This window comes from Citrus sinensis, chromosome 4 (assembly GCF_022201045.2).
Source record: "Citrus sinensis cultivar Valencia sweet orange chromosome 4, DVS_A1.0, whole genome shotgun sequence".
NCBI lineage: Eukaryota > Viridiplantae > Streptophyta > Magnoliopsida > Sapindales > Rutaceae > Citrus > Citrus sinensis.
Window position 1 is genome coordinate 7,762,943 of NC_068559.1, and position 144,179 is coordinate 7,907,121.

At 33.6% G+C, this 144,179-nt stretch overlaps 10 protein-coding genes, 1 long non-coding RNA gene and 1 pseudogene across 19 annotated transcripts in view; 7 read left to right on the forward strand and 5 right to left on the reverse strand.

Annotated features, from left to right (window-relative positions):
- Nucleotides 1–1,647, forward strand: part of LOC107174315 (UDP-glucosyltransferase 29-like) — a 1,738-nt gene extending 91 nt beyond the window's left edge. The window contains 2 exon segments of the mRNA XM_052439196.1: nucleotides 1–1,042; nucleotides 1,045–1,647. The exon segment at nucleotides 1–1,042 is cut by the window's left edge and continues 91 nt beyond it. Coding sequence (XP_052295156.1) covers nucleotides 136–1,042; nucleotides 1,045–1,490 — 1,353 coding nt within the window. The 5' untranslated portion in view covers nucleotides 1–135 and the 3' untranslated portion in view covers nucleotides 1,491–1,647.
- A 6,826-nt stretch (nucleotides 1,648–8,473) lies between these two features.
- LOC107174316 (protein FAR1-RELATED SEQUENCE 5-like) lies at nucleotides 8,474–11,302 on the reverse strand. The gene is made up of 6 exons (XM_052439849.1): nucleotides 11,215–11,302; nucleotides 10,665–11,154; nucleotides 9,125–10,574; nucleotides 8,978–9,052; nucleotides 8,687–8,755; nucleotides 8,474–8,599 (listed from the first exon to the last, which is right to left on the reverse strand). The coding sequence occupies exons 1-6, from the start codon at nucleotides 11,300–11,302 to the stop codon at nucleotides 8,474–8,476; spliced, it is 2,298 nt and encodes a 765-aa protein (XP_052295809.1).
- A 12,183-nt stretch (nucleotides 11,303–23,485) lies between these two features.
- Nucleotides 23,486–27,177, forward strand: LOC127901734 (PTI1-like tyrosine-protein kinase 3; annotated as a pseudogene).
- Nucleotides 27,178–30,818: 3,641 nt separating this feature from the next.
- LOC102611159 (protein GLUTELIN PRECURSOR ACCUMULATION 3) lies at nucleotides 30,819–41,265 on the forward strand. 2 transcript variants are annotated; one of them, XM_006492129.4, is made up of 16 exons: nucleotides 30,819–31,015; nucleotides 31,121–31,218; nucleotides 32,765–32,903; nucleotides 32,982–33,010; nucleotides 33,135–33,231; nucleotides 33,321–33,376; nucleotides 33,499–33,606; nucleotides 33,920–33,976; nucleotides 34,571–34,662; nucleotides 35,908–35,992; nucleotides 36,340–36,492; nucleotides 37,778–37,878; nucleotides 38,555–38,734; nucleotides 38,805–38,914; nucleotides 39,713–39,791; nucleotides 40,722–41,265. In XM_006492129.4, exons 1-16 carry the CDS (start codon nucleotides 30,954–30,956, stop codon nucleotides 40,779–40,781), a joined length of 1,506 nt encoding a protein of 501 aa, XP_006492192.1. In that variant the 5' UTR covers nucleotides 30,819–30,953; the 3' UTR covers nucleotides 40,782–41,265. The 2 variants fall into 2 exon arrangements, with proteins under 2 accessions (XP_006492192.1, XP_052295139.1); XM_052439179.1 differs by lacking the exons at nucleotides 30,819–31,015; nucleotides 31,121–31,218 and adding an exon at nucleotides 31,604–31,696.
- A 66-nt stretch (nucleotides 41,266–41,331) lies between these two features.
- Nucleotides 41,332–42,718, reverse strand: LOC102611446 (uncharacterized). Its single transcript, XM_006492130.4, has 4 exons — nucleotides 42,144–42,718; nucleotides 41,852–41,962; nucleotides 41,684–41,764; nucleotides 41,332–41,556 (listed from the first exon to the last, which is right to left on the reverse strand). The coding sequence occupies exons 1-4, from the start codon at nucleotides 42,342–42,344 to the stop codon at nucleotides 41,482–41,484; spliced, it is 468 nt and encodes a 155-aa protein (XP_006492193.1). The 5' UTR covers nucleotides 42,345–42,718; the 3' UTR covers nucleotides 41,332–41,481.
- Nucleotides 42,719–43,858: 1,140 nt separating this feature from the next.
- Nucleotides 43,859–50,523, forward strand: LOC102611744 (uncharacterized). Of its 2 annotated transcripts, XM_052439268.1 has the most exons (4): nucleotides 43,859–45,336; nucleotides 45,415–47,284; nucleotides 49,385–49,695; nucleotides 49,958–50,523. In XM_052439268.1, exons 1-4 carry the CDS (start codon nucleotides 44,478–44,480, stop codon nucleotides 50,320–50,322), a joined length of 3,405 nt encoding a protein of 1,134 aa, XP_052295228.1. In that variant the 5' UTR covers nucleotides 43,859–44,477; the 3' UTR covers nucleotides 50,323–50,523. The 2 variants fall into 2 exon arrangements, with proteins under 2 accessions (XP_052295228.1, XP_006492194.2); XM_006492131.4 differs by having other exon boundaries at nucleotides 43,859–47,284.
- A 709-nt stretch (nucleotides 50,524–51,232) lies between these two features.
- Nucleotides 51,233–57,807, reverse strand: LOC107174318 (pleiotropic drug resistance protein 2-like). 2 transcript variants are annotated; one of them, XM_052439269.1, is made up of 20 exons: nucleotides 57,234–57,807; nucleotides 57,013–57,133; nucleotides 56,842–56,930; nucleotides 56,672–56,756; nucleotides 56,289–56,579; nucleotides 56,101–56,191; nucleotides 55,108–56,008; nucleotides 54,853–55,013; nucleotides 54,661–54,764; nucleotides 54,405–54,573; nucleotides 54,270–54,271; nucleotides 53,970–54,140; nucleotides 53,538–53,870; nucleotides 53,116–53,406; nucleotides 52,919–53,002; nucleotides 52,708–52,841; nucleotides 52,377–52,604; nucleotides 52,079–52,250; nucleotides 51,716–51,970; nucleotides 51,233–51,502 (listed from the first exon to the last, which is right to left on the reverse strand). In XM_052439269.1, exons 1-20 carry the CDS (start codon nucleotides 57,623–57,625, stop codon nucleotides 51,233–51,235), a joined length of 4,344 nt encoding a protein of 1,447 aa, XP_052295229.1. In that variant the 5' UTR covers nucleotides 57,626–57,807. The 2 variants fall into 2 exon arrangements, with proteins under 2 accessions (XP_052295229.1, XP_015380587.2); XM_015525101.3 differs by having other exon boundaries at nucleotides 53,970–54,106; nucleotides 54,196–54,330.
- Nucleotides 52,090–53,122, forward strand: LOC127901747 (uncharacterized). The gene is made up of 3 exons (XR_008054015.1): nucleotides 52,090–52,234; nucleotides 52,398–52,715; nucleotides 52,802–53,122. It is a non-coding gene; the product is annotated as an uncharacterized LOC127901747 (long non-coding RNA).
- Nucleotides 57,808–90,355: 32,548 nt separating the features above from the next.
- Nucleotides 90,356–90,874, reverse strand: LOC107174320 (uncharacterized). The gene has a single exon (XM_015525103.2). It carries the CDS (start codon nucleotides 90,872–90,874, stop codon nucleotides 90,356–90,358), a length of 519 nt encoding a protein of 172 aa, XP_015380589.2.
- A 5,877-nt stretch (nucleotides 90,875–96,751) lies between these two features.
- Nucleotides 96,752–101,455, reverse strand: LOC102612244 (uncharacterized). Its single transcript, XM_006492132.4, has 4 exons — nucleotides 100,285–101,455; nucleotides 98,779–100,074; nucleotides 97,821–97,938; nucleotides 96,752–97,381 (listed from the first exon to the last, which is right to left on the reverse strand). The coding sequence occupies exons 1-4, from the start codon at nucleotides 100,909–100,911 to the stop codon at nucleotides 97,146–97,148; spliced, it is 2,277 nt and encodes a 758-aa protein (XP_006492195.1). The 5' UTR covers nucleotides 100,912–101,455; the 3' UTR covers nucleotides 96,752–97,145.
- Nucleotides 101,456–107,785: 6,330 nt separating this feature from the next.
- On the forward strand, nucleotides 107,786–113,903 carry LOC102612541 (neutral/alkaline invertase 3, chloroplastic). Of its 6 annotated transcripts, none has more exons than XR_008054167.1 (8): nucleotides 107,786–108,103; nucleotides 108,568–109,381; nucleotides 110,327–110,492; nucleotides 110,584–110,795; nucleotides 111,654–112,147; nucleotides 112,245–112,293; nucleotides 112,932–113,336; nucleotides 113,655–113,903. XR_008054167.1 is itself a non-coding variant. In XM_006492133.4 (7 exons), exons 2-7 carry the CDS (start codon nucleotides 108,677–108,679, stop codon nucleotides 113,256–113,258), a joined length of 1,953 nt encoding a protein of 650 aa, XP_006492196.1. In that variant the 5' UTR covers nucleotides 107,786–108,103; nucleotides 108,589–108,676; the 3' UTR covers nucleotides 113,259–113,564. The 6 variants fall into 6 exon arrangements, 1 of the variants encoding a protein (XP_006492196.1); XR_372227.4 differs by having other exon boundaries at nucleotides 108,589–109,381; nucleotides 112,932–113,527; XR_372229.4 differs by having other exon boundaries at nucleotides 108,589–109,381; nucleotides 113,586–113,903.
- Nucleotides 113,904–114,811: 908 nt separating this feature from the next.
- LOC102615976 (serine/threonine-protein kinase D6PKL2-like) lies at nucleotides 114,812–116,770 on the forward strand. Its single transcript, XM_006492142.4, has 2 exons — nucleotides 114,812–115,401; nucleotides 115,961–116,770. The coding sequence occupies exons 1-2, from the start codon at nucleotides 114,830–114,832 to the stop codon at nucleotides 116,760–116,762; spliced, it is 1,374 nt and encodes a 457-aa protein (XP_006492205.1). The 5' UTR covers nucleotides 114,812–114,829; the 3' UTR covers nucleotides 116,763–116,770.
- Nucleotides 116,771–144,179: the final 27,409 nt, after the last annotated feature.

A 144,179-nucleotide genomic window follows, 5' to 3' on the forward strand; every position in this document is an offset into this window, starting at 1 on the left:
GCACACTCTTCCGCCACCTGTCTTTCCCACCTCATCAGCCTCATGACATAAATCCTCAGCTGCCTAAATGTTCAAGCATGTTAGAAGCAAACGGGGCAATACTAGCAAAAATTAACGCATACCCTAATCATCATCATGAGTAACACACAGAGAAACTATAGTGTGTTGATGTTCCCATGGTTAGCTCATGGTCACGCATTTCCATTTCTAGAGCTAGCCAAGAAGCTTGCCAAGAGATCAAATTTCCACATATGTTTTTGTTCAACGCCATCCATTCTCAATTCCATTAAACAATCGGATAAATTTTCACTCTCAATACAACTTATTGAGCTTCATCTCCCCTCATCGCCGGAGCTTCCTCCTCAGTATCACACGACTAAAGGTTTGCCGCCTCATCTCATGCCCACTCTCAAAAAGGCCTTTGACATGGCTAGCTCTAGTTTCTTCAACATACTGAAAAATCTAAGCCCCGATATTTTGATTTATGATTTGATTCAGCCCTGGGCGCCGGCGCTAGCTTCGTCACTTAATATTCCGGCTGTTTATTTTCTTGTTAGCTCTGCAGCGACGAGCGCTTTCATGGTTCACGCCATTAAGAAAAACTCATCAGGTGATGCTTACAATGATGATGAAGAGTTTTCTTTTTCATCAATTTTTATGCATTATTATTATATGAAATCCTATTTTTCCAACATGGTTGAGTCACCATCTACAAAAAGGCTTCTTCAATGCTTCGAACGCTCCTGCAACATCGTCTTGATCAAGAGTTTCCGTGAACTCGAAGGGAAATACATTGATTATCTATCTGATTTGATAAAGAAGAAGGTGGTTCCTGTTGGCCCTCTAGTTCAAGACCCTATTGAGCAAAGTGATCATGAAAAGGGAGTAACGGAAATCATTCAGTGGCTTGACAAGAAGGAGAGATCATCAACGGTGTTTGTTTCTTTTGGTAGTGAGTACTTTCTATCCAAAGAAGAAATGGAAGATATAGCCCTAGGGTTAGAGTTAAGTGGAGTAAATTTCATTTGGGTTGTTAGGTTTCCCTGGGAGTGAAAGTTAAGGTTGATGAAGAGTTGCCAGAGAGTTTTCTAGAGAGGACTAAAGAGAGAGCAATGGTTATCGAAGGTTGGGCCCCGCAAATGAAGATTCTAGGGCACCCTAGCATCGGAGGTTTTGTGAGTCACTCTGGATGGAGTTCAGTGATGGAGAGCATGAAGCTTGGTGTTCCAATTATCGCGATGCCCATGCATGTTGATCAGCCACTGAATGCAAGATTGGTTGAAGATGTTGGCATTGGACTAGAGGTAAGAAGAAACAAGTGTGGGAGGATTCAGAGGGAAGAGATGGCAAGGGTTATCAAAGAGGTGGTAATGGAGAGAGAGGGAGAGAAATGGGAGAGAAAAACAAGAGAAATGGGAGAGAAAATAAAAGAGAAAGGGGAGGAAGAGATAGAATGGGTAGCGGATGAATTGATCCATATTTGTGGATGATTGTCTACATAATCTAATATGTATACATTAGTGTGTGCAAATTTAATTCATGTTTATTACAGTTAAGCTTATTAATCTTATTCTGTTCGAAGTAATTATGTTTAAGCATTGTGGTTTGGTAGTTATCTCTTATCAATGGACTTGTGTAGTTATCTTATTATTTTATTGTACAAATTTAAATAAATTGGGTAAGGTTGCTTTGGTAAATTCCCTATTAATAAATTTAATATGCACAACAGGAGAGAACGATATACGTATACACTTTGGTTTTGAAGAAGTGATTCGGTGATGGGTGATATATATTGGAGTCAAAGGAGTTCAATAGACCTTTTATTTGTTAAGCAATGCTAAAGAGGGAGAAAAACGAGAGAAAGACGAGAAAAAAATGAGAGAATTTTACTATCTCTCTACCCAGCCCACTTTCTCTCTCTTTCTTCTCTCTCTTTAGCATTTTTTGCTGTGGGTGCAATTTGCCGGTTGTTGTTTAGTTGCGTTTGTTTGCTATCAAGCAGAGATCAAAGCTCACTAAATAATAAGTTGTCTATTACGTTTATACCACACGATATGGGTGATCCAAGAGTCAAAGGAGATCAAATTCAATAGACCTTTTGTTTGTTTGCCACGTGCAGATCGCCAGCTGTCACTACAACAAAAACATGAATTACCAAGGGAAAACTTCCCTCGGTAATTTCACAAATCCCTCGGCAATACTTATTAACGATGGAAAATTACCATTGAAGTCTGTACGCTTATCGTTAATTCTATAATTCCAATGGTCTCTCGAAAAAATGAATTATTACCTAGGAGCACTTCTCTCGGTAAAAATAAAACAACTCCATCAAAAAATGCAATCAAACGATGAATAAAAACATTTCGTAAGGACATATTTTCTTATTAACAGTATATTTCCAACAGAATATATCCGTCGGTAAAAATGTGTAACCTTTGGAAAAATTAGATTTGAACCATATTTTAAAGCTTCGAAAATACTGAATAGTCCCTTGAAAGCATGCAACTTTTTTTTAATTGTGTTGACCAATTTTTACTCGAATTATATAACTGAAGTGTAATAAAATTAAAACAATTACTAAAAAAATATAATTAAGTGCATTATATTAGAATAATAATCCAATACTTTGAACAATACATGTAATAAAGATAAATGTTAGTTCATTCATTGTTCAGTTCATTCGTTGTTCAACTTCATATATACAAAATGATTCTTCATCTGCCTTTGTTTTTACACTTAAAAGAAGATGGATTGTACATTCTTACTTCTTAATACTCCATAAAGTATTCTGCTCATCGCTTTGAATTTGTTCCTCATCTTCATCTTAATGAACAAGCTCCTACATTATTTGAAAACCATAGTAATAGTATATTATAACACTCTTTTAGCATACACCAACTACCAAACAAGCATAGGACATATATTTTGCAACTTTCACCATGGAACAATTTGTATACTATGTTTGGGGAATAAATAGAATATTGAAAATGAAATGCCACGCATCGACGAGAAGGTTTTGGTGATTGAAAGTTATCCTTATAGGGTACCCGACCTATACCAAGTATATTCTCCAAATAAACTGATACGCGGGATACGCCACGGCAGAGTCAAGGAATTGAAGAAAATATCCAAAAATGACCATCACACGTGATGTCCCAATAGAATATTTGATTTGATTTCATCAAATCAAGAATATTCTGTCAGAAAAAGGGAGACAACTGACTACAATGTCTGTAAAAAACCAAAAGCAGCACATAAAGGAAAATTGTCCTTTATTGTCACGCTTGCTACACACCAGACAATAGGGATGGCAATGGGGAGGCAAGGGGAGGGGACCAATCTCCCCGTACCCATCTCTGATATTTTGCGTATGTCTTTGTCTCCGTCAGAATTGCTTGAGAGAATCTCTATCCCCTTCCCGAATAATAATAAGGGATCCCCAATCACCGAATAACTAATACATTTTTTTTTATTTTAAGTTAATCATATTAAAATAAAAAATTCAAATAAAAGTAAAGTTCGAAATATATCTTACATTAACATTGATCCATTACAAAAGTCACATGCGAAATACAAATTATCAAATAATTATCTTTGTCAATTTTCATAATCCTACAATAAAAAGAAAAAAAAGAAATTACTTTTATATCAACAATAAAATAAATGAAATAAATGTGGATAATTAATATTTTTAATAAAATTGTTTACCTCACGCTCCTCCTATTCTTCCTCGAGGAATGTAGCAAATTGAGAGATAACCTCATATTTCAAACCTAAAACAATAAAAATGATATAAGCAACATAACTTGTAAGTGAAATATTAATAATTGTATAATATAATTACAATGTAAAATAAACTCATACTGCCATTGTAAACTCGTAGCCAACTTTGACATTACATTAAGGTCTCCGATGTGCTTGGATGAAGTTTGTTACAGTGTGGGCTTACAACTCTACCACTGGTTTAAAAGCTTATTTGAAAGCACTAGTTGTAATTGGAATTGCCGAAATATCTCTAGCAATTCGAGCCAATATAGGACACCTATGAGCATTTGTCTTCCACCAACTCAAAATATTAAAATCTTCCATCCATGGTATAACTTTTTCATCCAAATAAGAATCTAATTCATCTACAACAACAGCACAATCTCCATTGTTTACATAATCATCAAAACCTATCATCCATTTGGTTGCTTTCTTATAAGAATCCTCTGTAGATCTAGTAGAAGAACTACTACCAGTATAATCAAAGCAATAAACAGTTGGTGGAAACTTCAATTGATACTCTTCCACTAATTCCGGCAAAAGGTGACCACTTTCCCAACATACAATTCTTTTTCATCACCATAAACCATAGAAAAGTAATAATCAATGAACTTCTTTTTATACCTTGGATCAAAGATACAGGCCACACCCAAAATTCCACTCATATCTTGCCAATATTTATCAAATTTCAATAACATCAAATGAGCCATCTGTTGAATCCTATTACAAGGTGATAAAAGCCAATATTGTAAAGATAATTTAATCTCACACACATGTTGCAAGAATACATTCGATGTCGGATACTGAGTTCCTGAAAATAACTTAGTGACATTATAAAAACTTTTCAAATTCTCTTCCAATATGATGGCAAACTGTCAATCTTCCTTAGTAGGACAACACTTATATTGTCCATCAATATGCTTTAATCGAACAAAAACATTTTTATATTGCAAAGTATATGAAATCATAAGATATGAGGAATTCCACCTAGTAGGACAATCAAGTACTCATTTTTTTTTATCATATTTAACATTTGAACAACTAGCAAATTCTTCAAACTTCTCATTCTTTTACATGATCCAGTCCAAAAAACAAACACTCTCACGAATTTTTGCAATTCCATCTCTAATCACAGTCATCCCTTCTTTGATAATCAAATTTAATATATGGGCACAACAATGAATGTGAATTAATTGTCCACGCAAGATGGGATCATCTCTATTAAGCTTAATCAAAAGATATCCCATCATGCGGTCATTGGTAGAGCAATTGTCCACAGTCATAGTGATTGTAAATGTGAAAAACACTTGGAAAAAGAGATGTGAGATCATGTCAAATTTTTAAGGTTTATTGACACTTTGGAAGTCAATTGTAAATATCTTCAAGTCTTGGATTGTAGGCTTGGTTACTAAAATGCTCAAGCTTGGTTTGCTTGGACGCGTGGTTGTAGGTGGGTTGCCAAACCACATAAAATTATCATGTTTATTTTCTCTACCTTTAACGCTTTAAATTTACTTGTTAAAATTATTATTATTGATTCTGGTAACTGTTGGTATTGAATTATGGTATTGTTTTTTGAAGAAGTTTTTTAAACCCAATTCACCCTCTCTTGGGTTGCTTAGCTAAACTTTCACCAATAATTTGACAACTGTAGTATTTTTCCAAGGCTTAATTAATTAACATGGACTTTTTGTGAGAAGGAAATGGAGGGAAGATTATCAACACTATCAATGACGACGTCTTTCGGGTAAAAAATCGGGTCATCCTCACCCCCAACCAATTCATTTTCAATAGGTTTTTGCAACTCCATTAATTTATCTCTGAAGGAAAGTTGCTTAGGATTATCACCATCCTCACCCTAAGTCCTAAGCTTGGCGTTCTTTGTCGAGTGGTCGTTCTTTATTGGCGAGGTTGGGTTTTTTTCAAGGTTCATACTTTTTTTTTTAGTTAAAAGCTTATTCTTAATATTGTTACTTTTAATAATGATAAATAACTAAATAGTATTACTCTTATTATTATTAGGAAAATGATAAATAAACTCAATGAAGACAAAGGGACGACATAAACGCTAGTTTGAATTGCCGTTTCACTCGTTTCAAGCGTTGATTTTTGCTTCTTTTAATATTGCATGGACCCCATAAGAAATAAAAAAAAATGAGTTTGCTTCGTTTTACTCCCCCTCCCTTTTACACAGACTCCATAATCCCTAACCACTCATTTTACTCCCCCTCCATTGAGTTTGCTTCATTACCAGACATGAGTTTGCTTCGTTTTACTCCCCCTTTTACACACACTCCCCTCCATTGAGCAGGCTTCGTTCGTTACCAGCCCTTTTTTTTCTCGCGCAGCCCTAGATCTAGAACGGACACGATCGCCCAGCCCAAATCTACTACGACGTCGCTGTTTTGGAGACGTGTAGTTGTTGCTAGCTGCATCCGTAAGCATTTCTTTTTAATTTTTTTTATTTTTTTATGTCATGGATGATGAAATTTTGAGATTGACAGTGTTAGCATTTCTTCCGTAAGTTTTTTTTTTTATTTTATAATTATAACTTTTTTTCTTGCACGATCGAACAAAGATGATAAGAAAAAGATAAATAATTGAAAATATTGTATTAAAAAAATTGGAAACATGGGTGAGTTGTTGTTGGTGGTGTTGGATTTGATTTTGTTTGCGTGTGTGAATGTGTACCGTAGCTCACATGGTACGGCCTCGTGTTCATTTAATTCGTTGCTTCAATGATTTTTCTTCTTCTTCAGAGACACTGAACGTCATAGCCTCAGCCTCTGGTTTTCATTCTCACTCGTCTTCATAGATACTAACAGGGCATTTATTACTGCTCACTGCTCTGTTTTTGAGTCTCGACTATGTGAAAATTCATTTATTTGGTTATTATTGATCGTTGAGTTCCGACTTTGGATCTATGCACTTGGGTTTTCAAAAGGGTAACCAGATTTGCTTTTAAGTTATTTCATTTTTTTGTTTTTAACTCAGATCGGAATTTGTTTGCTGGATATTGATGGTTTAGTTTGACAACCAAGATGTTGTAGTTGCCAGTGGATTAAGAGGATTTGTTTGCTGGATATGTTTGCTGGATATTCATTTTCTCATTTTTTTTTGTCTGAATTTGTTTGCTGGATATTCATTTTCTCATTTTTTTTGTCTGAATTTGTTTGCTGGATATGTTTGCTGGATATTCATTTTCTCGTTTTTTTTTGTCTGAATTTGTTTGTTGGATATTCATTTTCTCGTTTTCTTTTGGTCTGAATTTGTTTGCTGGATATGTTTGCTGGATATTCATTTTCTTGTTTTCTTTTGGTGCAAGTTGCTGTGATCTGTCTCACTTACAGTTGCAGAAATTAGTTTCTTGGTTGATGCTGGCCTTCGTGCTTTGCTGTGAGGCTCCCATTCTTTTTCAGAAGGTTAAAATGTTACTCTTTTTTTCCCTCCTGGTTTTGAAATTTTCTCTTATTGTTAGCAGTTGAAATTCTTAGCATAAAAGTCTAGAATATTGATCTAAATTTTTCCAATGTAGAATTCAAATGCCTACTCAAAGCTGTTATGTTGTTTTCAAAGGACGAAAGCCGGGAATATACAATTCTTGGCCTGAATGTCAAATGCAAGTAAATGGATTCAGAGGGAATTCTTATAAATCTTATACATTTTTGTTGGATGCCGAAATAGCCTACAATAATTACATAAAAAGGCATGAAAAATTGCCAGAGACATCCAATATGTTAGAAACTACAAAATTTCTTATGGAAACACTCGAAAAGGGGGTGCAAACTGAAGTGCCTACATGTGACAAAACTGTGCAAACTGATAACACAAGAAATGATTGTATTATTCTACCTATATTATCCATTGTATGTTGTATTTTAGGGATAATCGTTGCTATATGTATTTTGCATAAATGAAATTGTATCCCGTGTAATGTATAAATTTAAATATTTTTAATTAAATGATTGTTGTGTATGAATTGTTCCCACAGTTTCAAATTTCCTAAGTTTTTCCTCATTTGCTTGAATTGATGCTTCATGCAAAATATATAGTGTGACTTTTTGACTTTTTGACTTAATCAAATTAATTACCCCGGCTTAAAGGAAAGCGCGCGGATGAAACCTATCTAGGCTAGCAAATCTTTTAATCTCTTTAAATTATCTAATAAAACAACGAGGCCACAACTATAACAAAATTAAATAGAACAAAAGATGAAGAAAGATAAGAAACTGTATGAATTGAAAAGATTATTACCTAATTAACCTAACCTTTAAAGAGCTTATATATTGCCATGCAAACATATATACGGTTGAACTTTGCCAATTGGCATATATGCATGCACCATGTACTAACAATCAATTCAAAATTATTAAGTAAGGTATATATTAAAATAGACAGTGGTAAGAGCATATACATACCTCCACACTCCCTCTTTTAATCTGGTAAATGCATGCAAGTGACGATCAATTATCAGTAGGTAAAATTTCACCATCACAATCACATGCAACTATAGTATTATTAAGAGGAAAAATTATTACCTTAAATAATTCTAACATAATTTCAAAAATTAAAAGTTCAATTTAACACAACATTATTTCATCACTACAATTTCAAAGATTTAATGTCAAATCTAACATAATTTTAAAAATTTAAAGTTCAATTTAACACAACATTATTTCATCACTACAATTTAGAGCCAAAATACAAATCAAGTATCATCATTATTATCTTCATTACGCTGCTGTAACTGTTGGAAATTCTCACTTTGAGATCCTTGATAAGTCATCGAAGGAGAAGAATAATGCAACTGCGAAGTATACGGTGGGACTGGTTGCTATAATACATAAAAATAAACATCATATTACATTACAAAAATATTAAAATATATGTATTCATTAACGATTTATAAACAACAACTTACTGTATGCCAATTATAAGGAAATGGTTGATAAATGTTGCTTACACCGAATTGGGATTGGTACATAGGTACCTAATCAAATAATAAAATATATGTAAAATTCATATAAAAATCTTAAAACAAAAATTTAAATAATTTAATTCTTACATTATAATAGCCCATAGTGCCGCATTGGTTGAGATTTCCGTACATAGTACTTCCTTCTTGTAGCGTCTACATATGCGCAATCTTATACTTAATTACATATCCTCGAAATAAAAGAAAATTTTAAACGCATCAATTCACAAAATTTACCGTGGCTATGTTGCTCCCTTGTGTGGAGATTTCATTAGGCACATGATAAGATGATGGGGCAGTTTGTTGTAAATCCTACAAGATTATTAAAGACAATTAAACTAAGACCAAATTAATTAGAAAATAGATATTTGTTTTTAATCATACCTTATTTTTTTGTGCGAACTTGTTCTTTTGAACGGATTTCTTTCGAATCGAAGATTCTTTCCTCAGGCAAGGTGGACGGCCTTTACGACGTGTCACTACTGGATCATTTAGTGCAAGCTGAACATTGTTGCTGCCACAACTTACTTCGCCAATAACAGTTCTTTCCACACTCTCACTGTTAATTTGTTTATTGCTGCTACAACTTGCTCCACCAGTACTAGTTTTTCCCACACTTTCACAACGAATTTGCTTGGGCAGATCCTTCATTGCTTTCTCAATCCAATCCAACACCGTTTTATAGCTATTTTCATCATCAGAGGCTACGTCTGCAACCTCACTGAAAGCGTTACACATTTTTTCATATCTTTCTTGTTGGATGGTCAAATTCTGCACACCATAACAAACTTTCAGCTTACTATAACATCTCCTCACATCTTTTCTCCACCTTGATAAAATGTATCTTTCTGGAAGTAATTCAACTGAGTTACATATCAGCACTGCAAGGGCATGTTTGCAAAGAATCCCCCTAAACTGGAATTTTGAACATATACAAGTAACTTCACACTCAGCTTCTTCAAAAACAACCTCAAAGAAGCCTCTCCGACCTTGCCCAAATGATTCAATTATTTGATATATTGATCCCACAGAATCCGAGATATCACAATACATCAGAGCAGTCAATTCTTCTTGAAATTCTTTAAACTTGGAAATGGTGTACACTTCTTCAACTTGCCTCTCCATCTCATATCTTGATACACATGGTGTCCTTTTACTAAAACACTTGGCATCTGCTTGCCATTCTAATTCAGCTTTCCTCCTCAATGCATTTTCATATTGCTTTACAAACTGTTTCAGATTTGTTTTTGAGTTAACAAATCCATCGAAAAATGCATTCATACTTTCACTTCGCTGAGTTGTTGACATTCCTGCCCAAAAATAGCCTTTTAAATAGCATGGGACCCAACAATGCCTCTCCTCGTATAAACCATTTAACCAATCATTATCCCACAAATCATATTCTGTAATCATGCAATGCCAAGCTTCCTCAAACGCATCAGAACTCAGTGAATCATATACAGCAAAGAGTAGGGAAGATATAATACCTTCACGTTCTTTGAAAGCCCCTAACTTCTCAGGCACCTTCTTCATTATGTGCCATAAACACCATCGGTGCCTAGTAGTAGGAAAAACATTTTCAATTGCCTTTTGCATTGCCCTGTCTTGATCTATAATAATACCAAGGGGAGGAGAATCAAACATGCATGATAGCCACGCCTCAAATAACCACGTAAATATCTTCGTATCCTCGCGTGAAATCAATCCGCATCCCAACAAAATAGACTGTCCATGGTGATTAACTCCAACAAAGGGTGCAAATGGCATGTCATACTTGTTGGTCAGATATGTAGTGTCAAATGTGATGACATCTCCAAAATATTTGTAAGCTGCCCTACTCCGCGAATCTGCTCAAAACACATTCTTTAATCGATCCTCTTCATCCAAATCAATGGTAAAAAAAAATCCATTATATTCTGCTTACTTTTTCTGGAAGTACTTTAAAAGTGTCATAGCATCTTCTTCCTCAAGTTGTACTCGCCTTGTTTTGTCAACAAAATTTCTACAATCTTTTTCTAAGAATGGCACATTTTCATATCCACTAGCTCCAACAACAATAGAATTGAAATTTTGGGCTATTCTAATTCCTACACAATCATTCATTTCAATTCGCTTTTTAGCGCTTGTACTAATTCTGCAATTGCATGGGAAATACCTAGCTTTGTCTGGACTCAATCCATGGTTGTGCTGAAGATTTAAAGTTCGAAGAACCCATTTTCCATCTTCATTTAAACAACCTCCAATTTTTGCATCACAACCATTTTTCACGTTCGGTTTCGGCTTTAATGCATTAGCAGATTTACTTTCTGACTTGCCGCTACACCCACATGCAAATGTCGCATATTTTACAATTCCATCGGTCCCCTTCTTAGTACTTCGAACCTTCATAGGAAACCCCTCTTGTTTACCATAAGCTTTGTAAAATGCAAACATTTATTCATGATTATCAAAAAACATTCCAAGAGCTGGCTCACATTTGTTCGGTTCCACAATTTCATTTACATCGTTAACTCTTGTTTCTTGCAACTCTTCAAATGCATGCTCATTTTCCAAATACTCCATTTCTACAAAATAATTAACATTTGTATTAAGAAACTTATATAACATTTTTTCCAGTAACGAAAATTCCTAACAATTTAAATAAATAAAACACATCCACAAATTTTTATAATTTATTCCATTATCTCCAACAATTTAAATTATAAAATCCTAACAACTTAAATATATAAAACACATCCGGAAATTGTTATAATTTATTCCATTATCTCCAACAATTTAAATTATAAAATCCTAACAACTTAAATATATAAAACACATTCGGAAATTGTTATAATTTATTTCATTATTTTCAGCAATTTAAATTTAAAAAAATCCTAACATATATAAAACACATTCAAATATTGTTATAATTTATTTCATTATTTCCAACCATTTAAATTTAAAAAATCCTAACATATATAAAACACATTAAAAAATTATTATAATCTATTCCATTATTTCTAGCCATTTAAATTAAAAAAATCATAACAATTCATAACAATTTAAATATATAAAAAATAAAAATCTACGAATTTTTGCAATTTAAATTAAATATTCTAACCATTTAAACATCTCTCACCTCTATTTGTAGATCTAGATCTAATTTATTCCTTGTGATAACTGAGATGCACAGACAAAATTTGTGAGATGCTGAGACAAAATTTGTGAGATGCTGAGACAGAATTTGTGAGATGCTGAGACTGGAACTCGTTTGAATTTTGCCTTCCTGAACACAAAGAACTCTCGTACTCAAATGAGAGAAATTCACGTTCTCAAATGAGAGAAATGGAGAGAGACTACAGAACTAAAAAGTAATCTCCCTTTCATTTATTTTCGTTACTTTTCTTTATTTCTTTTGATTATTTTATTCTTTAAATTCAAAAAGTAACAGACAAAGGGACAAAAGCTGCTTCATTCACGTGCCCATTTTTGGTTTCCATTAATCCCACATGACAATTTTTTTCTGTCGTCCCTTTGTCTTCATTTCGTTCAAATAGCAGAACTCTTATTATTATTATTATTATTATTATTATTATTATTATTATTATTATTATTATTATTATTATTATTATTATTATTATTATTATTATTATTATTATAATCATTATTACTAAAATTTATTTAAAGGAAAATTATCAATCATATACCTTTATATTGTCCTATTATTAAAAATATTACAAAACTTGTTATATCATCTATCCATCCCAAATTTACAATATGTATAAATCATCTACCAAATTGTTAGTTTCTATTAAAAAATTAAGAAAATTGTAGTAAATCGACCATTAAGCCCTCGAAACTTAATTTAATGTTAAAAGACATAGGGACATTATTAGCCATATATCCTTAGTTTATCCTGATAAAACAATAGTACAAAATTTTGAATTTATTTGATTTTTCATCATAAGTTTGTAATTCATATCAATTGTCTACCAAAATATTAAAATTGTTAGAATACTTAACAAATTTTAAGTAAAATGACCATTTTACCCTTGAATTCAAGGCATTTTTTTACTTTACACCACAAATAAATGAAATAAAATTTAGCTATTTTTAATTATGAAATCGAACTTAATGATTGGATTGATAGGAAGTTTATGAATGAGGTTAGGGTAATTTGTGGATTTAATATGATTATGTAAATCTGTGAAGATAAATTAGAATTTTTTTAATAAAGGAAAAAATAGAGTTTTAAGCGTATTTAATTGAAAATTGGATATAAGGATAGTTTTTATTTTATACTTTAAACTATTATTTTATTTTGTATTTAATATGTTAAATGTCTAAATTACCCTTACGTCATTAATTATAAATGACAATTAATGTTTTAGTGGATGGTTGATACAAATTAAAAATGTTAATCCAAGGAAGGAGAATTCCATCCTTACTTTAAGATTCTCATTCCTTATTCTTAAATTTGGTGAGCCCTACTAATTTCATTCTTATTCTAAGAATATAAAAAGAAAATAAACAAGGGAATAATTCTTTTTTCTCTATTTTCATTCATATCCTCAATTAGTAACATTATAAGATGAAAATAAAGACAAATTCAGTTATGATGTATTGTTGTATTAAGATTAGAAAAACAACTGATTGACAACCATTTCCAGAATTATGCTAATTGTATATTTTCTTTTTAATTTTTTTATATATACACAATTTCCTTCTTAAAATTTTATCACAAGTAAATTGAGTCTTGGTTATTATGAATTAATAATGGATTAATCTATTTTAACTTAAATTTTTGTACAAATTTTGAATCATTTTCTTTTACGCAATTCAATGATAAATATTGAGAGTCAAAATAGCATTTAATGATACCGCTATATATATTATAAAAGTTATAATTTTTTTTTTTTTTTGGAATAAGTAGGTGAGATGCACTAGATGACTAAGTTATAGAATTAATGTGCAGAAAATTAATGCGCAACCTTTTTTTTTTTCTCAATTTTAGTTGAAATCTGCGGGGTGATGAAATGGCCATCAATGGGCAGCTGTCCTGTCATTTAAGCAACAGGTTTATGCAAATTATACCAATTACTAATTAATTGGTTTAAAAATATTATTTTATGATAATTATATAGCTTTTCATAAAAAAGCAGGAAAAATCTAATGTAAACCAAAAAATTAATTTATTTATTTATAATCTTCCAACTACAAACCATGGATAATCTATAATTAACATTATTTTATTAATTATTATTATTAATCACAAATAGCTAAATTAATTAATATTAGTTAGAAGATGATGGAGAATTAATTAATTATTTATTTGGGTTTGGGTTTGGGTTTGGGTTTGGACATGAAGCTTGACGATGTGGAAACAAAGTTTCTGACTAATTGAATATTATTGATAAGTCCAAATAAACGATTGTGCCCTTTTTTACTAACAGTAAATATCATTAATTTACTAAAAAGCAAACCAAAAACATTATTTGATAATAAGATTCCTATAGTCTAAATAAGGAAAATAAAACAAACGGCATCTAAATTTGATATTGAAAAAAACAAAAATCCTAAAAGCAATAAGAAAGATAGCAAAATAACTTAAAACTACAAAAAACCACGAAGAAATGAAATTTCAGTCTTGCCTAGGGGTACAACAGAGTTAGAGTTCTAAGTTTGGTACATCTCATCGCAAGATTCGAAACATCTATATCTATATATATATATAAAGTTGGGACTTGAGGAGGTGATGTGGCATCACCATTTCTCGTCATCTCATATTCTCTATTATCTAATAAATTGGTTGAAATTAAAAAATAATTATATTACAAAATATTAAAATAGAAAATAATTATTAGATTATAAATGATTACATGTCTTTTTCTCTTTCTATTTAAATTCAACAATATGTAACCATTAATAATAATTAATTATAAGTCTTGAAACATTCATTTATTTTATTATGCCAACAATTAAATTTTAGTGGCTTAAAATACATCAATTAATTAATATTAATAGATGAAGGAAGGTTCCTTCATCTTCCCTCAACAATGCCATTAGAGCCTAATTTTAATGTCATAATTTCATATTTAATTATTCAATCTTTTGTTTGGTGCATTTTGGCTTCTTCAAACTCTATAAATATTAAGTAGTTAAGATTTGTGGCATCATTATTTCTCATCTTTTTATATTCTCTATTATCTAATATATTGGTTGAGATTAAAAAATAATTACATTACAAAATATTAAAAATCTATATCTATCTATCTATATCTATATATAAAGTTGGGACTAGAGGAGGTGATGTGGCATCACTATTTCTCATCTTCTTGTATTCTCTATTATCTAATAAATTGGTTGATATTAAAAAAATAATTACATTACAAAATATTAAAAATAAAAAATAATTATTAGATTATAAAAGATTATATGTCTCTTCCTCTTTCTATTCAAATTCAATAATATGTAACCATTAATAATAATTAATTATAAGTCTTCAACCATTAATTTATTTTATTATGCCAACAATTAAACTTTAATGGCTTAAATATATCAATTAATTAATATAGGAAGGAATGTTCCTTCATCTTCCCTCAATAATGTCATTAGGGTCTAATTTTAATGCTATAATCTCATATTTAATTATGCAACCTTTTGTTTAGTGCATTTTGGCTTCTTCAAACTCTATAAATATTAAGTAGTTAAGATTTGTGGCATTATTATTTCTTATCTTTTTATATTCTCTATAATCTAATATATTGGTTGAGATTAAAAAATAATTACATTACAAAATATTAAAAATAGAAAATAATTAGTAGATTATAAAAGATTACATGTCTCTTCTTCTTTCTATTTAAATTCAACAATATATAACCATTAATAATAAATTAATTATAGTTTTGAAACATTCATTTATTTTATTAAGCCAACAACTAAACTTTAGTGGTTTAAAATACATCAACTAATTAATATAGGAAGGAAGGTTCTTTCATCTTCCCTCACCAATACCACTAGGACCTAATTTTAATGTCATAATTTCATATTTAATTATGCAACCTTTTATTTAGTGTATTTTGACTTCTTTAAATTATATAAATTTAAGTATTTAAGATTTGTTATGTTTGGGTTCTTTTTTATTATTTAACCAACATTCTCTTTAGAAATGTTCTTGTGTTTTTATTTTTTGACTTATTTAAATTTTTTGTATTGTGTGCTTCATAGAGTATTCTTTTCTTCATGAGTTAAATAATGATAAAGATAGTTGGATAATAAGGGTTAGGCTTTGTAAAATGTGGGAGTCTGTTAATATCAAAAAGAATGGAGAGTTAATTACTGTGAACATAATTTTTATTGATGAAAATGTTGTGTACACTTAACTATACACATTAATATATATTTTTAAAGTTAACAAAAAAATAATTAACTTTCATAAATAACATTAGTTTTATAAGGCTGCGTCATCTTTAAAAAAATCAATTTATATTTTTTATCAGTTTTATCAAGTGTAAAGTAATAAAAAAATAATACTAAATTCTTTTTTTAAAGCCGCACGAAGTACGGTTCTATTTCCTATATATATATATAAAACTGGGACTTGAGGAGGTGATGTGACATCACCATTTCTCATCATCTCATATTCTCTATTATCTAATAAATTGGTTGAAATTAAAAAATAATTACATTACAAAATATTAAAATAGAAAATAATTATTAGATTATAAATGATTATATGTCTTTTCCTCTTTCTATTTAAATTCAACAATATGTAACCATTAATAATAATTAATTATAAGTCTTGAAACATTCATTTATTTTATTATGCCAACAATTAAATTTTAGTGGCTTAAAATACATCAATTAATTAATATTAACATATGAAGAAAGGTTCATTCATCTTCCCTCAACAATGCCATTAGAGCCTAATTTTAATGTCACAATCCCATATTTAATTATTCAGTCTTTTGTTTAGTGCATTTTGGCTTCTTCCAACTCCATAAACATTAAATATTTAAGATTTGTGGCATCATTATTTCTCATCTTTTTATATTCTCTATTATCTAATATATTGGTTGAGATTAAAAAATAATTACATTATAAAATATTAAAAATCTCTATCTATCTATATATATATATATAAAGTTGGGACTAGAGGAGGTGATATGGCATCACTATTTATAATCTTATTGTATTCTCTATTATCTAATAAATTGGTTGATATTAAAAAAATAGTTACATTAAAAAATATTAAAAATAAAAAATAATTATTAGATTATAAAAGATTATATGTCTCTTCCTCTTTCTATTTAAATTCAATAATATGTAACTATTAATAATAATTAATTATAAGTCTTCAAACATTAATTTATTTTATTATGCCAACAATTAAACTTTAGTAGCTTAAATATATCAATTAGTTAATATAGGAAGGAATGTTCCTTCATCTTCCCTTAATAATGCCATTAGGGTCTAATTTTAATGCTATAATCTCATATTTAATTATGCAACCTTTGGTTTAGTACCTTTTGGCTTCTTCAAACTCTATAAATATTAAGTAGTTAAGATTTGTGGCATTATTATTTCTTATCTTTTTATATTCTCTATAATCTAATATATTGGTTGAGATTAAAAAATAATTACATTACAAAATATTAAAAATAGAAAATAATTAGTAGATTATAAAAGATTACATGTCTCTTCTTCTTTCTATTTAAATTCAACAATATATAACCATTAATAATAAATTAATTATAGTTTTGAAACATTCATTTATTTTATCAAGCCAACAACTAAACTTTAGTGGTTTAAAATACATCAACTAATTAATATAGGAAGGAATGTTCTTTCATCTTCCCTCACCAATACCACTAGGACCTAATTTTAATGTCATAATTTCATATTTAATTATGCAACCTTTTATTTAGTGTCTTTTGGCTTCTTCAAACTATATAAATATTAAGTATTTAAGATTTGTTACGTTTGGGTTTTTTTTTATTATTTAACTAACATCCTCTTTAGAAATGTTCTTGTGTTTTTATTTTTTGACTTATTTCAATTTTTTGTATTGTGTGCTTCATGGAGTATTCTTTTCTTCATAAGTTAAACAATGATAAAGATAGTTGGATGATAAGGGTTAGGCTTTGTAAAATGTAGGAGTCTGTTAATACCAAGAAGAATGGAGAGTTGATTACTGTGAACAAAATTTATTGATGAAAAGGTTGTGTACACTTAACTATACACATTAATATATATTTTTAAAGTTAACAAAAAAATAATTAACTTTCATAAATAACATTAGTTTTATAAGGCTGCATCATCTTTAAAAAAAATCAATTTATATTTTTTATCAGTTTTATTAAGTGTAAAATAATAAAAAAATAATATTAAATTCTTTTTTTAATGCCGCACAAAGTGCGATTCTATTTCCTAGTATTTATATAAAGTTGGGACTACAAGAGGTGATATGGCATCACCATTTCCCATCTTTGTATATTCTTTATTATGTAATAAATAGAGAAATTTTTTTTCAGATTTGGCTTTTCATCTTCTCATAATTAATTTCACTGTTATTACACAATCAATATGTAACTGTTCATTAAAAGACCCACTATCTTCTCTAATTGAAACCTTCTTAATCATAAATTAAGCATTAAACAATAATTTATAAACATTTTTAATCACTCTTTTCCTCTGCCTCGCCTTAATTTATAAATAACAACAAAAAATATGATATCCCACGTAAACATAAACACAACATAAAAGAACAGAAAATAACAATGGCTCTAAAACATGTGTTTTTCATTTTGGCCCTCACTTGCTTGATCATGGCAAATATTGCAAATGCAACCAGCAAGAATGATTGTCTCAACAACAATATGAAACCAAGCTAGGATCTTGCAATAAGACTTGAAGATAGCAGAGGCCTAACATAGTGCCGAAACGCATTAATGGAGCTGAAATCATGCTCAAATGAGCTTATTATATTCTTCCTTAATAGCCAAGCTGATATTGGCTCTGATTGTTGCCGCACTGTTGATATCATCACCGGTAATTGTTGGCATGCAATGCTCACCTCTCTCGGATTCACTGTCGAAGAAGGGAACATAGTGAGAGGCTACTGTGATGCATCTTCTGCTCCTTCTCTAGGTAGCCTCGCGGTGATATATTAGCCTCAGGTTTCCAAGGTTTTGGCTTAGACAAGGTGCATTTATGGCATTTCTATTTCCGTGGTGTTAATTAGCTAATGTAATTTTAAATAATTAAAAAAGTCTTTTTGGTTTTAGCTTTGCTTTATTTTTTTCATGTTTTCTTTTGGAAGTCTTGCTTCTTAATCGAATAGAATAAATCGTTAAAAGTAGAATAAGAAAAAAATGATAATACTAAATTCTTTTTTCAAAACCGCGCGAAATGTGATTCTATTTCCTAGTATATATATAAAGTTGAGATTTAAAAAACTGATGTGGCATCACTATTCCTCATCTTTTTATATTCTATATTATCTAATATATTCAACAATATGTAACCATTAAAATAATTAATTATAAGCCTTAGAAACACTCATTTATTTTATTATTCCGGCAATTAAATCTTCTTGATTTAAAATACATCAATCAACTAATTAAAATAGGAAGGAAGACTCCTTCATTTTCCCTCAACAATATATAAAGCTGAGACTAAAAGAGCTGATGTGGCATCACTATTCATCATCTTTTTATATTCTCTATTATATAATATATTCAACAATATGTAACCATTAAAATAATTAATTATAAGCCTTAGAAACATTCATTTCTTTTATTATGCCAGCAACTAAATCTTCGTGGCTTAAAATACATCAATCAACTAATTAATATAGGAACGAATGTTCCTTCATTTTCCCTCAACAATGCCACTACCAGGGCCTAATTAATATAGGAAGGAAGGCTCTTTCATCTTCCCTCAATAATGTCACTACCAGGGCCTAATTTTAATTTCATAATCTCATATTTAATTATGCAACCTTTTGTTTAGTGCCTTTTGGCTTCTTCAAACTCTCTAAACACTAAATATTTAAGATTTGTTATGTTTGGATTTTTTTATTATTATTTAACCAACATCCTCTTTAGAAAGATTCTTGTGTTTTTATTGCTTGATTTATTTAAATTTTTAGTAATGTGTGCTTCATGGAGTACTCTTTTCTTCATGAATTGAACAATGATAGAGATAGTTGGATGATAATGGTTAGGCCTTGTAGGATGTAGGAGTCTATTAATACTAAGAAGAATGGAGAATTGATTAGTGTGGACATAATTTTTATTGATGAAAATGTTGTATAAAAAATCCATTCTCCTATTATTTTCTCTAATTATCTTTTTTTCCCTAATTGTAGTTTTTTTTTTCATAGGAAAATCCAATGCATGCAACAATCAGGAAAAAATTAGTGATAAGGTTTAGGCACATGTTGAGTGAGGGTTCTTTGTACAATGTTACGAATTTGAAAGTTGTTTCAACTACAGGTGAATCCACTTTCAAATCAATAAAATTATTTTCTTGGTTATAACATCGCTTAAGAGGTTAGAAGAAGGAACTGTTAAGATTCCGATCAATGGATTCCAATTTGTATCTCCGAATTTGATTGATTTACGTATGAATGATAACACAATCATCTCAGGTATTTATTTTAATTATTAATATTTGTTAATCTTTAAGTGTATATTAGAAATTATTGATTCTTATGTTTTAACATGTTTATGTTATTTTTCCATGATATTACAGATGTTGTTAGAAGTTTATATAGTGTTGATGGTATTGATATCGTTGGAACTAGTTAGAAAAAAAAAGATATAAAAGTTCTAACAAATTAATAAGATGAATATGATTAAGAAAACTATGATTATATGTTTTTTTAGTTATTATTTATCATAAGAATTGATCGACAGTTTGATTAAACTAATCTTATTAGTTATTACCTAATTTTTAATTTTCTTTTTCAATGAATACATTCAATATTTGTTGAAGAAAAACCGTTAAAAGTACAATGGAAAAGGATATAAGCCTTAGAGATTATTCAACGTATTCACAAGAAAAAATGATAATACTAAACTCTTTTTTCAAAGCCGCGTGAAGCGCAATTATATTTCCTACTAAACTCATCCCACTCAACCAGCTTACATCAGAGTTCCACCACTTCGCTTATCTGTTTTAACTGTTGTTTCTACTGATATGCCTTCAAACTGTCAACTATTCCTTTTATCTCAAGTTTTCATTACAATATATTTCAACCGTAATCAATTAACATATATGTTTCATCTATAATCAAGTAATAGGTAAGCATTAAATTCAAATCTGTAACTAATATAATCATTATACCATAAGTATCTATAACATAAATCTAGCCATGGCTTCTCGAGTATCAGCATCTATGCATAGACTACCTATTCTAATAGTTGTGGTAAGACCCCAGTATAACTGCCAGAGTTCAGATGTAACTACCACAGCTTCTGGGATCCTTTTGGCAAAAAAAATCTAGCGTTGATTAGCTAGTCTAAAAGGAGAAGTAGTAGCTACAATTTGGAAAAATTTTCAGACATCTTCAACCTTGCCATCCATCTCCTCCAAATCTATCAGGTCTTTTTTATTTTAGCATTATACTTGTCAATGACCCTTCTCTTTCTACTTGGAGAATTAAACGAATTTTAATTCAAATTGTTTTATTAGAAGGCTATTAACTAATTTTGAAATTAGATATACACATATATAATATATTTTTAATTAAATAAAAATAAAAAGCCTAATTTTAGAGAGAAAATCACTTACTTCAATGAGAAGAATGAGAAGAATGAGAAGGAACAAAATTTAAGAGAGAGGCTGGCTCTATTAGCAGTAGTGGAAGTGGAAAGTTTTTCTAAGAAAATGTCAAGATTGATGTTTGTTAAGTTTATTTATTCGTTGAGGGTAGTGGAATTGTGAATTTTTTGAACACATACACTACATGGGAGGGAAGTTTCAGAACAAACTTATAAATACTAACAAAATGAATGCAGTTAACACATATTAACTAATTTTGAAAATAGTTTATACACATGCATTAATATACTGTTGATTTATTTATTTTAATTATTTATACTTTTTTCAAACATAATTATAACTTATAATTACTTACTTTCAACAAGTGCAACTAATCCAATTTTTGAACTTTTTTTCTATTAATTAATAACCAATCAAATAACAATGAAAATTAATATTAACTAATCAAATGTTAAAAAATAAATGAACATATACAAACACAAAATTATTAACTATGGTACACATCTTACATGTTTAGTAAAAGTGTTCAATATAGATTATCACCGTCTTAATCAGCTGTCAACCTCAACTAGCTCGTCATACATGAACTAATTCCTTCAAACATTGTATTATATTTCTTGCTTCAGAAAGACAAGTAAATTTATCCTTTGTACCTTGTTATATTCATATGATTAGCAATGAAGCCTTACATATCGTTTGTTACATGCTATTTATCATATACTAGTATTTGAGAATGATAAGAATGATTTGTCATCGAAAAGTATGTGCAAAGTATATTTCACCAGCTTTAGTATAAACACATTAATGTGGCAACGAAGTCTTTATAATAGGATACATCTAAATCTTTCTAAATGAGATACTCAAAGAATTTATTAGACTTTTGTGAAGAACTTGAAAAGTGAACTAAGGCATTAGAGTTTAATAGTAACAAATTTTTATTGGGCTTTTTGACGTTTATTTATGTTTAAAATATTTTTATTGCTTGTTTAGGAAGCTGTTATGAAAGGTAGGATAAAATAATTATTTAAAAGTTATCACATAAGCTGTATTACATCAACGTGGATTGTAAATCAAATAAAAAAATCTTTTTTTCAAGTTAAATTAGTCCTAATTGATTTTTGGTCCTTAGTATATTAGGCTTAATGTACATCTTGGAAGTTATACAGCTGTCATAACTTGCCGTATCAAGTGATGAACATTTCTTCCATTTGATTTTAATATTATTTCTTCACTCTAAGGTTTTTGCCAAGATTCTTCACTTTATACCGTACAAACAAAATTTTGAATATGTTCCAATAATCTATATTTTAATGGTTATCATCTCCATAACTCTCATCTTTTGAGACAAATTAGGAAGCAAAGAGAGGAAGGAATGGATTTCTCTCTTACTTTCTGAGGCCTCTTATTTGACTTCAATACTAGGTCAATGTAACAGAGAAAGTCGTGATGATATTTTATGGCTGGAACAATTGATTCAAATGGAATATTTAACATCTTATCAATGAAATCGCTCATAAATACCTCATGATCCTTGAATACTTTTACTCTATACTTTATCTTTGGATCATTATATTTCATGTTGATGATAAATTTGTCACACTACAAGAAAACTGGTAATAGATGACAGACACTTTGTGACGGAAATGACATATGTCATAAAAATATAATAGAGTCGTGATAGATTTTGTCTATCAAGTATTCATGATGGACTCATGATAGAAACAAATTATGTCAATAATATATGACGACTTTGTGATAGAATATATTACATCAAGAATTCATGATAGAATTTTAATGTTGACTTCATTTTGGCGCTTCTTTGACCGAAATTTTTGGCATTATTTGAAATAAAATATTTTATGAATCAAGAAACGTTGTCGTTTCACTTAAGTTGGAACGATGATGTTTTGCTTATAAAATATTAAATATTTAAAACTTTTTATTATAAAATAAAAACAAGCTATTAAAATAAAAATAAAAAGTTAAAATTAAAAAGAAACCCTCGATTTTTTTTTCTAAGTGTTGAGGTTCCCACCCATTCTCACACCAAACTCTTCTCTCATAAAACCACCTGAAACCCTAGCCTCCTTACAGCCACTCTCAATCGACCTAGGTAGATACTCACATCCATAGCCACCATGGCGGAATCGTTCAAATTGGGCTGCATTTCTTGATGCAGCGGAAGCGTGGCGGTGCTCATGGCTCTACTAGTTACATGTGAGGCTCCAGCGTAGGCTGATGGCATGTGATGACCACAAAAAGAAGCAGTACAGTGGCAACAAAGCGTGTTTCATGCTGGTTGCAATTGTCACGGACTAGAGGCATGAGCTTCCAATGGCCAATTTTAAATATTTGTTCTTTAATTCTTATTTTTTTATCTTAATTTTTTTAATTTTTATCTTATTTTGGCGAGTGTTTGAGATTTATGGTTTGGATTTGTGCTATTATATGTCACTTTTAGTAACTACTCTACTAAGGACCTTAGTTTTTCTGGGAGAATTCTTGCTTTGAAAGCTTCTGGTGCATTTCTAATGTCGTTGGAGCTATTCTTCTTGCTTTGAAAGCTTTTTCGTAGTTTATATTCTCTTTGTTAGGTTGTGAGTGATAGCAAAATGTTCCGAGTTCATGTGGTATTTTTGGGGCATCCTCTACTGGAGGGGTTTCAAATGACATTTCCATTCTTTCTTTTTATTTTTGGCTTCCATCTTCGTCTATTTAAATACTATAAAGTTGCGGTTATGTTCTGGTTTTTCATTTCATTTTTGCAAATTTTTGTTGCAATGATGTTGGAATGTTTGTAGTTTATGTAGAGTATCTGGACTCTGCTATTTGGGGTCTCTGTAATGTGTTTCTTTTCCCCCTACCTCTCTTTATTGATGGGTTGTGAATGGTATATTTAGAACTTAGTTGCCTTTTTTTTTCCCCCAATTTTCTGAAATGAAATACCCTTTTGTAGCAATTTTGAATGTCAAATTAACATTGTATGGTTATACATCATTTTACTGTCAAATCTTTTTCTCATTTTGAATGTTGGCTTATGATTAATTTGTTTAATTGTCCGGCTGTGGTGCGGAATTTCGTGTGTAATGTGTGCAGGCACATGCACCTTCTCCAGGTTACTTTGTACGATTGGATAAAGGTCCTGAAGACGATCTCTATTTGAAGAAGAGAGTAAAGATGCATCGCTAGCTCTGTTGTACTTGTCAAGTAGAGGAGTCTTATCCATCTTATGAAAATGAGCGTCTGAAAAGCCCAAAGAATTATCCAGATGGTATGTTTCTTTGGCCCTTATTGTCTCGATTTATTCTTGAATAGTGAAGCAGCTTTTGAATAGATGTAATACTTTGAATTCCTTGTTTATAACATCACTTTTAATTGGTCTTGCAATTATATTTGGGTACATTTAATAATTTGTAATGATTCCGAACTTTTAATTGTTTTATGTTTAGATAGAACGATTTGGACATGGCTTTGATCTCGCATTTTACAACTTAATAAGATAAATTAAAATTCATATTTATATTAGGAAATTCTTGATAATTTTAGCACTTGGTTTTTAATATTATGTTGGACAATTGCTAGAGATGAGAAAAAGTTGGTTATGAGTTGTTTTGATGATCAGATGGGTACCAATGTCAAGGATTCAGCAATTAATATCTTTTACTTTTCCTCATATATGGCTACGCTCAAACTGAAATTCAAAATTGTTTTATGAGAGCTTATTGCAGTAGATATTCTATTCTTCTTGCAGAAAATTGATATATCATTTAATTAGCAACAACTAGTTTCATTGTGACTCCAAATACATATTTGATGTTGTAATTAAGTTTATTTTCACATAAGGCCTTCAAAAGTAGCTATTGGCATAATTTCATATGGTTAAAAGGATATGAATAGATTTTTTATTTATGAATAAAGGCATACATTTGTAACTAGGTTCAGTTTTTTTTTCCACGCTTGTCCTATCTCAATCATTTTTCCACATTTTAGGGCACCACAAAAAGGTCCCAACTCCTGTGAAACCTGAAGTGCAGAAGGCAGCACCACCTATTGAAGTGCCTGCATTGCCTTTGGATGAACTGAAAGAAAAGACGGACAATTTTGGATCAAAGGCATTGATTGGTGAGGGATCGTATGGAAGGGTGTATTATGCAAACTTAGAAAATGGCAAAGCAGTGGCTGTTAAAAAGCTTGATGTTTCCTTTGAGCCCGAGTCAAATGTTGAATTTTTGACTCAGGTATATCTGAAACTTCATAGAAGCATATTGTTTTTATTATTACTTTGTTGTTATTGATAGCTGAATTTACATTTTTAATGCATATGTTTTTGTCCCGCTATTTTGTATCAGGTTTCAGTTGTTTCAAGATTAAAGCATGAAAATCTTGTCGAGTTGCTTGGTTAATGTGTTGAAGGAAATCTCCGTGCTCTTGCTTATGAATTTGCTACAATGGGATCTCTTGATTAGAAGATATGATGAGCTGATTTGGATTATACATGTAATTACATGCAGAAAAGGAGTTCAGGGAGCACAACCAAGTCCAGTGTTGACTGGATGACACGGGTTAGAATCGCAGTTGATGCAGCAAGGGGTTTGGAGTACTTGCATGAGAAGGTTCAACTTTCAATAATACACAGAGATATTAGATCTAGCAATGTCCTTCTCTTCTAAGATTTCAAAGCAAAGATTGCACATTTTAACCTTTCAAATCAGGCTCCTAATATGGCAGCTCGCCTTCATTCTACTCAAGTTTTGGGAACCTTTGGTTATCATGCTCTAGAGTAATGCTTCTAAAAATCTTCTGTCCTATTTATTCGTTTTCTCTGTTCTTGATTCATTATTTCCTTGTTTGATGATTGGTTTGGTTCAGTGCTTCTAACTGTAAAAGATAATGCAATTACTACTGACAAATTTCTATATACCATATGACCTTGATTGATCCTAAACTTGTGACTTTGACTTTTATCATATCCAAAATGACACTAAGTAAATGTAAAACAGTAAATTTTAAAAATGGATAATGTTCTGTTGAACTAGAATGGTTTTTAAGAATGGGTAATGTCTATTGAACCAGAATGATTTTTAGGAATGAGTTATGTTCTATTGAACTGGACTGCTCTGTCAGAGATGGTTTATAACGAAATAAAATATATTGATGTTTATGAGATTTATAATCTCTTTATAATGGTTGTTGTTAAGGATTGTAGTGTTGATGTTATGCATTTGATAACATTTGGGTATTTTGATTGATTTTGTATAGATTTATTTGCTGGTTTGGTTTGGAATGTTGCTAGGTATGTGGCTGGAATTAGAGTGCTATTGGAAGATGGTGGGTTGCTGGGTATGGGTTGGAGTGTTGCTGAGTGTCTGCATTGGAGTGTTGGAGCGTGGCTGTTGGAGTATTCCCACTGGAAGAGGGCATTACTGTTGGAAGTCAAGCTTAAAGTCTTGCTATTGGAATATTTCCATTAATCTTTAGAAGTTTTGTTGGGTAACTTGGCTTGGTTTATGGGATTATAACTTAACTGTGTTGTTTTATATTTGGGATTTTTTTTTTAATTTAAGATGTTTTATTATGTATTCATGGTGATTACATTGGATACTATATGTATCTCATTTGAATTTGTTGGATTGAATGGATTTTAATTAATATTATTTGTTTTTAGTTTTTGTTCCCATATTCATTTTATCAATTAACTAAATCTATAAATAGAAATTGATTAATAAATTATATAACTCTATGACAGAAAATAGCCATCATAAAGTCTGTCACAAAAAATTTTCCGCCAAAATTTTAAAATGATAATTGAACTTCCCACCAAAAATTAAAAAAAAATGGCGCGGAATTTAAATAAATTTTAATTTTAATTAAATTATTTTTACATTAAAATATTATGTGATGGATATATGACCGTGAAATACTATCATAAATTCATGATGGAAAAATATTCTGTCATAAATTAATGATAGTGACATAGATGACGGATGAACTGTCTGTCATGCACCCCTTTTTAATTATGACAGTTTTTTTCCGTCATCTATTACATATTTTCTTGTAGTGTCATGATATTTTGTTTAACATTAAGTCCACAATGTGCTAGAGTTCGTAGAAATTTGCCATTCTCAATCTCATTATCCTAGATATACAATCGGAAATAAAAATAAGTTCCAATCTCATCATTTTTTCTCTTTTACTAAAAAAACTATCGTACTACCGACCAACTAAATATCTCATCCCATATCATTTTCCCGAACAATCTAAAATATAAAATAATTTTGGGTATTTTTTCTTTTATAGCCATCATAATTCATTCTAATACAAAATCTCGAATAAATGCAAAGTAAATCAATTGCATAGCAGCTTTATTTTGACTATGTGCATGTTCTAGAATCCATTACATGCTAACATTTTTATTGCTTTCATTATTACAAATAATAGATAAGTAACTTCATTGCATTCTAATTATTATAAGATATCTTTATACCAATAACAAGTACAAATATTTAATCGAGGTACTCTTTCTATGACAAAATAATAACAATCTAGAAAAATAAAAATTTCAAATTGTGTATTGTAATTTTAGTTTATACAGCTATGGTATTAAATTAATTTATTTATTTTAGTCATAGGTTTCAAAATAACTAAAATTGACATTCTATTTCGATTAAAATCTATATTTTAAATTTAAAAAAAAAAAAGAGATACTTTTCGAAATTTTTTTTAAAAAGGCATAAAATGGGCCAACATATCATGATGGGACGGCATTTTAGAATTTGTCACATTCCCTAGGCCCAATGGACCCAATTAAACACAGACTCTGTCCCTGGGCTATAGCCATTCAGCGACATACGCATTGTTTGATTTGTTGGGAGTGACAAGCAAAGCGAAGCAAAGTCGGGGTTTTTAATTAAATACCCTTTAATAGTTTCAAAATTATTTAAATACCTCCTCACTTTTTGGTTTTCATGAATACCCTAACAAATGTGAGCAAAGTCAGAAATACCCTTAATGAATGCATCAAATTCACTCAATGAATTGTCTTCATATTTCTTTCCTCATTTCTTTCACCCAAATCTATTTTTGCTGCCGATTCTTTCAAAATCTCTTAGAATCTCTCAAAATCTCTCATAACTTCTTATACAAATACAATTATATATTCATTTCTTTAACACCAACTCTTTCTTTAAAGGTGCATTGCTTATTAAACAACCCAACAAGGTATGTTAATGTTGTTGGGTTTTAAATTTTTTAATTTTTAGGAAAATTTAGAAATTTTCCTCACATTACAATATTTTATTTTCACCATTTTTTCTTATACGTAGAAATATATGCAATGTAGGTTGTTTAATTATTTTTTTCAACAATATAACTTATTTATGGCGAAAATGTTTCGAGTCGTGCATTCTTTTGATACAGTGTACGTCATATAGTTAGTCATGTAGGTCGTGTAAGTAATATAGTCGTGTAAGTCGTGTAGGTCATGTAAGAAATATAGTCGTGTAGGTCATGTAAGAAATATAATCGTGTAGGTCATGTAAGAAATATAGTCGTGTAAGTCGTGTAAGTAATATAGTCGTGTAAGTCGTGTAAGTAATATAGTCGTGTAGGTCATGTAGGTCGTGTAGTTACTTAAATATGAAATTTAATATTATTGTTTTGATTGTATCATCAGATATGGTTTTGGTACGTGTGCCTATTCTCTTCAATGGTGAATGGATTGAGCAAAATGACTAGTATAAGTTCAAAGGTTCAAAGGCTAAAGGGATAATGATACCACGATCGACAACATATGCCGAATTGGTGGAGAAGATAGCTGAAGTTATTGATAGAGATACTTCGGAATTCGAAATCACAATGAAGTTCAAACTTAAGACATCTGATCCTATGCCACCAGTTACAATTCAAACCAATGATGATGTGGAATTTTTTTAGATTTCAATTTAATTTCACTTCTTTTTTTTAATAATTTTCGTTGACATTTTCTGCATAGCAGCAAATATAAATTCTTAGCACAAATTAAGTCTTTAAAGAACAAAATTAATCTAATGATTAATGGAAAATTTTGTGTAATTTTAAAGTCGCAATTAAACATATTACAGCCATTTAAAAAGTTTTTTTTTTTTTTATCTTCAAAGTGCTTTCTTCCTCTGGCCAAGCATACAAGCATACATGAGGAACGCCTGCATATAATTAATCCATGAAATCAATTAAGAAAAAAAAATATCAACTATAGGAAATTAATGTAATGTTATACACATAAGAACACCATTCACAGTGATAAAATATTTCCACTCATAACTAGACATATCATGACTTACCATGGCTTATAATTGGAAATTAAGAATCTCTCTAACTAATGACATTTCACAAGGTAAAGGTATATGCACCATTCCAATTTATTGTGAGCCTAATTAAACTAAATGTAATGTGTAGATTCTATTGACAAGAAACAAAATGTGGAATTGAAGGTCGTGTAATTGTGTAATACAAGAAGATCGTGTAATTGTATAATACATGAAGGTCATATAAACCTGCAATACATGAAGGTCGTGTAAACGTGTAATACATGAAGGTCGTGTAATCGTGCAATACATGAAGGTCGTGTAATCGTGCAATACATGAAGGTCGTGTAATCGTGCAATACATGAAGGTTATGTAATACACAACCTTGAATCTTACATAACCTTACACGACCAAATCTTGTGTTACATAACAAAATTATAATCAGCACAATCCATTAATTTTTCACAATTTGCATGCAGCAAAACAACTAGAAATTTATTTTCAAACATGTTATGAGAGACCCACAACTAATTAATCTATTTTTTCAATATAAAACCCTAGCTTTTTATTTTTTTTTCCCTTGAATATTAACAAGAAAACTAATTACATGGAATTACTTGTCTCAACTAGTTACATTCTGACAATTTTGCAGTAAATGATCAACTCTCTCCGGCAATTATGTAGCGACGAACTATGCTTCACTTTCTTAGTTGTGGCAACTTCTCCTTCTCAGGCTTAGTTTGCTCGTGTTGAAGTTCGATTTACCATGTATGGAGAATGAATGTTTATTTCGGTAGAGGTGATGCCGGTGAGGGAATTACAGTGTTTGTTTGTTTGAGTTTGATAATGGAGGGAATTGCAGTAGATGAGTGTTTGTTTGCTTCAGTAGAGAAGGGAGAGGTGCTGTTCGTTGAGTTGAAATGTTTTAAAATAAGGATAGCTTAGTAATTTCCTATCAGTTTTTAAAGGGTATCGATGAAAATTTTGGCAAAAACAGATTTTAGGGTATTGAGATAATTTTTGAAGTATGGAGGTGTACCGAGCGCAATTGGCACAGCAAAGTCGGCTGAAGAAACAACAGGGACACAGAGAGCGATCTTATATTCTTATTCTCAATACAAATTGCATTCTTCCTCATCAGAGAACAAAAAATTGAACCAAAATGCATTATTGGGTTCGAGCTTCTTCCTCCGACTTCGGTGGCACTGTTCCTCAACCACGCAGGCAAACCCCCCCCCCCCCCTTTTCTCTGCATAAGAATTATGTAAAATTTTAAAAGTTTATTCATATGATCGACACTTTGTTGATAGTTCTTGTTTCGATTCTCAGTGGTCATTCCGCCGTTAATATCGGAAAATCCAAGGTGGTTGTCTTCGGTGGCCTTGTAGATAAAAGATTTCTCAGCGATGTCGTTGTTTATGATATTGGTATGTATTTCGTTGAACAAGTTTGATTTTTTTCTCCATGAGATTTCTGGGTATTTTTTTTTTTCAACTAATGTCACTGCTTAGCTAACTAATTTTCATTTTTTTTGATACTTTGGACATGCTGTCTTCTATGAGAAGTAGGGTAATATACGCGCGTTATATGATCAGCTTTTGTATGCATATAGTTTTCAGTTCTAGTGCTTTTATATAGCTTACTCTACATTGGGTGATACTGTTTTGTGAATTAGTTGCCAAGTAGAAGCGGGTGTTTACCAAACACTTAAACTAACGTGCTTTTAAAATTAAGCAGAAGTAAAACAGTTACAAGCATATCCTTTGGGTTCAGAACTTTCCCTTCTATTGATGACAGCTGAAATAAAATAGTGCCTCATCCTTTGTTTGGTTGGGAAAAAGTCAGCAAACTGAAAGTGAGTTAATAGATCAAGACATACAAAAGCTGGACTGGAAACTCACTGAGGTGACAAAACTAAAACCACCTCATTTTGTGTGTGTGATCAATGTGTATATAGCTAGATTTCATTCTTGAATGTTTCCATAACTAGATTTGAAACTACCTTCGAGTTGCCTTGTGTCAACTTGCTTCTGATATTTCATTATAGAAGATTATGAAGGTGAGTTATCTGTGTTTGTTCGGGGTTTTCATGATATTTATCCTGAGTTTGTTAGGAAGTTCAAAATTATGAGCAGATTGGTAGTTGTTTTATCTGATCTCTCTTTTGTGTTGAGGTGAGCAGTACATGAGAACTCTTTTTTGTGTTAGTTGAGGGGTTAGGACTTAGAAGTATCATCATGTAAGTTGAAGGGTCTTGTGCGGCAGGTTTGGCCAATGAAAGGCTGGCTGATGTTCATTTTTTGTTTTTTCAGCTGTGCTCTATTTTATTCTTATCAGGATATAGTGGATAAGGGAAGTATTTCAGAATCATATATAAAAAATGTGCTAGAAGTGGGTGATCACCTCTCATGAATTGCGTGTTTTCACATTACGGATCTTTGGTCTTGTTTGCTTAGTTTGGAATTCTTAGGTTACACTGGGTATACAGTTTTATTTGTTTGTTGATTGTAGGGGAAATTTCGTGACAAAATCAGAATGTAGCATTGAAAACTGGAATTCTTTCGTTGGTGAGTGCTTGTTTAAGGAGTTGAATGGTTTCCATTGAGGGTTGACAAGCCAATGGATGAACTGAAAATAGATTTCCTTGTGTGATCTTGTTTGCCATGTTTCAGATCTAGCATGTTCCATTTTCATGTTTCCTACTGTTGTATGGGCTTTTTAAATCTTATGCTTAGTGTATACACACTTTTAGTTCTCTTTTAATATATTGATTCACTTTCTCTTGTCCCATTGTTGTATGGGCTGTTAAATCTTAAGTGTAGTCTATATATAGATATAAACATTTTTTTATTCTCTTTAATATATTTTGCTCCTGCATACACATACTGACTTTGAGAGACATCTCCCCACTCAGGGGCACTAACATTGCTTTTAAAGTACTGTTTTTCAAGTTGTGCATTTTCATTGTTTCAGACAACAAATTATGGTTTCAGCCAGAGTGCACTGGAAATGGTTCCAATGGGCAAGTGGGTCCTGGCCCACGAGCTTTTCACATTGCTGTTGCAATCGACTGTCATATGTTCATCTTTGGTGGACGTTTTGGTAGTAGAAGGTGTGCCACTATCTAGAACTTTTGCTTGATTTCATCAGTGTGGAATCTAATTCTGCTATTAACACCTTGATATTTCAGGTTGGGTGACTTCTGGGTCCTAGACACAGGTAAGAATGTATTCGTGCAAATCTTTTTAAGAATTGTGATAACAACTATGTACAACCTTGGAATTTCTGATTGTCTGACATTTACTTCAGCTGTTCACAATTATTAATTCTGTGTTTATTCCAGACATATGGCAGTGGTCAGAGCTCACCAGTTTCGGCGATTTGCCTTCTCCTAGGGACTTCGCTGCTGCTTCAGCCATTGGAAACCGTAAAATTGTTATGTCAGTGGTGCTACCTTGCTTTCTTTATCAAATAGCCAGTATAGATTATTATTTTGTGTATGACTTTTGGTGAATCTAATTGAGTGCAGGTATGGTGGCTGGGATGGTAAAAAGTGGTTGTCAGATGTGTATGTCTTGGACACAAGTAACTTCTTTGCTCAAGCCTAGGGATGTTATTATCTTTATATATCATTTTTTTAGTTTTTTTATTTTGGTGACACAACCGATGTCAAATTTGTTTTATATGCCATCTGCTTCTTCAAACAGTATCGCTGGAGTGGATGCAGCTTCCAGTTACTGGATCAGTGCCACCACCTAGATGTGGCCATACAGCTACAATGGTCGAAAAGCGATTGCTTATCTATGGTGGCAGAGGTGAAGTTGCATCATTATCCTCACATTCCGTCAACTGTCTCTGCCTTCTGTATATTGTGTAATGTGTTTCTTTGAGGATTGCTACTGATTCCTGAGTAGTGTTTATGACTTTGTCCTTATTTAACAATAGATCTTTTATGCAAACAATTGCATACCACCCATATAATGGTCATAATGCCTTGAAGTTACTCGGACAAGTTTCAGTCCTAAAATGGCTTTCAGGCTTTGGATAGTTCATTTATGGACATGCAAAATTTGCCACCAAGCAATAAGTGCCTCTTCTCTGATATGAGTGCTTTTCTTAACTTGATAGGTGGTGGTGGGCCAATCATGGGTGATTTGTGGGCTTTAAAGGGACTCATTGAAGAAGGTTTGTAGTTCAATTTTCTACTCCATCTTAACTTTTGACATATTGGGTGGCAGATTTTCTCTTGTTTCTGGTAATTCTTTCTGATATTGTGGCATCTTCTGGAATCTCTTGATAACCTAAGCAGCAAGTTCCTCATTAGAGAAATTATAACATGTTTCCCATATGAGCATTACACCCATTCTTAACGTTTAGATACTGAAAATTAAGTTTCCCTATCTTAGATTGTTTCTTTTATTTTTTGGGTTAGGATTTTGATAGCAATTATAAAAGACCTCAGATTAATAACTGTTGGGTAAGTTTGAATAAGAAAAACCATAGTGGAAAAGGGAAATCTTCCTGCAGCATGAATAGAATTTGGATTGTACTTCCTATCAGGTCACTTTTTCCCCCCCTTTTTTCTCTCTCTTTCTTGACAGATCTATTTCACCGGATGCCTTTCAATAACTTGAGTTAGTCCTGGCTTCTTTCTAATAAGATTGATGACTATTAGCTTCATGTTTTCTTAATTTATTTATTTACTCAATTGTACTCAATTGTCTTAAAATTTTCTATGTTCTAATTGTGTTTAAATTTTTTCTTTGTTGTGGAAGGAAGAGAATGAAACACCTGGATGGACCCAATTGAAGCTTCCTGGTCAAGCACCTTCTTCTCGTTGTGGGCATACTATTACATCTGGAGGGCACTACGTAATGACACATCTAAAACCCATACTATTTGTTTCTGTGTTGATGCAATGCAAAATATCTGTAAGGGCAATTAACATGTGATAGAATAGACGTTGTTTGATTATGGAATTAGCTTTTAGAAACTTATATGATAAGTATTGATCATGAAGATGCCAGGTGGAAGGCTTTGAAGTTTTAGGGGTGGTAATGCTTCAAACACGTGTCTTCTTGCGGGGCTTCCAGACTGTTTATTCTTGTGGATTTGAACAATTTATCTTTGAAGTACCTATCATACTTAGCAAAGAGATGTGAAAATAGAAATGTCATATACTAAAATTTGCATTGATCTGCGACACATTTAGGCAAAAACTTTTTTGCTTTCTGCTCACTGATCTGGTCATATCATTGCTTGGACGTAAATGTCCACATTAATCCATGGTAATATCATTGTCAATTTTGACACTAATGGGTATGTTAATTCCCATTGCACGGACATTTTAAAGTAAGATGTTTCATGCTAAAGTCTATTAAATATTTGGTATTGACCTAGGTAACCTCTTTACAAGACTCTTGCGATTTTCTTTTGCAAGTGGTAGCAAACAATATTGGCATAACCATTTTGTATCCCAGTGTTTACTATGTTTAATTTTCCTATTGGAAGCTTGTCTTATCAGCATTTAAAGTAGTTCATTTACTTAAGTGTCATGCCCAAGGTTTCTACAGTGAGTAAATGAACTAGTTTAAGACAAGACCAAGGTTTCTACAGTTTGATTACAAAGGCATGGGGCATAATTTATCGACATTTAAAGTAGCTTGTCTTATTTGGGCAAAGGGATGGGGCATAATTTATCTTTTCATTCCTTTCAGTTTGATTCATATATCTTACATTTGTAGGATATATGAGATTTTGAGCACAATGTTTAGATTTAGGATCTAATCCACACTATCTACAGTGGATGTTTTCCTTCTTTTAAGATAGTTAGACAAATCTTGTTGTAGTACTTAAGTCTCTTATGTTTATCCTTTAGGGCAGTTATGGCACTTCCAACAAGCAATACCATGTCACCCGATAAGAGAGGAAGAAGGAAATTTTAGAATTGAGTCTCAGGTCCTGAAGTAGGGTGGATTGGCATAAGACACTGAGTTTCTTATGACTTTGCCAAGAATTTTTATCAAAGTGTGGGAAATATTGAGTTTTATACTTCCTAAAGCTCAAACTTTTTTTTTCCCTACCTTACCTTATTAGGAAGATGTTTTGTTTTGCAGCTCTTGCTATTTGGAGGGCACGGAACAGGCGGTTGGTTGAGCCGTTACGACATTTATTATAATGACACTATTATTTTAGACAGATGTGAGCTTTCAGTCTTCTCATGTTGCACTCTTAATAAGTATATTTATAAAGATATGCCATTATGATTTTAATGAATCATCAATGATATTTTTGCTGTAACCATTCTGCTATATTTGTTTAAGACTGTTTACCTGAAGTCATTGTTACTGTCAAAAAGGGGGGGAAAGGGAAAAAGAAATCATATAGTCAGTATAATCTGTAACCCTAGTGACCCATAAATGCTGATGCTTTGGTTATTTATATTTATTTTTTGCAGTCTAGTCTCACATTTATAGTTGCTGCTTACTTTACCTTTCACTATTTTATTCACATCCTCACCTTTGGCTTTATTGTTTTGGCCCATTTAGTGTCTGCACAATGGAAGCGCTTACCTATTGGCAATGAACCTCCTCCTGCTCGAGCATACCATTCTATGACATGTTTGGGCTCACTCTATCTCTTATTTGGTGGCTTTGATGGGAAGTCAACATTTGGGGATATATGGTGGTTGGTTCCAGAAGGTACTAAATTTGCTTCAAAATAGCAAACTTCTATCTTTTTGCTTATTGTTAGAGTGTTCCTTTCCTGTCAAGAAGCTTCAATGAGATGACTTCATGAAATGGTGTACATTAACATTTTTTTTAACATTAAAAAGGATTTTGCATTTGGACTCAAAAGATTTTACTTATTTACCGTGGGTTAGCATGTTTTGAGTTTAAATGTGATGTTAGCAGACTGGGGGATTTTTCTGATTTAGTGGCATAAGATATGATGATGACCATATATAATTTTGATTAGTCTTAAATTTTGACATTGGTTTGTTTCTTCTCAAGTTGATTATGGTGATTCAGAATGCACTTCTGCCTTGTCAAGATGGAGAATGAAACTTGAGAGCCATTTTTATCAATAGTAAGTAGTAAAACCATGTTTTGGTTACAATATAACCACAGGAGGAAATGAATATATGAGAAAGAAATAAACAAGTTGAAAAACTTGCAATTGCAAGATGGTACTGGAAAAATTTCTGATTTCCTGCTGTGTCAAACTCCTATTATCTTTTCCTTTATAGATTTTCTATTTTGTCTTTCCATATTATCTATAAAGGATAAAGCCCACGCGTTGTAGGTAGGTCAAGAAAGAACCCTTGGGTCTAATACAACAACGCGGGCATGACAAATCTAGATTATTAGAATTATTTTAGGCATTTTTCGCGTTCTGTTATTTTTATCGAATCCTATCTCCCGCCGTTACTTGTTTTTGGACAACTAACCAATTCCTTGGTGCGGGAGGGGGGGGGAAGAGGAGAATTACAACAAAAAAATTTACATATAAGAAAAAGAGATTTGTAGATCTCATATCGAATTGAAATGGGGAAATATGATAATCTTCATCATGAATTATTAGAAAACAATCCGTAGGATTCGCATTTTACTTTATTTTGAATTTCGAGTCCGAAGACAAGCATGGAAATGGAGACAAAAGAACCCGCAGACTACAGAAATTTTAGGAATTTCTATTGAAATTTTCTATTGAATGGTATGAAAAGAAAAGAAGAAAGAAATTTTCTAGCACTGCCTTTCGATACCAATTGAAATTGCGTTGCTGTGTCAGAAGAAGGATAGCTATACTGATTCGGTATATTCTAAAAATACCCTCGGTACTATATTGACGATCTCACAAAGATTCAAATTCAGTGAATTTCCATTTCATTTACTGATATCTTTTACGGAATCGATCGCCCTTTGACTGTAACTTGAGATTTGAAACTTAACGTTTAAATCTTGCCACTTTTAACTTGTTTTGCAGAGGACCCAATTGCAAAGCGGTATACTGAATCTCCACCAAAAGTTCTTCCTGAAAATAAGGATGTGGCAATGGAAAATTATAATTCCCAATTTGCAGTCAAGGTAGTAATCTATCTCCACCAAACATTCTTCCTGAAAATAAGGATGTGGCAATGGAAAATAATAATTCCCAATTTGCAGTCAAGGTAGTAATCTAGTTACACCCGGTTCATTTTGTTCCATTTTATTTTTGTCTTTAAAGCTGGTTGACCACGAGTTTCAACTTTGTCCTTGGCGTTAGTGCTCTCAGTTAAGAGTAAAATAACACTGTCTTACGCTTGATGAACTTTGTAAGTTTGAGCATAATCTATGACTGTTGGCTAATTTATGTATACTCAAATGGAAAATTGTCACATGAAACTATCCACAACATTTGAATGTTCTTTGGAATCCATTGCTAGGATATGACCTATCTTATGCATCCTTTAATGTGTCATTGCAATTTGCAAGGTGTAAAAGTATTTTAGTTTATTTGACTTTCAGAGCAAGTTGTTAAAACTTGCAACATCATATCAGTGGACTTGTGATGCTTGTTATGAACTTTTGTTCTCCGCCACCTACGCACCCCCCTGCGCCCACCTTCTTTTTCAAGTTGACAGAAGTTTTAAAATATTTGAATCTGGGACCGCTTTTTATGAGCATCTAATTTTCCTTTGACTGTCTCATGATTATATGTACTGCCTATGCTAGTTGCCTTTTGAATTTTTAGAATTGTTAATTATCCTCATATCTTCTGCAGGAAAGCCAAAGGGAAAGTTCCACTATTGTAGAGTTGCAGAAAAAGTTAGATATTTCAGTTTCACTTTCTCGTCCTGGGCTTCAAATTATGGATGAGTTGGAAGACGAAGAATTCCTTGAACTAGCTTCAAGGTTAATGGGAGCAGGAGTTTTCAGTAATGGACAGGTTTCTCGTATTCAGGTAAGCTTGATATTGTTTATGATGTATCTGTTGGTATTTGCAACTAATAACTTTTGTACGTGGGAAAAAGGCAACTCAGGTGCTTCGTGATCACTGGAAGAAGTCTACACCAAGGTCAATACCAATCAAGGAGCTTGGTCCCTTGCTTCGTGATTATCAACGATTGATTGCCCGTCATCTGTAAGCATCACCTACGGACAAATCATGACATGTTTTATAATAAATGCTGTAAAGGTTGAAATAATTGTGTCAATATCTAAGTGTGATTATCTTGTGGGTTATACAAGCTTGAAACTCTGTTCTCATAAAAAATTGCATTTTCTTTTTCTTCTTTTTAAATGATTTCTTGGTCTATTGGCTGAGGAAAAGTTGCAGATGCCTTTTAGTAATATTAGTGGACTGAAGAGTCATTTGGATATCGTAACACTTCTTCTATAAGAAATAATTAGTAAATTTGAATATTGGTCACCATTTAGCCGTATCTGTTATCTAGCTCATTGATTGATTGTTGAGGTGAACAATCTGTTACGCGACATAGACAAATTGAGTCAACTTCTGTCTGAACGGTTCGGTTTTGGTTTGGATGAGATTGCCAAGACATTTGTTAGTATCTGTTTACATATTCCAGAGTTTTTCTTTGGATGAAAACAATTCTTCATTGTAACATTGGATAAATTCCCTGCTTTGCTATCCAAAGGATTTAACAATTATGGCTCCATGCTAGTGAAAACCATTTTTGCACATGAACCGAAGTTGATGATCTGTTGTGCTTCATAACATAGGTGGTAAAGCTTGGAATAGGTCCTTTTATTTTAGTAAGATCTCTCTATAGAATTACTATGTTGCCCATATAAAACATGCTTCGCATAATATGTGTGTTTGTTTGGTTGTCTTGCACAAATGAGTTATTATCTCATTTCTTAACTTCTTCCAAATAATTAGTTTCTTGTTCGTGTTATGTATTTTTACATATTGCAGAGCAAATTTGCAGTCCACTGAGTTGGGTCTTCCTGGAAAGGAGGCATATACATTTTATCATCTGAAAAATTCTTCTCAGGTATGATTCATGAAGAGTAAGTTGAATAGGCTTTAGTTTTCTTTTTTGGCTGATATTCTTATGAAATGCCGAGTATATTAATGTTCCATTGAGTTCCATGTGTTTATTGCAACTTTTGGTTGATTATATACCAAAGAAAGTTTTGTTGAAATGAAGAAGAAGCACTTTTTTTCTACTAGATATTCTTGCAATATGCCTATAAAGTATTATTTACTTTAGCTTTAGCCATTTGATCGTTTTGGCGTCTGCTTTACCTTGCATTTGATTTACCGTGAATGCAAAATGATTATCATCTTCTTAAATCAGGCATGGTGTACTTGGCTATTGCTGGTAAAAACAGCTATTGAAAATCTGTATCTAACTTCATTTTCAGACCCCAAAAAAATTTAAAAAAATTTGGAGTTTCATTTTCTTTTTTCTTCTTCTTTTTGGGGTAAAAAAACCAATCATAGGATGTAGCCCAACCCACTCCATGGCTTTTCCATTGTTATTACTGTTATGGATGACATTGAATTTCAAATGAAAATTTTGGTTGTAGGCTGAAAGAATTGTATAATGCCTCTAATCTTCCATATACAAGTAAAACCTCTTTATCACTTTGTGAGGAAACTTGAATATTCTTTTGTTCTGGAATCCTGATAACTATGGGGGTTCCTGGTAGTGTGATTTTTTTCCCCTTCTTTTTCATAAAAAGTTCCTGTAGGTCATCAGAAAACCATTTTCTTTTTCTGACGAGAAGCTAGTGCTAGTTGTCTGTTTTGCTTGTAGAGGTAGAGCTATCTGTAGTTCGGAAATGATGGATTTGAAACTTATGCTAGCTTTGTATTGGGTGTGGATATATTTGATTACTCCTCAATCGCCGGATGTGATATTTTGAATTTCTCTGTTCTTTTGTTCTCTCTTTTTTATACCTGCACTGTTCATTTCCAGTTGCATATGGTGGATATCCCAAAGCTCCTGGAAGAATACAAAAAGCTTTTAGCTGACTGAAGTATAATCTGAGGAGCTGTCTTCGTATAAAAATGAAAGAGAAAATCACTACACAGCTTTGAATGTTTTCTCAATCTTTGTATGAGAAAGAGTATAGATAGAAATATGCAAGCATTTGTTCTCCATGTAACTCACATAAGTCATCATCAATTCTGCTGCTGGACTCATGGGTGCACAGATGCAGACCATTCACATTACAGCTGCGGAAGTCCTTGAGAAATCTTGCTTGTATCATTACTATATATTTTCAGACATATTGGGCTATTTGCTTTTCAGATTTCCTCATTATGTAAAACATCTCATAGCATGGCATCCTCTTATTAAGTCTAGATTTTTGCCAGGCTTTTCAGGCACCTTAGGAGTTTGGATATACTTTGTATACAGTATCTTTTGTTTCGTCATGCTTAATGAAGTTCTTTACCTTGAACACAAAATACGTGTAAGTTTACTTTGATGATTGATAATAACATTTGATTTTCCATTATTTTGGATGGTTTCACTCACTCTCAAAGACCCACAGTATGACTCTCTTAAAAAAAAAAAAGGTATCTTAAAATGCATGCTATGGTGTAGCTGTAAGCCAAGAGTTGTATTTATATTGTAGATTCAGAGCATGTAGGCTCACTTCTTGAACATTCATAATGAGAAAATTTATACTAAATACAAGCACAAAATATCAATAGCTGAAGATCAGGTGATCTTATTGTATGGGTTCTATGTTCTTGCTGAGCTCTTCCAGTTTCTTCATCCTCACTCTCTCACTTTCTGTCAGCAGCTAGTAACGTGACCGCAAAGAAAACAGTGCATTTTTGTTCAGAAAATAGGGTGGAAAGTGAAACACGAACAGAAAAGGAAAGCTTAGACTTTTCCATTTTGACATCAATTAAGGTTTTTCAATTTACCTCCATTAATGCTGTAACAAGCTGAGCTTTTTCTTTACTTTTTTCATTGAAAGCTTCCAGGGCTTCTTTGTATTCTCTCTCCTGTCACCAGCCAAAACTCTAAATCAAATTCTGTGAGAGCTAATGGCATAATTATATTTTCACTCTTGAGGAAGAAAAACACTAGACCTTTTTCTGAATGCTCTGTCCCAGCGGCTTAAGCTCTCTGTTAGCCATATCAATCTTTTTGCGCACAACTGCAACTTCCTTTCTCATTGGATCTGTCAGCACTTCCAATTCCTAATGACATTTACAGGAACACAAATCATCATAGTAATGGTATTGGTCCTCCTTTTACTGCTGTAGGACAAGGCTCCCCTTAGGAGACAAATACACTAGAGTTTGGCTTTTGATATACTATTTGGTAGCTTAAGCTGTTTGATAAGGACTCGATATTAATAAGGCTTTTGCTTCAACTTACCTCCCAAATTTGAGCCAAGCGCCTTGATTCTTCTTCAGCTCGACCAAGTTGGAGTTCAACTCTCTCCTTGACCTCCATTTTTTTCCTCTCAATCTCTTCTTCTCTAGCTTGAAATGTAGCAATTGCCATTCTTGCCATCTCCTCATCTTCAATCTCATCTGTTGACAGCCCGCTGCCATTGCTGCTCCCCAAGTTCCTCATTTTTCTTGGCCCCTTTTTTTTCTGTCAAAATGGAAACTCACTCTCCAAGTTTCTGCACATTCTCCACTTTTATGTGTACCCTTCTTTTGCTTCTGCTTTACAGTTCTCTGTACACGCGTAACTTTGCTTAATCAGGAAACAACATTTCTAAGAAAGCAAAGATCCCCCAAGCGTGCCCTCAAAGCACTTTCTTCCCATTTGCCAACATTTCAACAGCAGAAATAGTTCAAAGAATTTCAGTTTGCTCCATGGGGGAGATTGCTATTGAAAATTGGCTTATAAATTCTATGGTCCCCTCAAAAAAATTATTTTTCTTTTCTCCATTTCAGGTTGTTACATTGTCAAGTTCCCAAGTAGCAAGCAAGGCACTTTTCAGAACGAGTAGTTATTCTTTACGTACGTAATCTTCTTCAATGGGTGACTTCCAATCCTTTTCTTGAAACAGAAGAATTTTATCATATTGGTTTGTTGCTATTGGTAAATCATAAAACTTTCGCTTTTTTTTTTTTTTGGAACGTGGACACATAGTTCTTATACACTTCCACATTTTTCACATATAATGAAAGGGTTTTTTTTTTTAATATATTATTATTATTTTTTAACCTTCTGGTAACATAATCCCTTCCCCATGGATGCCGCCCATGTTAATGGTACTTATGTAGTTAGATTTTATTTTGAGGATTAGTGAAAAAGGTACAAAGAAGAAAAATAAAAACAAAAATTACTTGTTTACTGTGTGCTACTCTTTGTTGGCGACATAAAGAATCTTGAGTGTTTTATTTTGAAAAACTATATATTGCCACGTGAAAAATTAGAGAGTGATAGAAATAATGCCTCTTATTATTATTTGAATCGTCAATAATTTGTGAAAATAAAAATCAATGACTAGACAACAAAGATTAACTAATGGACACTAAAGCTCACCGTCCTATTAAATTTCACTAAAAGCATTTTAGTAGTGTAATAATCTTTCTTTTTCAAATTATTATATTTTTTTAAGAAAATAAGATTACAAAGCATACTATGGTATAAATACTAAATAGCATCACTAGAAGTAAAATTCATAAATTAACAGACTATGATTAGCTGGCCCAAAAAATGGGGCTGTGGGCCCTCTAGCTGGCCTAAGAACGTCTAACGTGACTCTGGCTGTGGGCCAAGATGGGCTACAGTGTATACTTCTGTTCATTGTCGGCCTAAAACAGACCGGGCTTTAGCCCACAGTCTGGCCCATTGACAATCACTCCCTATATTTTTCTTTTTTGGAACATATTTCACTTATTTAAATAAAAAAATTATCCAACCAAATTCGACTTTCAAGTTATAATATTTCCTCGTCTCATGCCGTCATGCCAAAACTATAAGAGCAATATATATATATATATATATAGAAAGGGGAAAATAAATAAACAATTTAATAAAATTGTCAGCAAAAACTTTTTTTTTTTAATTTTAGAAAATTATCACATAAATTCATCCTAGAACAATAATTTCCATTATTTTCCAACTTCGTTTGCACCACTTGATAGCATCGTGTATAGCCATGTGTCCAATACCGACCGCAATAATATTCTCGCCCAAATAAAAAAGCCGCTTTATTTGGACGAAGCAAGCACACAACTTCACAATCTCCCTTACTGATTTCACAGCTTCGAGAAAAAAAAAAAATTGATCTCTCAGTAAACTAACTTTGCCCACTTTCAAATCTGCGCAAATTCGATCGTCAAATTGAAAAAATCAATCATGGGTCGTCGTCTCAGATTATTGCAACACGAGGTTTGATTTGATTTGGTTTGATTCGATTTGTCTCTCTGTTGCTGCTGTTGAACCAATTCAATAATCAAAACCCCTTTCTGGATTTTTTTCCCCCTCTTGGATTTGTATTTGCAATCTTCAATCGCTGCTTTAGGGTTAAGAAAATTACAGGTTACTTGAGAACACTTGGCTGGGTAGTTGGTGATTATTCAGCTTACTCTTTAAGTTTGATTTTTATTCAAACTAGTCCAATTCTAGCGATCAACTGTGTGACTGTGGTCTAAAACCTAAAGGGGTTCTGCACATTTTAGATCATCGATCACTGATTGAGTAGTGAGAGGGTTACCTCTTTGAGGTTTTGATAACTAAATTAGAACGATGCAGTCTAGAAGACATCAAGATTACACGACGATGCCTACATCGTCATCTAAATCATGGAATAATCAAACTGGAAGAGGTGAATTAGGCAATCACCCGTATCAGATTTCACACCGTGATGCACCGGATAGGGCTCCTAGGAGCTTGAGCCCACGTAAAGTAGATGGGTCTCGGAGATTTTCGGATGGTCATAGAGCAAGTGATTCAACTGATAGGAGGGATTATGGATTTCATTTGGGTGGAGGAAGGTCTGAAGGAGTTCATGCAAAGTCGCCCCAATACAGGCTGTCGCATAAAAAGGATCAGTTTGAAGATGGTGTTGCCCATAGGAAATATGGGCATCCTGAAGATGAAGATTTCGATCATGGTGCAAACTCTAGATTGAAGGACGTATATGGTTATGATCACAGTACTTCAAGAGCTAGTAAAGAGAGGGATTATGGCGATAAAAGGGTTGTGGATATTGGCAGTCGTGGAATGTTGAGTCAGAAATCGATTCCACTGGAAGAAGAGGCAATAAGGGGCTTATATCAGTTGCCTCCAGATATTGGTCCCGCAAAAAATTATGGTGAACCTGGTGGAAGTTTACCGTTATCCTGTCGGAGCATGGATGTAGGCAGTGCTGAGGGAGAAAGACTTCAGTACCGTCAGCCAATTCCTTCTGATAAATTGGCAGCTTTGGAATCTTACAAAGAAGAGAAACATGCGTACCATTCAAGGGACCGTCAGCCAATTCCTTCTGATAAGTTGGCAGCTATGGAATCTTACCAAGAAGGGAAACATGCGTACCATTCAAGGGACCGTCAGCCAATTCCTTCTGATAAGTTGGCAGCTATGGAATCTTACCAAGAAGGGAAACCTGCGTACCATTCAAGGGACCGTCAGCCAATTCCTTCTGATAAGTTGGCAGCTATGGAATCTTACCAAGAAGGGAAACATGCGTACCATTCAAGGGACCGTCAGCCAATTCCTTCTGATAAGTTGGCAGCTATGGAATCTTACAAAGGAGAGAAACATGCGTTCCATTCAAGGGAGCGTCAGCCAATTCCTTCTGATAAGTTGGCAGCTATGGAATCTTACAAAGAAGAGAAACATGCGTACCATTCAAGGAACTATCAGCCAATTCCTTCTGATAAGTTGGCAGCTATGGAATCCTACAAAGAAGAGAAGCATGTGTTCCATTCGAGGGACAAGTTACCAATAATGGAATCCTACAGAGAAGGAGAGAAACCTGTATACCATTCAAGGGATAAGTTACCTGTAATGGAATCCTACAGGGAAGGAGAGAAACCTATCTTTCATTCGAGAGATATTCTGTACACAACAGTGCCAGACTCTCATTCTAAGGACATCTTGAGCACTTCTCAGTATAAAGACTTTGTTAGTACCTCTTCAGTAGCACCAATGAATGAGTATTCAGTTTCTTACGTGGATGATTTGACCTTTCCTGCTTCAGATGGATATTCAAAAAGTAGCATAAAGCTAAATGAACCTATTGGTTTTAGTTCATATGGGCAACGGTCACAAGTGGATTCCACCAGTGTTGCTGAACCAGAAGCAAGAAATTTTATATATAACCAGCGAGGGGCATACGACTCCTCCAGGACTGAGCGTGAGGATTTTGTTTACCCTAAAACATCGGTGATAGTGAGTGATGATCGAGGATATCTATCTGATGATGTACGCAGAATGACATCTCCACGCATTCAACATGACTACAATCATGCTCCTATGGATTATGATCATATGGATTTGGCTAGACCAAGTAATATGATCCCAGTTGTAGACAGTATTGATAATTCTGAGCATTCTAGAGGAGATTTGAGAAAGAGTAATGTGTTAGACCATCCTACTTTACAAAAGCATACAGTTTCAGACTACCTTGATACAAACAGAAAATCTTATGCGTATTCTGCATCTAATCATGCAGAGTTTGAGAGGCAAGTACCCCGAGATTATGGAGTATCGCATATGGATGTATCACAAGGTCATCAAATCTCATATTTGAGATCAGATTATGTCTATGGAAGGGATGCAGGCCAAGTTGTTCATGAAGAAAGATATTTGAGTTCTTCTGACCCATTATATGATTCAGAAGCGCACAAAATTGCTGTTAGAACACATGGAATTGAGGAAGAGCTTGGCATACGTGAACCGTATGGCAAATTGTTTAAAAGAAAAAACCTGGAGGATGACATGAATAGGCATGACTCTAGAACTATTATGTCAAGAAAATGGTATGCCCCTGAAGAGTTTGAAGATCTGTATGATGGTGATGAGTGTTTTGATGAAGGAATGAGTGGTGCCCACTTGTCAAAGACTAGGAGATTTAATAACAATGAACGCAGAAAGGGTGGACGAGCATATGATGGACAAGAACAATATGGAAACTTTGCATATGGTGACCGGTTCTCCACCCGAGATTCTTTGGTGCATTCACAAGGGTCTTCGATCAGATATTACAAAAATAGTGGTAAATATGTAAAGGCTAACCCAAGACTTGGTTCTTTAAGTAGGCATAGCTCACATCATGGTGATAGAAGAACTGGTCTTAATAAACAACACAAAGTTTGGAAACGAATTGAGGATTACGATGAGGATGTACATGAAAATGATGGTGACACATCAGAAGAGTGGTCAAATCTTGCAGAGTCTGAGCCATCTGAGGACACAGAGGAATTTAAAGAACTGGTACAAAAAGCCTTTTTACTGTATGCTAAAAAGTTGAATGTGAATCCATCTGTTCGAAGAAGATACAAGGAGCAAGGGAAAGCTGGTAGTTTGTTCTGCATTGCATGTGGCAGAAGGTCTGTTTTCTTTTCCTATTGTAAACATTTTAAATGGGGAGCACGTTTACTTCAGTCCGACTCCGAAGTTTCCTAGGATTACCCTTATAGTCCCTGTGAAGCATATTCATAGAAAGTTTTTTCTTTTGGCCTTATGGAATTTTTTTAATTATGGATCGCTGCAAACTTTTAAATGCTAGGTTTTATGACTAAGTGATATTGTAAATTCTAGAGGTGGATAATTTAGCTTCATGTAGTCTATGTGGTGAGGATTAGTGAACCTTGTTAATAACTATGACTTCTTGAAGCTAGGGTGATGGGCTCTTTTTGAATTGTGCTTGGATAACAATTTTTTTTGGACAGTTTGGTCTTTTTAAGCAAACGAGATTATGGCCTTTCCAGTGTAGTTTTGTTGATCAATTGTAGATTAAATATTTTGAGGTTAGGTGAATAAGTTAGCAGGGTTGACTCCATTTATGTGGTACAAAACTTTATCTCAATTAACAAAAACCAATCACGATTGTAACTCTTGTTTTGTGGACATGATAGCGAAAAAAAAAAGCCAAATGGGCAATTCAAATGTTAGATATCCATCTGAGACTTTGGAGACAATAAAAATTTGAATATACTGTAGCGTAGTAATTTTAGCATTGGGAGATGTTGCTAAAAAATCTACTGACATTGCCCGTTGCTTTCTAAACAGAACAGGGTGCATGTAATTTTGCGTATCTGACATGATTGCTACACTTGGTAATGATTGAATGAAACAATTTTATATTTGAATGGTTAATTTGTTCTAGACTTGCCTAGGCATGTAATAATAATATTGATGCAAAATCTGATTTAGGACGGTTTTGGGTCTCTATATATGTGGGGACTACTTTCAAATTTGTTTATGGGGAAACCTACTTTCTTGAAGTTTCCGGTTCAAGTAGACTATATAGATATCAACAATTATCAGACTGTTGATACTGATAGGAAATAGATGCTTTTCTACTAAGATAGGGATCAAAAGCCATGTATTATAACTGGACAGTTTCTTGTCAACCTGTAGGTTCATGGAGAACAATAATGAGCTTCAAGTAAGGGTGTTTAGAGATTTCAGGATATTGGCTTGAATTAGTGCAGCCTGTTGGAAGCCTCAAGTGCAACTAATACTACCTTTCAATCTGCTAATGAAATTGAAAGTGTGTAGAAATTAGATTGTTATTAGTGAGATAGAGAGGTGTCAGCTTGCATATTTGAAATTACGTCAGTGAAGTCAATTTCAAGCTTACTTTTCTTGGTGGTTAGCAAGTTTAATGGGGCTGGTCAATTGTTTGGACTTTAATCAACTTCCAGCTCTGAAACTTAATTTATTGATCTGGAGATTGAAGTCATTCTTCATTATAGGTTTGTGATGATTCTGAAGAATGACAAGATAGTCATACGTGCCGTTAGTACTGCTGTTATTAAGTTGTTTAATTGAGGGAATCTGTTACTGGCATCATTGATCTGCTAAGCTTTCAGACCTTATGTGCCATTCATTCGAATATCATTGATGGACATACAAAGCATTTGTTTTGTTACTTGAGCTTTTGCCGGCATCTACTGGTTTGTTGAAGAGCTTGTTAATGTTGAAAAAAGTTGTCATCCATGCTTCCTACTTTTTGGGAGAAAACATTCTATGGTGGAGTTTTCTTTCAGATACCTCACCTAATTGATGTCACAAAGTTTGTGGCTGACCCTTTTGAAGGGTGTGGTTGAGTTGAGAAAAGATCGGGGCCTTGAAACCATTCAAATGCTATTGTTTAACACTGATTTTGCACTGCACACAATTTTCCCTTTCAGCAGATGGTGTTTGTAGATATTTCCTTCTTCTGAATCTTCCTCTCAATCCTGCCGACAGACATATTGAGTTTCTTTATGAACATGATTGTATAGTTTTAGGTCATCTTTATATGGCTAATGATTTCATTGTTAGTTGGTCTCCAAACTATTATTTTCTTTTAAGATACTTTATTATTCATGTTTCTACCCTTCTCCTCTTTATTTATAGACAGGAATTGTAGAGCTTGCATTGTTGTATTGCATTTTTATTATATATTACTAGCAGTTGCTTATGTCTCTGTGCTCTTGCAGTATGTCGAAAGAGTTCATGAATACACAAAGCTTGGTGAGGCACGCTTTTATGTCTCACAAGGTTGGGTTGAGGGCAATGCATCTCGGTCTTCAGAAAGCAATATGTGTTTTGATGGGGTGGAATAGTGTTGTGCCTCATGACATGATAACATGGGTTCCTGATGTCTTGCATGATGAAGAAGCTATGGCTCAGAAGGAGGATTTGATTCTCTGGCCTCCCGTTGTTATCATCCGCAACATATCCATGTCAAACAACAATCCTAAAGAGCAGAAAGTTGTACCCATCGAAGGGGTTGAGGCTTTTCTTAGAGGTGAGTGGGATTGTGCAGTACATGTTTAAGTATTCTTGACATTGATGATGGAAAAAGGCAAAATTAAAACACTATTAGAAGAATGCTTATGCTCTATAGTAGGTAATTAGTGTTACCATTGTGGATTCATAATGCATTTTACAACAATTAATAACGAATTGGGGTTGATTAACTTGGAAGGGCATACTGACAACTGGTTTCTCGTACATTGCTTTTTTCTTTTTTTCTCTTTTTCTTTTTTATTTTGTTGGAGTATTTACAGGTGAAGGTTTCATTGGAGGGAAAATCACTGTGTGCCTAGGGAGACCTGCTGACCAAAGTGTCATGGTGGTGAAGTTCTTAGGAACATTCACTGGACTCGGAAATGCAGAGAAGCTTCATAAGTATTTTGTTGAGCATAAACATGGGAGAGCAGAGTTTGTGCAGTTGACATCGAGCAACAGCAGAAGCAGCATCAATGTGGAAGCGCAAATGCATGGAGATAAACTAGAGGAGCAACTTCTGTATGGGTACATGGGCGTTTCAGAGGACTTGGATAGTGTTGATTTTAACACCAAGAAATATTGTTTCATAAAGAGCAAGAAAGAGATTTTGGACTTGGCAAATGCTCCTGTTAAGCCTGACTAGAGGTAGCTTATCAAAGGGGCTTTCACTTAAAGCTGGTACTGGAATTCTGTGTTCCCCAGTAAGAATATAACACTAAGAAACCAAAAATATGTACTGCGTATGTTCCTACCTTCTATCATAAATGCTACTGTAATTAGTACAAAGATGTGAACCTAAATTTCTACTTTTTAATTAACGCCCCGTTTGCTGTTGACAGTCCCATGCCCGGGTCTTCTGAATTATCTGCTTATGCTTCTGTAGATTGTCTGAAAGAATTTATTTTCTCATATTTTTAGATAAAGTTCACGTAGGATTTGATTGAAGTAGCATTAGATGAGGAAATGTTTAGGGAGAATTCTTACTGATCTCTGATGGTTCTGCTTATTGGTTGTGAAAACAAGTGACCTACACAGCGAGGCAAACTTCATTGTGTCTGCCTCGCAGAGATCATCATCTGCACACGACTGCCTGGACATTTTCGGTGCATAATCTACTGATAAAACTTTTTTCCTGCAAAATTCTGATCACATACATGTTTTGGCATATATCAATCAATCAATCACGGCACTCGATGGATCTGATTCAAGTCGAAATTGTGAATGTGGCGTACTCAGAAATTATGAATGTGGCGTACTCGAATGTTATGTCATAATGCCCTAAATTTGCTTGATCTTCCACTTCAGGTGTTGTTGATTAGCTTTTTCATAAGAGAAGGGAGCAGAGAGCAACAGCGTCAACAATCAAAGATAAATTACGTTCGTGATAAAAGTGTAATCAAAGAACAATGAATTATGTACGGTATAGGACTGAGTACACAAGCACTGAAGATACACAAAATCTATTAATATATGTGACAAAGCCGCGCAAAGTTTTCTTTTTCCTTTCAGCCGTTCATCCACAATCTTGTAAGCAAAAACTTTCAAGATTTTTCTCATCTTCTTTGGAAGTTGAGGAACTTGATTCCATAGACGAAAACAAAGAAGAACAGTACAACAAAACCGATATGGGCAGCAGCAACAGCTCCAAGGAAGTCATAATCATATCCGTAGTGCTTGTAAAGGTACTCTTTTACTGTAATCCCGCTTTCTCCAGCTACTTCAACTTCAGAAACCTTGTCGCCTATCTGAGATGTCACAAGACCGTAGATTGTCCAAGCCACTGGTGATGCCCAGTAGTACCATCTCCACCATATTGGAATTTGCTGTAAAATGTAAAATAGTACAATTCAACCTTCTTTCGGAAACAAGAACATGTTAAGAGAATGCATAGTTTCATAAGTACCAAAAACAGTTTACAAGAAAATATTGATTTCAAATATAAGGTGATCTTAGTAGAATGACAATCATATGATAGTGGGAATTTCCCAGCTTATATGCATTCACAGTTTTTTATCTCTTTGCTTAAGGATACTTACCGTTCTGGGAACCATGAATCCGGAGAACAAGTTCCAGAAGCTAAGGAAGAAAGACATAAGAATGGTAGCGATTTGTTGGTTTGGAGTGAGAGCTACAAGCATCATTCCATAGAGGGTGAAGTACATAAAGCACATCAACATGAAAAAATAGAACCACAAGAACTTGGTAACTTCCCAGTGGAACCCGATCATCGAGTAAAGCAACAGAGAGTACACTATGGTCTGGATTGAAACATAAATTGCCTCTATGGAAACCTGCAAGGCATAAGATAGATCATGTTTATGCTCTCTATTTTTTCTTTTTCGAATTTTTTTCCTTTCAAATCATTTGTTAGTATTGAAGTTGCCTGTTGATTTTGATACCTGAGCGAATGCATAAGTCAAAGATGAGTACATCCCTGCTGCTCTTTCGCGGTAGAAGACTGTTCTTTCGATTGCCACAACAGATGTCACAGAGGAAGCGTTGGAGGCTCCAAGGAAGAGGACAGCAGAATACATAGCTCCAAGCAGATTTATCAGGTCTTGTTCTTTGCTTCTGTTTAAATCATTGGTTGTAATCACCTTAGAATTAATTTACTAAACAAACATACAAACAATGTTCCAGATGGATAATCTATTCAGACTACTCATTGATGGGGAAATAAGATATTTGCGGACTCACGTCTTTTCTCCTTTATCCCAGAAAATCATTCCAAATAGAGCTCCAATAACTGTTGTCAGGAAGAATCGAATGGCATTGTATTTCGGATTCCTCCAGTAGGACCAGTGCTGTTTCCAGAAGCAAGTCTTGCATTGAGTAATGAAGTCTTGAGAGTATTTGGTAGTGAAGTAAAGGTCCTTAGATCCTGGTGCTGGACTGCTTAGCTCTTTGATGAGTTGTTGATTCCTCCTGGAGAAAAAGAAAGAAGCAAATTAGAAGAAAAGGCCAGGATGATGAAAGAACAATTTCTGGGTTAGAAGGAAATGCACAAAGGATCAGTTTTTGAATTTACCTATACAGGTCAGAGTCGGCATAAATTGCAGCAAAATCTACATTAAGTTGAGTTTCAACAGCATTAGAACTGACTTCTAGCACCCATGTAGCAGGATTGTAACCATCTCTGATTTTCGGAACCCCGGGAACAGCCTGCCAGACATTTTATATGTCACTTGTGGCCACGACTTTGAGCAGTAATATGACGTTTTCATGCAAATAACACTTACTTCAAAGTACTCTACGAGTTTGTGAGATTGGCGACCAAGGGGTCCAGCATAAATAACTTGTCCTCCTCTTTTCATCAAAAACAGCTATAGGCAAAGTGAAATTGTATCAATAAGAAGCAAAGTCGGTGCATGTCAACAAGACAGAAAGGGAGAAAAAAACAACAACAGTTACCGAGGTTATTGAGAGTTTTGTGTACCTCATCAAACGCTTCAAAAATATCTATGCTGGGTTGGTGAATTGTACAGACAACTGTCCTTCCTGTATCTACTGTATTTCTTACAGTTCGCATTACAATGGCAGCAGCTCGAGCATCAAGGCCTGAGGTTGGTTCATCCATGAAAATGATGGATGGATTTGCAACCAATTCTACGGCTATAGTGAGTCTCTTTCGCTGCTCAGTAGACAGACCGTCAACCCCTGGAAGGCCAACCAGAGAATTCCTCAATGCCTTCATCTCGACCAACTCCATGACTTCCTCAACAAACATCTGTAGAAAAAAATTATCCAAGAACTGCTATTAATAAAATGTGACAAGATCATAGGTGTGAAACAGGGATGGCCATATCGTGGACTAGTAGATTGATATAAAAATGCAAAGATTAAAATTGTGTAACACGCCTTTCGCGTTTCAGTATTGACATCCTTTGGTAGACGCAGCCAGGCGGAGTACAGCAAGGACTCATATATTGTAACATTCGGAGAATGAATATCATTCTGTTCACAGTAACCGCTGATGCGAGCAAAAGTTTCTTGCTTCTTTGGGTAACCAGAAATGCTGATACTTCCTTCGATGTAACCCCCAGTTTTTCTGCCTGCTAGAACATCCATCAAAGTGGTCTTCCCAGCACCACTTACCCCAACCAATGCTGTTAGAACACCAGGCCTAAAAGCACCACTAACATCTTGCAACAGTTGGAGCCGATTTTCTTCAATTCCTTGGCTCTTCATTTCCTGAAGAAATTTCATCATTCAGTGGTCTTAAATCTCCCTTACTATAAAATGACACGTATAGTACTTAAAAGAGGATAGACATTGGAGAAAGGGAATTACAGCAGGCATGTCGACAAAGTAATTGACATGATCAAATGCAAGTGACAATGGTTGAAAGGGCAACACCATTCCTTTTCTAGTAGATGTGGCACCAATTATTGAGTTGTCTGGAGTGTTCATGACTGCCATATCAATGCCTGCATTCATTTGGATAGAATATGTGAAACCTGGCTCATATAGAATCTCTGACATGCTTTAGAAAGATCTAAGTTGTAAGATCATGAACCTTCAAACAAAGGAGCAGTGGATGGGGGACTCATGTCTGCTGCCCTCATGTTTTGTTGGGCATGAGAATTTGACTGCTTCTTACTCTTGCCTCCGTCATTGTGTTCCATCATAACAGATTTAGTCTCTTTGAAAGCTGCATTTTAGTTTCAAAATTACTATATACTAGCAATGGGGATTACTGTAAAGACTGTAAGAAATAACACTTACGATCAAGGTAAGTTAGTGCTGCTATAAAGCAGAGATTGAAGAACAGAGAAAATCCAAGCAGTGCTACAATGCATATCCAAAACATGTGGTCTTCTGTGTACATGCCTCTGGCTTTCAGAAGAGCCTTGCCAACAGTTGGTTCATCGACAAGAAAACGTGCGGGATTGGGCTGCAACAACGAACAAACAAGGCATTTATGAACATGTGTGCATTACAACAAATTAATTGCTTGCAGAATCCTAAGTGATGATCTTACTGCACTCCATCTTTCATCAAGAAATTCATTGAGGACAATGGCATTCTGACCATACGACATAGGAGAAACGTAGTAACCCCATATCATCCATGGTTTGATGTCATCTGCGAAAGGAGGGGAAACTGCTTATTTAGATACTTCAACAAAAGAAGCACTGTACTAGCTAGCATAAGGAAATGAACTACTACTAACCTTTGGCAACAATAAATCCACCAAGTACAAAAACCAACAGCAATGTAAAGGTTCCGAGTGTGTTTGCCACAACTTGTGTTCTACTTACTGCTGCAATGAATCGGAACAGAGATAGACCCATCTGATGCACACTGAAGAAGGCCAATAGCTGGCGGAAAAATCTGTAAGCAGTTTTAAGATGTACTTAAGTTACACGTGCTGCAAAACTTACACGAACATTACTATTAATCAGGAAGTATGGAAGCAAGTACAGACCTGGTGGCACTAGGAGCAAACCCAATTGTGTAGTATGTAAGGAGAATCCATATCGATGATTCCATCAAGGAGAGTGGAATCCTGAGAACCCAAATTGGCAAGGCAAATGCCCAAGCTGGGAAGAACAGGAAATCCCTTTGCTTGTAAAATGCGGGAAGCCTTACTATTGTCAATGCAAGCTCTGCCATTCCATTGAACATAACATTCACAAGACTGAAGAACAATGCACCATAAAATTTCCCTCCATCTATTAATTGACCGTACGTCATCTGTGTTCTTAAATAGACTGTAAAGGCAATGATTGACATGATGGTGATCTGAAATGTCTTGAATACATACACAAAAGAATTGCGCTTCATCAATAGCCACTCTCTAGCAAAGCATGTCTTGAAGAGTTCCCAATTTGAGATGCCATACCTTTTTTTCACCAAACCAGCAGGATGAGTTTTAGATTTATCGTAAGGCACTCTGAGTTCATCAGTCAGTTTTTGACCAACGTGGAATGTCTTGAAGTGTTCAACAAATTCAGGCACTGAGACATATCTGTAAGGCTCATTCTTTTTGCACCAATACTGCTGTTGATCCTTTCTGGAAGTTACCTCTTGCAAGAAATCAGCAGCCCCTTTCCTTTCCGGGCATCTAAAGCCTACGCTCTCAAAGAAATCAAGCACATACTCTCTTGGACCTTGATACACAATCTCTCCCTCTGAAAGTAAGATAATGTCATCGAAAAGATCATAAGTTTCGGGGGCAGGCTGCAGAAGAGAGATTATCATTGTCACATCCGTAATGTGAACCATCTGCCTCATAAACCTCACAATCTGAAAAGTGGTGGAGCTGTCTAGACCAGTTGATATTTCATCCATGAAAAGAGCTTTGGCAGGTCCAACCAACATTTCTCCTGCATTTAGCAAAATCCAAAGACTTGAGGTCACTAAAAACTGAAAATTTATGGTTAAATTTATCAACTAAAGCTTGATGTAACATACACACCTGTAGTAACGCGCTTCTTTTGTCCACCGGATATGCCTCTTCTCATCTCATTACCCACCATAATATCAGCACAGATATCCAATCCAAGAATCTGTCGCAATATGTTTAATTTCATCAAGCATTGAAACTTTGGGGCAATTCCTTAAAATGTTAGATTACAGTTGGAAATGGAAGTGATGGATACAAACCTTGAGCACGTAATCAGTACCAAGACTGGTCTTTAGGCCTGACATTGCTGTGGCTTTCATGAATGCATCAATCTCAGGATCTGGTTTGATGCCTGCATCCTTTTCTCTCCTTGACAACTCCGCCAAGAGCTCGAATCGAGTCCCAACTCCCAAGCAACGTCCAGAGAAATCCAGGGTTTCCCTCACTGTCATCTCACCATGATGAAGATCATGCTGACTGATATAAGCACATGTTCTTTGAGGAACAAACTCCGTCAATTCGTGGCCACAGTATGTGACTCTGCCTGATACCTACTCATCGAAGTCAAATACATGACAAGCTGATCAACATAAAAGCAATATTAATCAATAATAACTAAACAATCATAGCAAAAACAACACACCCTTAAACTCTTGTCACTCTTTCCAGAAAGAGCCTGAAGCAATGTAGTTTTTCCAGATCCTGGAGGTCCCAGAAGCAGTGTCATCCTGGAAAACAAGCGAGTACTTAACATGTTTATATTCTTGCGAATCCAACAATACTACTGATTCTATGAAAACCTCCTAGATTTACCTTGATGGTTTGACAATTCCACTCACGTCATGGAGTATCTCCAATTTCCGTTTCTTTGATGGGAAAAGTCTCAAAAATCCAAGCACTCCCTATTGATTAATCATTTATCAGTATTAGCTCAAGTTTAATGTGTCAGGTTTTAACTCGAATGCAGACAAAACTAACATATACCTCTATGGCATTCAAGGAAGTATTCAGCAGAGTTGGAAGTGCCCTGGTTCCAACATATGCGTCTCCTTCAATCGACAAATTCTCAAACCGCACTTCAATTTTAGGAATTTCAATCCCCACCCTTTGTAGTAAATTACCAAAACAAAATTTTCACATAACTTACTTAAAATTAACAAACAAAACAAAACATACACAAAGAGATTCTAGTCTCATGATCTTACCTATCGGTTCTTTCTCTAAGCCTCAAAAGAAACTTCTCATTATCCTCTTCAACAACTTTAAGTATGCTTTCCAACAGATTCTTCTTATCTTGCATACCAAGTTCACTAACATCAACTTCTTCATAACCAATTCTTCCATTTTCCAAAACGTGCTTCAACATAGTCTTTCTCACCCGATCATAAGTTGGCAGCCTCTCTATAGCTGCCCATTTCAGCTCTTCTTCATCCTCCTCTCTTCCACTTTTCGCAAACACGTCCCCCGGATTGTTCCATGCCTCCCGGAGACTAGCGGAGGCCCAACCTTTTTTACTTGCCGACGAAAAACTCCCCTTCCGGCTCATTGACCTCCCATTAATGCTCAGTGTCCTAGCCAGATCATCTGTAGCCATCATATATCTATATGTGCTATGTAGATATTTTTACAAACACTTACAAGCAAACAAGTATAACATTAATATATGAAAGAATAATACATTAATTTCAACGAATGTTTTGAGAGACTAAATTACTTGCATGCAAATGGGATTTGTGAACATTGTGTTTATGTAGGAGAAAGATCCATGGTGATGACAGAAAAGGGTATTAAAGAGTTTTCTTAATTTGCATGGAATGATCCAAAATTTTGTCTAGAATATATAATGTAGTGTTGTGACTTTTGAGTCATGCAATGCAAAATTTTATAATTTATAAATTCTTTTAATCGCAGTCTTCGAGGAATCCAGGACGGCCTATTAGGACAACGAGATTAATTTCTACCAAATTATAATATATCCGTCGTTTTGAACATTTCCTTGTGAATGTAACGCCAAAAGTTTATAATAAATTAAAATTATTTGCATTCCTGCATGCGCCAAAATTTTGCCCTAGATTCCATATCTTGCCAAGCATATGAGCTGGTTAATTTCTTACATAACTTCCTTTAGCTACATGTATACAAATTTTTGTAACAATTAGATGAGCAAAGACTTCAAGACAAGTTTAAGGTATTGTAAACTTATGAATTTAGTTGGTAAAAATGCTTTTAAGTTCTCTAACATAAGTTTCAATATTATTGTTAATAAAAATATTATTCAACTCATATTTTGCTCTCTTTTTTTCAATAATTTCTATTATTTTTCTAACTTGGGGTTTCAGGTACACATATAAAAATGGGGTCCAGCTATGAGACCACCCTAGTAATGATATTTAAGTGCTTTTTATATCATATTTAATTTTTTGATTAATTCTTATTTTTAATTTTCCCTGCTACATCAGTTAAGTTTAATTAGATAGACTAAAATTAGTTTAATTTTCGAACTCAGAAAATTTCAATCTTGTTTGTGAGTGTTATTGCTCAGAGATTCTTTTATCGTCGTCAAAACTTTTAAAAATTTTGTATTATGTATACATAATTTTTATTTCAAAACAATAGAGAATGTTGATCCTGTATATGAAACTTAAAAAAGTAGAAATGACAAATCCGATCCAACAATAATTTCCCTTTCGTTTTTAATTGATTTAAGATAATAACGATCAGCCGGCCTCACAAATGTACCCGATGAGAAGAAATTAAGATTCATCAACTAAAGAAAAATCCTTAAGTATGTTGGATCGGTGAAGCCAAGGTTATTTGAAAGGAATAGTCATTTGAAGACAAAAGAATAAATTCCAAACATTTTGTTCAACCAGTTGTTTCATTAATCCAATGACCTCGTACAACCCATTAATAAATTGAATAGTTCAAGATTTGGCCTTAATGCTTTTGATTTAACTTTCTCTCTGTTCCGACAAGAAGTAATTGACTTGGTCCGATAAGAAATCCTTAGAATATGTTCTTTGATATTTAATATAGAAAAAGTGTCGATATATCTCTCCGAATATTAATAAAATTTTATAGAACTTCACGGTAGGGATAAAGATCTTGCTTCTAGTAGACAAAAATTTCCCCACTATAGATGTTTGGGAGAAAAAAAAAAGTGTTTTGCAAGCATTTTTAAAAGAATAATAGGATGCACTTGCAAAATTTTAATCTCAATTAATGTGGTGGATGTTTCGGAGAAAATGTCACGTCAAATGAGTTCCGTTTTAGAACTACGAATATTAATTAGAGACAATCTTAAACTTTGGAGCTATTTTTTAGTATGAGTTTAGCATAAAATTTTTTATATGATATCAGAGCTAAATTTATGTGCATGACAAGTATTAGTTAAAAAGATCAACTTACATGTTATGAGGGTGTTCCAGACATTGAGGAAAAAAACTAATATTGACTTACAATAATTCCTATAAAAATAATATAAAGTTGAAATAATCATCAACTCTTGAGCTAGTTAGATCAATTAACTTCATGTCAAAAGCCACCCAAATCGTACAGACTTTGATACTATATAATACACAAGAAATATGGTGAATTTATTCAAATTTGGCATGATTTTATAACTGAGTCTCGAATTAATTACTTGAAGCGAGCTAAAATCTTGGATTGGAGTTACCATGACAGCTTCTACAGCAAATCTACTTAATAAAGATCTTACTCTTAAATTTAAAATCTCTAAATTTTAATGCTAATTATACTACAAAAGAAAGAGGATTTATGTGGCGCCTTATGTCACTGAAAATACGGGTGTTGACAAATGTCACTTCCTTTGTGAACGCAAATTGGATAAGTGGCCAACTTTGTGACGGCTAAAAGGCCGATACCAATGACCTTAACTATATCGCACATCAACAGTCAAAAATTCAGTTTATATTTTATAAATAGTAAAAGGTTTCGAAGTGAAAAATAAAGAAGATTGATATTTGATATCGTATAAGTCATTTTATGTTTTAGAAGTCATATTATATTTAAACTCTTCCTTTTAGATTTCCAAAACCCTACGACTGAGATCGCCATTGTAGTGGCTTGCCGATATGATCGGCGAAAAATTGCCAAAATTTAGCTTTTTTCTTGTCAATTTCAGATAAGCTTCTTCACCGTTTTAGTTTTTGATTTCATCTATTACTCAATCACACCATCTATCTCCATTCTAATTTTTGATTTCCTTATTATTTTAGTCTTGTATTGAGTCATACGAATCTATTGACTTTTAATAAGCATGTAAAGAGCTTAATCAATGTTTAACAGTTCAATTTACTATATACAATGATTTTAACTTTCATTTTAATGTTTAACAGTTAGTTGTTTAAATTTATTTTAATTTTACTGTCTGGGCTCCACCTGTAATCCAACGCTGCATCACATGCAGGGGTATTTAAATTTTATAAACCGTTGGATTTCTTTTGAGACCATCCGACGGTTAGACATTTTGTCATTAAATCTTGCAAGCGAGACTAGGGATGGTAAAATTCAGGTCCGGGTCCGGCCTTCCCGGTTCCGCACCCAAATGCTATTTTCTTCTTCCGGACTCGGGTTTTAACCCGATTTTTTTACCCGGGTCCGGGTCCGGATTCAACCCGGAAAAATCCGGATTTCCAGATTCCGGGTTTGGAACCCGGATGGGCACCATTTTTAGGCTTGTTTCAAAATGTAAAAACAGAGGTAAGGCACTGGTGTTGAACTTGCAATTTTTTTCCATCACTGATTGCTTCAATGTGAAATTATGAATAATATTTAAATCAAACAGAAGAAATTGATTAAAGAATATAACAAAACAATGAAGCAAAAGTGCAAAACAAGACCCAAATTTTGTGATTGTCAGCTTATCATCATCAAACAAAAGCTAAACTAATAGCAAAATAGAACACAAATGGCGACAAGGAATGAAAATCCAATAAATTTGTACAGTTGGTCATTGCTTCGTCTACGTCCATGAATCCCAATTCGTCACTTCGTGTGCGTGATATTCTGCCGCCAGCCGTGACCGTGAATGAGTTTAGGAGCTACTGAGAATTCAAGCCTTTGATGATGATTGATAACGATTTGATGATAAAGATGACGATTTGATGATGATGATTTAAATTGGTGAGTTTGGGAGATGAAAAGGAGAAGAAATGGTGGTGGCTGTGAATTAATGAATTTTTGGGAGATGAAAAAGAGATGAAATGGTGGCGGCCATGTTGAGTTAAAAGCCAAAAGTGCAAACTAGGGTTTTGTTCTTTTTCCATAGATTTTTTTAATATTTATATTAAATATAAACATATCCGGGTCCGGGTTCTGGATATACGGGTTCAACTGAACCCGAAACCAGACCAGGATACGTTTGGGTTTTAAAAAATTAATACCGGACCCGTATATTATTTAAATACAGTATGGGTTGAACCCGGCCCGGATCATCCGGGTCCGGGTTATTTTGCCATCCCTAAGCGAGACCGGCGGTGAACAATTGGTGGATGGCAAATATCAACGGTAATTATCAATTAGCTACTTGTACTTTATATAAAGTTAAAATATAGCTATTGATATTAGATATTTATCAACAACCCCCTCAATTTAACATGAATAATGTTCAATTGGAAACGTTATTTTTTCTTAAATTAAGAAACTTTAAGGTTACTCGTCAAATTATATTAATATTAATTTTGTATACAAATATAAAGTATCATCATATGGAATATTTATTTGATATTTTGAGTAATATGCATACAACTTATTATGCAAATTATCGCATACAAATTAAAGTAATGTTAAAAATTATATCAAGTAGCCTTGATTGTTTATTACATAATAAATATTACAGCTATGGAATTGTGATTAATGTTATAAGAACACTGAACATTATTGGAGCTAATTGTTTTAACTAGATTTTGGTATGAAGGAAAAAGAAACTAATTGTTATTGTTCAAAACTTCATGAAAGAGGATGCAGAAAGAATCCTATGCATTCTTCTTCCAAGGGTTCCTCAATCGAATCAGCTAATATGGCATTTTGACAAGAATGGCAACTATTCAGTCAAGAGTGGATATCAGATAGCTTTAAAGTTGAAGTTTCTAGAGGCCGCCAGCAGCTCAAACAAGTCAAAGACACATTGGGGAGTTATTTGGTCAAGGGAGATCTAAGAAAAAATTAAGGTGTTTATGTGGAAAGCGGCAAAAAACTTGTTGCCAACAGCTTATAATCTCTGGAAAAAAAAAAGGTTATAAATGAGCCTCTATGCCATAGGTGTCAGAAGGAGAAGGAAGATATCTTCCATACTTTATTGAGATGCAGATATGCAAGAAAAGTTTGGAAATTGACTTATTTCTACCAAGATATCAAGCTTCTGGCCAAGCAAGATATGCTCAGTGCACTCCAAGAGCTGGCAACAAGTAAGAGGGGAAAAGATGTAGAGCTGATAATTGTAGTATGCTGTTCTATTTGGTTTTCTTGGAATCTTCTCATCTTTGAAGGCAAGAATGAAGATTCTCATTTATCAGCTGCGAGAGCTATAGTAGTTGTGGAATCCTACCAAAGAGTTAAGTCTCCAGCCAATCAAACAATCTTAAAGCATCAAACCAACATCCAGCAAGTATGGCTCCCCCCCCCCCACCCCAAATGGGTGGTACAAAGTGAATGTTGATGCTGCAATTAGAACCAGACAGCAGGGCTGGGAATGGTGATCAGAGAGTTCAGGAGCAAAGTGGTAGCTGCAGCAGTTCAGAAAGTGCCATATAAAGGGACTGTAGCTTTCATGGAAGCAGAAGCAGTAAACTTAGGCATCCAAGTAGCCCAAAATGCCAAGTTCTTGCCAATGATCATTGACTCCGATTCAAAAGAAGTTGTTGATCTTTCACAAAACAAAAAGGGGACTAATTCGGAGATTTTCTGGACAATAACCAGCATTCGAGTTAGTCTAAGGAGCTTAGACAGTTCCATAATTCATTTTGTTCCAAGACATTGTAATTCTACTGCTCATGCGTTAGCGCAGAAAGCTTTTGATTTTGATTCCCTTTCTGTATGGCTGGGCACTTTTCCAGCCGAAGTGAGATTGTTACTTTCTGATTTTCTTTAATTGAAAGCTATACTTTCGCATAAAAAAAAAAAAAACAAGTATTATGTATGAATACTATCAAGAGTAATATTACACTTTACATATTTTGTATCATAAATGACAAGTCACTTATTGATAGAGGCTATAAAATTAGCACATAAATAATAAATAACAAAGTCAGCTAACACTTGCACATGATAATTAATAATGCGTGACACATAATTAATGATACAAATGGTGAATTTGAACTAGGTGAGTTTTATTATTATGTTCTTAATAATTATCTTTGCTCACAAATATAATCAGTTAAGCTAAACTTAATTATGGTATGTATTATCAATTATGGCCATCGCTCTTTTAGATATTTTTTTAGCTATTAGATATATTCTCTAATCTCCCATTTCAAATGAAGGAGAGTCCACTTTAATAAATTTAAGACTTTTGAAGCTTCCTAATTTTGTGCTATTTGAGAGAAGTATAGTCGTATAAATCTATTTTCATTTATATGCCTTTAGTTTATTATAATCTTCGCAACTGCTAAGTTACATTAACTGTATTAATTGTAACTAACAGTTGATCCAAAATTAGTTTTCTATTAACCTTTTAGTTGCTTAACAAGCAACAATTGAGTCATTAAACAATTAATTTTAAGTTGACGTAAGTTATAGATAATGTAACTTAACAAGACCCCTATAATCTTATGTGGCAAGAAATATGTTTAATATATTTTTATTTTTTCATTCAACTAAATTTTAATTTTAATAAATTTATAAAAGTCCTATTATTAAGTTAATTATACTAAAATAATTTTAAAGAATTAGGTTTCATTTAGGCAGGTTAAAAAAAGTGCATAAATAAAAACTCATTTAGCAAATTTTATTTTAAACTTATTCCAAACGATGCCGTTAAGGGATAATAGGAATAATAAAATTGGTGGTGAAAATCACACTCTTATCCACATCTCACCAAAATGGATGTGGTTTGAAAATTAGCGGTTTGGGATCTTGTGATTGCTTCTTCTGATTTTCTATTTTATTATTTGACTTTTAAGCCAAATTTGGTGCAATTCATGATCGTATGAGTAATGTCCTTATTTTTTTAGTTACAAGATTTTTCAAGATCCTTAATCTTTCTTACTAGATCTCAAAGGACTTGGGATTGAATAATTTGGTGTACCGCAACAAAGTTAATGTTTAGTGCAAATAGAGAACACTTATAAAATAAGTCACATAGAGCCCAAATATATTTTCTTTTTCTTTTTCAAATTTTCTTTAGCTATTAAGATAATTTTTACTTTATGTCATGAAAATATATATATATATATTTGGAAATTCAAAAATTATGTAAAAAGAAAATGTTACTCATTGTTAATTAAAAAAATAATATTTTCAACTAATTATATGCATGCGTGTATGTATGTCAAAGAAATGTTTTTTACTATAAGTAACTAAGGGCTAGTTTGAAATTACTTTTGAGAGATTCAAAAGTGATTTTGAAAAGTTAAAAGTTAATTTTAATAGTTGGTAAATTTTTTTAAAAATCACTTTTACCTCATTTAATATGGCACTAATACGTGCAAGATGATTTGCATTCCCTGCACATGCACAGGTACATACACAAATCTTTATTTTACTAATTGGTCTTTTCATTTAATTATTTCCTTCATTTCTCCCTTTGAGCGTTTTTAAGTGATGAATATTTATGATGTTTATCATGCAAATTCGTTTACTTAATAACCTTTTTGAAAATTGGTGTCAGTAAATCTTAATTCTTAAGATTATACTCAGGTCATATGTTTCCTAAATTTCCTGATTCTTTTATTCGTATATAATTTTAGCTACTCCACATATAATTTTAGTGGCAGTTGGTAATTTATTGTCATGATATGATCTCAATTTCTTTTCTGGACCATTCGGTGTTCTACAAGTCAGCGGATAAATTATCTTGTTATTTCCTACCATGTTGTTTCCTCATGAAATATTTAGAATATGGATGTGATAACAATTGCAATTCAGCTGCCAAGGCCGCCAATTTTACTTTTTTTCTCTCAACTTTTGTTCTTGAGGAGTTTATCCTTGACTTTATCTGAGATGAAAGTACTGGTTCAACTCTCTAATTGATAAAGTTATTCGATTAATTATGCATTGATAGAGTTAAGTGATTAATTAGATTTTATTGTTGATTTGAATGTGATTTAAGTTGCTATTCTTTATTTTTTATAGCATAATTATGGAATTTATACAAGAATAAATGTGATAACACTTTTATGAAAAAAATTATTAACTTTGTTGAAGGGTATGGTTATTATGCATTTTCAGGATTTATACTAGGATTCTTGTTATTCAAAAAATGTTGGTAATTAATTTTACCTATTTAAATGATAAATCAGCATAATTATGATGTCAAAAGTTTGATCAAATCTGCTAATATTAGTATTAATATCATTATTATGATAGTAACAATAATGAAAAAGTATAATTGATTATATCATACATAAAGTGATAAAGATCAAAAGTTAAGTATAAACAAAATTAAGATCAAGAAATCTGATCAAGTGGTTAAAAAAAGACGTTTTAAAATTATAATTGAAACAAGAAAAAGCTAAGAATGATGAAAAAAAATGAAGAATAAAGGAGGCTGAGGGGAGATAATTTCGTGGGTGTTAGAAGGAAATAATAGATCAATAAATTAATCATATCAATAAATATTGTTACCATAGTGTTATATATATTATCTTAATACCATTTTAGTTGAAATAAGCTTTATAAATGATTCTTGCTAAGTCGTGAAAAATTGAAGAATTTATTTTGTAAATTGAACTCTATATACATATTTTTTAGAAGACATGCATACTTAAAAAAAGAATAATGCTCATTGTAAACAAAAAGAAAAAAATGTTGTTAACTAATTATATATTTTAAATGATAAATGAGCATAAATATGTACAAAGTCAATACTTAAGTATAGATGATCAAATCTCCTAAAGTAATGAACATAGATATCAAATTAAGAAGAAAAAAAGGTTATTTCAGCACTAGTTCTTAAGTTTTGTAACTCATATAAATAAATTGTGCAATGAAAATGCTATTAATATTTTAGTAGTCTACTAATAGTTCAAAAGCAGTATAGGCATATACATTCTTATTACATTTAACTATAAATCTCAAGCGTATGATGATGATGATGATGATGATGATATTTGTAGTAATAGTACAAATAAAATATTAGGCTTGTTTTGATTAAAAAATAAATAAATATAATGATAATACTAATAATAACATGAATTTTTGGTTAAAGTGATAAGAAATTAATGAAACTATTTTGAAAAGAAAATAGAGTGGAAAAAATTTTATATGAATTCAAAAGAAAAAAAAAACTTAAAGTAAATGATAAATTCAATAAAAGGAATAAGTATAGATGTAAAAATAAACTTAAAATATCTACCTAAATGTTGGAATCCAATAAAAGGAGTAGGAATTTAGAATAAACAAATGATTAAAACTAGAAGAGTCAGAGAGTCAACTAAAAAAGTTGGAATGGCTTGATAAGAATTTGATAAATTGCATATAGATCTATCAACTTGGAACATCTATGCAAAATGTTGAAACTTAATGAAAATAATAGGAATTTGTATAAAAGAAATGGTGATAAAATTCAAGATCATATCTCTTGAAATAATGAACTTCGATATCGAATAAATAAAGATATTTTAGTTCTGGTTTTAATTTTTGTAGCTTATAAAAATTGGTTGTGATAGCTTAATAATATAAAATTAGTTCAAAAACAGACTTTATTGTTGATTTTTAAAAATTATATTGTAAGTTGATATTTGTAAAGATAAGAGGGGGTTCACACATAATTTACTTCAATGTCATAATCGTTTACTGTAATAAAATGAGACTCGGAACAGTTACCTAGAAATTTGGCATGCATTGAATACAATTGAAATATAAAACAAAAAAATGGTGGAAATAAGCGTTGAAAAACTTAACCTAAAAGTTGAGACGATTTATCAATGATTTAATAAATTTTATTGGGAAGTAGAAATTTAAAAAATAAACTTGAAACTAAATATTGGAATTCAATAAAAAAAAAGTATAGGCATATAGAACCAAAAAATGGTGGAAAAAAAGTGGGAGAGTCAATCTAAAAGTTGAACTACTAAACTATAATTTGATAAATTTCAATGCAAATTGAGATCTAAAAAATAAACTTGAAAATTCTACCCAAAAAAAAAATTGGAATTCATAAAAAAAAAAGATACAATATAAAACCAAAAAATAGTGGAAAAACAGTTGATGAACTTAACCTAAAAATTGTAAAGGACTTAGTAAGAATTTGATAAATTCCAATGGTAAGTAAGAATCTAAAAAATGAACTTAAAATTTCTACCCAAAATATTGAAATTCAATAAAAATAGTAGGAATATAAAACAAAAAAGTGGTGAAAACAAAAATCTCACCCAAAATTGGGAACAACTTATGAAGAATTTTAGTAATTCCAACTGGAAGTAGGGATACAAAAAGTAAACTTGAAACTTCCACCTAAACTATTAAAATTCAATAAAAAAAAGTATTAAAACAAAACCAAAAAGTGGTGGAAATAAGAGTTAAAGAACTTAACCTAAAAGTAGGAACAACTTACCAAGAATTTAATAAATTTCAACAGGAAATAGGGATCTAAAAAATTAACTTGAAACATCCACTCAAAATATTAGAATTCAATAAAAAGAGTAGAAATAAATAACCAAAAAGTGGTGGGAATAAGAGTTGAAAAGTTTAACCTAAAAGTTAGAATAACTTATTAAGAATTTGATAAATTTTAATGAGAAGTAGGGATCTAAACAATAAACCTAAAATATTCACCTAAAATGTTAGAATTCAATAAAAAGAAAAGGAATATAGAACCCAAAAATGATGAGAAGAAGAGTTGATGAACTTAACCTAGAAATTGGAATAACTTACTAATAATTTGATAAATACTAACGGAAAGTAGAGATCTAAAAAAGAACATGAAACTTCCACCAAAAATGTTAGAATTTTATTTTTAAAAAATAAGAATGTAGAATTTATAAGTAGTGGGAATAAGAGTTGATGATCTGAAACCAAAAGTTGGAAAAACTTATAAAGAATTTGGTAAATTCAAATTCGAAGTAGGGATCTAAAACTTGAACTAGAACATCTATCTAAAATATTGAAACTCAATGAAAATAGTAGGGTTGTAAGACAAAAGTTATGGGAAAATGAGTAGGAATAATTTACTAAAAATTAGATGAAGTCTAATGAAATGTAAGAATATAAAAAGTAAACTTGAAATATCAACTTAAAAAGTTGGAATTTAATGAAAGGAGTGGAAATATAAAACAAAAGACTGGTAAAAAAATGAGTTGAAACAACTTACGAAAATTTAGATAAATCACAATGAAAAATAGGAATTTGAAAAATAAACTTGAGACATGTAATATAAATATTGGAATATAACAAAAAAAAGTAGGAATATGATTATTTTGTGACATATTTATTGTATTTTTTATAAGTTTTTATACTATTTATAACTTAAAATTATTACAACGTTTTATCTCATTTAAATGCAATTTTCACTTTTTCCATTTTTTTTCACATTAAAAACAATTAAAAAGATGTAATTTTTATTTATTAACAGGTTAAAAACTGGTTGTACCTGTATCATGCATCGTTGTATGAGATGCAGCACTGCATGGTAGGCTGACTCGGAATCTGAACCTTCCGCAATAATTTTTGTGATTGCTTGAAGCTCTATGACAGGTTTCAACTTTAATGAGTTACATGACTACTTAAAATCGTCATATGGTTCAATGACCCATAGGTTATTTGCAACGACGTCAGTGCCATCACAAAGGAGACTTTTTTGTGACGTAACCAGTGACTTGAACTATGGAAACCAATAGTTGTCATCCTAAATAGGATTGGCAAAAATGGCAGGGCCATCCCAGATCGAGCCTGCGGGCTTAGACTCAGTCCTCCATATGAGAGCCAACAAATTTGCACCAGGCCTAGCCCTTTATTTTAAAAAAAATAAATTTATAAATTAAAATAATAAATTAAAATCTAAAAAGATAATAGAAAAATAAAAACAAAACCTTAAATTCTTAATTTATAAATCAATGATGATTTAAAGAACCTAAAATTATAATGTTAAACTTCCCTTAAGTCTTAATTAATTAAGACAATGTTTAAATCTGAGACGAATACTATAAAAAATAAATATGTAAGTTTTTATTTGCTTCATCTTCTTTATTTATTATTTTATTTTGAAATAGTTATTTTTTAATTCACTATTGATTTTAACTACTTATTACAAGTTTACAACTATTAAAAAAATAATTAAAAGAATATGTAAATGCCTAAGCCTGATCCCCGCAATTTATCATCCCTAATCCTCAAGGGTATGTTTGGTAGCATGTATTAAGAGCATATGTATTGTACTTATTTTTTTAACCAATGTTTGGTAAAATTATTTAATTGATATGTATTATATAAAAAATTAAAATTAATATAGATTTGGCTGTGTAATAAAGACCCGCACCAACCCTGGGGTCTTTATTAGCTTGGTCAATAAAATTAAAACTAAAACAAAAGTAAAAGAACCCACAACCCATATCATCTTCTTCTTGGCTTCTAAAAACAAATTCACCGACAATTTTTACCAAATCCTTTTGTTACAGGTAATTTCAGCACTTAACTTTAGCAAACCTTTATTAAGCATTCAAATATTAACCAGATCCACATTAATTTTAGAGGAAATTTGGTCTTGCTCCCAAGTTCCTATCAAAGATTTTCATAAGTTTTTTGGGTTCTCCTTCATTTTCAAGGTACATTTTACTCAAATTTTGCTTAGATACCAAATAAATATCGTGCATTAGTCATTCCAAAAGTGTAATGGTTGACATTAGTTTGTTGATTTGGTTCTGTTATGGTCATAACTTGACCAATTAAAAAAAGAAAAAAGAAAAAGGCCATGCGGCTTATATTTTGTTTATTGATTTGGTTCTATTTATGGTCATGACTTGACCAATTGAAAAAATAAAAAATAAAAAAGCCATGCGGCTTATATCTAGGCTTATATTGAGTGATGATTATGATAAGCACAAATATATTATTTGCTATATCACTAGGGAACAATTAAGATAAAGATTCTTAATACTTTAACATTCAAAATTAAAGATGATCAAGGCAAAAGAGGTTTTAGGTACAAAGGAATTATTATTGGGAAATGCGTAAAGTAATAAAGTTGTAATTACATGTTTGTTGGGTAAAAAAATCTCAATATCTACTTGTTTCTATTTTTGTTTCTATTTACGATATTTGGAAATTCTGATTTGATATTTACATTTTATTTACCGTGCATTCTAGCACTAGTACTTTTATCTGACAATTGGGAAAAGAGGTTGGGGTTCTGTAAATAGTTTTTTAGTTTTTTTCCATGTTTTAGGGTTTGTTAGTAATTGATGCTTTATCTATTTGTTTTTAGATATGAAAAGAAGAAGAAAATTTGCCCTTTAGCTCAACATGAATACACTAGCTCAATGCATGTTTGATAACAAAAAAGATTGTTTTGACATTTTTGATGAACTTGCAACTATGAGACTTTCTGTTGAAGCAGAACTTCTAGCACTAGGACTAATTCTAAAGAAACCCCATAATATTTCAATTTTCAAGTCCTCAAAAGGTGAGCGTAAGGTAACATTTGTTCATATGCTCTTGTATAGAGCACAAGGTTGATATGTTGCTTAAAATGACTGTGATATTTTAAAGCCAATAATATTTTGGTATAAAAAAGATGTGTGTACTAAACACAACCCAATAATTTGGTATAGTATTATAGCATGTGTGTACTTAACACACCCCAATATTTTAGTACAGTATTGTTGTAATATTATATTATCAAGTTGAACAAATTTTTGTAAACTTTTGAATGATTATATTAAGGTTGAAAAGTCCCCTACGAAGGAAAATTATAAGCTTTATTTATGTAATTTGATTAGAATTATTTTTTTGTGATTAATTTTCACAGGAAATATGTTGATATCACAAATATGAGATAGCTTCAGGAGACGTGTCTGCACAAGCTAATCATCAATGCGGGGCAGTACAATATAAAATCGTTTCAGTGTCGTCAATGTGAGGGAAACTGGAAATTAATGTTGTGGGCTGGGCCGGACTTTGTAACACTTGTGGTTTTGGGCATTTGGGCACAGCACTCAGCACAGTAGTCCACACAGCAGCAATGTAAAAATGTATAATAATGATTGGGGTTGTGCAGTTGCGTTTTTTGGTGCTTCAGTGTGCGCGTGTTGAATTATAATTAGAAGTAGAGTTGGTAAAATGCAGATTTAGATCCGTGTTTGAGTTTTTATATTCGGATCCGCATAATTTTTTACGGATCCTGATGCGGGTAATATCTGCAACGGATGTGGATGGATATTCCAGATATCCAGATTTACAAAAATTAAAATTAAATAATTTTAAATATAATTTTAAAAAATTAATAATTTAAATAATAATATTAAATAAAATTTAATTATAATCCAACAATTAACAATTAACAATTTAACATGAATAACATACCAACATCATAAATTTACAAACAAAAAAAATCACAACATAAGTCAAATATAAAAAAAATAATATAAATTCAATTACACCACCATTAAAATTCACAAATAAAATTAATGAATTTAATTTAAGTAATTAAACAAAAAACCTAATTAAAATAATTAAAGTAAGTCTGAAATTAAAGTAATTCATAAAGTTAAGGAAGATGAGAAACTACATTTATGCATAATAATAATTATAATAATGGAGGATGATGATAGATAATAATTATGAGAGGGACACCTCCACGATCAAATGATTTAATTGATTGGTTCTGTAAATGCAATCCATGGAAGCACAAAACGACACCAAAAATGCCTCGTCTTGCTCACTGAAAATTTGAAATTGATTTGCTGGAAATTTGCGTGCCCACCTTTTGTATTGGTCGGTCTACCTTGTCCTTCGACGTTGAGATCTGGTGCCACGAACCAACCTTCTCTGAGATTGGATGAGTATTCCCTTCTGGAAACAGCGGTCAAAGATAGAAAGAATAGACAAGGCAGCCGTGTGTGGTGTGCTTCGCCAGCCATTGATGCAGCGGGTTGCCGGCGTTCGATGACAGCGAAATGCACTAAGCAAGGCGAGGCACGGCAGCTGGTGTTCGACGACAGCAACGCGTGCTCAGCTCAGGCGAGGCATCCAGCGTTCGATGACAGCTATTGCGAAGAGGACGGCGTTCAACGGTTAGGGATTTGGGATTGTTTTTCAGTTCAGTCGCTTGTGAGTGGTGGGGAGCAGGGGAGGCGTGAATAATTTAGGGTTACTCGATTTGTTGTTTTTTTTTTCAATTTTAATTTATATATTTTTTAATACAAATTTATTAATTTAATAATATAATTAAAAATTAACCTGGATCTAAATATTCAATTTTCTGAATACACTTGTATTTGAATCCATACGGATCATGATTCTTAAACTCCGGATCCGTATTTTTTAATGTGCGGATTCAGATTTTTTCAAATCCGAATCTTCTAGATTTTTGCAGATCCGGGCCGGACCTAGATTCTTTTGCCATCCTTAATTAGAAGAGCAATGCTTTGTGGGACTCGAGCAATCCCCCAACACCAAATATTTGAGCAAAGCGAGCGCGTCGTTGTTGTTACATTGGAAAATACGCTGCCGACCTGCCAGCATTTAACAGAAGCAAAGCAACAACAAAACTTGATTTTAGAAAGGGTTAATTATCCTTGGGTGATAGATTTTTTGATAAATTTAAAAAAGGTGAAATATTTTTTAAAAATAGGTGAGCAGGTGATAATTCATTAATTTTTTCATTAATTTTAATAGAAACAGTAAATTAATTGCAAATGACATTTTTGTTCTTAGAATTAATTATAAAATGACATTTCTACCCCTATAAAAGCTACAAAATGACATTTCTATCACTAAAATTAGTTAGAAAATATATTTTTGTCCCTACTCAATTATTTTTTTTATTTTTTAAATAGAAATAATTATAAAAAATTACATATAAGTATAATTAACAGGCTTTTTTTGGTTAAATCATATAAATTTTTTTAATTTCTTGTTGAATCAAACTTTGCCCTTAAAGATTATAAAAAATTTTTGTTTGATTCAACAAGAATTGTTTTAAATTGTATGATTTAATAAAAAAATAGTCCGTTAATTGCACTTAGATGTAATTTTTTATAATTTTTTCTATTTAAAAAATAAAAAAATAATTGAGTAGGGGTAAAAATATATTTTGTAACTAATTTTACGGATAGGAATGTCATTTTGTAGCTATTATAGGGGCAGAAACATTATTTTACAATTAATTTTAGGGGTAAAAATGTCATTTTGTAATTATTTACTATTCCTGTTAAAGTTAACAGAAAAGTTAACGGATTGTCATTTGCTCGCCTATTTTAAAAAAATATTTCACTTTTTTTAAATTTGTCAAAAAATCTGTAACCCGGGAGTAATTAACCGTTTTAGAAAAATATGCAACCATATGACGGCGTTCTAGAGCTTTCAGTTTGAATAGATCAACAAGCGCAAGAGATGAAGTAGATCGATTTGCGTTTAATAAAAATTAGGTGTCTAAATTTTTTAAAACTTATAGTTACGTAAATCTAGAAACAAATATAAAAATAATAAATTTGTGTGCAAGTATTTTCTTATAGTTAATATCCATCCTTTTTAGCATTAAAAAATTATTACATGTTCTGAGAATTATGCTATTTAATATAACAAGGTTAGTTACTTACTTAAATTATTTACTTTTAACAAAAAATAATATAGTTCAGTACATGTTATATGCCTAACACAGGATAATTGATAATAATACAATATAATTCAGGACTAAACACTGTACAATTTATACAACATGCCATTTTAATACATACCATCCTAAGGCTCCAAACACGGGAGCCCCTATGTTACATTCAATGTAACATACACACTCCACAACAACCACACAAATTATGGGCCCACATACTTTGTGTGGTTGTTGTGAAGTGTGTATGTTACATTTCATGTAACATAGCATTTGCCTCCAAACACACCCAAAGTGATCATGAGAGGTCATACGTGACGGCGGAGTAGTAGTTACGTAAACCAATTTTTTTTCTTTTTTTTTGGTAGTGCAAGATGTGTTACTTCGTTTATCTTTGGCCATATTTTATTAACGTATAGGAGTAGTTCGGTAGGTATCACGCCATTTTCACCATGTCATCATTTTTACAATAACGGAGTTGTTGGAAGAATTGAAAAAAAAAAAAAAAAGCCTTTGGGTATGATAGATTTCAACTATATGGTTTATGTGGTCAGGAGTGGACCCAGAACTTTATATTGTCCTAGATTAAATTTAAAAATTTATATTTTGATGTGACCATAAAATTTTATAAGTAGAAAGAAATACATTAAATAAAGGGAAACATGAAGAATCTTACCTTATAAATACATACTCTAAAAAAATAATTATAAAAAAAGTAGAAAACAAAAAGGTAATCTAAATATAGAAATACTAATTTTCAATTATGGAATCTAACATTACAACCTATAATAATATATAATTGTATAAGGATTAATAAATCAATTAAGAATTTCAAAATAAAATAAAACATATGTAATTACAATCAATTAAAAATTACAAGAAAAACTTTTATATTTGAAGTCAAGTACTTAATTATCGGGTTTAAATAAATCAGACAATTAAAATTTATTCATCTTTTTAAATTATAAAAATGTTATTAATTAAAAGTTTTAATAATAAACTAAACTCAACCTAGCAAAAGATATTTGGGTGTTATTGTCTCTTTACCGGACACTTTGACTCTCTTTGAAGAACCAGATGCTGATGATTCTTCTATCAGAAAATTCCAAAAAGATTTGAAAATTTTCATTTTTTGACTTATCCTCTTAATTAATGTAACTAATAAATAAAATCCCAAAATTCACATAAAGAGTTTATTGAAATGTTGATGTATAATTGTTACTTTATATTATTTTTGTAAGTATTGACATACTTTTTTTAATTAAAATATTTTTAAAAATAAATTAAATCAGTATTAACATTTTAGCCCCTAATGTTTTCAATTTATTCAATAAATATATAATTTAATTATTTTCTAAAATGAGTCACTAATTTCAGTTGGAAAAAAAAATTAGGGACATATTTAAAAATAAAATAAAAACTCTATTACTATATAAAATTGATAAAAACATAAAGGACACATGTATTTTTTACTGAATTAGACCGGGATACATTTCAACCCCCTAATGTCTAGCCTAGCCGTAGGTTCGCCACTGTATGTGACTGCTTAAAGCCGTCATATAGTTTGCTGACCCGTAAGGTAATGACCTTTGGCAAAATGTATTACTTGTGACCTTTAGCAAAATGTATTACCTCAATTTATCCTTGGCCATGTTTTAATATGGAAGGAGCAGTTCCGTAGATATCGCCTCATTTTCGTCATGTCTATCATTTTCACCATAATGGAACTGTTTAAAGAATGGAAAAAACCTATGACCTTTAGTTATGATGACCTAGTTGAGCTACATATAGGGTGCGTTTGATATATTGTATTGTATTATATTGTATTGTATTATTTTAATATTGATGTATTGTATTATGCTATATTGTATTAGCATTATATTATAATAATACTGTGCAATGTTTGGCACTATACTGTACTGTATTAATTTTTTTATAATTAATTTAAATTTTATATTTTATTATATTAATATTTATACTCTTATTAATTTTAAATTAATATTATTCAAATTTATTCATATTTAAATATTTATTATTAGTTATATTATATTATAAATTTATTAATAAATTATAATATAAAAATAAAAATATAATATAATATTATTGAATAAAAAATTATATATTTATTAGTTTATATTAAATTATAATTTAAAAATAAAATTGTTATATAATATTATATTAAATTAAAAAGTTATCTTTATTTTTTATTATTATTATAAGCAAAAACAAAAGTTAAAGCAAAAAGTAAATGGAAAACAAAGAAGAAGGAAAAAAAAAAAAAAAAAGAAACGCAAGCCGCCAAAGAAGGAAAAGAGAAAAAAAAAAAGGTAAGCTAATGCGGCAACTGCCGCATTAGCTATAGTGCCCTTAACCCATGTGATATTCTCCCAAACATGGTACAAGTATTAACTTAATATAAATAGTAATTTAATACCTCCTTAATACTACAACCAAACACACTCATAAGAATGGGCACTCAGCTGTCTTTATACGAGAATGAGAACCGAACTCAACTGACTTAGATTAATGAACCGAATTGGAACCAATTGAACCGGAATCGGTTCAGCTTAATTGGATAAAAAATGGAACAGAACCTTACAACTGATCACAACGAACATGATGACGCATTACTAAAACAACCCCATTAAATTGTATCATAGGAAGCTGTTGATTAATTTTAGTCGTGATTTAAGGAATCTCGTTGCTCACAATACAGAATGCAACCTCAGCAAATTAATTAAAGCTTCCAAATTTCAAAAGAAGCCTTTCCCTCTCTCTCTTTTCTTTTCTTCTTTATTTCTCTCATCTTTCTCTGATCTTTATCCACACTTAGCATTTTTCTTATTCCTTTACTCATCCCGATTCAAGGAAAGGCCAAAAGGAAGCTGTATAATTAGTCAAGCAAAGACTATGCATTCTTGAAGTCTCCTCCTATACAACACCAAAAAGCATTACTAAATTAACTTCCTCAAATTTGTGTTTGATAGGATCCCCTCCAAACTCGACGGCTAGTCTAGCTAATTCCATTTAACATGACTAATCTCCAAATCTGTAACACAAACACTTCCAAAATAATTCAATATTCAACAAATTTCTTAGATCAACCTTATCAACATAATTTTAAATATCACTGTAAATAATATGCTTAAATGATCTCATCTAAATGCCACTGAATATTTTTATTATACATTTAACATTTGTAATGATCATATCATAATATAATTATACGATCCAAAATGAAATGATCAAAATATCCTAATAATATAATCTATGTTTCCTAGCACCATCACGTGATCGAAACTCAAAATAACCGTAGTCTCTAGGTTGATTTATGTACCTATAACCTCTTATGAGGAGAAAAAATGTAGTAAAATGAGGTGAGTGTAAACCTCAGTGAGTGGATAAAAGGTTTTGAAAGCAACTTACTTTAAAATATTTATAAATATTACAATATGCAATTTTTATCAAAAAAATAAGTAAAATATATAAAATAAAAAAGTTTAACCTTAAATTAAGTAGCTAGCACTAAAAAAAGAAAGTAGATAATAATCATGAAAATCACACACACACACACACACACACACACACACACACACACACACACTCTTAATTTGTGCTATTTAAGAAAGATAAAAATTAACTCTCTTAAACTCCATGATTTAATAGCGTGTCCGCGTGAAAAAAAAAAGAGCACCCACATTAGAAAATGACTATATATATATATATATATGAGAATAATCTTATCACATCCAATGTCATGCCCTAAGCTACTATAGGTATACCAACGATGTGTCATCTCAAATATTTTATCATATCACATGCGTAAAATAGCCCACAAAGGGCATTAGGGCCTCAACGTGCGGCCCAAAGCCTTATATATGTATGGATATACTCAAATGGCCTCTATCTCAACTGAATCCTTATAATTGAATATTTATAACTATATCTCTACAATCATCTCTGTATCTGAAGGAGAAGTGTATTGTTTATTGATTTTGAAACCAAACTTCTATATACATGTACATAAGCATTTTAAACATACTTTAAATCTATATTTTTTTCACTAAAATATTCTCATGCATTTTAGATCAAATAAATAAAGAAAACTAGTTATCATATCCTTAAAGAAATACATCAATATGCAAATAAAATATATTCCTATAAACATAATTGATTAATTAGAGTATCAAATATTACTTTGTAAACATTTACTTTACTGAAATTAAGATTGTAAGAAAAATATAAAATGTAAATTAGTATATTCCACTCATAATTATGACTCATAATGCCGTCGTATGTTTGAAATTCTATCTTAAGGGCATCCTCAGGATGCACACGAATTTAATGATAGCCTAACCTCAAATCTAAGAAGGGAAAAGTGTAAGATGGAAGGTGAGGTAAGTGAAAGTAGATGTTGCCTCGACAAAATCTAACCTTTTAAAGTTTATTAAAATTGAATTCACGCCCAAAACGCCTTTTTCCGCAACATATTTTCGGCAAAACAGGGCCAACGGAGACCATGTTCGAGAATAAGTTTTCAAAAATTCAGTAGAACTTTTACTAAATTCTTAATATTTTTGTCCAAATAAAAAACTGTTTTAAAAAACTCTTTTCCAAATTTTTTTCCTTGAATAATAACAAGGATCGGTCTTTTTTTGATGCTTTAAAAATGATTCCTTAATCCAAAAAATGAATAATATAAAAGTAAAACAAAAAAAAAGACTTGTTAATCGCTTTCCAGTTGATATTTCAAAATTTCCTATGTTTATATGTGTAATTTGTAAAAAAAGGTTATTTTTAGGGACCTCCCCTGAGGTTTAGTGTATTTACAGTCGGATAGAAAATATACATGTAATTACAGGGACCTCCCCTGACGGCTGACGTTAATACAAAAATACGTATAATTTTATCATAAAGGACAAATATGTAAAAATACATTTAAAATTTAAACAAAAACAAAATTCAAACGAAACTTGCTTGGATGTCTGAGAACTAAAGACATGAACTCCCTATTACCCAGTGACTATCGTTACCCAACAGACAAATGAAAATAATTTTTTTCAGAAAACGCACTCCACTTCAAAGACACAGCTTACACCAATCATTGGAGAGCTTACACAACAAAACCCAATTTCATTTTTATCGTTGGAGAGCTTACACAACAAAACCCAATTTCATTTTCATCGTTGGAGAAGAAGCAATCACTGATATGTTTTCATCTAATGCACGAGATGACATCGTGCAGTGGTCCAAAGCTTCCATGAAGTGAGCATCGCCGACGGCCAGTGTCTGTCGCGACTGGAATTGGATCACAAAAGAGGTTAGTCTTCGAAATACAGCTTGCTTCCTTGAATCAGTGGCTTACAGATTTTGTTGATTAAAAATAACAATGGGTCTGTTTCAATTAATGAATATGTTGCTAGATGTTGTTTTTATTTAGGGTTGTTGGTGTTGAGTTGAAAATGTGTGATAAAATGGGTTTGCTTAGTTGGGCGATTGGTCCTATCATTTGCTGAATTATTAATAAGTATTATTAATTGTTTGTGGACAATGCGTGATAAAAAAATTTGAGATGAGCTGCCGAAAATATGTAGTATGCTTGTTTGAGGGGTGGAAATGAAGTGGATTGATCCACACTTTGATTTTTTAAAGGGATGGGACTCTACTTTGTGAATTATTAGCATATGCAATATAGTGCGCATGACTGGTACGATAAGTGAACTTAGTCTGTCGTGTATAGAACAAATTAACTTTCATGGGAAATTTGAGCGAAAAGAATTGAAAAACCCCAACTCCAGAACATCCGCTGAACAAAGAGTATGTAGTACTTTAACCTGCTAATGTCAAAGTTTGTATAAAAAAAGAACTTCAGGAATTCTAGAGCTCATCAATCAAGTAGAATTTTCTCAGTAGACGTGGTAGTTGATTTCTCTCTACAATCTTGATTATGAATGATTGTTTTATTGCTTTTTAAAGTGCTTCTAAGGTTTTATTTTGCTCATGTCTGATATTTAATTACTTGAAAAAGCCTAATGATTTTTTGATATGATTGCTCTGCCAAGCTAATCTTCGTTATTGTGCAATTTGGTGTTTTTTCTTTGAAGCAGGCTGTTTGCTTTTGATAGATTCCATCTTGCATTTATTCCTTTTCCATGGATTTTGCAGGATTGAAGATAGATTCCATCTTGTATGCTTTTGTGTTGTCTCTGTTTTTTCTATTTGATCTAGATTTAATACATGAAAGGTTGCTAACAAATTATCTTTGGTCGTATTCTCTTTCCGAAACTTCTTTTGCTAAATTATTGGAATTATATAATTTTTGGTATTTGACATGTCTGGATGTGTACCCTGAAAAATTAAAAAAAAGGGACAGAGACGCAGTGTGTATCATATAAATGTTGCCAAGCACATGTTGGAGGGTTAGGTAAATTATTAAATGGTATTTATTGTGCTGGCAAATATGGTATTTTTATGCTGTAGCAGTTCATTTCACAATGTTTTCTTTTTTATTTAATATTTTATAGTGACCATATGCAATGACTTAACCTTACAGCTTAATTTACATGGACATAGAAGCTGTTGTGGGTGGTAAAATGGTTAATGTTGCACACGTCATTCCAGAGCAATACACATTGAAAAAGTTGTGGGAGGATGTGAAGGATGTTTGCTTTGATTTGCCTGTATGTGTGTAATTTTTTTTTATCCATTGGATATTTTGGTTTGTAAATTTTTTTAATCCATTAGATATTTTGGTGTGAATTATATTACCCATCAGTTTTTCATATGAATCAAAATAGATTTTGGCGGCAAGGGCATTTTTAGAATTTCAACAGTCAACTGACAGTCCACTTAACGGAACACTAACGTCAGAGGAGGCCCCTATAATTACATGCATACTTTCTATCCGACTGTAAATACACTAAATCTCAAGGGAGGTCCCTGAAAATAACCCTTTGTAAAAAGGAAATTTTAGTGCTTTTCTTTCATTTGAACGCTCGTCAAGCACCCATTACAAATGCTTGAGCTAATTTTTCAATATATTGTTTATCAATTCAAATGATGGGTTTATAAAAAATAAACTAAAAGTAAAATGATAACGAAAGAAAAAGAAAATAGAAAAGAAAAAGCGAAAGATTAGAAGAAATTTTATTCATGTGAGTATTTTTTAATTAATATATGAAACAAATCTTTCACTACTTTATTCTTTTCATTATTTTAGATTGTGTATTGTGTAAGAGATATATAATTAATGTTGATGTCGAAAACCGACATCAACAACTGAATTTGCTTCTTTTGGGGAATTGCAGTGCGAATCCAAGCTCAAACACCAGTTTGATCGCAACTTTCTATACCTGCCAACCAGAAAATGCGGTTAGGATACGCTGGTGGGGTTCTGGCATAGACCCTTCAATGCTTAAGTTAGAAATTATGTATAAAGTGAGAACAATGAGAATAAAGAATTGTGAATAAGTTAAAGTCAAGTAATTTTCCGGTAGAGGGCTGAAAATCTTGTAAAGAATATTAAGGTTTAAAGTTGTAGAAGCTTTGGTTCATTTTGCTAACCCCTTCCTCTGATGTTCTCTTCAGCTTAAATAGGCTCTTGGTCGTGGGTGGTTACCTCCTTAACTTCAGCCTACTTTCTTCAGTAGTTCAAGTGGTTATCAATTGGAGGTGGTTTAAGAAATCGTGGCATACAACTTCTCTAGAAATTAGGCCATGTTCTCTTGACTAGCAATTTTCCATGTCAAGCTAATTCTCAGGTCGGACAAATGAATTTTGAGGTCGGACTAGCTTACTTTCAGATCGAACTGGTGAATTTTCGGATTGCTCATATAGGTTTACTCTCAAATCAGGTCGTTTACCTCAGGTTGTACTTGTAAAGCAGGTTGCCAACATAGGCTCCAGGTTGTACTTATGAGGTCTGTTCAACATAAGTAAATTCTGAGTATATTAAGGTCGATTATTTTCTATTTAATATATCAAAAAAAATATTTCACTACTTTATTCTTTTCAGTATTTTAGATTGTGTATTGTGTAAGAGATATATAATTAATTATATGTAGATCTCGAAAATTAGTTAATCCAATCAACTTGTGCATATATCTTTTGTTTCCCATTAACTTGTAAGTTCTATTTTCTACTCTCTTTTTTTTTTCGTTTCCTGATCGAACACTAGATAAACAGAGTGGGCAACAAAATAGCGTTGCGTTGATTAAGACACAAAAAACACAACCCAAATAAGGACTTTTCCATCTATAGTTGCTAAAAATAGAAATTAATTTGCAAAGTTCAAATAAATCTAATGACTAATATAAGGGTGGGGCTATTTGAACCCACTAATTTACTCAATAAGCCCATTTTTAAAAATAATTTTTTATCATTAAAATACCCCTAAATTAAATTACAGTTATGGACACTAGAATATAATTAAAAAATAAACTGGATTTTTACTCTTTAAACCCATCTTTATATTCAACATAGTTTTATAGAACCCTAATCAAATTTTCATTAAACTCTAATCAATCAAGAGGTGTAATTCTTCTCTTAAGCCATATATTTTGTTAAATATGCACATGTGATTTAATTCAGAGTAACAAAATTAGTTGTTATTGATTTGATGGATATTGATTTTATGGAGGAACAAAATAATATTGACAATCATGAACATGTATGAATTTTTTTTTAATATTTGATTTTTATTTTTTTCCCTTTTCCATTCAAAATTTATAGACAATGTTGACAAATTTTCCCTTTGTTTGAATCATGAACAAAGTTGGCTGTTCTTTGACTTTTTGTCTCATTGCATAAATTTTCCCTGTGCACTTGAATGCTTGCAGTTTAAGAGAGGGATTGGCTACAATTTTTAAACTAAACAATTTCATAGTATTCATTCGAAATATATATAATATACTTTATATTATGCAGGCGGGTCACCACGTTATTCCATCATACAAAGATTTTTCTCACCAATATAATATAACTCAAAAAAATAATTTCATGATGACAACTATTTTTTCCATTTAGAATGTTTTGATTCATTTGTCCTTGAACGAGGGCCGTTCACTCAAAATTGATTATTAAATTTCTAATTAATAATCAATTTCCAATCTAATGGGTTTATAAATGAATATTATGGGTTTAATGAGTAAAATCACTATTATTATAAAAATTGAGTTTAGAAAGGGTATATTAGGTATTTTAGTGGGTTTACTGAGTAAAATTTAAAATTTTAAAATTTAAAAGTGGGTTTATTTAGTAAATAGATTTATTGAGTAAATTGGTGGGTTCAAATAGCCCCACCCCTAATATAATTATTTTTATTTTTCAAACTTAAAAGGGGATATATGCCATTATTACCCCTATATTTAATTAACTTGCAAAATATATATGAATTTAACCACACGGCCGTCACCTTCTGACCATGCAATCTTTTTTTTTTCTTTTTAACCTTTTCCTTGCTTTACCTTTTTTGCAATATATAATTTTTCCCCTTTTCGTTCTTTCCCTTTTTGCAATATAACATAAACACGACATAAATATGACACATTCACCCATAAATAGATCGAATTTCTCTCTTTAATTTCATTGCAATTATTCTCCTCTTGCAAAAGCTGTTCCCCGGATAGAATCCCTTCCAAGAAAACAATGGTTGGCTTTTTATTTTTACTTCTTTAGTTGTTTCTTATAATTTAAATTAATTTTAACTATACTAACACTTCCCATGTTTTTTAGGACGATTTTGTAATTGTGCCTCATTGGCTAAACGCTCTTCTCAAAGAAAGATTCGACCAGCATTGTGAACATGGAGGTCATAATGGAAGCCAAAAGAACCTTTTTTGTTTGGAATGTCGAATCAGTATTTGCAAAGATTGTGATGATCATACGGATCATCGACTCTTAAAGGTTACTAACTGTACTTATTGGTACTGTGATATGATTTTTTATTTTGCTTCTGAAATTGCTTTACATCAATTTTCAATATTTCAGATTTTCACATATCGCTCTGGTGGAAATCATAATTATGCAGTTGTGTAGTTGGACAATACCAACGAGTTGCTTGATTGTAGCCATATCCAAGTAAGCACTAATCCTATTTGACTTATATAATATTTATAAACAATGTAATATTTATAAACCATGACTTTCTAGTATTTTTTCTTCTCTTTATTACAATACTTAATTAAATTTACTCACTTTCTAGCACCCACACGCATACATACATATATATACGTGCATGTGTGTGTAGAAAATGTCAAGTGCAGGAACTATTATTTTTTTAATATAATTTAATAACATACTAGCACGAATTCTTTTAAATTATATGATTTAATAATGTGATTCCATTAAATAATAATAATAATAATAATAATAATAAGGGTTATTTTCCGCCAGCCCCCACATGTTTCAACAAAAGTTGGCATGCATCTTAATGTTTCAACAACCATCGCCATGCCCCCAAATAAGCAAATTCAGCCCTTATCTTTGACATATAGTCACTTAACTGAGTCAAAAGACTTGTCTGCCCTTGATTTGAAAATTAGGCATTCAAAAATTCAGAAAATATATTGGATGGCGTTGTTCACATAGTTTATGGACTAAAATACTCTTCCAATGTCTGCTTACTTTCATGCAAGTGCAAAAAAGAAAATGATGATATCACCCTCACTCCATATAACCACATTGCATATTTATTTTATCTAAAATCACTGTTGAGAACGTTGATACAATAGTAAAAAGCCTTAACCACCATATAAAACCCACGCAATAGTAGAAAACTAAAGCATGTTTCATGTCTCTTATTTATTTTATCAATCACAGCTTCTAATTGAAACAAACACCCAACCTTCAAACCATGAAATCAAAGGGAACAAAAACAGTGCCTACTTCATCTTGTGCTTCCAGTAGTCTATGATAAAGGCTGAATATATACACCAATTTGGGGGCGTGGTGATAGTTGTTGAAACATTAGGGTGCACGATCACTTTTGTTGAAACATGTGGGGGCTAGCAGAAAATAACCCTAATAATAATAATAATAATAATAATAATAAAGACATCCACTTCGTTAATGAAGAACTCCGTACGTATATATATTCTAAGGTGGCGTTTGTTTTTTAACTTAATGACTTAAAGTGACTTAACTTAATTAATTAAGTTAATTAGAGATGTTTGTTTTTATAACTTAATGAGACTTTTTAGATAATTTTGACTTAATAAAATAAGCTAATTTTTTTAGCTTTTTACTTAATGGAGAAATTTGAATTAAGTCAATTACTTGCTAATGTCAAAAATATCCCTATTTTATAATTTATTTTTCATGTCTATCCCAAAACTCACCTATAGATATTTACCCCACATAAAAATATTTCTGTTTTTTCTTTCTTATATTATATACGATAAAATTTGAAATTTATGGTATTTTATATATTAAAATTCTAAAATAATTATGTATTCACTTGAATATAGTTTTACTTATAAATGTTAAAATATTGTGGTATTTAATATATTATTTATTTAACATTCAAATTTAATAAGGATACAAATGTAAAAGTACATATTTTCAGCTTTTTAAGTTGAAAAAAAAACAAACAACTTAATACTTATTTTCCGAGATTCAGACGAAAAAATAAATATATTATTCAGATTCAGACATTCAGACCTATTCAAAATTCAGACTAATTCAAATCTATTAAAATTTCAGATAAAAAAACAAACACCACCTAAATCTATGTTTCTCTTTAGCCAAGCAAGCACAATGGAGCACAGGTGTTATTTATTAAGGAAAGTCGAGAGACAAGTCGTAGAGGCAACAATTGTGAATGCGACGGCTGTGAGGCGACGGTTGAACATCATAATTCCTTTTGTTCAATCAATTGCAAGGTTAGTTAATTAATTAATTAATTAATTTCACTTTAGTTAAATTATTTAGTTCTAACTCTAATATTTCTCTCTCTTTAATTACAGGTTAATCATATCATGTCAGCTCCTTCGAATTATCGCAACGCCAGATGGCTTATAAACAAAATGAATCTGCCATAGCATGCAATACATGCATCATCAAATTCTTCAATTTTTTTTCTTTAATTAGACATTTAAATTTCTAGTTCAGGGTGCTTTTTTTTCGGAACTTATTATTATTATTAATGAGTATTTATTTGAGTTATCAGTCTTTGGTCAATTATGTGGTTTGATTTAATTACTGAAAATTGGTTGCTCGGAAATTTTTTATGAGCCCTAGCTTCGTTAAATTGAGAAATAAAAAAGATGAATAAATGGTAGTAGTTATTCCATCAAAAGGCCCATAAGGATTTAAAACAAAACAAAAAATAAAGCAAACAAATAGATTATATGAATCTATATTGACGAAATCCCAAATGATCTTTAAATAGTGCATCTCGAATGACAGTAGGAGTTCCTCAATCTCTTACCATATTATTGGGAAATTTACACCCATAGCCATAAAAGTTTTAGCTTTTTTCATCTTAACCCCCCAAATAAATTTCTATCAACATTAGCCATAAAAGAACCTTTGAGACCAAAATACCCCTCTCTCTCATCTCTCCCCCAACACTCTCTTTCACCCATCTCTCCCAAACCGAACAAACTCCCATCATTGGCGGCAACATCAGCCCTCGTCGGCGGCGGCTTCATCCCTCATCGGCATCCAATCTACCATCTACAGTCCTCAACAAAACCTAGGTTAGCTATTTTATTTATTTTCATTAATTTAAAATGAAATTTTAGAATAATAATGTTTGTAGTTTGAGAATAATGGTGGTGGTGGTGGTGGTGATTGTGGTGGTTGTTGTTTTGGGAGTGTTTCTTTCTCAATTTGAGAGTGTTTCTTCAGGAGGGAACCGCTGCCCAACAAAGGGCGCTAGCTCGGGCCCATCGCTGGGCGGCAGCAGCGCGCGCGCACCCGTTGCTGGGCAGCAGGGGGCTCACGCGCCCGTGCTGTCGCACCAAATTACAGTGGCTTTATAATTTTTTTTCCGTCAAGTCAATTTATTTTATTTTTTTTGTAAATGCAATGTAATAATGTTATAAATATTACAGATACATGGCGAAATCAGAATCGTCGGATATCGAAGTAGGCATGATGTATTTTTGTTATGCCAATCATTTTTCGGGTCAAATTTCGAGCATGTGTAATTTATCTTTAGTCGTAAAAGCCATTGATGAAAAATTAACAAAGCGGCAGTTGAATATGTTCAAGAAGGATATATTTGGGCATTTCTTGGAGTGTCGAAGTTTTCCATTTAGTGAGGTAATTTTGCACAATCTTTTACTGAGGCAAGTGGCCCATGAAGAAGATAGCCGTGAGGATCAGTTATGGTTTCAAATTGGTGAACATTTGATTCGCTTGTCAATTGTAGAATGGTGCCTAGTTACTGGACTTTCATATGGTGTTGATACCGAACTAAGAGATAACAAAACAATGGATAGGCTAGGGAATACGTATTTTGGTGGTGTGCATCGCAAGATCAATGTTAAGGAATTCGATGCATTATTTAAGGAGTTGAAATTCGAGGAAATGGACGATATGGACGCATAAAAGATTACTCTCTTTTATTTTGCGGACAGAGTACTAAATGCAAGAAAAAATCACTGTCAAATCAATTTCGATTGGCTTAACGAAGTTGATGATAAACAGTACTTCCGAAACCGTCCATGGGGTCTTGTGTCGTGGGAAATAGTATACGATAGTCTTGACAATGCACTGTTCGAGAAAGACGAGAAATTTAAGACGACTCGGTTGAAAAACCCAGATCATAACATTGAAAAGTACAATCTTTACGGCTTTACGTCCAGGGTTTAGGTGCGGTGTTTTTTTGTTTATTAATAAGTTTTATAGTATTAAATATTTGATAGATGTGTTAATAGGTTTTTCACTTTGGTTGTTGCAGGCTTGGATTTACGAAGCGATCGGAGGTTTGCCGTCAACATGGGTCGTGAAAACGAAGAACAAGATTCCCCGCATCGTGCAATGGAAGCCCATGGCGTCTTCGAGAATCAACTTTGCTGAGGTTTATTCGTTCTTCAACGACGAATCTCGTATTGTAAGTAATATGTATTAGTTATTTTTTTAACTTTACTAAATTTAAGTTATGTATACTTACTTAAAATTTTCAATTGAATTTATGGCAGGGGGACGTTTTATAAACTTTTGAGCCAAATTCAAAGGAGAGTAACAGAAAATATTGGCTCACTGTGAAGGATTACATGCCAAGCATTCCAAACTGGGTTCATAAGGTCGGTTATAAATCTAAGTACTATAAATTTTTTAATCGAAATTTTTGACTTTTCATTTACTAATTTTAAATGCTACTTTATACAGCACCAACCCTCAATCAACGCGATGTCGTCGGTTTCAAGGCAATCAGACGAGCATGACGAGCATGACGACATACCAAACCCAACACCAGAGCAACGTCATGACACTTCTGAGGATGAGGTGGTTGTTGATGACCACCAGGAGCAGACAGACAACTCTGATAACGCACATGATTCTGAGGTTATAAATAATATACGATATTCTTCTTTTATTAATCATTATTGTTTTACTGTTATTCTAAAGTTTTACTTATTTTCTTTTATAATAATCCAGGAAAAAGCAGTTTAATGATTATGTGCGACAACGGCTGGATAAGATTGATCGTAACGTGTATGAATTGAAGTCGGAATTAAAAGATTTTAAAGAAACCGTGGTTGGCTTTATCGACACATTTTCTACACGTCTAAATAAGGATTCTCCCACTGGACGCTTATATGCGGTAAGCATAATTAAATTTAATAATTATGTTCGTTTAACTATTTTAATTTAACAATTATTTAATATGTTCATCTTGGAGAATGGACAGGCCCCGGATGACTATGGAGTGTATACTGACGTGGGCAATCAAAATTTTTCTACGCCCACGTCATTGTATAGTTTCTACAGGGATGTTAGTGGGGAGAGCGTGCAGGTGTTCACTGAGGTGCCTCCGAGCGTTAGTAAGTTCGGCCGTGCGTACATACCGTCGTATGTTTTTAACAGTCCTTACATGATTCCTCCACTCAGGCGAGGAAAGAACGCTCGGCCTATACCTCGACCCCAAATCATGGACCATGCGATTGACATGAATACGAGTGTAGATATAAATCCACTGAGAGGATTGGAGGATTCTAGTCTGTTTGCTGAGTTTGATCGATGGTTCGCTGGTAATATGATAGTAGTTCGGAGAGTCCAACACCTGCGGTTATTCTTTCAAATACTTTTGGGTTTAGCTTCGATGGGATAGCTAGACGATGAGGTAATTATATTTTTGAAGTTCTTTGAGTGTTGTGGATTTGTGTATAATTTTTTTTCTTTGAAATCGTAATGTTTATGTTCCTCTACAACATATTCACGAGTATTTTCGCTTGATTAGCGAGAAACAACGGAAATATCCGAATGCCTTAGTTCAACGTGTTACATATACCGACACATTTTTTTGGGTAACATGCCGACAAAACTTATAAATACCATTTATATTTTTTTTAATTATCGCCTTTAAGTTTTGTTAATTTATACGTTTCTTGGTTATCTATGTATTAGGTGTTATTGAATCAGTTATGGAACAATGGGGATTGTGCGATCGATTCATTAGTATTCGACCACTGCTTGAATTGCTATCTTTGTGGGCGACAGCACACAATGTCCAAATCAATAACGGATGTCGATATGGTATGTATTTTATTGCATTTCATATACAAGTTGTCGCTTTTTCTTGGTTGTTTTTCAATTTCATATATAACGAACATGTTTTTCAATTTTTATATACAGTTACTCATCCCTGTTAACTTGGACGGCGAGCATTGGGTACTGGCACGAGTAGACTTTCGGAAAAACAAAGTCTGGATTTATGAATCATTACTCACATGTCGCGAGGACAAAAGATACAAGTTGAAATTTAAGCCACTTGAAGTTATCTTCCCTCGATGGTTGGAATATGTTGGGTTCTACAACATCCGACCTGAGTTGCGGAGTGCTGACCCCTGGAAAGTTATCGCAGTTAGTAGTGTGCCACAACAAGAGCCCGAAACTGGCGATTGCGGTGTTTTTGTATTGATGGTTACGATGTATTTAATGTTCGGGCTTAGATTAGAGTTTAACGCTAGTCATGTCCAGTACTTTAGAAAGAAGATTGCGGTTGACATATTTAATGACGATATTGTATTGTAAACCGCTTGTAGTAATTTGAGTGTTGAAACTTGAATTTTTATTCTAATTTGCGCACTTAAGTTTATATAATTTGAATGCTCACATTTTAATATTTAAAATAAAATAAAATTTCATGACATATAAGTGTACAATACACAAAAAAACAATAACAATTTTAACCAACAAATCATTGAAACAATACAACTAACTTTGAGTTGACGCAATAGGATTCTTACATCGCTTACGATTATGGCCCAGTTCATGACACCGCCCGCATCTTACAGTCCGCCGATTAACGTCCTCGCCAGCCGAGGGTATTCTGAGCTCTTTATGACGGCCAGGTGGTGGTGCCTCAACAGGTGGGTATACTTGCATCTCCTGAATTTCATCTAGAACTTCCCAATCAGCCACATCGCCAATTGGCCCCACTGGTTGTGCATAAGCCATCGCCAACCATTCTGTAGTGTAAAAGTCCGAGCAAAGGTTAATAAAATCGACCCGGTGTGTTAGATACGCCGCAATTGCATGAGCACATACAAGTTGATCAAGCTGAAACATTCTGCAAGAGCAAGTTTTCTTTTGCAAGTCAACCAAACCTTCCTTAAGCCCACCACCTATAACTTGAAATCGATGCGGAGACACCGGCTGAACTATCATTCTTTCAACTATAGTTCTCCTCTTAGTGACTATTTCATCCGCCCATGTTGTTAGCCGAGTACTCATTAATTCAGCCACAATTTTTCTATCATAAAATCATTGCTGCAATATTTTCCTAAAGTGATCAACAAGATGAGTAACAGGAAATTTTCACGGTTCCCTCATGAAAGAATTAACACTTTCCACGATGTTGGTGGTAAGTATGTTGTACCTCCTACCTTCAAACTGAGACTTTGCCCAATTACACGTACCGATATTATTTTCTAGGTAATCAGTCGCACCCGAGTGGATCATCCACAATCTTTCAAGTTGTCTCTTAAATTCCTCGTGGCCATATGCTTTTGCTGCATTAATAAAGGCAGACTCAAATTCATCCCAAAGAGCTTTGGACATTTTAAACTTTAACTTAATGTTACCTTTCACGTGGTAAAAACAAACGCCATGAGTTGCATTGTGAAATACTTTAAGAACGGCTCTCTTTATGGCAGTGCATCGATCAGAGATAATTACCAACTCAGGTCTATCGCCAATCAATCACTCCGTGTAACTTCATCATAAACTATTCCCAAGCATCATTGTTTTCTGAATCCATGATCCTAATGGCTAACGGATACAATTGATTGTTTCCATCAAAACATGTTGCCACGAATATGCTTCCACGATATAGCCCCTTAAGATAAGTACCATCTACAACAATGACAGGCCGAATGTACTGCATAAAACCCTTGATGAAAGATCCAAGTGCTACAAAATAGTACAAGAAATTACCATCTCCATTCTGCTCAAGGTGAGTGACTATACCCTCATTCGCCGTAGTTAGTACGTGAGAGTATTTAGGGAGCAAGTTGTATGACTCTGTAGGGTTGCCTCGAACTATTTCAAGGCCAACTTCTCTCGCCCGATATGCCTGCTAGTATGTTAACTGAGCACCGTATTCTTGTTGCATATCTACTCTTATGTCATTCGGAGTATAAATTCTCTTGTCTTGAATATATATTTTTCTGCGATAATATGACCGACAACCCGGCTCCTTACTTGATGACGTCCATAAACCAATACCTCATTATGACAAATGTGTACATTATCAATTCTCTGCACCACCCAAGGAACATTTTGCTCGTTTGAACTTCTAGTTGCTCGAATATGGCATTTACATGATTCCAAACAACAGTGAGCCTCGAAACGTGTCGTTGTAGACCGTGCAATCTTGAAATCAAACTTATCCTTAAAGGCAACCTTGCGTAGTTGTAATATAAACTCATTCTTCTCAACAAATAGCTTACGCACACTGATATCATCTGAGTCACAACTGCTAACAAAACTTGGAACAACCATATTCGAAGGCAAAGTTGGAGCAAGACTTGTGAGGGGGTCAATTCTCTTTCTCGATCAAACCATAGGAGGAATAAGTCTATTGCCTCTGTTATTCATAGGAGTATTGTCTTCACACTTATTCTCATGCTGAAACGATGGAATATTCAAAGGATCGGCTCCTCCATCATCACCATCATTATTGAAATAAGTGCCCCTCATACTATTAGAAGGTTCTGCACAAACATTATCCCCCACTGTCTCATCATGAAGATCATCATTGTCCCGGAAATCATTGTTGTGATACAGAGAATACCGTTGGTCCAACGACGTCGTTATTGGAAAAACCGTTGCTCCAACATCCTGTAACGTAATATCGTTATCATCAATGTTGTCATAATTGTTGTGGATTGGAGAGTAATATTGCTACATCGATATTGTCCTTGACAACACCTCTTTTTCATTATCGGGGTCAAACATATTTGCTCTAAACGAAGTTTCTGTATCGACATGTGGCTCAATGCCTTCGCTCGGAACTCGAGGTGATGTGGTCACAAATATAGGAATGCATCCAAAATTAGCTACATTAGATGCCATATGCAACACAACCCTCACCATTCCATCATCAAATATATCCATGAGCAGTGCACATATACGATATAATGTGTTATTAGACCTCAAAGTTGTTTTCATTGTGATACTATATTCATTAGGGTTTATTTGTAACACCTCGTATACTCTTGCCAATAACTTATCAAACAAACAATTTTTTCCAACCAAAAAAGCTCGATTTTTACCATTCACATACTCCATACGGCCATCCTCTAATGTCTCCCACCAACCATCGTAACACAATTCAAGTACAACTGAATCCATTAAGCCTAAAATTATAAAAAAAAATAAATTATTTGAACCCTATCAAATTAATACAGTTTTAATGATTCTGCCTCTTCGTGCGACAGGCCTTGGGCGACAGGTGCCTGTCGCACCAAGCTAGGTGCGACAGGTGTCTGTATCACCAAGCTAGGTGCGACAGGTGTCTGTATCACCAAGTTTTTGTACAACGGGTTCCCTATTGCGTGAAGCTTCGTACGATAGGCAGCCTGTCGCCAGATTCACCCACAACTCGCAGTTCACTGAAACTCTCAAGCAAGTTCAAAAAATAACTCATACCACTATGTGATGCCGACTAGTGTTGGATCCGGATAGATTATGATCGGATTTCACTTTTATCATTGCTTTTTGCCGTCGTCGTTGGTTGATGATTCAAGAGTGGAAAGCTGCCTTTAGTTTGACGAAATGGGAGAAAGAAAGTTGCTTTTGTTTTGTAAAGAAGGGTAATTTGGGGAGAAAAGTGCGTGTGTTTGGCTAATGTTGATAGAAAAAAGTTGAGAGAGTTAATTGTGAAAATAGCAAAAGTTTTATGGTTATTTTTATAAATTTCCCCAAATTATTTGCAATGTTGCACCAGCTTGTACGAAAAGTACTTGTCCTATTTGTAAATAAAAGTTTTCTGGTACTATTCATTAGCGTAGAGACAAACAAGAGAGTAAAAACACCCAAAACACTACTAAAACAAGATCTCGTCAACTGGCTTGATCATATTTGTGGGGCTGATTCTACGATTGCGAAATCCCTTTAATAATGCCCTAAGCTGTTGCATGATCATTCAGTAGCCTGCACATGGTGGGCACAAATTAAAGCCACCTTTTCGCGGCCAAAATGATAGCGCATATTTAGACTGTGCATGAAAGATTGGATTTACTGTCATCTGTAACGCACTTATATTATCATAAAACATGAAGGAAAGGAAAGTTAGCCATGTGAGCTCAGCTGTTGTGGAAGCAAGTGATCTACACTTGAGACAATGGGCTGCTTCTTAGAACACCATCCTCACGCACCCAAAAGTTAGAGGAGGCCAAAACAAGATAACCAATAAAGCATCAGGAAACACAGAAATCATACATTCATGACAGAACTACACTAAATAACAATAAGGGGAAATAATTTTCAATACTTACCAAGATCATCATCGCACGAGTAGAGCGAAGGAAAAACCTCTCAATACCCGACGGAATTTAACTACATCTCATGGGTAGAGTAACCTAACTCTCAATATACATGCGCAGAGTTTACGGGGGAGGTTACATATATGGTAACTGGCAATCACATCTCATGGCTCAATCAAACATATAATATGTGTACATGTAATTATAACGTGATATTAAAACATATATCAAACACAAATATTTCACGAAATACATAATAATATTAGTAGTATCCACTCACAAATCATGTTTCACTCCAGGGTTCGTTGGGGCTCCCATGAGTTCCGGAATTCTCGAGTTTCTCCTAAAATACAGGATTTAAAAATTAACTATTAGAACTTGTATAAAAATTGATATGTATCACAAAAACTGTAACATAACTGTTCAAACTTCATACATCTATTACCACTAATTCATTAGCTATTAATCTAACTGTTCAATTTCATTTCCTGTAACGTTCCCTCTCAATTCATCTTTTAAATTTCTTTTCCCACTCTCGGCTTCTTCATTTCATTTACTTCTTTTCTTCTTTTTCTTTTCTTTTCTCTTCTCTTTTTCTCTCGGTTTTTCTTCTTTTTCTTCTTTATCTCACTTCAAAAAATGATGCAAAATGAGAGCTGCTTTCAATTCCTTCAAATTATATATGGCCACCGACTCAGGCACACAAATGAAGCATACAGGTGAAGTAAGCATGCGCCTTGCATGAAGTTGGTAGCTTGCTGTTGCTTTCATAATTAGTTGTGTTTAGCTTATAAAAAAGCGGTGAAACATGCACATGCATTACACATGTAGTCGATCGTGTAGGTCATGTAGTCATGTAGGTCATGTGAGTAATGTAGTTGTGTAGGTCATGTAAAAAAATATAGTCGTGTAAGTAATGTAATCGTGTAAATCATGTGATCATGTAGGTTGTTTAAGACATGTAGGTCGTGTAGTTATTATATCTAAAATTTGATACTATTATTTTTATTGTATCAACAGTTGTGGTTTTGGTATGCGCGCGTATTCTCTTCGACGTATATAGATTAAACAAAATGACAAGTATAGATTCAAAGGTTTTAAGGCTAAAGGGATTATGATACCACAATCAAGAATATATGCAGAATTAATGGAGACGATATCTCAAGTTGCTTGGATGAGCAACTATTAGTTACTGATTCAGTAATAGGAGATAATGCTCTAGCTACTGTAAAATTAATACAAACTTACAATACTAGTCCAATTAACATAAACTTTTCTAGATTTGAAGTACGCTTACAAAAGTTTAGTATCATAAGTACAACTCATTCAAATAAATAGCAAGTTAGTTTTTCTCCAAAAGTAACGGCTTGTCATGACAAAAACTTTCAGCTAGTTGCTTTCGATAGAAAGAGACGTGTGTCTTAGTGCAATAGGTTTGAATGTCTTCCCCACATGCAAGTGTCTCAAAATAACGTAAAACAAACACACCGCAATCTCTGCTGAGAATTTTAGAAAATAGTTGATTACATGCTGAATAAGTAACTAAAATAGTATAATATAAATTCGTAGCACAAATTAAGTCTTCAAAATAATAAATTATTCTTATCGATTAAGAATAATGGCAAAAGTCATGTAATTTTGAGGTTGTGTACTCGTGCAATCATGTACTACAAGAAGACGTGTAATGCATGGCTGAAGGTCATGTAATACACAACTAAAGTCGTGAAGGTTGTATAATACACAATTGAAGGTCATGTAATACTACAGTAAGTCATGTAATAAACGATTGAGGGTTGTGTATTATATGAAGCCATGTGTATTACACAACCTTGAGTAGTGTATTACACAACCTTGACTGGTGTATTACACGACTTTGCATGATCAAACTCTAATCAATACAATCCATCAAACTTTCACCATTTTCATGAAGCGAAATAGTTGTAAAGGTTGTTTTTCAATATGTTATGAGAGACCCACAACAAATTTAATATATTCCTTCGACATAAAATCCTAAATTTTTTAGTTTTCCATAAGTTTCAAAACTCTATCAAGTAATTAGAAGAAGGAAATTGATTATTTACCTAAAGAAGACAGATTCCGACAATTGTGCAGTAATGAATCAGCTTCTAACGATTGTGCAACAATGAATCAGCTTTTATCCTTCTCCAAACTCCAACACTTCTCCTTCTCAATAAGAGTTGTGTATAAGTCATGTATGTGCTTGTTAGCATTTTGAGTTGAGGATACTTTAGTAATTTCATGCGAGTTTTTAGAGGACATTCATGAAAATTTCGGTAAATTCTATTTATAGGATATTCAGATAATTTTTTTAAAAAAAATGGGGCGTACCTGCTGCAATTTTTGAATATACTGTTGGTCAATTGAAATGATGGGTTATAAAATGAGAACCTAGACCACGTGTTGAAGAGCGCTTCAACATACAATTATGATTCTGTCCAATTATTATTTCCACCAGATAACTAAAGGAGTAGACAATTTGACATATAATGTACCATACAATAAATTCATGAACTGTCATTTATAACAATTTAATTATTATTATTAATAATAAACCATTACGCATCACTCTTCAAGAAAAAGAATCAGCTGAGAACAAAACAAATAAACCTCACCAATTCCACAAAATTATGCATTACTCTTCAAGAAAAAGATCTGTACATGAAGCTAAAATCTGCCTAAACACGAAAGCTCTCAGATTCATACCATAGAAAAATTTCCCCAAATTTCTCTTTTTTTTTTGTAATTTTTTTTAAGGAAATAAACTGAATGAATCCCATGGTAAAATATTTGGTGAGTCTGTGAGACTATAATAATACAGAATGTACATCAATCAAAAATCTATACAGAAAGTTACATTATCTTTTCTTTTCATTTCTGATCTAAGGTTGTCCTCCGAAGGCTTCAAAAACAGCGACGACGCTGCAATTCCTACATCTATCGATGATCATAATCGATAAATTGAATTGGAAGCAGCATTACGGAACACCTACAACCCATCAATCCAAAAAATGATCTGCGGCTGCATCTGCTGATTCAGCAACTTGAGCTGCTTCAGCAATTCTGAGTGCCATTGTTGCTTTGTAAGTTGCCAAATCAGCATTTTGCATGAGCAGCTGAGCTCTTTGGCGTTTCAGGACTGCTTCTTCCAAGGATCTTTTTGCTGAGGCTTTAGCTTCCTCAACTCTGCGCATGGCATTCTGTTCTTCCAAGGCGTCTTGCTGGGTTACAACCTCTGCATATTGATAACAGAAGATTAGATACATTTAGTCAACAAACAACAAAACAGAAGTTCAGTATTTTTTTGAACCAAAAATTATCCACCAGAGAGGCCAAAAAGGTGAAGTTAGAACAACACCTTAGAGGAAATGAGGAATTGCCTAAAATACACATTTGCAATGAACAATATCCACTGGCCATTTATACATGACTCAAATTATTAATTCAACACATTTACAAATAAGTATTTTGGTCTTTTATATATACATGATTCAAACCACCATTATTAATTCAACACCACCTTTGACTTGACATGACAAATAAAACTTTATAACTACTCGAGAGTACTTTTACCAAATGCACCAAACTGTGAAAAACCAACATGTAGTGACACTAAAACTTATAGATTACATAGCACATGCATAAAAGACGTACAGAGAATGCAATGAACAAACCTGGCAAGAGAACCACTGGTGGTTTGCCTCTTCCAGGTTGGCTTGCCTGTCGCTTGAATGATCTTCTCTTACGTAGAGCAGGCTTTGGAATTAGTGAAGGTTTTTTAGGTTGGCGACCCTGATAGAAAGGAATAACCAGGTTGATCAGATGAGCCAACCAACAGTGCAGCAAGAACAACACCACGAGCCTCAATTGAACACACAAGCAGAATAAGGTAAGATGGGGTAAAAGGGCATGCCATAATATAACATATTACACCATTATTTTGGGCTTGTAGCCTATTTGCAAGATGAACCAAGAAAGCTACAGGAAGGAGCTATTCAAATTGGAGGATTGTATCTTTCCAGTACTTTGCAGCTACATAATTTAGTTCTCTGCTTAAGGATTTTCACAAACAGTCCACATTTAACTATTTCAATGAGGAGCTAAGTTTTCAACTCAAAACAAATGTTATTAAACATACACAAAAACCTATAATTTTCAGTTGTAACTTATGAAGTTAAGAACATTGAATCACCTGAACAAGTATAAAAACAGAGTAATTTACCAGTGAATAAAAAAGGATTACTCTTAACAATTTACTAGACTTCGAATATTCATGTAAGTGACTAAACATTGTTCACTGACAAAAGAATCAAAGAACTGAAATCAGAGGGAATACAATAGAGCCAGCAAAGCATAACCACAGGTCAATGCAAATGAAAAGACATGCTGCTGACTTTTTTATGAATAAAATCATCAATACACAAATAATAATTACTATGACAATGAAATAGTACAAATTTGGTAACTTTCAGTTAAAAAATTATGTCAGAACATCCTAAAATCAAGAGAGACAACTATAGATTAACATTGCTAGAGTTAAGGGAACTCCTAGATATAAACTGAACACCAATAAACCAGAAGAGACATGTTGCCAATAGAGGATGCAAATTAAATAACATAACAAGTCTTTACCTGGAAAACCCTAAGCAGTGCAGCGCGTTTCTGCTTCCGTTTCTGTTTCCAATGATTATACACAGCTAGTACTACTTCCTTCCGACCTAGCTCCAAACAAAGATTAACCGCTGCTTCCTCATTAGAGTAATCATCAGGACTACAAAAGTAAGCCTTCTCAAAGGCATCAACTATCAACTCAAAAGTATCCTCTGAAACATGTTCGTGAAGTTCATTTTCTGTAACAAACTCATTATTGAACTTCTTTAGCCATTCTTCATCTTCAGAATCCATATCATAGTTTGCAGTCCTCTTTGCCAAAGCTCTTGACACCTCATCAACATTTACAGAGATGTATGAATCGGGTCGGCAAAATGGAACAGTATTACTATCCTCATATCCTAACACCTCATATACCCCAGGAATGGGTATAACCTTAGAAACGGAAACCTGTGCATTTCGATCAGAACACTCCTTATAAAGATCCTTGAAATTGAGCCAATCTTGTCTGTTGGAAAATTCGAGTTTCCAATTATCATCCCCAGCCCATAAAATAGCATGGGTGAAGCGGTTAAAGGACGAGGGTCTCATAATTCTCTGGGCCTTGAACGAGTATCTTGTTTCTCCATCTTTCTTGACTACAAGGTGCCACTCCTTTGAATGAGACATTTCTAAAATGACATTGGCTCCTTCTACCCTGCAACATCTGTCTGATTCCATAACCAATATGCTCACACAGCAGCAAGATCGATCCAAGTCTAGCATCAATGAATCCACAGTAGAACTAACTTCTTTAATGCTCAGAACAGAACTATGCTGCAGTGAACTCCTAAGCTTGCTCTTGGACACTGCAGAAGATGAAGGGATGCTACTTTTCCTACAACTAGTTAAATCAGAAACTAAGGCTCCACTAGCTTTCTGTGAGCCAATCAGAGAAGGGTTCCTAGCTCTCCTCCTCCTCAACGAACTCCTCCTCTTCTGAATTGCACGAGAATTCAGTGAACTTCTATACTGCACATTGCGTGCAGCTAATTTGGAAGATCTAACAGAAGGATGTAACGCCACTTTATTGACACTGTTATCAACTACAGGCGTCACGGTTTTAGACTCACATACATAATCTACATCTTCCTCCTCAGAAGAATCGTCCTCAGAAGCTGAACTATTTACAGAAGGTGGACGCATGAATCTAACAAGCATACAGTGATGAATATACATAAAACAAGACGGAACAGCAGAAAAATCCAGAGAAAACATTGGAATGAGTTGCATGGTCCCAAAAATCCGGCACATTCCAGTGCGAGCAATGGGAGGATCCTGATACAAGATCGACCAAAGAAAGGCACAAATAAATATACTAAGCATAAATCTCAACAATGCATTTCAATAACACCTAAAAGTACAAACAAGCCTATTCATGTTAACCACATTGAATTGGTTACATAAACACCAATGCATACTGCAATTCAATAAAGATACAATCTTTTACATCCATACTGCAATTCAAGAACAAAAAACAAAACATACCCACGAAAAACGAATTCCACGCAAAGAGAAAACTCCAGAAATGGTCTCCGAAAGCAAAAAGGAAGCAAGCCGAGGCAGCTCCACAGTTGCCCTTCTCATGCATCCCAAAACAGAACTCAAAAAGGAAACTAAAAACCCACTAGAAGAACTCTCCAAACCAACACCAAACACACTAAAAGGCACTATCTTTTCACTCTTCTTCCTTCTTTGCCTGCGAGAAAACTGTATCCCATACTTCTTCTTCTCCAAAATCTTACTTTTTTCACCATCATTTCGCTTCCTTTTTCTACTATACACTATTCCATACATCAAATCCGCACCTTTCAATTCTTCCTTCACTTTCTTGCACATTTTCACTTCTTTTTTCTCATCATTATTCGCATAGACCTTCAGGTCATCTAAGTGAGCAGCCCACCCATTGGGCTTACACTTGGGCCCACCTGGCCCACCATTCTTTTTATTAATCACAGGGTGGTGATACCAATCGTCCCCATAATTAGTCCTCCTGAGCTTGCCATCACCTGAATCAGGCCATAAACGACGGCCTGACCGCAAAACGCGGGCCCCATCAACCCCTTTGACCACCCCGAACACCCTTGTCGTCCTTCTCATACCCACCGAAGGCATTGCCGTTCGGCTCTCAGTAAACCCAATTCCTGACCCGATCTTCTTTACACGTAGTCGACTCACTGGAGATTTTTATTTTATTTATTTATTTATTTTACACGGAAACAAAAAAAATCCGACACCGACCCAGATAAAAACTAACAATTTAACTCATAAATAATCATAAAACAACGTCCCATAACATGGGATACATCTAATAAAAACCAGGAATTGAACAAGAACATAAGTTAAGAAACTGAGATCTGTTCAATAGAGGGGGAACAGAGATCGATTTAGGATTGTGGGTTTCACGTACGTGTTGTGTTGGGGAAACAGACAGAGAGGGAGAGTGGGTTTGTGGATGTGGGTGTGGGTTTGTGAAGAAGAGGGTGGTGGCGGGCTAGGGTTTATGATGAAAACCACTACGCCGACTGATGAGAGCCGTTAGATTGGGAAATTGACGGTTGAGATTTGTTTTTGAGATGGGGTTCGCTGGATACAATAAAACGATAGTCTCCTAGTGGGGGTATTTTTTTTCTTTCTCTATTGTTTTTTCCCCCCTTTTAGTCTTTTTGTTAGCTCTTTTTAGGTGAGAGGATATTTTCGGATACGGCGTCAAAAGTCTGAGGGTCTGTGAAAAGACAAAATCGGGCTTGTACGTGATGGGAGACGTATAGTGGATTTGTACTGCGGGTCGATACTTTATGGGAAGGGTAGTTATGGAATTACGTAGTGATCGAGGGTAAAAGGCGGCGACTATTTCTCCGGTAAATTTGCAAACTAAAAGGCCAGCGCTCGGCTGTAAATTTTGAATCAGTAAAAATTATAATAACATATGGACTTTTTTTTTACTAAAAAAAAAAAAAACATATGGACTTTTTAAAAAAAAAAAAACTTATTTTGTAAAAAAATCTTATTTTGTTAGATACTTTTCAGTAAGAAACTTTATTTTGTAAAATTAGATTTAATTTTTTTAAAAAAAATAAATACAACTCAGTCACCTCTCATTATGTGAGTAGAGTTTCACTCTAAATTAATAAATCATATTAACAATAACTACATTAATGAGTATTATATAGGTCACTCGAGGTTTAAATACAAAATTTAATTTTTTTGTAAAAATGTGTAAGACGTAAGAGGATTTAAATTCAAAATTAGAGTTTGTTTGGTATAATTTTTTATATGATTTTTTTTTTTTGCAGTTTAATTAAACATAACTTAATTAAACAATACAATCTCGTTTTCCTCTTCTCGTTTCTGCATACTAACTAGGCAAACTCGAGTTATTTTATTATTAAAATTTTTACTCACTAAAATAAAAATAACAAAAAAAAAAATGGCACTTATAACCAACTTCCAAAAAAAAATGGAAGAAAAAATGTGACTAGTTTTTCAAAAGTCAAAAAAAAAAAAATTAAACAACTTTTTCAAGCACTAAACATTAAAATAGGAAAAACAAAGTGAGCGTGGCTCTTGTTTCTCTCATTAGAGTTTAGAAACAATATATTAGATACCTAAATGTTACATTATTTGTCCTTTCTAACCCACAAATTAAAAATTTTCGGATTCATTTTTAAATCCGAGGAACTAGAGTTGACATTGATAAATTTTTTTATCTTTTTTACATTGTTTACATATATTTTCTTTTCGACATATATATTTATATGTGTGTGTATATACATTGTGTGTGTATATACACAATATATATACACACACACATACATACATACATTCGTTTATATAGAAGTGTATATCTGCTTTTCCCTTTTGGATAGGTTTATATATATATATATATATATATAGAAGTGTATATCTGCTTTTCCCTTTTGGATTGGTTTTTGACGTAGATTTGTTACGCAGCTCTTTTAATACCTCATTTTGAAATTAGTTGAGGCTCAACTAATGGTTCTTATCTGGCCATTTGTCTGCTTGCTGTTTTAGACCAAATTTATGCCACGTGTGATTTTACTTGTGATTGTGAATCCCAAACATTTAATTCTACGTCAAGTCATCAACCGTAATACTTGTCATACTCACCACAAAAGGTTCTTTCTCTCGTGACGTATCATTTTCTAAAAGAAAAAAAATAAATTGTTTTAATTATATCGTGTCAAATTAGATGCGGAAAATAACATCTCCACTCTCAATATTTGAGAAAATATCATCAGCGCCCTTAAATTTAAAAAAAAAAAGACACCCTCTTTTAATTATAAAGCTTTTTTTTAAAGAAAAATTATCTTTAAAATTTTAAGTAAATAAAATATTATATAAATAATGTAATCTACTGCATAGACTAATAATATTAGAACATTTTAATATTTAAATAAGTTTAAATATGTAAATTGGGATCCGGCTACGGTATCACAGTGGTACCGTGCCACTTATTTTGTTTTTTATGACTGTGTTATTATAAATTTTCATATAACCTCCTTCATTCATTTTTATTTAAGCTTTGCTTTACAAATATTAAGTTAATTTCTACTACATCCATATAAATATTTTAGTTATCACCTTATATTATTTATTATTTATAAATTTTTATTCTATATTATACCTATATCACAATACCCCACTCTTTATAATTTTGAGATTAAATAATTAACAAGGAAAAGAATTGGATCGACCCGAACTTGTAAACCCAACCCGAATTCCATTTTCATTTCCGGCCACTCCACCAGCCAAGGTTGGTACCAATCGAAAGATCGTGCGACGCCGGTCATTTCTATGTCATCCTTGTAGCAAAAAGAACCGGGTCAAACCGAACCCGCAAACTCGACCCGCATGCCTTTTCAGTTTCCGACCACTCCACCGGCCAAGGTTGGTACCGATCGGAAGCTCGTGCGATGCCGGTTATCTCCATGCCATCCTTGTCGCCGGAAAGCGTTCGAAAAGCTGCCAATCGAAGCCGTGAAAAGCCGCTTCAATTCGCCACGATTTTGCCGGTTTCCGGTGACGCCACCACCTGGATTTTGTTCCCCCACAATTCCCTCTGTCTTTTACGACCAGCCACAGCCACTGGAGGAGCTGATTTGCCGTTGATCGGCCGTTGAAGGATTCACGGGTTTGGGAGAAATTAACTTAATATTTGTGAAATAAAGTTTAAATAGAAATGAATGAAAGGGGTTATATGAAAATTTACAATAACACAGTCATAAAAAACAAAAGAAGTGGCACGATACCACTGTGGTACCGTAGCCAGATCTTGTAAATTGTTGTGTATATTTTAATAATACATTTGTATTTAGTGTAGAGATTTTAAAATATTTACGTTAAATAGATTTTAAAATTAAAAATTCTCACATATTAGTAATGTAAAAATTATTATTTCAAAATATATTCACAATAATTTTAAATTTTAATACATTTATTTTAATATTATGTTTCTATTTATTATAAAATTTACTTTAGTATAATAAAATATATCTAATAAATTGTAAAATATTAAAATATTAAAATATTTTTAAATATTGAATTTGTTTTAAAATGTATATGCCATTATATTTGTTTTAATATTATATTTCTATTTATTATAAAACATTAGAGTCAATTTTTTTGGGATAATATAGATGAGGTTAAAAAGGAATCTTAGTGTCCCTTTTTGGAAATTTAGGAGTGTTGATAACCATTTTCCCAAACTTTAGAGGTGTAGATATTCTTTTCCCACTTAGATATAAAATGTTTTTTATGAATAATACTTAAATTTCGTTTATTCATATTTTCTAAAAAAATTAGAGAGTTTCTCTTTTTTCCTTCACATATCACCCACGCTCTTTGCAATTTTTTAACCTATTTTAATTTTTACCATTCTCCTTCCAATTGATAAAAAAAATTTAATTATCTTGACTTAAACTTCTGCTTACATTTAGACTATCAATCTTTGGTTGACTTTAATTCCCATTACCATTGGTTATTATTTTCTTTACTTTTTCATTAGCTAGTGGCATGCATTTAATGTTGGGATTATATGCTCTTTTGAAGCATATTAATTTATTTTTTGATTAATAAAATATTTGAGATATTTTCAATTGCATAAATATATATTGATGAAGGTCCGTTTAATCATATTATATGTATTTATGTGATCATTACATGGATTCACAGAAAACATAAATACAAGTTATCTTATGATTAAATAAATTAAGTTCGCAGTTGATAGAGATGGCAAAACCCCGGGCCGGGTCCGGGTATTGCCATGACCGGACCCTGCCCGGATGCAACCGGTCCGGGCCGGGTTTTAATTCGGGTACCCAGATTTTATATTTTTTAATATTTTATGTGTATATATTTTTTATTTTTTGATAATTTTATAAGTTTTAAATTTATTTCAATAAAATTTGACATGAAAATATAAACTTTAAGTGTTTAAAACTTTATATATTATAATAAATAAGTCAAATAAATATAAAATATTTAAAATAATATATATTTTATAATTTTTTTAATAAAATCCGGGTTCCGGGTTTATCAAGTGATGCCCAAGACCGACCCGGCTTCATACCCGGGCCGGGTAATACCCGGCCCGTAACACCCGGGTACGGTCCGGGTCCGGACCGGGCAGGTATTTTTGCCACCTCTAGCAGTTGATAAATAAAGTTGGGCGCTCTATTTATATTTAGACTATAGTAAATTCATTAAATGATTTGTCTTAATCATATTGATGAAGGTCCGTTTAATCATATTATATGTATTTATGTGATCATTACATGGATTCACAGAAAACATAAATACAAGTTATCTTATGATTAAATAAATTAAGTTCGCAGTTGATAAATAAAGTTGGGCGCTCTATTTATATTTAGACTATAGTAAATTCATTAAATGATTTGTCTTAATCATGTATGAATTTACTAATGTAGTTTGACTACATTGAGTTGGATCACATATGAGATTTAATTAACGTTGAAATGATTGTCAGACTTATTAAATCTTATATGCATTGATTTTACTGTAATCTTAATCTTGAGTTAGTTATAATTTCATGATTGTAATTGTTATTCCATTTGAGTTACCGATGGGCACGACACGCACTTAGAGTCAAAATTATATGGTATCTTGGTGGGAGCAATTATGAATATTGGAGTTATAGATTAACAATATAGAATTTGTACAACACATCTCTTGATGTGTTTTCGGCACTTCATCATAGAATTCTTTGGCCATAGTGTGTCAACATATATTATTATGTTGGAAACTGATCATTAGAGAAAATCAGTAAGTATCAAGGAATAAGATGTAATTAAATCGATTGGACAGTTGAGATATCGATTTAATTAACGATGTGGTACAAAAGATTATGCAGTAAAGAAATCGATGTGGCTTGGGACGAATTATTATTCGAGCATACAATTATGGAGGTAAGTTCCAATCTTTTAGTGGAGTAGATTTGGAATTAAATAATTGAGATAGTTTAATTACAGACCTAATTATTATAATCACTATTGTATGTTCCCAAATGATCCCCAGGTTAGTTCATTTAATTGACTGCACCACTATTGGATTAATAAGCAAGATAACTAACTATTTATGTTAAAAGCCTAAATATATTATTTAGTGGGAGACTCCATGTAATGTACTTGTATCTAAGGGGCCTTGTGTTATTTTACAAGGTGAGCCCCTATGACAAGAAAAAAGTAACTTTACTTTTGGTTTATTATTTTTAATTTAAATCAAACTTTATTTAATAGAATTAAATAATATAAAAAAATGGAGCCTAGGGTTTCCATTTGATAGAAATATAAAAGGGCTTTTTTTCTCCCAAAAGAGAGGAGAGCAGCCACTTTATACAGATTAGAGAAAAAAAATTTTCTCTCTATTGTTGAGAGAAAATTTTTCTTGTGCTAGTTGCTTTAGTGGTGATAAAGGCGCCTACACGTCAGGTGCATATCAAACTTGAGTCATAGTCTGGAAAATTATTTGGTGGCGGATCGTGATCTAACAGAAGTGGTGGTGACGAATCGTGATCTGGGAGCCTAAATCACTTCAGCGGAAAAAGCCAAATTAAATTTTTAAGATACGATTTCTAAATTACAAATTTTTATATATTGTATGAAAGCGATCCTAAAAGTTTTTATAAAAAATTTAAAAACTGATTTTTATTCCAACATTTAATCATCTCATTTTTTCGGTGGAGGATTTAGAATCATATATTTCCCGGGGTCAAGGGCTCTATAAAAGAAACAAACGAAAGAATGCACCATGTTGTAACCGAATTATTTATAAAGCTGCTTACTTTAAAATCCAACCAAAATAGATTATTTATAAGCTATTGCAATCTCAAACTTAATTATGAGAGAGAGAGAGAAAGAGTGATTGCACCAACGAGCCTTAATTTCAAGAATATGCCCTTTATTACATTTGTTCACTTCTATGACAAAATGACCAAAGCAAAGACCAATGAACCCTTATTTGTGTTTGACTCCTACGTCCTAAGGCCAATTTGGAGTTGTGTTGTGATTCTTTTTCTTTCTTTTTTAATTTTCTTTTGCATAAGTAACTGATTGCATTCATCTTAGAATAAACCTATTCAAATGTTACTTTATTTTTTAATTATCAATTTATCGCGCATCCTGAATTTTTTGTTATTGGTTATAAAATATAAAAAAGTTATTTTTCATGGTCAAGTAAAAAATTAGATGTATTTTTACTCAAAAAAAAATTAAATTATGAAAGAATTCTAATCTATCCTACTTGGGCTTCAAGTGAGTATTTGAAAATTGATTTAACCAATGGAGTACCAGTAAGGTAATAATTAAATAATTAAAAATTTATTTGACAATCATGTGATGATCGAGTATGAATCTGAGTCAGCAAGAGAAAGATAACGATTAGGTAGTTATTGATTAAGGATAAATAACTATTGGCTAAAAAGTTGGGTAACTGCTTGTTGTACCGTGGGTAGACCTTTCGCCAAGTATTGGTCATATTTGTGAATTTTAGCCTCGTTCATGGCCCGTATCGTGGAAATTTCCTTTCCACAAAAACGAAAACATTTTTCATGTGATTAATTTCGCATTTTATGAAAAATAGAAAAAAAATAATATTACTTTTGATGTTGGTTGTTGAGTTCCGTTCGGGACACATTTCGAAAGTTCAAACATATCTTCGTTGTGGAACTGCTTGATCATTATTTTATCTTCGTTTTCAGGCTTTCTTGGTCCCCGAAAGCTTGCTGCAAAAACAAACCCACTTCAGATTTTCACCTCTTTGATATCAGGTAAACGCTTTCTTACATTACGTTGCTTATATATTTTTCTGGGTTTCCTTTTTCTTTTAAATTTTGTTTATATTTTTCCATAAAATGAATGTAAATGTGTAAAGTTTGCACTTTTATGTTATTGATCATGTAGAATTACGTGCGTTGTTTGCTTTAGTTTTAAAGTTGAATATTTTTGTTTGAATTGGGTTTTGAAATGAAGAATTTTTCACTTTTTGGCTTTGAAACTGTACGTTGTGAAATGATGATGCTTAGTCTTCGTTTTAAAACTTTATTGGCATTTGTAGAATTCCAGTTTTATGATTTTGATTCTTTAGTTACTTGGTGGAGATACTGAAACAATTTGCTCCATTCAGTTCTGTGATGGGTTTATTCTCTATTTCTTGAATGATTTCAGAAGATATAGAAGCACTTGAGATGATTTTTTAGTATGAGCATTTTCTTGTTAACCTTTCTGATTTCAGTTGTGTTCTTTGAGACCTTAGGTCGTTGAATTCAATCAGAGTTCTTGGATTTGTCTCGAAAGGAATTTAATTTCAATACAATTCAATTCATTTGATTAGCATCACATCAATGGGAACTTCTGAGGCGGTTCTCCAAGTTTTGTCTGGGGCTAACCCTCTGCTTTTCAATTCTGCCAAGTGTTCTGGCAATTTGGATGCAACATTCCCTTCTAGATTCCTCTATAAATATACAAAGAAAAGGGTTTCTAGATATAAACGATTGTTCAACTGCTCAAGTACACTTCAAAGTGACCTGGGATTGAATTGGTTAAAGGGGTTAGGCTATGGGTTGTCAGGATGTAGAGAAGTTAACAGATTGCAGCTTCTTAGTTGCAAATGCCAACAGGCTGAAAGTGTAAGTGGGTTGACAGCAGAGGATGGAAATGGTACATGGTTTGTGGACAGTGCAAAGAAATTAAACCTAAAGAGTGTGGCCAACACGCCTAATATCTTGGAGTTTCAGGATGTTCAGCAATTTGAACAGGAAAAGAAGAGTTTTACTTCTAATGGGGCAGCTGGAACAACTATAGATTCTGTTAGCAAAGCTACTGTAGATTGTCTTGAGGATGAAGCATGGAACCTATTGCGGGATTCTATGGTTTATTACTGCGGAAGTCCGATTGGAACTATTGCCGCGAATGATCCCACCGCTTCCAATGTGTTGAATTATGATCAGGTCTTCATTCGTGACTTTATACCTTCTGGTATTGCTTTTCTGTTGAAGGGGGAGTATGATATTGTTCGGAATTTCATTCTTCATACACTTCAGTTGCAGGTAATACGGTTATTTCATAATGCTAATCATTTAACCCTGCCAATAATTATTTAATATCTTTTTGTGTCAAATTCTTGTTTTCCTTTACTGATTTCTGTCAAAATAATGCCAATGATGCATCCTTCTTCTCATTTCATGTACTGTGCTTTTTTCTTCTTGCTGGAGTATCCTGAGAGATTGTGTTCTTTGTACTCCATCAAATGTGTATGTAATATTTTATATAATGTTTATTCAGCTGATGTTTGGTATATTGATCGCTTATTTTTGTTATAACTTCACGAAAAGCTGCAAATAATGTACTCTTATCAAATTACATTTATGTTCTTTTCATGTGACAGCCCCCACTCTCCACCTCCCTTTTTTCATATTATCCTTCTTACTTTTTGATTACCATTAAAATTATGCTGATTGATGCAGTTAATGCTTGTTTCATGTGTTATGCTTTTTACTCTCAATAAATTCTTCTGATAGCATGTGATCTTTGGGTGCCATCAAATGTGTTTGGAACATCTTATCATTGTTTTTATTTTGCTTATACAATGGTACTTATGTAACTGTTCCATGCATGGAGAAAAGTTTATGTTTTACTATCACTGGTTGGATATGTTTACATGTCTGCGTGTTGCTCTTCTTTTAAAATCATGTGCTATAGTGCTTGGCCAACTTTTTTTGGTACTATAATAATGCAATCCATCATGACTGTGATCAGAATATCATTTTCACCACATGCATGTGAACTAATGAATTTTAACATGTGCAAATGCATGCTTCTGTATGCACTTGTCTCATTTATCAAAGTGTGTCATACTCATACACGTCCATGCTTCCTTTGGTTACAAGTCTATTTTACAATGTGGCACACAATGTGAATGGTCTAATTATATCAATTGCTCGGTATACTCAATGTTTTAGATTTACAGATTTTAAATGATTCTTACATCGCAGAGCTGGGAGAAAACAATGGACTGTCATAGCCCTGGTCAGGGGTTGATGCCTGCTAGTTTTAAAGTGCGCACAGTTCCTCTGGATGGTGATGATTCTGCAACAGAGGAAGTGCTGGATCCTGACTTTGGGGAGGCAGCAATAGGCCGTGTTGCACCAGTTGACTCTGGTAAGTGAATTTTTCATTTTGAAGTTTTTCTTTGAAGCGAGAATATCTCACTTGACCTTCATAGTGATTCTTGTTTCTTTGTAAATTTTAGGACTATGGTGGATTATATTACTACGGGCATATGGAAAATGCTCAGGTGATCTGTTGGTTCAGGAGAGAATTGATGTGCAAACTGGGATCAAGATGATTCTGAAGTTGTGTCTTGCTGATGGCTTTGACATGTTCCCTACATTATTGGTAACTGATGGTTCTTGCATGATAGATCGCCGAATGGGAATTCATGGTCACCCTCTTGAAATTCAGGTAAATACGTCTTATTTCATGGTCACCCCTACTTTTAAATTTCTTCTTGGACATCTGATCCCCAGCTTTATTTCCTTTCCTTTCTCTCTTTTAATACACTCTTTGTAGTTGTTATAAAAGGAGTGATTACAATTCAAGATTACTTGCAAAAGATTTATCTGTTCTAGATTGAGCACCCAAATATGACGAGGAAATATGAACACGAACAGGAAATCACTGAAGTGCTATGGAGGTGTTGGTGTCAAAATGAAATTAACGGTTGCATGTATTATGTTGTTATAAAGAGGTTCGGCATCCAAATTTTGGTTATAATTTTAGGGTATATATAAGTAAGTAGGAGGGATGGAGTTAAACTTTCCGAGCATACAAAAATTTGTTAGATTAATTTTAGGACCAGTGACAGAGAACTCTGGAAGTGGATTGGTATAAAATGCCCTTGCAAGTTCGGAATTTAGAATTTAGATTATTATAATTAAAAAACATATAGAAATTCACATTAGTTCAGCTCTTCGTGTACTCTACCCACTTGAGAACACATTAAGTTCATTTATAGATTTGTGACACATTAGCCGCAGCAATGTTTATTAAGTGACCTTTTTAAAAATTGGTTTCTTTAGAAAGAATATACCTTTTTTTTGGCATTTTTTGGCCCCAGTTATGGTCACTAATGACATCCATGTAATTATGCTAATCTATGAGGGTACTGTTTGATAATCCAGTAGCTTTGTAACAGTTGATTACTGCTCCAATAAACTTGAATCTAACATTTGTTTTCCCTCTTCTTCCCTTATTGCTTGTTTTCGTGTAAGATAACTTGATCCTCGTCTGATTTCCTATGTTGTTTTTTTGTTCTTGTAGGCACTATTTTATTCAGCATTACTTTGTGCACGTGAGATGCTTGCTCCAGAGGATGGATCTGCTGATCTCATTCGAGCACTAAACAATCGTTTGGTTGCTCTCTCATTCCACATTAGAGAGTATTATTGGATTGATTTAAGGAAATTGAATGAGATTTACCGTTACAAGACGGAGGAATACTCATATGATGCTGTTAATAAGTTCAACATTTACCCAGATCAGATTCCTCCTTGGTTAGTGGAATGGATGCCCAATAAAGGTGGCTATCTAATTGGAAACTTGCAACCGGCTCACATGGATTTCCGATTCTTTTCACTGGGGAATATTTGGTCTATAGTAAATGGTCTTGCAACCAGGGATCAGTCACATGCTATACTGGATCTGATGGAAGCCAAATGGGCAGATCTAGTGGCAGACATGCCGCTCAAGATATGTTATCCTGCTCTTGAAGGTCAGGAGTGGCAGATCATCACAGGCAGTGATCCTAAGAACACGTAATAAATTTGACTTGATGTTGTCAGTGTTCTATTTATTTCTCCATTCTGCTCACATTCTCATTGTCTGATCATTTTCATACTTGTTTTGATGTAGGCCTTGGTCCTATCATAATGCTGGTTCCTGGCCAACTCTCCTCTGGCAGGTTAGTCATGTTAGCATAGTTGGACTGTACGTTTTTCATTTTTCTTAGAAAAAAAGTAGGCTTTCTAATGCTGGCATCTCTGGGGTGTGCCATGGTTGTGCTAATAGAATAGTAGGATAATTGATATGGAGAAGAATCAAATAAGGGATGTTAGGCAAGAAAAGATTGGGAAAGATTCTAGAGTAGAAGTTAGCTACACTCCTTTTGACCGCGGATTTACATATCAACTGGCCCATAAGTCAACTTTAACCTGCAAACTACTAAAACATATGATAGTGCAAGTCCATTTGGTCCAAGCAGCCCACTTCCATGTAACAGATACAAACATAGAAGGAATTCAAGGAAATATAATGGTTGTGTTGGCTTTGTTTTGGGGATCTTTGATCTAAGTTCCTTCTATAAAGCTCAATACCCTGGAGTCACAGCTAGGCAAGCCAATTTCATCTCTGCATCAGTGTTGTATTAGTTACGAACATTCAGGATGTTAGACGCTATCAAGGATCTGTGAACATCTGGGCTTTGTGTTGACCATATAATTTATTCTTTTAATTATTTATCGATATGATCTCAGTAGAACATTTTTGGTCTGCTGAGATTGGAGATATATTACATTAACAGAGTCAAGTGGTAATTTGCAGTTCACTGTTGCATGCATAAAGATGAATAGGCCAGAAATTGCTGCAAGAGCGGTACAGGTAGCTGAGAAACGCTTGTCACGAGACAAATGGCCTGAATATTATGACACAAAAAGAGCCAGGTTCATAGGGAAACAAGCACAGTTATTCCAGACTTGGTCAATTGCTGGATACCTTGTTTCAAAGATCCTGCTTGCAGACCCAAGTGCAGCAAAAATTTTAACAACTGAGGAGGACTCTGAGCTCGTCAATGCCTTTTCTTGTATGATCAGTGCCAACCCAAGGAGGAAGCGTGGTCGGAAGAATTTGAATCAGACCTATATAGTTTGAGCTCTCTAATTCACATAAGATGGGGTAGGAGAATTCTCCTGGTATGGTGAGCATAAGAATTTGGCTCCTGAATTTGTGGTATGCCCAGTACCTTTCCCTTTGAATTTTTCCAATGTTGATAGGATTACAATATTATTTTGTATAGATTGTTTATCTGATATAGGATAATCAGTAGCACTTGCATAGTGGGTACATAAAATGAATGGCATTCTTTAAATCCATGTTGAGCCGTATATGGAAACACGTATCTCTGATCAGCGTGATTGAAAGTAAGATATGCAGCCATTCTTTAATCTGTTAGTAGCACCTCAAACTTTTTATATGCAGATATATTTTATTTTTATGGGGGTTTCTGTTCTGGGTCCGGTGAGCTTGTTGATTTTGTCTTCTGGACAGCTTTGTTCTACTGCAAGACAACAGCTAAGTTATGCCAGTGACTGTTCAACAATCAACATTGGTGGAGATTTCTTGTACGAGCTGGATGGAGTATTGAAACTTTACAAACACTAAATGACAAACACAAGCATCTGTACTCTAGAAGAGATCTTAAATTCTTAGTAGCCTGCCTTGTAAGGACTTTGTCTTTGTTCACTGTACTAATAGCTGAGATTTAAAGACCTTGAAATTCATCAAAAAAATTTAATAGTTGGGCAAGAGTATCTTAATTAAATTTCAAAGAAGATTAATGTGATTATCTAGAAGAGTAAAGTACAGGATATAAGCTTAAAGATTAGCAATTTAGCAGAGGGGATGATGTGCAATGAATATATTCAATGATTATCACCTTAAAGAAACACAGTTATAAAAGCATGCCTGCTGTAATAGGCCTTTCAACATGCTTCTAGACACCAATGATTGAACTCTTTAACCCTTTCTCCCCTCAAAACAAGAAGATAACAGTAATAATTGCATCTTATTTTGCTTTTTTTTTTAAGAAAAAGAAATACATTACATAACAATTTATTAACATTTTGGGAGTTAGGAGGGTGGACTCATTTGGGTGACTTTTTTGCTAGTTTCTTGAATTGCAATTCCTAATGGGCAAAAAGAATGGGCTTACCTTTCCTTTAAGGTGGCAATTATAGCAGTATCATTTAGTGTATCAAAATACTATATGAATATGCTTCTTACTGTATATATTTCCAAATTATGGCTGATGTGATAGAGAGAATTTATAAATAATAAAAAAAGAAATTCACCATGCCGAATGTGGTCGCAGTGGAATGTTAGAAATCAAAATTCATTTTTTTTTCCCAAATCACATCTTCCAATAAACTAAGCTTTCACGACATACAATATGCACGTTGACAAGTTCTTGACACCAGTTGCCCAACAAAATCAAATAAATTATTAAAAATATCCAATTATACAAAATATTTAAGTATCATACATTCATATCTACACACACACATATGCACATACTTAAGGGGCCCACTTTTCACATAAACCTGCCACATGGCCCAATATCATTCTGCCGGCCCATTAGAGCCTCCACCCTCCCTTAAAAATCTTTTCTCTCACTCAAATTCTTCCACTCCGCCCTGATATCCTCCTTCACAGCCGCCGTCGCAATGCAGCCATCCGCCGAAGACACTGCCGAAGATCCCGACAATCTGAGCTTCACTTCCACCACCACGAACTCAGGCTCAGAAACCACGTGGACAACCTCCAGCAGCAACCCGTCCTCCTCGACTCCCTCCGCCGCCAAAACGCACCACGCGCCGCCGAGGTGCAACGACGACCCGTGCTGGAAAGCAATCAAGGAAGCAACTTCCGAAGGCAACAACAACAACAACAACAACCCATTAACACTAAGCGACCTGCGTTTCGTTCACCGCCTGGGCAGCGGCGACATCGGCAGCGTGTACCTCGTTCAGCTGAAGAGCAAGAACAGTAATAATGGGTGCTTCTTTGCCGCCAAAGTGATGGATAAGAGAGAGCTTGTGAGTAGGAACAAAGAGAGCAGGGCAAGGATAGAAAGGGAAATATTGGAAATGTTGGATCACCCCTTCTTGCCCACGTTGTATGCCACGTTGGATTGTCCCAGGTGGTCTTGTCTGTTGACCGAGTTCTGTCCCGGCGGCGACCTCCACGTTCTCCGTCAACGCCAGCCCGACAAACGTTTTCATGAATCTGCCGTCCGGTAAGGACCCTCCAAAATTTTTACATTGCATGCGGAGTGCATGGTTAAGTTGTAAGAATGGCCGTTAATTTATCACTCAACTTAGCTCCCTCAATTCTCAGTGCTAAAGAAATTTCTAATTTGTCGTATTCTGCATGTAATTTTGCCACCATTTTACATTACAATATTAAATTGATATTTCACTCGTGCTCTCCGTGGTAAATTCGTCATTTAGTCAAGTGAAAACTGAAAAGTTTCATTTTGGACAGCATAATGTTATCCTGTGGACCCGTTTGCACGAGATTGCAGCCTCTTTTAGGCACTTACCACGCGATTTTGTCGCGCGTGAATAGTGCGTTCAGTCAAATCTAATCAAAATCACTACTCTTCGAAATGGGGCCCAGTATTTTTTTTTTTGGCACTTTCCCTTTTTTTTCATTGTTTGGAACAATCATACGGCATTCAATCAATGATACAGTTCAAATTATCTTTTTGACCGTGATTGAATGTGCACGCCACGCGCTCTTATTATACGCATGGGGCTTGAACTATCATTTACTCGTTTTGGTGTAATTTTCAGGTTCTATGCATCTGAAGTAGTTGTTGCTCTGGAGTTCCTACACATGATGGGAATAATATACCGTGATCTGAAGCCTGAGAACGTGCTCGTGAGATCGGACGGTCAGATCATGCTGACAGATTTTGATCTATCATTAAAAGGAGACAATTCAACGTCAACGGCCCAGCTTGTGTCTGATCAAAGCCCACCAACCGGCGATCAGCAACCCAACGACTGTGCCGTTGATCAACCTCCATTTGGCAACTCTTCATGCATCATACCCAATTGCATAGTGCCAGCTGTCTCATGCCTCCATCCGAGGCGGAGACGCAAAAAGAAATTGGGAAACCGTGGGACCCCCGAGATAGTGGCGGAGCCACTTGATGTAAGATCAATGTCATTCGTTGGGACCCACGAGTACTTGGCCCCAGAGATTGTATCGGGTGAGGGACATGGGAATGCAGTGGATTGGTGGACGTTGGGAATATTCATATTTGAATTATTCTATGGTACGACACCGTTTAAGGGCATTGACCATGAGTTGACCCTGGCTAATGTTGTGGCTCGAGCCCTTGAGTTCCCTAAAGAACCATCTGTGCCCGGACCGGCTAAGGATTTGATCGCACAACTTCTTGTTAAAGATCCCACAAGGCGAATGGGGTCTAAAATGGGGGCCACAGCAATCAAACGTCATCAATTTTTTAATGGGGTTAATTGGGCATTGTTGAGATGTGCAAAACCGCCATTCATTCCCCGACCGGTCACTTGTCGAGATCTTACAACTACCAATAGTAGCATTGATAATTCAATTGAGTATTATTAGGTTCTACACTTACATATCTCTTATTAAAAATTACACTTATGTTATAAGATGAGAGTATATTATTATCAATACGAGATCTTTTACAATGATGTAAAACTTACGACATTAAAAGTTGTAGGCTTTACGTTTTGTGAAAATCTCGCATGTATAGCTATACTGTCTTATAACATAACAAATCTCATTGTTTGCTTTATTTATTTATTTGTTTGTTTGTTTTGTAAAAGAATTTATATTACACATTCAAACAAAATTGTGAAACAACTGTGTTCAATGTTGGAAAGTAATTTGTTTATAATATGTATAATAGAAAACAAACTTGTTGATGAATGAGCTAAAAATATTACAAAAGTACTAACATGTTGAACTTTTTATCATGTCATGGGGCATAATCTGATGGGTTGTTGGGCCAATCGGTAGATTATGGTGTTAGCTATAAGCTATTATACAAAATCAAGCCCAACTTTACTTCAACTTGCATTGTCATTTTTGTCAATTTCCCCCCCCCCCCCCCCTCCCCCCCAAAAAAGAATTGTTCATAGATTTTCTTTCTTCTGAGAAGAAATTGTTTATAAAATAAAACGATATAAATATATAATGGTCCCTTTATATTTATATTTTAATATTTTTCTATAAATTTATCAAATATGTTTTTTATTATTTTCATTTTCAAATACGACATCAAAAATAAACTACTAAATATATTTTTAAATTTACTAAATATTAATTATATCTATGTCATAAAATAAATACAAAAACACCATTTAAGAAAATAATATAAACGTACCCTAAGTTTTTCTTTTTCAGTTTTTGAGTTATATCATCATTCATCTTGGCAAATACTAAACCATACAAAGAAATTGGCCATTAGATAAGAGCAGCGTTGCGACTTGTCAACATTAAATGAGCATCCCCCTGTCTCGAAAAAGGGAGTTAATGTTCCTTTCATTTTATGTATTTAATTATTCTCTACGCAGTTCTTATTATATACTTAATTATTCTCTACATAGTTCTTATTTGAGATTAAAATTGGGTAACTATATTTTAAAAGCTATAGTGCTAAGTAGGGGTGGGCACGGGTCGGGTTGATAGCCAACCCGACCCAACCCGCATATAGAACGGGTTGAAAAAATTCAACCCAACCCAACCCATTACATTTTTCAACCCAACCCGACCCAACCCGCAACTCTGCGGGTTGGGTCGGGTTGGGTTGATTGGGTTGGGCTTTTGAAAAAACCCATTTTTATTGTCTAAATAAAAATAAAAAAATAATTAAAAAAATTAAAAGAAACACAAATACTAAAATTCTTACAACAAATCCAATATTTCAAAATTTAGCAATCAAATTATTAGTACATAACTAATGAAAAAAAAGTACATAAATTTAAAATCTTGTTTAATACAAAACATTAAAGTCCAAAGAGTGAAATTATAAGTCTTCCATACATAGGAAGAGAGTTTTCCCGAAACCATTGCTACACCAACCAATAGGAGTGTAATGAAGATCAGTCCAATGACATCAAAATCCAGATCAATCCAAATTAATGACATCAAAATCTGATGCCAATCTTGAATCTATATAACAATAAAAATAAAAATATTAGGCATATATGATATAACAAATAAATACAAGGAAAATATAAATAGAATAAAAATAAAAATCATAATATAAATATTTACCTGATGTAATTGATTCATAAAATGCCATATCTTCAACCGAAGATGTATCCTCTTCTACGGCAATACGAGAAGAACAAAGCCAATTTTGCCCACATATTAAGCTCTCTACCATTTTAGGACTCAAAGAAGCTCGAAATGGATCAAGAATGCGTCCTCCTGTACTGAATGCAGACTCAGAAGCAACTGTAGATATTGGGATTGAAAGAATGTCTTTGGCTATATTAGACAAAACTTTATACTTCCCACCATTTACCTTCCACCAGTTCAACAAATCAAATGAATCATCAAAGCAATTTTCACAATCATCTAATAAATATTTGTCCACTTCATTTTTCAACTCTACACCATCCTCTTCCAGCTGCTTCTTTTTCCATTTTGAAAGTTTTGCTACCTTGGCTAGTCTATAATCAATAATATCACTTTTTTTCTCTAACTCGGATGGACAAATGACAGCATTAACAGATTGGTTTTGGCTACCACTATCACATCTAGAGTTATTATTTGTGTAAAAATCATACAAAGAAGATAATAAGCCCTTAATCACTTTTATGAGCTCACACACAACATTTTCATCATACAACTCCTCAAAACAAAATTTCACAAAACTCAATTTATAACGCGGATCAAGCACAACAGCAACAATTAACAACTTATTTAGAGTGTTGAGGGAACCCCAATATTTGTCATACTTCTCTTTCATCTTCTTGGCCATTGCACTGAAATAAGAATCATCACTTACTATCAATCCTTTTAAATTTGACTCTATAGAATGCATCTCATGAAAATACAAATGTGATGTAACAGACAAAGAAGCACTAAATTTTTTTGTAATTTCATAGAAATTCTCCAAAAAATTATTCAACACACTTGCATTCACCCAATCTATATGTTCCGGTGGCCCAATCCTTTTTTTTCCACCCTCTTTCTCTTCAAAATAGGATCTATAAAATCCATCATCATCCTCCAATCGTTCAAAAGCTTTTTGATATACAAGAGCACTCTCTAACATCAAATAGGTGGAATTCCACCTAGTAGGAACATCCATCACAACAATACATTTATAATCAAGTTTTTCATGCTCAACACATTTTCTAAACCTTACTAATCTAGCCGGTGATGATCTTACATATTTCACAGCATTGCGAATGCTAGAAACAGAATTATTCATCTCTTTCAACCCCTCAGTCACAATCAAATTTATAATATGTGCACAACATCTAACATGAAGGTAATCACCATTCAACACAAGCCCACCCCAATTATTTAGCTTCTTTTTTAAATAAGAAATGACCAAATCATTCGAACTTGCATTATCAACAGTAATTGTAAACACTCTATCAATACCCCATTCAAGCAAGCAAGACTCAATCAATTTTCCAATTGTATCTCCTTTATGATCATCGATCTGGCAAAAGTTTAATATCCTTTTATGAAGTTGCCACTCATCATCAATAAAATGGGCTGTAATAACCATGTAATTCAAATTTTGTATTGAAGTCCAACAATCAGTTGTTATACAAACCCTATACTTATTACGAGCAAACACTTTTTTCAAATTATTCTTCTCATTTAAGTACAACTGATACACATCTCTAGCAACAGTTCTCCTAGAAAAACGATCAAGTTTTGGACAAGCTTTGCTCATAAATTTCCGAAACCCTTCTTTTTCAACAAAACTAAAGGGCAATTCATCAATAATTATCATCTCAATGCATGCTTTTCTAATGTCCTCTTTGCTACAAGATATTGCCACAAGATTACTGCCACCACCAGTTGTGTTATCCTCAAACACCAAGGTTTTTTGTTTTAAATCAACTTTCCTATCAGCATAGGCTGTGCATGCTGCCAAGTGATTCCATAAAGTACGGGTCCCAATAAATCTAGAATGATACGCATACACTTTAGAACAGTAGTTACACTTACATTTTGTATCATTCTCTAATTTTGTGTAATGTTCCCATACTTTTGACGCTTTTCCACCTTTTCCATTGCCTGCATTTGTATTAATAGCACTATCAGTTGTACTTTGAGTTGTTGAAGGTGTAGAGATATTAATTCCTGGATTACTGGATGAATTTGCTTCCATCTACAAGGAAAAAATTCCAGGCCAAGAATATTGTTATTATCCTATTAATAATTAACAAATAATCAAAAAAATAACAAATAGTGGTCACAGCAAGCTTAAAGCTCTTTTATTAATACATTTAACCATGTTTGGATACTACAATAAATAAATATGATTAAAATAATTTTATGAAAAAAAAAATCCATCGGAGATAGAATACATATGTGAATTTGAGAGCATGACTAGTTAATAGTAATACTGAATATATTTCTGCAGAACAATGCCCAGGAGATGTTTGTCGAAAAGCTTTTTCCCTAAGATTGTAATAATAACAATTATTTTATTTATGTTAATCCGATTGTTGATTAAGCTTGACACCATCATAACAACCAAAATTTGACCAACTTTTATCAATAAAAAAATATTATAAAGCACCAAATCATGAAATCAAATGACCAACTTGTTTCAAAATAATAATAAATTAGTAAAATAGAAAGAAGAAAGAACCTAAGCATGTGACGATGTGTAGTTTGAGCAATTTGAGCAGCTTTTCAAGAAACGTTGAGTTGTGATGTTGTTGTGTTCTATGCGCGAGCAGATGAGCAGCTGCAGCTGTTCTTTAAACAAGAAAATTTGAGTTTAGGGTTCAGAGAAGTTGCTAAATATATATTCATATATACGGGTTGACGGGTCGGGTTGGGTTAAAAATTTACAACCCGACCCAACCCGCAAACAGTGCGGGTTGAAAATTTAACAACCCAACCCGACCCGTAAATTTTATCAACCCAACCCAACCCGCAAAAATTCATACGGGTTGGGTCGGGTTCACGGGTTGGGCGGGTTGGTGCCCACCCCTAGTGCTAAGGTTATGTTTGGGAGCAGGACAAAGTATAAGATTAGACTAATTGTTGTGTAATATATTTAAATTAACTATTTTAAAAAACAAATTTCAAATTGAAATTTTCAGTTGACATGAATTTGTTGAATGGGTCTTGAAACCAACGTGAAATACATTATTCGTGGCTGATTTCCTGTGATTCGTGGCTGATTTTTTTTGCAACAAATCAGAGGTTGAATTGATCATTGATAATGGCAGATTTGATGCTTGAATCAAGGAAACACACGTTGGCTTTCAAGTATAAAATGGATGAGTGAAATGACTTTGTGGAATAGCGAACTTATTTCCTTTCCTTTTCATTTCCTTCACTGCAACCTTGTCAACATTCACTTTCTTCACAGAAATCATTCCTTTTTCCTCACTGTTCTTGACTGGGAGTCTGCCTTTATATCAGTGAGTCGTTGGATCCTAGAAGACAAGACTGCTGTAATTCCTTTACGCACCAGGAGATCATCCTCGAAGGGGCTGAATTTGTCTTTAAGGACAGTGCTATGCACGCCTCGACCACCAGCTGTTGGTGTTCTTTCAACATTCTTTCTTTTTTTTTTTTTGCCGGTTCTGAGAAATTGTTGGTTTGAATTCAATAGCTTTGCTTAACTGCCGAGACAGATTTGTGTTTTGTACAAGTGGCTGGCTTCTTCAGTTTGTAATATTAATTGTTCTGATCTCATCGTCATATTACAACATTTTTCTTATCATTTTTTGATAGGTCCCAGTCAAAGCGTTAATAATAGTTGTTCTGTTCAGGGTAAGAACGACCACAAAAGTTGAATTTGAGTAATATTGAATGCCCCCCTTTATTCATGAGTACTGGAGCTTATTTATAGTAAAAGAAATACAGCAAAACAACTCAACTAAACAACCGAAATTGTAGGCTAAGATAACAACCTTGACTCAACAACTAGCTAAATATCCTAACTAGTAGGGTAACAAAATAAAATAAATCAATAACAATTCTCCACCAAGTCGGCAACGATCTCCCGAAGATTGCTCCAGACTTATCCTTTTCCTCCAGACTTATCCTTTTACTACTTGCATGTTGCATGCATAATTCCATTATGCTTCACGTGTAACCTCCATACCTAGTGCTTGGCTTTGATACTCTTGACGTATCGTATCAATACCCTCCCCATGAAGTGGACCCTTATCCTCAAGGGTCATGTGTGGAAATGGTTGCTGTAGCACTGCCGTGTCTTCCCAGGTTGTTCTCCTTTGTTTTCTTCTCCAAGTAGTTCCTCTGCAACTTCTTCACAAGTGATCTCGTTGGTGTTGTTGTAGCTCTCGAGAAGTAGAAGTTGAGGCCCTTGACATTTATGACCCGCAGTGAACCGTTCGTTGCAAGTGAAACACAGTCCCTGTGCTCGTCGTCGTTGCATTTCATCCCACGGTAATCTTTTGATAAGTGCGGTTGGTGATGCTCGAGTAGGTGATGGTGCGCGGTTGGAGGGTGGCTGCCACAAGAATTTCTTCTGTCTTGATAGTTGATCATCCTTCATGCGGGCCAAGCTAATTGTTTCCTTCAGTGTTCTTGGTTTGAACATGCGGATTTCCTCGGATATCTCTGGCTTTAATCCTCCCATGAATGTACCCACGAGGGCTTTCTGTGTCCAGCCATGAACTCGGTTGCCAAGCCTTTCAAATTCCCTTTGGTAATCACGAAGGGAACCTGTTTGTCTCACTCTAGACAAGGCTTCATCAAAATCTTCACACTCTGTAGGACCAAAACGAGCCCAAAGTTCTTTTGTAAAAATTTTCCATGTCACAACCCGTTCTTCTTCGCGGTAAGCTTGTCGTAGCCATTGCCACCATTGGTTGGCCTCTCCCTCAAGGTGGAAGGATGCTAACGATACTTTCTGGTCATCCGTTGTGTCTTGGTATTCGAAGAACTGCGTCACTCGATTAAACCACTCGGTTGGATCATCTCCAGAGTAGCGTGGAAATTCTAATTTCGGGATTCTGGATGAAAGATTTTGTCGTCCACCTTCATTCTTCTCACGGTTTGGGCGTGATGAGTCAATTTGATCACGAGTACTGTGACTTGATGCTCCTTTGGATGCCATAATTGTTTCGGTCAATTTGTTGAGTGTTTTTTCCAAGTGTTGTAACTTGCTACTCATTCCAATCTCCATTCGTTGCAAGCCATCCTGCAAACTGCCAAGTCCAGCTTCCAAGAGTTCGATTCTCTCTTTGTTAGTTGCCATTGTTAAGCCCGCTCTGATACCAATTGATAGGTCCCAGTCAAAGCGTTAATAATAGTTGTTCTGTTCAGGGTAAGAACGACCACAAAAGTTGAATTTGAGTAATATTGAATGCCCCCCTTTATTCATGAGTACTGGAGCTTATTTATAGTAAAAGAAATACAGCAAAACAACTCAACTAAACAACCGAAATTGTAGGCTAAGATAACAACCTTGACTCAACAACTAGCTAAATATCCTAACTAGTAGGGTAACAAAATAAAATAAATCAATAACAATTCTCCACCAAGTCGGCAACGATCTCCCGAAGATTGCTCCAGACTTATCCTTTTCCTCCAGACTTATCCTTTTACTACTTGCATGTTGCATGCATAATTCCATTATGCTTCACGTGTAACCTCCATACCTAGTGCTTGGCTTTGATACTCTTGACGACCTTCGTATCGTATCATTTTTCAAGACAAATCCAAGATGGCTTCCTCGAATGTTCTGCCTTCTACTCCAAATCCGATTATGGTCTCCTCATCTTATCTAATTACTGCAGCCATTACGACAACCACGAATTTGCTAGACATATAAAAAATAGAGCCATTCAATGGAGACCATTTCAAGCGGTGGCAAGCAAAAATTCATGACGTTCTCGATATGCACAACTTGGCCGACTATATGAAATTATCTCCCCCAGAACAAGGATGTGAAGATTATGAGAACAAAATGAAAATATGGACAACAAATAACAAGGTCCGCAGGTACACAATTCTAAATGCTCTTTCTCGCAACCTTTATGACATCTATTACCCTTGCAAAATTGCTTCTGAAATATGGGACCACCTTAGTAAAAAATATATTACAGATGAGGCTGGATCCCAGCAATATTTATTGGGGATTTTTTTTGCATTTTAGAATGGTGGATAATAAACCTGTTACAGACCAAATCCATGACTACCACCTATTAGTTAATAACCTTAAAAGTGAGGGTATTGAACTTCCTGAGAGATTTTTGGCTAGTTGTTTAATTGAGAAGCTTTCTGAATCATGGAGTGATTATATCAAAAACCCAAAACATAAGAACAAACCAATGAGCCTTGAAGACATAATTGTGCATATAAAGATTGAAGAGCATAATAGGCTTAGAGATATGGCTAGAAACTTGCATTCTAATGCAAATGTAATTAAGACTAAGCCTCAACCTGAGTATAGATTGAATAATCCCAACAAGAAATATCTGAATAAAGGTAAAAATCTCATTGCTAAAAAGAAAGGTCACTGTTATGTTTGTGGAAGAATTGGACACTATGCCTATCAATGTAGAAATAAAGCTCAGAAGAAGGGAGACAACAAAAATCCTCTTAAAGCCAACTTGGCTGAAGGAGATGAAATTATTGTTGATGTGGTTGTCTCCGAAGTGAAAATGGTTGTTGGAAACAATGATTGGGTAATTGATTCTAGAGCCACCAAACATATATGTGGTGACAAGAACTCATTTTTTTATTATACTCTAATAAGGGAAGGAGAAGAATTTTTTTTCCTTGGTGATTCCCAGTCTACATCGGTCTTAGGCAAAGGAAAAGTTCTTCTCAAACTTATTTCTAGGAAAACCCTCTCATTGAGTAATGCTCTCCATGTTCCAGAAATTCGATACAACTTGGTGTTTATTTTTGTACTGGGTAAGGCTGGGGTTAAAGTGTCTTTTGAGAGACAAAATTGTAATGACAAAGAATGAGGTATTTGTTGGGAAAGGTTACTGTTCTGGGGAACTCTTCAAGCTTAATGTACTGAATATTATCAATAATGAAAATGTTTCTTCTTCTGCTTATGTTGTTGACTCTATTGATTTATGGCATGGAAGATTTGGTCATGTGAATTTTTCTTATATTAAGAAAATGAAAGAACTTGGTTTACTGTCTAAATTGAACTTGTCAAATGACAAATGTGATGTATGTATGGAATCTAAATCCACAAAGAAGACATGCAAACCAATTTAAAATAGAGAAAATGAACTTCTCGATTTAATTCATAGTGATCTTGGTGATTTGAAACAGACTATGACCAAAAGGGGTAAAAAGTATTATATTACCTTTATTGATGATTTTTCAAGATATACAAAAATATATCTATTGCGAAATAAAGATGAAGCAGGTGAAAAATTCTTAATCTATAAAAGTGAAGTTGAAAATCAACTTAATAAAAAAAAATAAAAGATTAAGAACTGATAGAGGTGGTGAATATGATTCAAGCATGTTAAATGCTTATTGTGAGAATCATGGTATCATCCATGAAGTGACACTTCCCTATTCACCTAAATCTAATGGTGTAGCTGAAAGGAAAAATAGAACATTAAAGGACATGGTGAATGCTATGTTAATAAGTTCTAGAGGACGGTTAAATTTGTGAGGAGAAGCTATACTATCAGCTTGCCACATTCAAAATAGAATACCTTATAAGAAAACATGAAAAACACCCTATGAGTTATGGATGGGCTTTAAGCCAAATTTATCATACCTCAAAGTATGAGGGCGCCTAGCTAAGGTTCTTAAACCTATTCCCAAAGAAGTAGGTTGGGACCTAAAACTATTGACTGTTTATTTATAGGGTATGCCCAGAACAATGCTGCTTATAGATTATTAGTGCTAAGAGATGTGAGATATTCATTTGAGGCGGATACCATCATTGAGTCTAAGAATGCTGAGTTCTTTGAAGCTATTTTTCCTAAGAAAGCTAATATTAATCATTTAGCCTAGAAAGAGTCAATTTGTGATCCTTCTAAGAGTTCATATATTGAACCAAGAAGAAGTAAAAAGATGAGAACAACTACTACTTTTGGTGAAGATTACTATATTTTTCTTACTGAGAATGATCCTCAGACATTTAAAGAAGCAATGGCTTCTCGTGATGCATCTTTATGGAGAGAGGCAATTGACAATGAGTTAGATTCCATTATAAGTAATATTGTATGGAAATTAGTTGATTTGCCTCCAGGTACTAAGGTGCAAATAGATTTTTAAAAGAAAATTGAAAGCTGATGGATCAATTGATAAGTACAAGGCAAGATTAGTTGCCAAAGGGTTCTCACAAAAGGAAGATATAGATTATTTTGATACATATGCTCCTATGACGTGGATTACATCTATTAGAGTTTTGATTGCACTTATTACAATTTATAACTTACATGTTCATCAAATGGATGTCAAAACTACTTTTCTAAATGGAGACCTAGATGAAGAAATTTACATGAGTTAACTTGAGGGTTGTGTGGTACTAGGCACCAAGCATAAGGTATGTAAACTGGTTATGTCATTATATGGCTTAAAATAAGCACCAAAACAATGACATGATAAATTTGGTCAAGTATTAGTGTCAAATGGATATGTGATCAATGATTCAGACAAATGTATTTACTTTAAATCCATTGATGCTATTACATATGTGATCACTTGTCTCTAGGTTGATGATATGTTCATCCTAAGTTCTAATCTGGAAACGATAAATGAGACCAAGAAGATTCTTGCTTTTAACTTTGACATGAAGGATATGAGAGAAGCAGATGTTATATCAGGCATCAAAATCACTAAAATTAATGATGGTCTTAGGTTATCACAAGAACATTATGTTGAGAAGATTGGGTATTATGACAGAAAATCTGTCTCTATACCGTATGACACAAATACCCACCTTAAAAAATATTTAAAGCATAGTGTTAATCAATTGAGATATGCCCAAATCATTAGTAGTCTAATGTACTTAATGAATAGTACAAGGCTTAATATTGCATATGCTACAGGCAGATTGAGTAGATATACTCAAAATCCAAGTAAGAATCATTGGGCTGCCATAGATAGACTTGCAAGGTATTTGAGAGGCACCATTGATTACAGACTTAACTATAATAGCGCTCTACCAGTGCTAGAAGGGTATAGTGATGCAAATTGGATTTCAGGGTTCAATGAAATCAAATCCACTAGTGGTTATATATTTACTCTTGGTGGAGGTGCTGTGTATTGGAAATCCTCTAAGTAAACATGTATAGCTCGTTCTACCATAGAGTCTGAGCTAATTGCCTTAGAAAAGGCATGTATTGAGGCTGAGTGGTTAAAAAACCTCTTAGTAGATCTTCCTATTTGTACTCACCCTCCTACTTCAGTGTCTATACACTGTGATTGTCATGCCACTATTGCTAAAGAATAGAGTAAAATCTATAATGAGAAAAGCAGACCATACATTTGAGACACAATATTATAAAATAACTATTAAAATATGGGGTAGTGAGTCTACATTTTGTGAGCTCAGAGTCAAATTTGGCCGATCCTCTGACAAAACCACTAAACAGGAGGTTGGTAGTAAATACGTCGAGGGGGATGGGACTTCTGTCTAGAACATAAGACAAAGGTGATGGTAACCCTATCTATGTGATTGGAGATCTCATGAAGTAGGTTCATAAGGGTAATAACAAGTCACATTTTGTCTAGTGGCACTATCGATTTATATTTTTGAGTCCTCCCTATGACGAGATAGTTGCTAACTGCAGTGATTCACGTTGAGCTAATATGCTCTTAATGAACTCTATAGCCTACTTTCTATATGGTGGTGTGTTAAACTGCAGGACACACTTGATGGAGGTTCACCTATATGAGTATGGAATTTGGTCGATTCCTATGAGAGCTAGATAGGTATCTCTAGAGCACTCATGAAAACCAAGAAGGCACAAGGCCATTAAAGTGCCAAATCACTGAACAACTATATTTTGAGAGAGCTTAATATGAGCTTATAATCCTCTGTTACTCACAAGAGGAACTTTGGTTCATAGAAAATATAAGTTTCACCATGTTCCTTTGAAGCAAGATTATTTGCTCAATGGCTGGTTTATAGGCTGAAAGGCATTAGCTCATACATATTAAGTTCTTATTAAAATATGGAAAAGGAAAGATAAAGATATATGCGTATTTTGAAATATGTGGGGGATTGTTGTGTAATATATTTAAATTGACTATTTCAAAATACAAATTTCAAATTGAATTTTTCAGTTGACATGAATTTGTTGAATGTGAAATACAAGTATGCAACTCAAGAAGGGGGGTGAATTGGTATTTTAAAAATTATCCTAACAAAACCACACAACAATCCAATCTAACGCCTTAATAAATTCGAAAGCAATAAGTTCAATAAAAACACAGTAACAAATGAGTAAGAGAGAAGAGAAACAAACACACGAATTTTTACGTGGTTCGGCAATCCCCGCCTACGTCCACGTCTCAAAGCGATCCAAGCTTGAAGATTTTACTATCCAAGCCTTTCAAGGCTACAAATGCTTACAATTGACTTCAAGGTGTCAATGAACCTTTACAACAAAGAGATTATCTCACAATCTCTTCACTCAAGTGTCTCACACACTCAAACACTCACAATTAAGATGAAGAAATGAAAATTACAACAAAATAAACTCTCTTAAAGAGTAGATGAACAAAATGAAGAACAAAGATGATTCAATGAATAATGATTTGCGAATTGAGAGCTCAAGATATGATGTGTGCTTTTTGTTTTTACTTACTAGAGAGCTTGAAAATGAATTGCATTTGAGTTTTTATAGTTTGAGTTCAAAAACTAGCCGTTATTCACTTTTTAGTCATAACCAGCTTACCGTTTATGAAATCCGGTTAGCCGCTTTTATGTTACCGTTACAGTAAAAATTTAAATTTCAGAATATCTAGCATGCTGCTTTTCATATCTGGTTAGCCGCTTTCATTCCAATAGCTTACTGCCCAAAATTCGGTTACCTGCTTTCACATCCGGTTAGCCGCTTGCTACAGTAACTGCTATAGTGAACTATTTTTCTAAAATTATAGTTTGACCCCAAAACTTTATAAAACTATATTATGACCCAAAACGTTATCAAAGTTTTCAAATAGGTCCAATTTTAGAATTTCTAAATAATACTTTGTCAATCTCAAAACTTTTTAAAATTATGATATGACCCAAAATATGTGAAATTATAGAATGACCTAAAATATTTAAATATTTTCAAATAGGTCCAAATCTGAAATTTAAAACAATATCAAAGATTATAAAATTCTTTCATTTTAGTCCACAACAACTTAATTCCATAAAATCATTTTCTTATTATAAAAGCACAATTCATAAATTTTTATTTAACTAACACATGTAGTTTGTTATTAGCAAAATCAATATTTATAGCCATATAGTCTAACAATCTCTCCCTTTTTTATGATGACAAAACACATTATAAAAATTTAATTTAGTTATGAAAAGCTCCCCCTTAATCAATGCAAGGTTAAAAAACTAATTTGAAAATTATTTAAAAGACTCCCCTTGCATACATGCATATTTTTATAACACATATTATATTATTCTCTCCCTTCATCATAAAAAAGAATAAAAGCTCCCCCTATCAATCATCAAAATCTCAATACAAGCATATTAATTCAAAAATATCCAAAGCATAAGCTAACAACATGACCAATCATCATAACAAATCCACATAATGCATAACAGATACGTAATCCAAAAGCATAGCAAACGTCCATGTAATCCAAATGCAACATAAAAGAAAAATAAAGCATTAAACTGTTGGTGTGTTCAAGTACAAGTATAAAAGACTACTGAGGTGGTGATAGAGGTGGAAATGGATATGGAATACCAAAATGCTCAAAGAGAAGGCACTGTCCATGAATAAGCTACTGCTACTACTGCTGAAACTCAGTCTGCCACACAGAGAGTGTTCGCACCTCATCCATAAGCTGCTGAAGAGTAACCTCTTCAAAGGTAGGAGGTTGTGGAGGTGATGAAGCGGATGCAGAGGCACCAGGAGCAGAAGCAATCACGGGAGGATCTCGGCGTCTACGCTGGCCTCGAAACGAAAGAGAGAAATTAGGAAGCTAATCAGCAGGAACCACATCGTTGAGTGGCCGATCATCACTTGGAGCAAGGAAAGTATACTTGTTTTCGGTGAACTTTACCCAAGTTCTATTTCACCACTCAAAACCTAAGGCATATAGAGTGTCATCTCAGATAATCTTAGACGGCCTAAATGATGGTTCATTAATCGATACCTTAAAGTATTTAAGGATTTGGGTAATGAAATGACCATACGGAAGGGAATGGGTGATCAAGTTAGGTATAGACAACATGGTGCGGATGATGGTATAACCCAAGTTAACCGGACGACGTCTAAGAATACAATCAATCAAAGCAACGTCCATGTGGGAAACCTCATCCAAATGCCCTAATCTAGGAAGTACAATGGAGTGAATAAAATGAAACAAAATCCTAGTTTGGAGACAAAGGTATTGGGTGTGGAAGTGAATGGTACAGTTTTCAACAGAAAGGTCATTACACCGACATATATTTTGAACGACGTCAACATGAACATAACTAGCAATTTTGGGAGATTTCCTAGGTGAATAAATTTCTAGACCAAATCGGATGATCCTAGGATAGAGTTGAACATGGAAACATCAAAATCAATCAAAACTCCTCCGACATTGGTGATTACTCGAGTCTTGTTCTCTTCGGAAATGTCCATGTTCGAGTGAAACACTTTCACCAAGTCGGGATACACATTTTCTTCAATTATAAATGCATTAATCCAACCAACATCTCCCAATAATTGAAATAAGTTTCTATGACTAATATTGAGAGTATTAACCCAATCCAGTAAAACATAAAACGTATTGAGTACCTCACGAGTCCTGAAGCTTTGGTGAAACCGTTTGGCTAAATGTTTGTTGTTCTGAAAGTGTGTGGACTTAAAATTGGATTGATTGGAGGTGCCCCCTGCTTGCCGTGATCGGTTGGAGGGTTGAACCGGTTTTTTGCCTTTTCCACGAACCGGCCGTGAGCTTGACATGGTGATTTTGATTGATTTGAGTTTGAATAAAGTAATGAGAAGGAATATGATGAGGATTGAAAGAGATTTTGAGAAGCAATTCAGTTAAAAAACAACTTGAGAGGAAGAAATTTAGAGAGAGAAAAATTCGTTTGAAACCCTAAGCTAAATTTTGGATCTATTGAATTTGATGTGGAAAAACGATTTTAAAGATGATTTTGGACACAAGAATGGATGTGGATTAGGTTTTATGGATCGATTTGCATAAAAAATGAGTGGAAATGATGGATTTTGGAGTGAAAATGAGAGAAGAGTAAATGATTTTTAGAGAGAGAGAACAACCGGTTTGCTGAAAACAAATGAAGAAGATGAATAGTTTTAAAGACTTGAGAATTCGGCTTACCGTTTAGTAGAACCGGATGGCCGGTTTTGAGGCAGAAAGTTGGTTTTCGAATCCGACTTTCCGGATTACATAATCGGCTAGCCGGTTGTGAGGTAGAAACATGAAAACCGTAACCGGTTTTCCAGATTTCACTAACCGATTAGCTGGTTAGTGTCTAGAGAATTGCAAGCCGAAAACGGCTAAACGGTTTCCTTAACTGGTTGGCTGAATTATTTCCAGAATGTGTTCAAACTGAAATCGGCTAACCGGTTTCCTTATCCGGTTGGCCGGATATTTCCCAGAATTTTTCAAAAAGAATTCGGTTTGCCGGTTTGAAGAACCGGCTGTCCGGTTGTTGTCTAGAAATAGAACTTCCTTAAATGGCTAACCGGTTTGCCAATTCGGTTATCCAAAAAACAACCTGAGAGCAACTAAAGCTAATCCGGCTTACTGGCTTGATAAATCCGGTTATCTGGAATTTTGATTCTTATTGAATTTTGGCAATCTCTTATACTTGTTTTATTCACACCATTTTATTTTTGGCTTAAAAATTGATCAATTTTAAATCATTTTGTTATTTAAGACTTTTCAATAAGCCATTTAAAAAATAAATGAAACATAAATGCATACAAGAACAAACATATCAACTTAATCAACAAATCATAATTCAAGATGCAACATTCATCATTCCAAGCTCATGTCTTATCTTTACAAAATGCTCTTCACTAAGAGGCTTTGTAAAAATATCCGCAAGTTGATTTTCAGTAGAAACAAATTTAATTACAACATCTCCTTTTTTAACATGATCTCTAAGGAAGTGATGCCTAATTTCTATATGTTTAGTCCTAGAATGTTGAATAGGATTCTTGGATAAATTAATAGCACTAGTATTGTCACACAATATAGGTATTTGATCAAGATTAATACTATAGTCTCTAAGGGTTTGTTTCATCCAAAGGATTTGTGCACAACAACTACTAGCGACTATATATTCGGCCTTGGTGGTTGAAAGTGTTGTGCAAATTTTATTGAACTCGCAAGTACACGAATCTATTGTAGAATAGATTAATGGTGACGAGTGTCGATCCCACGAGGAGGTGGATTTTAATTATATGTAGAATTAATTTTGTATGAGGGTGGTTGGATTTGTGGTGAAAGTGACTTATATTATCCTAAAATTAGAATTGAAATGGCGAGAATAAATTGAAGAGAAATCTATTGAAATGGTGTACTTGGGTATCTGTATCCGTATCAACATGCACCATGAGCTAAATATTCCTTATTAATGTCAATTAAATCATGAGCGGGGTTTTCACACCTCATGAACCACGCTTTAATCAATGTGGTGCTAAGACCTTATCGTGCCAAATAATAATAACCTTGTACTAGGGAGCCGGTGAAACCAAGGCGGTATCTAGACAAGATTATTATTATTTGTCGACGAGAAGTCAAAACATCCACAAAAACTAGAGGGGAAGAGAAAATAAATTTACCAAATAAAGTCCATGACACATGTTGAGACTTCACCTTCAACCCAAGGTTGAAAGAAAATTAGTTACTCATAATTGAACTAAGGGCAAAATAGAAATTTATTAAAGTACGTAGAAAATACAAGATGGAGAAGGAATTACAGAAAATGGAGTCCAAAAAATGGATTCAGAGATGCCAAATTAGGGGGGGAAGACCCCTTTTTTATAGATACATTGAGTAAATTATGGCCATCAGATTAAAAACAGTTTGGACGCTCAGGATTGCGCCACGTTATCAGTCAACAATACGCGGTTTGGTTGAAAATAATTCTATGTATATGCATGTACCGTACGCGTAATTTTTGGTCCACTAACATGCTGCCACGTCACCAATCAACAGTGCATAAGAATTTTAGTCCAACAGGATCGTGACACCTCATCAGTTAATGCCACATCATCGGTCAATGCCACGTCATCGATCCATCTATGTGAACAGTGTCGTGAATAGTAACGTAGACAGTACCGTACATGTGAACAATGTCGTTTTTCCTTTTATGCTCCTCCTAAGATTTTCGACCATCCTGAGTTCAAAAGTGATGTCCGTTTTGTCGTCTGATCTCTCGTTCATTGTGAAATAACCATAATGCCCCTAAAATATATAAAATACTTAATTAAAATAAAACATACGTAATTAGATCACAAGAAGCTTAAATACATAAAAGTAAGGGTGTTAGTAAGACTTAAAATGTAAAATGACGATTTTCTCCTTTATAAATATACATTTTCTAACACTCAATACACCCCCTAACCAGCTTATTGCTAGTCCCTACCAAATAAAGCGAAAACAAAATTCAAATCCAAAATAATTTTTTTTAACAATCATGTTTATTGAATTAGACTAATGATAATAATAAAATAAAAGTATAAGCATTATCTCCAGTTTAAACATTATCTCCAGTTTAAAGAAACATCACACCCACATCAACCATCCACATGAATCAGCCCAGCAGACTTTGTCACAGCTACTTTCAAGAATGACATGTTAAACCCTAAAAACTCACTGGAAATAGTGACACTCTCACAAAGAAATTAAACCCAATAAAAATAGTCACTCCAATGAATGGTAATTGAGAGAAAATAATAAATAAATGATATCACATGCTCTCGCCAATATGAAAGAAATATACCCTCAGCTTAGAAATAATACGATCTCAAGTCAAATAAAAATGCTAGTCAACCCAATTTATTTATTTATTTTTAATGCACCACAACATCTTTTTAGCCCATATAACTAGCTTCTACTTTAGACTATAGTTCCCTAAAATCAAGAAGGACTTTTATTAGGACGTAACGTAGGCTAGGTACATGGCTAACAAAGGAGGGGAAATAAGAAAAATAAAGTGTATGTTTGAGAAAAATATAGAGATTTTTTTTTGGAAGTTATAAGGTGGATTTCACCTATTATTGTTATTTTTATTTTTGAAACAACAATTTGTTTTTTTTTTTTTGCTTTTGTTTGGTATAACTTCACTGAACAAAATAATTATTTATATTTTTCTCAAACATAAATAGGTGATGGAACTTGTAAGATATTGGGTAATACTCCAAATCGGAGTGGGTCAAGATGATAAGTTTGACAAAGAAAATATATATATATTTTTAAAAGGCTCAAAAGGGTTAACTATGGATATTTCATAAAAGAGATGGCTAGAAAAGCTCAAACGGATCAAAGATGGCTTTTCCATCGTCTTTTAGGGCTCTAAATAATCTTCCATATCTACTAGTACGATGGGCCTCCAAATGTAGCAACACACATTTTTCCTTTTTTTTTTACAATTTTTTTTAAGGGTTAACTCAAAAGAAATCTAGAGATCGTGTATAAAATAATAAACTGCTAAGCTGTATAAAGAATGGGCAAAAGGGTTACTCTCCAAGAAAAATGATAGGTTCAAAAACTCACTTAGTACTTATTATGACATGTTCATTCCTTCAAGCAACTCATATTTGTCCCCGACATCAACATGTAGAGTAGCAAATATAGCGTAACATCACTTAAGACCAAAGATAATACAAATACTAAAGTTTGAAATTAATCATGTCATCTAATGTTAAAACAAATCACACAATTTTTTTTTAAACAACATCCTACCCCCCAACCTATTCTAAACATGAAAGGAATATATGCATGCAGAAATGTGAAAATGATGCAGAAAAACTAATTAGAAAAGTTACACTTAAAATGATATAAAAAGAAAATGGTTTTTTTTTAATTAAGAAGATGCGTTTTTAGAGGCACTACACTCTATATTCAGCCATCTTTGACTCAAAAATTTTAAAATGTATATTTATAAAGGAGAAATTAAAAAGAGGAAGAAAAATGAATATCAAAGATAAGTAAAGAAAAAGAAAATGTTTGATTTTTTTTAATTTTTTTTTCAAACGATGAAGATGCGTTTCTAGAGTCACTGCACTCCATATTCAGCCATCTTCAACACAAAAAGTTAGCAACAATTAGTTTCTACAACAAAAAATCAGTAAAAACTTAATCAAGATTCCACAATTGTCGACTATTCCCTCCCCCCAACCAGAATGAAACATTGTCCTCAATGTTTTAAAGGAAAGAAGTAGAGTTTAGAAGACATCACCTGGGTGGTGCAACACAGAAGAAAATATTTACCGGCGGAGAATTAAATCTAATTTGTACTTCTTACTGCGGCTACTGTTACCATCATTATTTGGACGTTCCAACACAAAGGTCCATGGGTCTGACTCCGTTCTATAAGTTTGTAACATATCAAGTAGCTCATTAGCAGTATGAGCACAAATAAAAAACTTTTTCGCATTGGAAGGAATGAAATAGTTTTTATTGCATGGTTAAGAAATGCAATGAAGCCATCATAAAAGTTATTGACATTTAACAAACCGATGAGTTTTTGGTGAATGTGCAGATGGGCCCAAGATGCTAGTGTGATAAGTGCCTCTAGTGTTGCAAGATCTCCTGAAAGGAAAATAAAAGCATCAGCATGATTAAGCATTTCAGTTATTCTTTCTTGTATACCTAAGACGACTAACTCTTCTCCAGTTGGTGAGTCAGATAAACTGCCCAAAGGTTTTAGGGCTCGTGGGATGATGCTTAACACTTGGCTTCCTCTGACAAAAACATCTTCTGAGACCAATTTTGATAACCCTCGGTTACCTCCTCCATACACCAAGTGTAGTTTTCTCTCTGTTATACTTCGACCAAGATATATGGTTGCCTCAACGAACTCTTTATGTTTGCCATAGTGAAATCCAGAAAGCACACAAATGTTCTTGAATTGTCTATTGGGAGTAGCTGCCATTGGGATACTTTTCAAAAATAATTTGTGAGTGCTTAACAAAAAGTCATATTTAAGAATATTGGTGACAGTGGGTCACAACTGTGTATGAGGTAGTATGTCAGTGTCAAATAACGTGTAAAGCACATGGCGCGCGAGTAAAAAAAAGAAACAATAAAAAGAAAAAAGAAACAATGATAAAATAATATTATTAAAGACAATAATGCAAATGATAAAACAACAGTGAAATAAAATAACAGTGAAGTAAAAGGATATTTACAGGTAGTTGCAATTGTGGCTCACATTTTCCTCTGGTTTACGTTTAGAAACGGCTTGAACGCCCTCTATGGGTCGAGGATAGGTTTCTCATTCAGTTTTCTTAGAAACTGGCAAACATGGTCGTTTATAGTCAGATTCCCGAGACTATATCGTGCATGCTCTTTCTGGAATATTGGCCATAACTGGAGAATCGCTCCTTGCACATATCCACAGGGATGCGTTTCAAGAGACAAAAGGATATCATCCAATGACTCCTTATTCAAGCCATCCCTAATGAATTGAATCTTATCTTTCCTGTTATTAGACACCATTCCTAAAGAACATGGGTTTTTATTGCATCTCATTCTGGCACGTTTATGACAAGCAACATAAATTCTTCGAGCTCTTCGTTTTCTTGCATAATTTCCTTTACCACAACCAGGCATGTATGCAATAAATTTTGGAGGTAACTTACCTGCCAATCGTACTTTAGCCTCGATTAACCAACGGATACCAGTAGGTATGTTATTCCTCATGAGCAATCGCATGCGTTCGGACCGGGCTTTATAGATCGTAAGGAGGGCATTCTGAGGAAGTAAAGGGAATTGATTGTGAAGTTTTGCTAAAATCTCGTTTCTGTCCATACCTTCGCCTCAGAATATCAGTTATTATGGGAAACTGAAGTAACCGACTTGATTGTCACGGAGTACCGTTATCCGTCACTTCACCGGGGTAACAAACTAAAGCACACAAAGAGAAAAACAAATTAAAACACACAAAGAAAATTAAAATCGTCTTCTTATTGAATTTACCTCAAGCTCCAACTGGATGTTGTAGACACTTTTCTCAATGTCTCTGAGTTAGCTTTCTAAATTCTCAATATAGGATACTAACTCTGGTGGTTGCAGAGCCCAAATACGATGTGTTTTACAAAATTAAATCTGCCTTTTGAGATGAGATTTTACACGTTGAAGTGGTTTAAGACTGTCCAGGAGGAACTGTTTAGCTATGGCACTCATAATTAACAATGATAAGAGAAAACTTAATGGTTAAACAAACACACTTATGCAAAAATAATTTCAATTAGCCAAAGAATAATAAAAAGAAAGGAAAAAAAATCAAATCACCGAAAAGAAAGAAAAAAAAACTTAATTCAAATTTGGTGGGTCACTAAAATTTATTTCGGTGTCCTCTCCATGTGGTTGGTACTCTAGATATGGCTTTAATCTTTAACCATTATCTTTAAACGTGACACCGTTCTTTGGGTCCTTAATTTCAATTGCCCTATGTGGAAAAACAATATGAACAATAAATGGGTCAGACCATCGAGAGCGTAACTTACCTGGGAATAGGTACAAGCGAGAATTGAATAAAAATACTTTCATTCGCTGCTTGTTAATTTTGGCATTTTCGTATGCATCATTGCGAATTTCTTCAAGTTCTGCCAGTTGTAATCTTCTTTCTGAGCTAGCTTGGTACATGTCAAAGTTGAATTTCTTGATGGCCCAATATGCACGATGCCCGAGTTCCACAAGTAGGTGGCAAGCTTTTCCATATACTAGCCTGTAGGGTGACATCCCAATCGGGGTCTTAAAAGCCGTTCTATATGCCCATAATGGATCATCAAGTCTTAATGACCAATCTTTTCTATCTGGCCTCACCCTCTTTTCTAATATGTGCTTTATTTCTCGATTGGAGATCTCAACTTGGCCACTGGTTTGCGGATGATATGGGGTCGGCAGTTTGTGAGTGATTGAATACTTTGTCAAAAGAGTTTTGAATGCTTTGTTACAAAAGTGGGCACCACCATCACTGATTATCGCTCGAGGGAATCCAAAGCGTGAAATAATATTTCTTTTCAAAAATCCTATCACCACCTTGTAATCATTGGTTCTATATGGAATTGCTTCTACCCATTTCAATACGTAGTCAACAGCAACCAATATTATTGATGGCCAAAAGAAGGGGGAAAGGGTCCCATGAAGTCGATACCCAATACATAAAAAATTTCAACCACTAAAATTAGATTTAGTGGCATCATATTCCTTCGCGTAATGCTCCCCATTCGTTGACACCTATCACATGAAGAACAGAAAGTGTACGCGTCTCGAAATATAGTTGGCCAATAAAAACCACATTGTAAAACTTTAGTCGCTGTTTTCTTAGCGCTGAAATGGCCTCCACAAGCTTGTTCATGGCAGAATGAAAGGATATTTTGAATTTCACTTTTTGGGACACATCATCTAACAATTTGATCTGCACAATACTTGAACAAATAAGGGTCATCCCAAAAGAAATTCTTTATTTCCGCAAAAAAATTGGCTTTATCTTGCTTGGTCCAATGCTCTGGAAGTTGATTTGTAACAAGATAATTAGCGATATCAGCATACCACGGTAATACTTCCACAGTCATTAATTGTTCATCTGGAAATGACTCATTCAATGTTAATGGCTTTGTAATTGTGTCAAAATAGAGACGAGAGAGATGGTCTGCCACAATATTTTCTATGCCTTTCTTATATTTAAATTCCAAGTCGAATTCCTACAAAATTAACACCCAACGAATTAATCTAGCTTTTGTATCTCTCTTTGTGAGAAGATATTTAAGAGCAGCATGATCGATGAATACAATTATTTTACAACCAATGAGATAAAATTGAAATTTTTCCAATGCAAACACGACCGCTAACATTTCTTTTTCAGTAGTTGAATAGTTCAACTGTGCATCATTCAATGTCATACTAGCATAGTAAATAACATGGGGAATTCGATCAACACGTTGTCCTAATACTGCTCATACCGCATAATCAGATGCATCACATATGAGCTCAAATGGTAAGCTCCAGTTTGGAGGCTGAATGATGGGTGATGATGTCAACAATTACTTTAATTTTTCAAAAGCCACAAGACATGAATCATTAAAGATAAAATGTACATCTTTAGCAAGTAGATTGCATAAGGGTCTAGAAACTTTGCTAAAATCTTTAATGAAACGTCTATAAAAACTAGCATGCCCAAGGAAAGATCTTACTTCTCTGACTGTTTTGGGTGGAGGAAGATTAGAAATGAGATCCACCTTGACTTTGTCAACCTCAATACCTTTGCTTGAAATGATGTGACCGAGAACAATACCTTGTTTTACCATAAAATGACATTTCTCCCAATTTAAGACTAAGTTCTTCTTGATATATCTCTGCAGAACTAGTGTTAGATGATGTAACTATTGATCAAATGAATCACCAAAGACAGTAAAGTCATCCATAAAGACTTCAAGTAATCGTTTAACTAAATCAGAAAAAATGCTCAACATGCATCGTTGAAATGTAGCAGGTGCATTACATAATCCAAATGGCATCCTCCTATATGCAAAAGTGCCAAAAGGGCAAGTGAAAGTGGTATTCTCTTAATCTTTTGGTGCTATGGGGATCTGATTGTATCCTGAGTAGCCATCTAGAAAGCAATAAAATTTATGGCCTGCTAATCTATCAAGCATTTGATCGATAAATGGTAAAAGAAAATGGTCTTTACGTGTGACAGAATTCAACTTTCTATAATCAATGCATACACGCCATCCTGTAGTTACTCTAATGGGTATCAATTCATTATCAGCATTGGTAACTACTGTGACTCCTGACTTTTTAGGGACAACTTGTACAGGACTGACCCATGAACTATCAGAAATAGGGTAAATGATACCTGCATCTAATAGCTTAAAGACTTCAGTTCTAACAACTTCTTTCATGTTATGATTTAACCGACGTTGCATTTCCCTAGCAGGTTTAACATTTTCATCAAGGTGAATGTAATGCATGCAGTCTACTGGGTTTATACCTTTGATGTCTACTATAGTCCATCTTAATGCTCCTTTGTGCTCTTTTAAAATATCCAACAACTTACTTTTTTATTCGTCATTTAGGGATGATAAGATGATTATCGGCAGAGTGCTTTCTTCTCCAAAAAACGCATATTCCAAAGTGTTGGGTAATGATTTTAGCTCAAGTTTCAGTGGTGATTCTGATGATGGGATGAGTTTTTTCTCTGATGGTGCTAGTTGTTCAACTATTGACTTCCATTTATTAGTGTCCATGGATGGTGCTGAGTCAAGTAGGGCGTTGACCTCATCGACTGATCTATCAATATCAAAATCCAAACCAAAGTGATTTAAACATGTTTGTAAAGGGTCATCACTAAGGTTTGAAAGAAAAGTGTCATCAACTAATGATTCAGTTAAATCCACATCAACAATTCCATCATCTGTATTATAAGGTTGTTTGGCAATGTTGAAGATGTTCAGCTCCATAATCATGTTGTCGAAGGACAACTGCATATTTCTAGTCCTGCATTGAATGTGAGCATCCGCAGTTGCCAAGAAAGGTCGGCCTAGAATAATGGGGATGTGCTTCTTTAAATCCTGTATTGGTTGAGTGTCAATTATAATAAAATCAATAGGAAAATAAAACTTGTCTACCTGGATAAGTACGTCCTCCACAATACCACGAGGTATTTTTGTGGACCGATCTGCAAGTTGTAACACCACTGGAGTTGGGTGTAATTCTTCCAGTCCAGGTTTCACAAATAATGAATAAGGCAACAGATTTACACTAGCTCCTAAATCCAACAAAGCATTCTCAATTGTGTGGTTTCTTATGCTACATGAGATAGTGGGGGAGCTTGGGTCTTTGCATTTTAGAGGAATTTTATGTTGGAATATAGAACTAATGTTTTCTGTTAAAAATGCCTTCTTTTGAACGTGAATGTTTCTCTTTTTAATACAAAGGTCTTTAAGAAACTTGGCATAAGATGAAACTTATTTTATAACATCAAGTAAAGGGATGTTAACACTTACCTGTTTGAAGATTTCAAGAATTTCACCTGTGGATTTTCCCTTCTTTCCTTTAGCTAACCTCTGAGGCAATGGAGCTTTGGGAACATATTCTCGTGGGTTGGTTTCTTCTTTCTCTTCCGATGGTGAGTCCTTAACATTCACAAGTACAATTTGATTTTATTTTGTCACCGGCATCTCCACTTTGTTGTCGACTTCTTTTCCTTTTCGCAAAGTCATGACGGCTTTGACATCTCCATGCTGCTGTGGTGAACTGGTACTTGCTTCATGTACTCCTTTCGGATCAGGCACTGGTTGACTTGGCAATTTACCTTTCTCAACATTCATTACCAAGGTCTGAACTGAAGAAGCAAGTTGTCCTACCATCTTCTCGAGGCTTGAAACTGATTGGGCTTGTGAGTTGAAGCCTACTCTCATCTCATTTCGTAGTCCATCAATGGTGCGGTTCTGTTGCTCAATCGTAGAGTGAGTAACATTCTTGAAATTCTGGAATGTATCATCCCATTGTTTAAGTTGAGAGTAGTTTTTGTTCTGATTGTATGGTCTAAATGGTGGCTGAGAGGCTTGGGCAATTTGAGGAATTGGTTGCATTGGTGGAGCTGGAGCTGCTGGTCCATTCTGTTGGAATCCTTGAGATCATGAAAAATTGGTGTGGTCTCTCCATCCAAGATTATATGTGTTGGAGTATGGGTTGTAATTTGATGGTTTTCTCATTACACCTATGGCATTGGCTTGATTTGGGTATGAGTCATGGTCATGTGGTTCTGTTGATTTAGCAGTCGTTAACGATGCTATTTGTCGATAAAGACCTTCAACCATCTCCTTGACTTATTTGATTCCCGAAGTTGACTCGCCAATGTGAACCTCATTCACTCCTTTAATTCTTTTAGTATTCCTGAGTGACCGACTCCGTTGTTGGGAATTATCCGCTTGTCGTTGGAAGAATTCCTAAATCTCTGATGCACTTTTTGACATTAGCTCTCTTCCACTTGTTGCCATTAGCAATTCATATACATTCGGCAATAATCCCTCCAAAAAGTATTGGCATTGGTGCCATTTCTCGTACCCATGATGTGGACACTTCAAGAGTAGCCCATTGAATCGCTCCCGTATTTCGAAAAACTGCTCATCTTCTCTCTGGGTAAACTCTGAAATTTCCCTGTGAATAGTATTGGATTTATGCACTGGGAAATATTTATTCAAAAATTTTGTTACCATTGGTTCCCATGATGTAATACTATTAGCAAGCAATGTATTGAGCCATGAACGAACTATATCCTTTAAAGAAAATGGGAATAGTCTAAGTTTAACATCATCATCTGAAAAATTCTTATATCTAAATGTTTGACAAACAGCATGAAAATCATTCAAATGATTATATGGGTCCTTATTTTCTAGGCCATAGAATGTTGCGAGACAATTTAGCACACTAGGTTTTAGTTCAAAACTCCTACCAGCTACATTTGGGTATCTTATGCATGATGTGCTCAAATTAGCTAAGGGACTAAAGTAGTCCTTAAATGGCCTCTCATGTGGTGATGCTTGTTGTTGCAAATCCATTTTATTTTTAACGTGTTTGTGTGTGCGTAATATTTTTTCTAATTTAAGGTCTATAGGCTCAAGATTAGGTAATAATGATCTTCGACCATGCATGCAAAGAACATAAATAAATGTGAACAAAATAAATAAAAATAAAGAAGAATGAGAAATTACGATACTAACATTATCACGCTGTTAAAACTTTTCTATAAAAACACTAAAACAAATACGTGAAATAAATTAACTAAAAATAAATTAATAAGATAAACAAAAATTACAAAGAAAAATAACTTGAAAATTAAATTACAAAACTTTAAAGAAGAGAAAAAGAAAAGAAATTATTACCTCTAAATGCAGATTCACTTTTTTTTTCTTGTTTTTAATAAAAAAATACAAGAAAACAAATAAAAGAAATTATTAACAAAAATTAATTCTATGAATTAAAATAACTTACCTCTCCGGCAACGGCGCCAAAAACTTGTTGTGCAAATTTTATTGAACTCGCAAGTGCACGAATCTATTGTAGAATAGATTAATGGTGACACGTGTCGATCCCATGAGGAGGTGGATTTTAATTATATGTAGAATTAATTTTGTATGAGAGTGGTTGGATTTGTGGTGAAAGTGACTTATATTATCCTAAAATTGGAATTGAAATGACGAGAATAAATTGAAGAGAAATCCATTGAAATGACGTACTTGGGTATCTGGATCCGTATCAACATGCACCATGGGCTAAATATTCCTTATTAATGCCAATTAAATCATGAGGGGGGTTTCCATACCTCATGAACCACGCTCTAATCAATGTAGTGTTAAGGCCTTATCGTGCCAAATAATAATAACCTTGTACTAGGGAGCCGGTGAAACCAGAGCGGTATCTAGACAAGATTATTATTATTTGTCGACGAGAAGTCAAAATATCCACAAA

Excerpts from the sequence above, each read along its gene's own strand:
- LOC107174316 (XM_052439849.1), bottom strand. The coding sequence starts at position 11,302 with ATGGAGTATTTGGAAAATGAGCATGCATTTGAAGAGTTGCAAGAAACA. Across the intron at positions 10,575-10,664 it reads TTAAAGTACTTCCAGAAAAA|GGCAGCTTACAAATATTTTG; the intron begins GTAAGCAGAATA and ends TTCGCGGAGTAG. Across the intron at positions 8,600-8,686 it reads TTCCTTATAATTGGCATACA|CAACCAGTCCCACCGTATAC; the intron begins GTAAGTTGTTGT and ends TATGTATTATAG.
- LOC102611159 (XM_006492129.4), top strand. The coding sequence starts at position 30,954 with ATGCATTATTGGGTTCGAGCTTCTTCCTCCGACTTCGGTGGCACTGTT. Across the intron at positions 37,879-38,554 it reads ATTCCCAATTTGCAGTCAAG|GAAAGCCAAAGGGAAAGTTC; the intron begins GTAGTAATCTAT and ends TATCTTCTGCAG. Across the intron at positions 39,792-40,721 it reads ATCTGAAAAATTCTTCTCAG|TTGCATATGGTGGATATCCC; the intron begins GTATGATTCATG and ends GTTCATTTCCAG.
- LOC102611446 (XM_006492130.4), bottom strand. The coding sequence starts at position 42,344 with ATGAGGAACTTGGGGAGCAGCAATGGCAGCGGGCTGTCAACAGATGAG. Across the intron at positions 41,963-42,143 it reads GCTTGGCTCAAATTTGGGAG|GAATTGGAAGTGCTGACAGA; the intron begins GTAAGTTGAAGC and ends AAATGTCATTAG. Across the intron at positions 41,557-41,683 it reads TTGTTACAGCATTAATGGAG|CTGCTGACAGAAAGTGAGAG; the intron begins GTAAATTGAAAA and ends TCACGTTACTAG.
- LOC102611744 (XM_006492131.4), top strand. The coding sequence starts at position 44,478 with ATGCAGTCTAGAAGACATCAAGATTACACGACGATGCCTACATCGTCA. Across the intron at positions 47,285-49,384 it reads TGCATTGCATGTGGCAGAAG|TATGTCGAAAGAGTTCATGA; the intron begins GTCTGTTTTCTT and ends GTGCTCTTGCAG. Across the intron at positions 49,696-49,957 it reads GGTTGAGGCTTTTCTTAGAG|GTGAAGGTTTCATTGGAGGG; the intron begins GTGAGTGGGATT and ends GAGTATTTACAG.
- LOC107174318 (XM_015525101.3), bottom strand. The coding sequence starts at position 57,625 with ATGATGGCTACAGATGATCTGGCTAGGACACTGAGCATTAATGGGAGG. Across the intron at positions 54,574-54,660 it reads TTGATGAAAGATGGAGTGCA|CCCAATCCCGCACGTTTTCT; the intron begins GTAAGATCATCA and ends TCGTTGTTGCAG. Across the intron at positions 51,971-52,078 it reads TGACTTATGCATTCGCTCAG|GTTTCCATAGAGGCAATTTA; the intron begins GTATCAAAATCA and ends TATGCCTTGCAG.
- LOC107174320 (XM_015525103.2), bottom strand. The coding sequence starts at position 90,874 with ATGAGTACTCGGCTAACAACATGGGCGGATGAAATAGTCACTAAGAGG.
- LOC102612244 (XM_006492132.4), bottom strand. The coding sequence starts at position 100,911 with ATGCCTTCGGTGGGTATGAGAAGGACGACAAGGGTGTTCGGGGTGGTC. Across the intron at positions 100,075-100,284 it reads GTGGAATTCGTTTTTCGTGG|GATCCTCCCATTGCTCGCAC; the intron begins GTATGTTTTGTT and ends ATCTTGTATCAG. Across the intron at positions 97,939-98,778 it reads CACTGCTTAGGGTTTTCCAG|GGTCGCCAACCTAAAAAACC; the intron begins GTAAAGACTTGT and ends CCTTTCTATCAG.
- LOC102612541 (XM_006492133.4), top strand. The coding sequence starts at position 108,677 with ATGGGAACTTCTGAGGCGGTTCTCCAAGTTTTGTCTGGGGCTAACCCT. Across the intron at positions 109,382-110,326 it reads TTCATACACTTCAGTTGCAG|AGCTGGGAGAAAACAATGGA; the intron begins GTAATACGGTTA and ends CTTACATCGCAG. Across the intron at positions 110,493-110,583 it reads TGTTGCACCAGTTGACTCTG|GACTATGGTGGATTATATTA; the intron begins GTAAGTGAATTT and ends TGTAAATTTTAG.
- LOC102615976 (XM_006492142.4), top strand. The coding sequence starts at position 114,830 with ATGCAGCCATCCGCCGAAGACACTGCCGAAGATCCCGACAATCTGAGC. Across the intron at positions 115,402-115,960 it reads TTTCATGAATCTGCCGTCCG|GTTCTATGCATCTGAAGTAG; the intron begins GTAAGGACCCTC and ends TGTAATTTTCAG.